The sequence below is a fragment of the Canis lupus genome, chromosome 9, assembly GCF_003254725.2.
Source record: "Canis lupus dingo isolate Sandy chromosome 9, ASM325472v2, whole genome shotgun sequence".
In the NCBI taxonomy this organism is placed as follows: Eukaryota; Metazoa; Chordata; class Mammalia; order Carnivora; family Canidae; genus Canis; species Canis lupus.
In genome coordinates this window covers 51,723,123-51,847,719 of record NC_064251.1, presented here as the reverse complement: position 1 = coordinate 51,847,719, position 124,597 = coordinate 51,723,123, and the positions used below count along the sequence as shown (strand labels likewise).

The window sequence follows — 124,597 nt, the reverse complement described above, 5'->3', positions numbered from 1 at the left end:
AACCTCCTGATGAGCTGTAACCCTACAAGGCAGCCAGGCAGGGAAGCAGGGTAGAGGTGGGAGAAATGAGGGTCACCTCCCTCTCTTCTTTGCTCGGTCTCCTGCCAACACCTCCCACCAGCCAAGCTCCTAGAGTTCAGCTTCCCAGGCCATGGAGCAGGACGAGGAAGGCAGGATGGATCTGAGGGCCTCAAGTAGAGCATCCAGTTCCCAGGTGACCACCTCCTCGCGGAGGACAAGTTTAGGGTGGCCCCCAATTTCCCACCTCCTAGAACTGATGCCTTCAATAAGCCCCTCCCCAAGTGTGGGCAGGACCTGCAAGGGGCTTTTAACCGAGAGAAAGTAGCAAAGCGGAGTGTGTGCCCCTCCTGTGGCAGGTTATGCATGACTGTCCTGTGTCTCTGGCCAAAGCCCCTGTGTCTGGCCGGTTTTACTGAAGCAAGTGCTGTGTTGGGAGGCAGCGAATTGCAGGTAGCCTGTGCCTGGCATCAGCGAGGTGCTGAGACCGGCCCCCCGCCAACGGCCTGCAGGAAGTGAAGGCCCTCTGTCCCACAGCACAAGGAACTGAGTGCCCCCAACAACCATGTGAGCTTGGAAGGAGCTCCTTCCCCAGCCGAGCCTCCACATGAGACCCCGGACTCAGCAACTACCTTGATGGGAGCCCCAAGGAGGACCCAGAGGTGCCCAGACTCCTCCCCCAGGAACAGTGGGGCCATCAGCATGTGCCATTTCAGGCTGCTGAGTGTGCGTTCGCGGCGTGTAGCACCAGGCAGTACGCTCATCACAAGCCGCTCAAACAGCGCTAGCCATCCTGGATGGAGATCTGCCGTGCTGAGGAGTAGAGGGTTACTTCTGCGCCTTCACTGATCATACAAAGTCCTATGCAAATACCAGCGAGCACTGGGCTCCCGGGACCCTTGAATGGATTCATGTCCCAGAGTCTGTGACGGGGAATGCAGCCAGGTTCAGGCAGGATAATGGCACCCCTTTCTTTTTTGGAGTTTCCAAATCATCGGAAGATTCTCAGGTTCTTTTCTCCGCTGGCTACCACTCAAAGGCCTCGTTGTTATATTTACTCCACCAAAGCCACAGATAATGCTGCATCAGCACTGCTAACTGAGCATGTGGGCATCGTCACCCTGTCTTGGTCTTCGCAGACCAAACACCACAGCCCTGGGGGCTTCAGTGACAGATTTATTCTCACAGTTCTGAAGGCCGAAAGTCCAAGATCAAGGTCCCAACCAACTCACTGTCCGGTGCAAGCTCCCCTCCTGGCCCGTAGATGGCCACGGTCTTGCTGTGTGCTCATGTGGTAGGGAGGGGAGACAGAGAGACCATGGCTGTCCCCGGGACACCCATTGATAGGATGTAGGCTCCACCCATATGCCTCATTTAACCTTCGTTACCTCCAGAAAGGCCCATCTCCAAATACAGTCACAGTGCGGGTTGGGGCTTCATGACCTAAATTGGGTGGGTGGGGGAAGTACACACAGTCCGTGGCCCAGGGGGTGGGAGTCTCTCCCTCAATCGCCCACCTTGGCTTCTCTCTTCTTTCCTCTGCCAATAAACAACGTTGCCAAACACTCATTTCCCATCAAACACCAGTGTGCCCACGAGAGGAGCAGGTGTCTTGAGAAAATAGGACTATTCTGCGAGATGGGGTTACCCCATGTGGAGTGAAATAGGCTTAGCGAGACAGGGTTGCCCCACGTGGAGCAGCCTCCCCCAGGCTTGCTGGAGTGAGCTCGTGGCCTACAGAGGGACACCCACCCCCAGCCAGGGCTGGTTCTCCTCGGATGGGCGGGTGAGTGATGGCGCCGCGGGCCCAGACACCACGTGGCCACTCGCCCTCCCGAGTCCAGCCACTGAGTCCGGTCACGCCGTCCCTAAGGTGAGTCAGAGCCCGGCCAGGAGACCCACCTACCCCAGTAGACAGACGAGCCACAAGGGAGCACCGTCCAGGCCGGCGCCAGCTCCCACCCATTCGTTGACACTTCCTGAAGCCGGTTCCTGGCTCAGGCAGGGTTTACCACGACTTCATAAGCTGCCTGAGGCCGCTTCTCCTGCCAACCCATGAGCAAACTAAAACAAGAAGCTTTTCCTCCCTCCAAACGCTTGAAAGGGCATCCGAGGCCCCATCAGTTGCACCCGGCACCCTGCTTGGACTCATCACTCCAGGCTGCCCGGCCTGCAGGCAGGGCCCAAGGGAGGACCCTCAACCCCACTGGGTGCAGGCAGGACCCCTCCCAGGCCTCCCTGCTCATCTGTCCACCTCTCAGTGCAATCTCCCACCAGTCCCTGCCCTGGGGACTCAGAGCAGATCAAAGCCCCAGGTCCCATCGGAGGGGGGACCCCACAGGAAGGCATGATCTGGGCCCCCTAAGTCCTGGCGGGGGGACCCTGCAGGAGGGAACAGTCGGGGCCCCCCAAGTTCTGGCAGGGTGGGGGACCCTGCAGGAGGGGCACGATCAGGGCACCCCAGTCCTGGCAGGGTGGGGGGACCCTGCAGGAGGGCACGATCAGGGCCCCCCGGATCCTGGCGGAGGGGAACCCTGCAGGAGGGGACAATTGGGGTCCCCCAGGTCCTGGTGGGGCGGGGGGACCCTGCAGAAGGGGCACTCAGGCTACCACACAGTGCATTCATTCAGCACTGTTCTGGAAGCCGTCTGAGCCGGGCTCAGGCTGGCACACCAACTGGGTGCAGCTAAGCCGTGCCCAGTCTGGCTGCTGCAGCACTGCAAGTGCCACCCCTGCCTGCATGGAGCTGCCGGCCCACTGGGAAGATGGCAGCAAGGCACTAACGGGTCCAGGAACCTGGGCCCGACCTCCCCCTCCACCACCAGGGGTCTTTGGGGACGTCCAGTTGTTGCGGCCTTGCCAGGAACGAGTGGGAGGGGTGCATCTGGAAGGGACCGAACTGTAGCTGCGAGGAACAAGGGTCTGGATGGTTATTCTGAAGCCCGCTCACCACTCCTGTCCCAGAGAAAGATAAGAGACACCTGAGGGCCAGGAGCAGGTGGTGGGAAGGCAGGTGTGAAAGTCAGGGGCCTGCAGGGAGGTGGCAGTGGAGAGCACTGGGGACCAAGCCCGCTGTCCCGGATGGTCAGAGTAACTGGACTCTGCAGATGGCTGACATCCAACAGGGCAGGCCAACAAGCAAAGGTCAGGGGCCTGGTTGGGAGAACCTGGGACCTCAGCACAGGGCAGGGGTGGATTATTTAGAGACACTGGCCCCCCAGCTCCTCTGAGCCTTTGGCACCAGCAGATGTAGCCCACCCAGCCCGGGGACAGCATGTGCCCCCCACCGCCCCCTGGACGGGGGCCTGTAACCGGGGTTCGTTACGCTATGGGCTGATTAGGGAAGAGGAGCCAGTACCCCATGGACTTGAGGGCTCTAGAGTAAGAGGCCTTGCTAGAATCATCCAGCACGGGGAGAGGCTGACTGACTCTCCCGAGGTGCCAGGGAAACAGCCCTGGTGGGAGACACGGTGAGTCCCCCAGGCCCCAAGACCCTACCCATGGGGGAGCACCTTGTCTCCTTTCAAGGACAACAGCCGGGGTGCCATGGCCCCAGCGGAGACTGAGAGGCTGACCATGGGGCCCCGGTTCCTTCAGGGGGCAGGGTCCCAACAGGGCAGGGCTGACGAGGGGGCCCAGCCCCCTCACCCCCTGCACTCCCCCTCAGCCCAGTCCCTCAGTGACTCTCAGCTGTCTGGGGGCCCAGGGACAGCTAGAGGAGACCCCCAGCCAGGGCACCCAAGTGGGTCTGCTCAGGTTGTGGGCATGAAGCAAGGCTGGACCCCAGGGTGGAAGCCCCAACCCCAAACCTGGACCCAGACACCCACCCCGGGGGGAGACGGGGCCCCTCCACTCCCAGCTCCTCTGCTGACCCGGTAGGAGAGCCACCAGACCTCACTTAGAACTGCGTCCTGACAGCCTGCCTTGCATGCTCCTCCAACAGGGAACGCAAAGCCCTTTCCCTGCCCCTTGAAAGGAGAACCAAAGTCGCAAGAAAGCATTTTCGTAATAGATTTCAGAAGTGTTATAAAACCTAAATGCAGACAATTTTGTCCACCTGGTTTCTGTACTTCCTAAATAAAACTGCACAAAGACCTAAAATTCTTCCCCATTCCAAAGTGTGCTCAAGAGCACATCCACAAGGGCGGATGAGTCAAACCCTGTGGGGGGGTGGAGGGAGGGAGAGAGAGGGCAGGGAGGGGGAGCAAGAACAAGAGTCCCAACAGCCCACACTCCACTCTGATTTCATCAGAGCCTCCCAGCCCAGACTCCTGGCTCTGGGGACTGAGCAGAGTCCTGCCAGGAGCGAGGCACTTCGTGTCTGCAGGGTCCAGGCCCCAGGAGTCTGCGGGGCCAGCCCTCCCCAGCCTCCTGGGCTCCCCCAGGCTGAGATCCTGCAGTGGAGGACAAGTGGTGGCATCCAGGCCACAGCTCAGGGGATACCTGCTGGTGGTGGGGCTGCAGAGCGTGCCTGTGGCCCATCTTGGTGTCGAGAGGAGACGGAGAGATGGTGGGACGCAGGGGATTGGGGTCCTGGGTGAGCCTGCCCCCCCGCCCTTCCTGGGGCTCTGGTCCTGCAGCCTGGATCCAAGCTCCCCCACCCCCACCCACCCCCACAGCTCAGGCTTCCCTCCAGGGCCCAGGGCCGGGAAGCTCTAGAAGGTCCCCAGAGGCAGCACCATCAGGCTCTGGACAGGTAGGAGCAGCAGCCGCAGCTCACCTCCCTGGCAGAGGCCGAGTGTTCGCTAGCACCCACTCCACAGACAGGGAACCAGAGGCTCAGGCAGTGAGAAAGCCACTTGCTGGAGGCCACGCAGTCGAGATGTGGCCACGCTGGCAGCCAGACCCACACACCTCGTCTACACCTGCCTCACCACCACCGGCAACTCTCGGGAGCAACCTGGCCCATCACACAGGTGGGCAAACCAAAACCTGGAGAGGACGCAACTAGCTGGCAGGTCCAGGGTGTGTCCCCAGTCTGCGCTGAGGAAGCTGCAGGAGTCCAGGGGTGTCGGGAGGCCCCCTCTCCAAATGTGGGGGGCTCTGTAAGAGCAGCTGACCAGCTGCATCCCCAAACCAGCTCCCAGCGAACTGCACACTCGCTCAGGGGGAGGCGGTGCAGTCAGGGTGCGGCTTGGCGGGGGGTGGAGAATGGTGACAATGAGGGCTCCCAGCTCAGCCCCAGCTGTGGAGTGCAGGGGGCACTGGGCACGGCTCCCTGGCCGGGGCCCGCCTCCTCTCCTGCAGGCCCAGCCTCCCCGGGAAGAGGCCCAGAAAAGGAGGAGGAAAAAATTCATTTCCTGAACATGCACGGAGATGGGGCGGGCGGCAGGCAGCGTCCACGTGGCAGCTCCCAGGCACCAGCACCACCAGCGGCCGCGCCCCCAGCAGGCGTGGAGTGGGGGGGCTCCTGCTGGGGCCGGCAGCACCCTGTCCTCCAAGCCGGGGCCATCAGGCCATCCCCCAACTCTGCCCCCACCCCACCCCAGGGACCCGTGGCCCCTTCTTGCTCCCAGGACAGCGGGGAAATGGGGGATGCGAGAGATGGCAGGGTCTCTCCCTCAGCTCCCCCACTCCAGGCCAGGCTTTTTCTCAGGGCCAGACCCACGCCTCGTGGGCCAGGCCCACCCCAGACACCAGGGTCACAGCTGGGAGCAAACATACCTCTATGCCTTGGGGCCGGTGACAACAGAACAAAGCACATACCAGGTGCCTCCCAGCCTGAGGAGGAAGACACCCGGGGAGACAGGAGGGTGGGGGACGGGGATGGCACCCTGAATATCCCCCCAGAGAAGGCTCTGCCGGGAAGTAGACACCAGAGCAGAGCGTGACTGGAGGCCCCAGCAGATGCAAAGGCCCTGACGCAGGCGCTCACGCCCGGACTGCAGCTGCCAGGCACGCACGCCACCCTCTCCCGAATCACACACCAAGTGGCAGCCGTGTACCTGGCTGTGCGGGTGGGCTCTCCATCAGCAGCTCAGGCTCTCCGGGGAGGGCAGATGCACCAGCCTGTGGCCACCCTGGGGGAGGTCACAGCAGGGCAAGGGGCAGGGGTCACCTGCTCAGGCCTCACATCCGTCAAGGGGCTCAAGAGACTGACCCTGGGTGCTCTCTCCAGAGCAGCGTAAATTCTCCCCCAGGAGTTCTGCTGTGAGGACCCAGGAGGGCACTGGAACAGACCCCAGGCCACTGGGTGCCCTGTTTTGGCCTCCCTGGCTCCCGAAGAGCCTGCGAACATCCCGTGGAAGAGGGTGGGAGTCCTGGGGACAGGAGTCAACAGGGGCCAGCATCCTCCTGAGGGCAGGGGCACATGCTGAGGGCGTAGTGGGCCCTACCTGCTGCCTGCACACCTGTCTACCCCGTCACCCACTGGGCCCTGACCCCACAGTGGGGGGAGAGCCGTGGCTGCCCTGCAGCCAGGGGCTCCTCCAGGCTCAGCCCAGGGCAGTCTCTGCGCAGAGCCCAGGGGTGGACCTTGGATAGGGGTGGGCTGGGCTGGGCCAGGAGGACTTGCCGGGTGCACTGGGGGGGCAGCCCAGGGCCGGTCCAGGTGAGGGAGGCCAGGGCCCTGCTAGACGCCCTTCCCATTCCAGAGCCTTCCGGGGCCCAAGCTCAGCTGGTGTGAAGCCTGCACCCCAAACCCATATTGCCATCCTGTGCTACCAGGTGTGGGACTTGAGCTGGAGCCTCACCTGGGACAGGTGGACGCGCTACCTCCCACCCAGACATGGGGACACAGGGACACTGGGACACGGAGACGCCAGAGCTGACTGCTCAGGGTTGAACTGAGGCCTGCAATGGGCCAGGCCGAGTCAACCATCACATGCCGGGGAGGCCCCTCCACTCAGACCACTCAGCCTTTCCAGGGGTGGTAATGGGGCACAGGGGGCACAGCGGTGGGTGTGCGGGTCTCAGGCTCTGATTCTAGCTGGGCACCCTAGGGAGCCAACGTGCCCCCAGGCCAGACAGCAGGGTGGACCCGCGGGCCCGGAGAGGGCCCCACGCCCCTCACAGAGCAGACGTTATGGCCCGGACTCTGCTGGAGAAGGGCCTCTGGCCCAGCTGCTGGGGCGTGGGAGGCCGAAGCCGGGAACATGGGCCGCGGCAACGATGGGCCTATGCGGCCAAGGCTCCTCGGGGATGCCCGGTGTGGGCTCCATGCTGTGGGCGCCATGACTTTACCAGCCTGGACCCTCCATCTTCACATCACGTGGCCAGGCCATGAGAGCTCCCTGGGGAAGGAGCCCCTCACCCCAGCGCATGACCCCCCCAGCCTCCTGAGCTGCCCGTGCCCAACCTCCCACCACTCGGGTGGCCCGTGCTGTCTCTAGTGTCCGGAACCGCAGGGCCGCAGGGAGCTGCCCCCCCCACGGGGGTTGGCCTGGTAGAAGGAGGCCCCAGATTCTGAGAGAGCTCTGTGACTCGGGCACAGTCACCCCACAGCCCTGCGCTCACCCTGCCGGCCCCGCGGCACAGTCTGAGCAGCCCGGGGAGAGCGGAGGGAGGCTGAGCCCCCAGGCCGGTGCCCAGGAGGCCCCTGCTCAGGCTCAGACACTGCACTTGCCCTCTTGAAACCCTTGTTGATTTTTGAACGAGAAGCCCTGGGTTCTCATTTCGCACCAGTTCTGCGCTGGTGCAGCTCCTGGCCTTCACGCTGAATGCGTGGGAATCCGCCATGCATCCACCCTGGGCCTTTACTGACCTTCTGCGAAATGGGTTTACGCCCACTCCCCAGGGTGGCCCGGGAAGGCGACGGGAAGAGCCCAGGAGGGGACGGTGAGGGGTCCCAGAGAGACAGAGGGGCAAGGGGGAGAGGGAAGAGGGGAGGCCCGGGGAGGGGCAAAGCTCCCTCTTTTCCCCATGCTGTCCCCCCCTTCCTTCTGTCCGTGTCCAGTCCCACCTCACCATCGGAGCTGGGAGGATCAGGGTTGAGTCCTGTGGAAAAGAAGAGGCTGCACATTTTCCGAGATGTTTTAAACGTTGTTTTGGCAACGCCACCTCCTCCACAGCCCGAGTCATCCTGACATAAAATAAGCCTGATCCAGGTCCCGGCCCCAGGCTCCAGCTCCCTCCGCCGCCGCCAGCCCTGGCAGGAGAGGCTGGACTGCCCTCTCCAATTAGCCTCTTTTTGGGGCCAAAATACACCTCTTGGTGCGCCGGGCTCCACACTGCTAAGTGGCAATGCCGCGTCAGCGTGAGTGGTTCCATGCCTCGTGCAGACGTCCTAGGCCAGGTAGGGGCCCAGCCCCACTGCTGTGATGGTGCCTGAGGCACTCAGGGTGCAGGGAGAGAAACTGAGGCCCAAAGAGGCAGAGAGCTCACCCGGGCCTCAGAGCAAGTGGTTAAGCTGGAGCAGGTCCCAGCTGTTGTCCCCAACAGGTAAGTTGTGGGACATCACAGGGCCCACGATACCTCGGGCCCACACGCCCACCTGCCGTGGTGTTCACCTGCCTCCCCTGAGGGCCGCAGCAGGGCACAGAGTGTCAGTAGCTATCCCCAGCGGCACCCCAAGTCGCCCCCTCGAGGACTCAAACTTCCAATGAGGAACAGGCACTCGGCCCCGACAGGGGCCTCTCCAGGGGCTGAGGCTGCCCCCAGAACTCACGGGCCACCTAGGCCCCACGTTGGCCTGGCCACAACCATCGGGAGAGGCTGTCCGCTTATCAGCGCTAACTCTGGATGGGCCACGATTGAGGACATCAGCCCCTACATATTTCCCGTCACACATCCGAGCTGCCCCCCCAAGCCCCACCATAGAGACCCCTAAGACCTGCCTGAGCTGTGCACATGGCCTGGGCTCAGGCACCCCGCACACACCTACGCTGGCCAAGCATGGGGACCCAGGAGGACGGAAGCCCGAGGCTGGAAGTGGACGTTGGCACTGTAGCTCCGAGGGGGGCAGGCCCCAGGGTAGGCAAGCTGGCTGGGGGTCTCGGGGGCCTCAGGTGTGTGTCAAGGGATGAGGATAGGCAGCCAGTGAGGACTCGGGGAAGCCCAAGGCAGACGCTCTGCAAGGACTAGGGAGGGGGCGGTGACAGTCAGGAGAGGAGGGGTCCAGCCTGACCCCTGGCTTCAAACAGCTTCAGGCTTGGACTCGGGCTTTACCTACAGGTTTTCCTCAGGGTCAAAATAGTCAGATTGTCAACCTCGCTGCGGGGCAGAGGACGGACCACGCCGGGAACTGTGGTGGGAGAGCAGAGAAGGAGATGTCACTGCTGCTGCCTGCACCGGGACAGTGATGGTGGACCCGCAAGAAGTGACCTTACGGGGGGAGGGGGGACAGAGGCCGCGGTCCCAGGCCCAGCTTCCCCTGGGAGCCTGGAGGCTCAAGTTACCTGCACCTTCCTTTTTTTTTTTTTTTTAAATTTATTTTTTATTGGTGTTCAATTTGCCAACATATAGAATAACACCCAGTGCTCATCCCATCAAGTGCCCCCCTCAGTGCACCTTCCAAAGTGGAGGTCAGGTGACCAACAGGCTTCGAGCAAAACCTTCTGTTCTCCTTTTGAAACTCTCTGTGTCTTTCATGAATAAATAAATAAAATCTTAAAAAAAAATAAAAAAAATAAAGATTTATGATCTTGTCATGAGCAGAGACGTCGAGTAACCAGGAATGAAAGCTATCGCTGTGGAAATGTTTGGGAGAGACTCTCACCAGGGACCTGCACAAATATGGAACCTTCTTGAGTGTGGGGAGGGGCTGGGCCACCACGCCCAGGACTGCCGCCAGATGGCCCAGGACAGGACCAGCGGAGGCCACCCTGTCCCAGCCGCCAGCATCCCCTCATTTCAGCGCCTCTGCGAGCTCCTACCCGGCTGGGCGTTCTGCTGGCTGGGATTTTTATTGTCGAGTTGTCCTAAAGGTTTATTTTTTTCCCTTGCTGTACAAAATTGATGCCCTCGCTCTTCAGACCGCGGTCTGTCTTCAGGCAGAAAAATGCAACAGGGGAGCCCTGGGACTGTCTGGTTTGTCTCCGCCAGAGGAGGGAGCAGCGGCCCGGCTGCCATAAGGAGGCAGGAGACGCACCAGCCACGATCCGTGCTCACACAGCGTCCGGCCCAGGAGCACTGACCTGGCCGGGGTCCCAGATGCGGCCGCGGCCCCAGCCCTGCCCGTGTTCACAGGTGCCCGGCGGCTTCGCCCTCCCCCGTAGCGGGCACCGACCTGCCTGCAGCCCAGCAGCCGGCGTTACCCTCGCATCCCGGCAATGGGCCCGTTTCCCAGCCTGCCCTGGCCACGGCCACTGAGCACGGCCGGCGGCTGGGAACCCAGTGCCCCTTCTCTGCCCCGGCCCTCTCGCCGGCTTCACTCTAGGTCCTCCGGCAGCTGCAGAGGCCGAGAGCACAGTCCCCCGCCGCGAGCAAGTTGCTGTTGTCGCAAAGCCCATGGGCAGGGCTCCTGGCCAGGTGCCGTGCTCAAGGCTCTCTGGGGCTCCTTACTGGCCAGAGCCCGCCTCTCCCCATTTTACAGATGAGGTAACTAAGGCTCAGGGGAGCTCAGAGACGTGCCTAAAGCCACACTGCCTGGGTTGGAAAGCCCATCCCTTTGGATGGACACCGTCACACTGTGACACTCCTGTCGAGCCAGAAGATGACCCCCACAGGCCTTCCAGGAGCCAACCGGCCCCAGCTGGGAGGCCTGGAGGCCCAGATCCATTCAAGCCCCGACCAAACCCACCCTGCCTGTCGGATGCTGGCATCCCATGGAGGAGAGGAGCCAGCATGTGAGAAAACCAGCCTCAGGACGGTGCCACGAGAGCCACCTGGAGAATGGCCAGTGCTGGCACCCAGCTGAGCCGCAATGGGTCACATGAGGGCCAGGTGCCCGCAGAACGTGTGCAAGTCACGGCGTACAGGGTGACTCATGGGGACCACGGCTCTGCCCTGGCCGGCCGCAGGGCTGTGGGGGTGCTGGGGGACCCGCATGGACGGAGCCTGCATGGATGGAGCCGCCTGCGAAGCAGCTCTTCCAGCGCCGATGCGACACTCCGACCAGGCGATGGCATCAGGCTGCAGCCCCGTGAGAAACCTGCTTCTGAACTCCTGGCCCACAGAGGCCATGGAAACCAACCTCCAACCTCATGTCATCTCCAGCCACCAGGGGTGGGCAGCTCCGCCCCAGAGAAAGAAGGTGGAGGAGCGCCACCCCCCACCCCGGACCCAGCAATCGGTGCACTGCATGCACCTGCCCCGAGGCTCCAGGGGGCACACGGCGGGCCCCCAGCCTCCCAGGTTGCAGTCAGGGAGGCAACAGGCATCTCCTCAGGCCGAGCATGACGAGGAGAGGACGGCTTGGCCTACGGAGAAGCAGGTCTGGCTCCCTGGAGGAGGCCCCCCCTGAGCCCCTCAGACTCCCGCCTGGCTCAGGAGGAGGTCTTGTTTCTCTAGGTCACAGGTTCTTAATAGGGAGGGGGGGGAACGGGGTAGGGAGGAGATTGTCCCCTGGGGGACGTTTGGCAATGGCTGGACACAGTTGTGGTTATCTTCTGGGCTGGGGATGCCCACTGGCATCCAGCAGCAGAGGTCAGACGCTTGAGACATCCCCCGGCCGGCCCCAGCCCTGGATGTAGGGGGGACAGGAACCCTGCTCTGGGCCAGCAAAGGGCGAGGGTCCCTCCCAGATGGTCCCCCGAGCCCAGGACAGCCTGGAGGCAGGTGTTTGGGAGACACTGTGGCCCCGACCCCCGGAGCCCAGCGCTGGGGCACTCCACTGAGGTGGGGGAGCCACAGAAGGTACGAGAGGGGTAACCCTGCCACCCAAGCGGAGGGACTTCTAAGCTTGGACTCAAGGAAGCCAAGGCTGGGCGTGGGGCCCAGAGAAGCATGGCAGGTGGACGCACAAGAGCACCACCAGCGCCACCACCAACACAGCCGCCGGCCACCCCATCCTGGGTGTCCCTGAGTGTGTTCACATGTAGCAGCTCACGGATTCCCCACCAGACCCCTCTGAGGCGGGCTCTGGCCCCGTGGCCCAGACAGGGAAACTGAGGCTCGGGGAGAGTCTGTGGTTGCCCATGGCTGGTTCCCCCCGGTCCAGGCCCAGGACCCTTGTCCACCCATCCTGCTGCCTTGTGGCAAACACAGCCATGCCCCTGGGAGCCGCTATCCCTCCATAGGGGGACAAGACAGACCGAAGCCACAGGTGTGCCCTCGTGCCCACTGCGCAGGAGCCCCACAGACACTAACAGTAATCGGCAAAAGGTCAAGAAGCAATAGGATATTTGCGTTCCTAGGACACAGGTGAAGGGCCGAGGGCTGCACGGGGATAGAGGGCCTCCTGGGGGGGGCTGGGACCTGGACAGCCTGTGGGGCCTGTGGAGCCATTACCGTGAAGTCCCCCCAGTAACTCAGTGATGCCAGAGCTGCTCCGATCCCATCTCACAGAAGGAGAAACCAAGGCTCAGAGCGACTTGCTCAAACACGTGCCAGCTCTGGGTGGCGGAGTTGGGAGCCACACCCAAGCCAGTCTGTCTGCAAAGCCCCCCACGCCTGGCACTCACTCACCCCTCGGTCAACACGACCAGTGCCCCTGGGGAGCCCTCTGGGGACCACGACCTCAAGAGGGTTAAGACTTCTACTCACAGAAACCTAGAACACCTGAAGGTCACACTGTGCCATCCATTTGCCAAACACCACCGAGGCCAAAAGGACAAAGAAACCCAGACAGGCAGACATGGTTCAGGACGGCTTCCTGGAGGAAGGGGTAGGGGCAGGAACGGTCACAGAGCTTCCCGTGTTGAAGCCCCAGGGCCACACTGCCAAGACCACTTGGGGTAACCCACTGCAGGGCTTCCCTAGGCTGCATCCACGGCCCCCCAGGAGGCCACCTGCCCGCCTGCCAACCTCTCCGGCCCCTGCTATGGGGAGGAAGAAGGAGGCAATGCTCCCAAGCTCAGCCACTCCCGGGGGATGCAGAGCCACGGATCTTCACCGCTGACTCCCTGCCCCTGTGTCACCAGAAGTTCTGGGGCTCCTGGGAACGCCTGCATTTCCCGTGGTGGGAAAAGGCCCCCCGGCTTCAGGAGGGATCTCTGGGGACCAGGTTTATGGCCAAGGCCCCAGTGGAGCAGCGGCTGGGGTGCCACATCCGGCACAAGTGGGCACATTCCGCGTGGAGCAGCTGCTGGAGGCAGGTAGGTGCCTTTCCGCTGGGGCTGCGGTGGGCACGTTCCACGTGGAGCAGCTGCTGCAAGGCCAGCAGGGTGGCAAACACCCGTGGAGCCACCACCTGCCCTGACCCCTGCTCACTCTCACACAATCCGCCTCCTGCAGCTCCCCACCCTCAACCCAGCTTCCCCTGCAAGCACCAGCCAAGGTGTAGGTCCGTCCCCTTCCAGCCGACCCTGACACTCATTGTCCTCGGCCCCAAGCGACATGGAAACAGAAAGCAAACCAGAAGCTCAGAGGGCAGGCACCCACCCGAGGCCGACTCAAACCCAGAACCTGTCTGTCTCACCCCTGCCTGGCACTCCCACCCCACCCCAGGCCCCGGAAAGTCCAATACAGAGAATCGGCCCGAGGACAGTGAAGGCCCACAGCCAAGGCCCCACAGGCGGGGGGGGGAGGGGGGGTTGCTCCCTGCTTAGCAGAGAGCCAGTGGCTACTTTCCATGGAAAAAATGTCTTCAGACCACCCCCCCCCCCAGAGGCCAGGAGGCCCCAGCCCATGACTCAAGGCTCTGCTGCAGCCACAGCTGAATCGTGTCCCAGACAGACGGCGCCCCCCCGCCCCCCACACCCTGTGTCCCAAGCCGGGCTCTGCCCCCTGCCCAACCGGACCCACCCCAGGCCTAGCCCCGCAGCCCACCCTGTATCCTTCGGGGCCTCAGCCTCCTACCTGTCGAGAGAAAGGGGAGGTGGGAGGAGCCCTCTGGGGCTTTGCTCAGGGGGTGCCCCATTAGGTGGGCTCCCAGGGCAGGGCCTGGCTTTCAGGTCTGACACAGGTCAGCTGGTCCCATGGAACCTGAGTCCCCTCGGCACACAGCCGCCCACCGTCACTAGGTCACTGGGCTTCTCCACTGGGTTTTACATTGAGAACCGTTTCTGACGAGACATGGGGACAGCAGGAAGCTAGCCCCCCGCCCCATGCAGACTCCCCCAGCTGTGATGTCTCTGGGGACAGCAGGCCTCTCTGGGAGTGGTCCGCAGGTGAGGCTGTGCTCACATTGGCCGGAGGCCTGGCCTCCATCAGGGTCAGGGGGCGTCTACAGGGAGGCCCTAGGATCTTGAGGATGAGGAGTTGGCCCCCTTCCCTGCAAAGCTCCCGTCATGTTCCCAGAGCCCTGGCCTCCGGAGACCTGTCCAGCAGGGCTGCAACAGGCTCGTCTCGACCCAGGGGCTGGAGCTGCCCCAAAGCTGGAGGCACAGAAGTTAGCTGCTGCCCTCACCCCGGCTCCAGGACGGAGGCAGCCGGGACCTGGGCACTGCGTGAGGGCCACCGACACCCAGCCCTGCGGTCCCGGGCACCCTCCCAGACCCGGGAGCCCCCGATGCCGAAGGCATGGTGGGGAGGACACAGCCGGCTCAGCCCAGCCAGGGTTTCTGGAGCCGGTGGGCTTGCGATGGGCTTGATAGAAACCGAACCTTGGCGAGGAGCCCGGTGCAATGCTCCTCCTTTGTCCTCCCTCCCGCAGAGGGGCGGCCCGGCCCCAGCTGGGCCAGGCCACCGGGTTGGGACCAGACACCCCAGGAAGGCCAAAGCCGGGGCCCCGTCCTGCTTTTCCCACTTCTGGAAAAGACCCCGTGTTTCATCAACTGTCCTGATTCGAAAGCCAGGAGCCGGCCTGGGACCCATTCCGTGTTGTGTGTGTCACAAAAGCATCTCCAGCTTCATATTTTCCCCCTGACGTCAGCCGGCATGGTTTGAATCTGAGGTGGCTGTGAAGCCCTCAGAGCATAATTGCCGTTGTCTTTGCAAAGTGAAATCAGATGGTTTTTCCAAACCTCCCCCAACCCCTGCCTCCTCCGCTCCCTCTCTCTCTCTCTCTCTTTTTTTCATTATGTTCCTTGGACCACGTCCAGATGTTTCCTGCAACAACAACCCTCCAAAAATTCACAGAAAGAGAGCAAGAGCGCGCAGCTTCCTGCCGGCAGGGTGGAAGTGGAGACGTGGCGGGGCGGGGGCGGCCGGCCACGTCTGCAGGCCAGGGAGGCGGCGGGCCCCAGTCGGTCGAGTCCTCTCCCGCCTACACGCCCCGGCTCTGGACTCTGGGAGGACATGGTCCTGGGGCCATGGAGCCTCAAGGACGGCCCAGGGAGAAGCAGGGCCGGGCTTCAGGACCAGGCTTGGGCCCAGACTGTCCTGCGGGGAATCCCAGCCCCGCAGCCTCGGCTTCCCCACGATAGAGGCTGTGTTCAGTTTGAATTAGAAGCAGCCTCTGTCCGGTGCTGGCAGCAGAGAGCACCTGGTCCAGACCCACTCACCTAGAGGCAGGTGTGGAGCTGAACAGGGAGGGCAGGTCCCAGAGGGCTCAGGGGTGAAGGGATGCATGTGCCTCAGAGAGTTTTCCCCGGGGCAGAGGGCAGAGATGGGGGAGAGTGGTGGAGGCCAGCGAACCACTTTGACCAAAGGCCTGAAGCTGGACAGACCCACTTCCGGGCCCAAGGCGTCTCCGGGAGGGCTGGCACCTCTGTGGGGGCCCCTGGGCAGCTACATGAGGGGGCCGGGCAATCCCGGCTATGTGAGCACCGCCACAGCCTCCGCCAGGCCACTGTGGAAGTGTCACCTGAGCCCGAGAAGAAAGAGCCAGGTGCTGCCCTTGGAAGCCCCCACCCGCCTCAACACTCCAGCCTCCGGGGTGACACAAAGTCTTCACGTCCGGAGTCCTGCCAGCCAGCGTCCCCTTCCCCGCCGCCCCCCCCCCTTTCCTGTGCCCAGACGTTTCAGATCGAGGATGGGGCAGGGGAGCTAGCCAGGCCTCCTCGACCCACGGAGGCTCCACACACTGGCAGCAGTTTGGTTCTCCCCTGGGATTCAGGGACGCCGGGTGGGTGCCCCGGGTGGCCAGAGCGGGAAACGTGGACAGCTGGAGAGAGATGTCAAAGGCCCGGGGAAGCCTCAGCAAACATCCCAGGGGTCTGTACGGCGGGAGCTCCTGGACCAGGACTGCCCTCCATGGGCTGTGGCAGAAATGGGGCCGACACCTTCCCTGCTCACCTGCCTGCAGTGGGCCAAGCCCCAGAGATGCAGCTCAGGGGCCCCACCACCAACCCCAGGTCCAGGGATTCACCAGGACCTGCAGAGCTCCGCCAAGCAACCGCACGGTGATCACAGCCTCTTGCCCATGGACGTGGCCAGCCCTTCCAGAACCCAACTGACAACATGCGTGCGGCCAACCAGGGAAGCCATCTGCACTCTGGCATCCAGTGCTCCTGGGCCCGGGTCACATACACACAGCCAACCTGAGTCTTCTGTCCCTCCAGGGGTCCAGCTGATGCCGGGGGGGTGCTCAAGGGCTCCGTAGATGCCATCATTGGCAGACACTCTCTGGCACGGGCGAAGGCCCCAGGTAAACAAAGGCAGGATGTCCTAAGGGCTCAGAGGTTGCTTCCCAGGAGTCAGGCTAGGGCCAGATATCTCCCGTGTGCAGGCTGTGGGCACACAGGGTCGGCCCCGTTAACCCTTTCCTGCAGGGTGACGCAGCCCACTGTGCCCCGCAAGGGGAGGCCCTGGGCCCGAAGGAGCCCACCACGTAGGGCAGAGTGGGCAAGAAATGTGTCAGGCAGATTTCCAGCCCCTGCCCGACATGCACGGGCCAGCCCCACAGGACCCAGGATGCCTGCTGCTACCCCCGCCTTCCTGATGATGCCCGAAGGCAGGCGGGGTCACAGAGCCTGAAGCCATGCCCGATCTCACGCTGTACACCCTCCCGGCTTCCCAAGCCAGGTGAGCCCAGGCCTCGAGGGGCTCTGAGACCCTGCGGGGCGTGGCTGCGTGGGTGCAGCACCCCCCACCCCGCCAGGCACCACTGGGTTGCTTCCCTCAACTTCGGGTGGACTTTGGACTAGACAGTGGCCACACCTGCTCCAACCTGCCCAGCCCCCCATCCCTAAGAATGTGCAACAAGTGTCTGTTTATCCCCTGGGTGAGGCCCTGGTGAGCACACAACAGAGGATGGGGGTCCGGGGGAGGCAGAGGCCCGCTTGCCACCCACCCCACCGCCTGGAACCACAAACCTTAATCCCAGAAGAACCCCTGCCCCTTACGGCAGGGAGAGAGGGGCAGGGGCCGTGGCTGCGGTCACACGGCACTGTCACAGCCCTCGGCCACCCTGGCACTGATCACCTATCCAGAGATGCCTTTGATGCAGGTTTAATCTTTAGATGCTTCGTGGAAACATTTTAGAAGATCCATGTCTAAAATGGATTCATCGACTTTCCAGGTGGGTCCCTGCCTCCCAGCAGCCCGGAAGGACCACCCAGCCCGGGCTGCAGCAGCAGCAAGGAGAGTTCGTTCACTCAGGCCTGGTGGAGGCTACACAGACCATAACTGGATAATCCTGCCTTGTCTGTCAGCTGAGTTTCGAGAACCCCCACCTGTAACACATACACAAGCGTTCTGGAAAGTTCCCAAGCACACGCATAATGCCTTGTAAACAGCAGTGGGACCAGGCCACACTGTCCAACGGCCTGGCCAGCATGGCTCGAGGTTTCTGGCCCACCTGCCAGTAGCTGGACTCTTCCTGCAGTGTTTGTAACTGGAAGATGGGAAAACACCAACCCCGGCCGCAGGTCAGAAATAAGAGGATTTAAACTCGTGGGTCCATCAGGAGCACCTGATGGAGAGGTCATCCAAGGTCCTTCGTTCCTTTTTGGTTTTGTTTTGTTTTGTTTAAATATTTTATTTATTTATTCATGAGAAACACAGAGAGGCAGAGACACAGGCAGAGGGAGAAGCAGGCTCCCTGCAGGGAGCCCGATGTGGGACTCGATCCCAGGACCCCGGGATCACACCTGAGCCAAAGGTGTCTGCTCAATCACTGAGCCACCCAGGTGTCCCAGGTCCTTGATCCCTTTACACTCTCCTTGATCTCCATGAGCCCTACACGGGGTACCAGGAACGAAATTAGAAGATTTTTGCGCCCACAGGACTCCTATGTATGCCGCAGAACCCAGCTCAGCCCCTCCTGCACTGGCTGCTCTCTCATCTGTGTGCCCATAGCGCCTACTCCCAACATGGCCTAGCCCACATGCAGCCCCATGAGAATGCTCTGGACTTTCACTGTCCAATACGCCAGCTACCAGCCACATGTGACTTTGGGGAGCTCGAAACATGGCTTGCACAAATGGAGATGTGCTGGAAGTGTAAATGTACACCAATTCTCAAGGACTTTGTACCAAAAGCCAAATGAAAAATGGCTCATTAGTAACTTTTATATTACTTGCATATTGAAGTAATAATAATTCATCATATTGGGTTAAATAAAAATATATTATTAAAATTCACGTGGTTCTTGATGAAACGACTACAATGTGTTTAATCCCATATGTGGCCCACATTGCATCTCTGTCAGAGAGACTCTGCTAACTGCTGAGCCAGCTCAGCTTCCCAGGCAGTGTTTGCTGAATGAATGAAGGAATGAGAGAACGAATGAATGAGTGGGTGGGTGCTCCGCAGGGAGCGCCCGGGAATCTGACTCGCCCCAGCAGGACTGTCGTGTTGCCGTGCAGGCGGCCTGTGACGTTCAGCGAAGCACAGCCCCCCTCCTCTGAGGTCTACAGCCAGCCCACCCCTCAGGTGCTCACCCCACGGGGCACCCGGCCCTGTGCTGGGAGCTCGGGGCACCCCAAGGAGAAGCTGGGGAGCCTCACAGGTGGCTGAGCACGCCCCTAACCAAGCCTGGAGGCTCCGAGGGGGCAGAAGCAGGGGCAGGGAGGGGGCCCCGGGAGCAGGAGGGCGTCGGAAGGCCGGTGAGAGGCTGGGCCATCTGGAAGGGACTGAGGCAGCCGGCGGGGCTGTGCGGCGTCTGGCTGCCGCTGGGTTGCCCGGCAGCCCTGTACCTGACCTGCCCCGCGCCCCACATGCCGCGCTCTCACCTGCCAGCTGTCCCTGGCTGCCCGGCCCTCCACTGCCTCTGAGCCTCCACACCTGCTGTTCCCCTGCTGGGATGGCTTTCCCTGGATCTTCGCGGGGTTGGCTCCTGGCTGAGGCCTGCTCAGAGCAGGGCTGGCCCCCAGATGGTCCCCCCACCTGCCGCCCATCTGGCCTCCTCAGGGTGCGAGGCTGGGACCCAGGCCCGGCCCCAGAGGCAGCCGCAGGTGCGCTGCGGGGCTTCCGCGACCCTCTGCCCTCCTGCAGGGCCGGCCCGCCAATGCGAAGGTGCCCTCCGGGCGTTCTGCAGGCCCCGGGGACCCCTGGGGGGTCACGCTGGGGTCCGGGGGGGTCAGAGTCCCTGATGACTTCACACCTGAGGGGGTCCGGCCGGGGGGGGCGCCCACTGGACCTCCCCCAGGACCGCGGCCGCAGCAGGTGCACCCGGCCGCCCTCGCCCTCCGTCCGGGGTGAGGGGACCCGCTGGGAGGCCGCGCGGGGACGGGGACTGGGCGGGGGGGGGGGGGGTCGCAGCGCCGCGGGACCCTCCTGCGCGGCCCCACAGCTCCCTCCGCGTTTTCCGCCGCGGCCTCCAGGCGGGACGTGGGAAGGACGCGCATGTGAGGAAAGGGGGACCTCGGCCAGGCGGCGGCGCTCGGCCCGAGCTGGGGACCCGCGGGCCCGCGGGCGCGGAGGGGGCGGCCCGGGCGGTTGCCGGGGAGACGGCGGCCCGGGCCAATGGGCGGGGGCCACGGCCGGCGGCCGGAGCGCTCACGGGGCGACGCTGCCCTCTGGTGGCGGCGGCGGGTATGACAGCCGGGCTGCGCGCCCGGAGCCGGTGGGGCCCCGCGCAGGTCGGCGGCAGGGGCATCCAGGTGATTCGCACCTGCCGGGCGGCAGGGCCTACGCGGTCGCCGCGAGCTCCCCGCCATCCTGCGCTCCGGGGAGGTTACTGTCTGCCGCAGTCGGCCTTGCCCGCAGCCCCGCTGGGCGGGGGGAGCGGGGTGGGGGAATAGAAAGAGCTCGCGAAACGCCTTTCCTTGACCCGGCCTCAGGTCGGGGTCATAATCCGCAGAGTTCAGCGTGCAAACGCAGGCCTTGCTGAGCCCGCTCGTTCCATAGATTATTTTGGGTTTAGAGACCCTAAAGTTGCAAAATTGAAGGACCTTCAGCTTGGAATAATTAGATAGCGCCACGCACCGTCCACCCGGAGGCTTGCAACCCAGCTGTACTAGGGCTGTCGCTCCAGCTGGGAGGTGCCTCCACCTGCAGGGGGCGGGGCGGGTGGAGGGGGAGCTGGATTTCCCGAGCCCTAAGGGGGCCTGACCCACGTCACAGGGGTGGCCACCAAAGCTCCAGGCCTCAAGCAGGCTGACCGCTCACACCATCACCCCCACCTGGCCCCAGTTGTGACAGCTGTCACTCTCCCGAACCCATGGTGGCAGACCCGGCCAACCTGGCCTCTGTGTCCTGCACCAGACGAGACCTCAGGCCCCTTCTCAAGGCGGCTCCAGGAAGCCCTCTCGGGTGGGACGGCGAGCGGCTAGCCACTCCATCCACACTGCATTTCCCCTAACTCACTGCTTTTTTCGGAAGTTGCTTTTTTCCTCCCAAAGTATCACGTGTCCCACCCAACATTCATTGCATTTGTCCTTGCTGGCAAACTCCCACACCCGTCCCTCCAACCTGGCCCCACCGGGCCCTTGGAGACCCCACGGCCCTCCCGCCACCCGGGTATCTTGGTCCTCAGCCCCCTAGGCAGTGTCCACCTCGCTCACCCGAAGACCCTGAGGCCCAGGAGAGTCCCACCTTCCACCCCCGCATCCAGCTCGGACCCTCTGCCCCTCAGCCAGGAAGGCCCTGACTCAGGCCTGGGAACCTGCCCAGGGCCTCAAGTCACAGCCTGTTCGTTCCAGACAGACACCTGTTGTGGATTCCGCACACGGAGCCCTGGAGACCCTGTTGTCCTCGCCGTGCACTCAGCCCAGCTCAGTGCCATGAGGAGGCACGAGGACTGGCCCATTGCGCAGATGCAGAAACTGAAGCTCGCCTGGAGAGTGAGTGGGAGAGGTGATGTGTGTGACTCAGGGATCCCTAGGGAGGGGGGCGGCAGAAGAGGCCCTGGGCCTCCAGGGGGGCCCCCCAGCCACACCCGAGGCCTGGCCACAGCTCCGCAGAGCCCATGTCTGCTCTCCCCTCTCACACCCACGGCTGCCAGCCCCGGACGGTGGGAGACCCCCCAGAAACCCTGCCTGTATCGGAAGTTCCCCTTCGGACCCCAGCTCTGGATCTGTACACACAAGCTGCTCCAGGACCCAGCCTGAGGTTGGGGTCACACCCCTTCCCACAGAGGTTTGCTCCTGGGAACCTGGAGTGTCCCGGCACCAGCTGGTTTGCTCCTGGGAACCTGGAGTGCACCGGGCACCAGCTGGAGTGTCACCCTAGAGACTCTAGTGAGTGACCCTACCTTGGGGAGGGTGGGTAGGAGGGAGCGAGAGGGCAGAGGGAGGGAGGGGGAGGGAGGGCCGTCAACCTGGTGGCAACTTCACAGCCTCCCATCCCCAGACCCCTGTGTCCCTCACCTCCCCCTTCCCTTCCTCTCCCCCCTCCCCCCTCTCCCCTCCCTCCCTCTTCTCTAAGTATGAGATATTAATAATGCCTCGATATGGCATCTTTTGGGACAAGCCACATCCTTATTTACAGCACTGGAATGTCTCACAAGTAAACACGTTGGTTTCCCTAAGTAAGTATCTCAGGCAACAGTTTGCGACATGTTTTATGTACACACACCGCTTTGATTTTCTAAATAAACTTTTTTTATTTTAGACGGGCGTCAGATGTACCGAAGAGCACCAGGTGGCCGGTGCTCCGTCCCCCACGCCCGGGGCTCCCTCACTGGCCTCGGCGCCCTGGGGCACAGCTGTCCTGGTGGGTGAGCCCCGTGCTCCCTGCGGGCGGTCTTTGTTTCCTAGCTAATGCCCTGTCCCTGCCCCAGGTCCTGGCGAGGACCCTGCGTGAGCCCCGGGCCCCCTCTGGACCGTCCCACGGTTCCCTTCTGTGTGTGACCTCAATGGTTTCCAGGAGGACCGGCCGGGCGTCCTGTGCCCCGTCCCTCGGCTAGTGTCTGCCCGTGCTCCCCGTGCTCCCCGTGCTCCCCGTGCTCCCCGTGCTCCCCGTGCTTGGGTGGGTGGCGGGTCCGGGAGCGGGGCCACGAGGTGGGGTACGCTCCTCATCACTCCAGGGGCGCACGCCGCTGGGCTCAGGCCGCCAGGCTTCTCCACTGCAGTCACTCTTTCTCTCCCCTTGGACGGTCCCCTTGGTCAGGACGTCCGCCCGCGCAGCCCGCACTCAGCAGCGGACTCGGGCACCCCGTCTCCAGGCTGCAGCGTCTCCGCGGACAAGGGCGCCGCGTTCCGCCGGGAGCGGTCCTCCCTCACGTCTCCAGTCTCCATCCCAGCCAGCCCGGGGGTCCCTCCCGCGGCTCTCACTGCCCTGGCTGACCCGCTCCCCTCCCTGTCCGGAGCCACCAGCGGCCGAGGTCTGGGAAGCCGGCAGGCAGGGGCACGGATGACCCCAGCTCCGCCCCACCATGTGATGCCCGGCCCTGGCCCCCCGACAGCCTGGCACCCCCACTCGGATGGAGCTGAGCCCCACGTGTCCCATACGCGCCACTCCCTCCGCTTGCACTTGCACAACACCCGCTCCTCTCGGGGCTCCCAGCTGGGCCGCCTGGTCGCTGGTTGGAGGAACTACACCCCGGGTCTGTCCGAACCCTAGCACCCCGCCCCATGTGCTCCAGAACCCCCGAAGCACCCATCTGCCCCCAAGGCTCCCTGTCTGCATGGCCACAGGCGTGTCCTGTCCCCACCGGTGAGGCAGCACGCGGCCACCGCCCTGGACTCCTCCAGGCACCCCCTGCCCCACCTGCCCACCCTGGGCCCTGGGAATTCCACCACCCTGCCCTTCCCAGGGGGCCCTGTGAACCGAGTCACCGTGTCACCCTCTCTCTAGGGCTCCTGTCAGTCGGCAACATTTATGATGCACCCCCGCCTCCTCTGAGGGACGTGGAAGTGCTAGAGAAGGCTGTCCCCTCTCTAAGGCCCTCATGGCCTTGGGGATCTAGAGCCTCCGGCCAAGCCGGGCAGCAGATGGGGGAGGGGAAGAGGTCCACAGGCGGCAGGTGGTGGGCTCCACCGGCCCCCTCTTGGCACCCTGGGCCTGCTCTTTCCACCTGCCTGCAGGCTGAGGCCCAAGTTCCACCGCCTATCTGACCTCGAGTCGCCACCTACCCCAGCCCCCTGCCTCAATTTCTCTCTCTCTTTTTTTTTTTTTTTAAAGATTTTACACTATTCATTTTATTTATTCATGAGAGACACAGAGAGAGGCAGAGACACAGGCAGAGGGAGGAGCAGGCTCCCTGCGGGGAGCCCGATGAGGGACTGGATCCCAGACCCCGGGATCACGCCCTGAGCTGCTGAGCCACCCAGGCGTCCTCTGCCTCATTTCTTACCTGAGCAGTGGTGACATGTCTCCCAAGTCTGAGCCTTCAGGGTGCACACTCACTACCGTGTTCACCAGGCCACGGAAGGGAGACTGAGGCTGGGGAGGTAAGTGTGGTGCCCCCAGATCTCCAGCTGGCTGAGGCCTGGCTGACTGACCCTCGTGTCCCCCCCAGGCCCCCGGAAGGCCCAGGCCGGGCCTGGACACTGCTGTCACCACAAAGGCAGGAGGGCTGGCTGTGATCCCCTGGCCCCCCAGAGACCTGAATGGGCTCCTCCAAGTGGCACCGCAGCCCCGCTTCTTCAGGACACCCCGAGGGGCAGGGCGGCTGAGGAGGGACCATCAGACTGGTCCCCGCCGGTCCCCACCCCACGGTCCTCCATGGGCAGCGGGCGGGACTGGCCCCAGCACTCCCAGCAAGCTCCGGCCATCCACACCCGAGCCAGCCCCCAGCCTCCGTGCAGCCAGCTTCTGGGCTCCAGCGTGTGCAGAGCACCGGGCCGCCCAGGCTCTGGTCACGGGTGCACAGCCCTGCCGGGGCGGGGGGTGGGGAGGGTCAGGGCCGCTAGGTGACCAGGACAGCCGTGCCCGGGCCACACCGCGGAGCCGGGGGTGGGGGTGCCGTCCAGCAGGTGAATGAAGGCAGTCCCTGCCCTGCAGATTCTCCCCCAGGCAGCTCTGGGGACACAACGATGTCCCATCTTCTGGGCTCCCACCCCCGGCGCCGCCCCCTGGGCTGGCCACCCCAGGCTTCTCAGGAAGGGGACCTCCAGGGCTGACCCCTAAGGGCTCCTGCCCAGCCCTGTCCAGGTCCTCGCCCTGTATCCCAGCCTCTTCAGAGAAAATAAAACAGGAAGTGGTGGCTCAGGAGCATTTTTCTGGACCCAGGCCCCGGGCGGAGCACATGCAGCTTTGCTGACCCCCACCCCAGGCCCCCAGGCACCTCCACAGGGCGCGTGCACAAGCTCCACCTGGACCTTGGGATCTCAGGGGGGGAGGTCCCCTGATCCCAGCAGGACAGGAGGGGACCCGAGGAGGCAGGGGGCCGTAGCCCAGCACCTCCAGCAGAGGGCAGTGCTGCTCCATGCCTGGGTGCTGGGTGACCAGATAAGAGTGGGGTGTCCTCCCTCTGAGCCCTGTCCCCCTCCCCACTGAGGACCCCGGGGGCTCTGTGGGCGAGAGGCTGCCCTGGACCCTCTGGGTTCTGCAGCTGGAAATACCCACTGGATGGTGGCCGTGTACCCTGGACCCCAAGGATACAAGGTCACCAGCAGCCCCGGAGTTTGGGGACAGATGGGACTGCTGGGCACTAGGGGCTGGGGCTGGGGACCTTACATGGCCCCCCTTCCCTGGAGCCCCCTGGGCTACCCCCCCCCCCCGTCTGTTCCCTCCTCCCTGCGGCCCTCACGATTGCCCCGACCCCTCCCCCAGGTTCCTGTCACTCTGGGGCTGCCACCCTTGTGCACAGCGATGGCACCAGCCCCTTTCTGTGCTGTGTGTCCAAGGCAGGGCACCGGGGCCTGTCCCCTGTGGACAACCCCCCACTTCCTGAGCATGCCCACACGTGCTTGCTGATGACAAGACCACCCCTTCCTGTCATGGGACTCCTGGCCCCAGCACAGGAGCTGCCACACAGTGGGTGCTCAGCACATCCCATCCCAAATCCCACTGCTCCCACCCTCACCTCTTGGATTACAACCCCTACACCCTGCTGAGCTGGCCTGTCCCCCCAATCCTGCCAGTGACCAACCCCAGCACCTCTGGGCCAGGGGACCACCCTGGGCAGGGGTTGCCATGTCAGCCAGAGGCAGCAGGAAGACCAAGGCCAGACTGCCCTGCAACATCGTGTGGGCCGGGGGTCCCCAAGGGTCTCTGCCTGACTGCTGGAAGCTCAGTGCACCCGGCGGTGCACCCATTGCGGGGTGGGGGGGTCACCAGGGCTGCACTCACCGCAGGAGGTCGGCATTAGAGCCCCGCCCAGCCACACTCACCGGCCCCCAGCCCCTGCTGCACAGGCTCCTCTGTGCCCCCCGGCGGGAAGCACAGCACCCCAGCTGTGCCCCCTGCAGCCTGCGGCCTGGAGCACGCGTGCAGGACCCTGGGCTTGGGCATGAGGGGCCCCCATGGAGGTCACCTGTCACCTGCCTATTCTGGCCATGGCGGCCCCCGAAGGACTCAAGGACAGAAGGGGTCGCGTGGCCCAGCACCTCCGGGGCCCACATGGCTCCTCCGGAAGACGCAGATCTGCCCCAGCCCCGGGCAGGGCCATAGCCTGAAGCCCTGTGAGGAATGCTCCTTTCCCGGTTTCCCCACTGCGGGCGGGCAGCTGTGAGAGCCTGTGCCCGAGAGGACACTTACACTGTGCCTGCCCAGCCCTCCTGACACAGCCCTGCACGACTGGTCAGAAGGCCCTGCCCAGAGCGGGGTGCTGGTGTCTGCTCGGGCAGGGGGACCCCCAGGGAACTCAGCAGTAGCTGCGGTCATGTGGAGGCAGGACAAGGGGCCCAACGGGGATGCCACCTCCTGATTCCCCAGGCTGCAACCCCCTTTGCAAGGAAGCAGCCCCTACAGCCAGTAATACGTGCTTCCGACAGGAAAGCAGAGTGGGCCTGGCTGGGAGGGGGCCAGGGGGGCTTCCTGCGGGGGTATGGGGGCCCCCATGCCCACCCTGTCTCAGGGTGCCCGGGCACCTGGTGGGCAAGAACAAGGCCTTGACCCAGGAAGGGCATGACCCCATGAGCACAACCAGTGGCACGTCTGACGGGGCCCAAAGCTGACAGTGAACCGTGTCACTTGTCCTTCCATTCCTGGTGTCTCCATCCAGCCACGGTCCAGGGCCCCGGGAGGGACTCAGTTGTCAGCGTGCAGCCTCCTCCTCGGCCCATGCCATGAGGGGCAGTGTGTGGGGGGGTGTGCCAACTTGACTTCCCGAGGCCCCGTGAGGTCCTGGCACCCCAGTGCACACATGCGTGTTACACGTACATGTATGTTGTGGGCAAGTGCTGCACGGGGGCAGGCCTGTTGTGTGCAGGAGTGTGCCTGTGCACTTGTTGTGTTCATGTGCATGAGTGTGTGTGTGTGAGCACACCCTGGGGAGGGGCACGTGAGGGGAGCCACCAGCCTCCTGCTGTGAGGTTCACCCCACCTGGCTGGGCGCTTGCCTCTGCCCTCGGTCAGATCTGTCTGGTGTCCCTGGGGCAGGACCCCAGCCCTCAAGGCTCCCAGCTCCAGGGTGCCCAGAGCCTCCCCAGGAAGGTGCCTGCTGGAGGGTACAGCACTGTTACCAAGCCGTGGCCCAGCCCCCAGACTGCGCAGCGATGATAAGCACATATCACACAGGATGGAGCAGGTGAGTGTCATCCCGTCCTTATGAACAGGGCAGCTGGAAGGCCTCACTCATTTGGTGGCCCCGTGTGTGAACCGCGTGTCCATCAGGGCTTGGGCCTCCTGGGGCAGGCAGGTGGCTGCACGCCCAGTGCCCAAGGATGTGGAGGGGCCCTCATGGAACCTCCAGACCTGCCCTGGGGCCCAGAGTGGAGGGGAGCGGGCCAAGGAAGGAGCACAGCTGTGGGGGGCCCGATGCCCCAAAGCTGGGACCTCGCTGCCTGGGACTGGCCCCCCGCAAGTCAGGCAGCAGCCGAGGCGCCCTGCACACCCTCACCGGCCCGGGGAAGCGTGCCAGCCCCGTGCGTGGCCAACTTCCAGACCCAGACAGGAAAGCCCCCAGCAGAACAAATGAGAATAGCACAACGATGTATTCTTAAACGCTCATATTTTGTTTCTCCTCTCACGTTTTTCTGTGTTTTCCTTTCCACGTTCTGACACCATTGTTCGTCTGTGCCCGGCACCCACGGCGGCGGCGTTCAGACAACAATCACGCAGGGAAGTAAGTTCACAGTCAAACAGTCTCGGGGAGGCCGGCTGGCGACAGGGGCAGAACAGAGCAAGGCTTTAAGAATCTCTCGGAAGAGGAGGAGACCCCTGGCCGCCGGGGGCCCACCTGCCCGAGGGGAGACGTCTGCGCAGCGCAGCGGGGCATCCGCACCTTCACTGAGAAAACTCTCCTCCATCTCTAGAAGCAGAAACAAAACAAGTCCCACCCCCCCATCATCCAAGTATACATGAGGGATAAAATTACATTTGTACAAAAATAGATTTTTTTTTTACCTTTCCCGATGCTTTAGACATTTTATCTCTACTCTCTGTACTCGCCACCCTCTCAAGTGTTCGCTGCGTGTCCCAGCTAAGGCATTGCTAAGGATGGGGGACTGATAAAGCTGCTTGCTCCAAAGCATCTTAAAATAGATGCACTCCTTGCCTTGAGATATTCACTCGAACCCGGATTTCACCAAAGGAGGGTCCTTATGTACTTGCTTACACGAAGCAAATGGATAGGAAAATGGGGGAAAGTCTTAATTACAAATAAAGACACAACGTTGGTAACTGCTCTGCATGTGCTGTGCGTCGACGGTGTGCAGCCCCACGCAGTTTCTCCGACAGCACAGACATGGCAGGCCGCACACCTACATGGACGGGGAGCGGGCCATGCGCCCGAATTCCATGATGGGGACAACGTCAGCCGATTACCCAGTGGCCACGCGCTGGCCGGGCCCTGCTGGTGGCCCCCGCAGACCAGGGGCTCCAGCGTGGTGTCCGCACTGGCCGCAGGCCTGAATCCTTTAGGGGCATGGAGACATGGCAAGCCGGGGTGCACGAGGCCATCTCCACCTGAGGCCACATGCTTCCCGGGGCTGAGGGCAGGCTGGTGTCCATCCAAGGTGCCCGATGGGCTTAGCTGGCTCCATGCGGACACGGCGTGGTCATCTTCGCTCCCCGGCTGCGGAGCCCCGGCCCCAGGTCACACACGCGCCGGAGGCACGGATGCCCGGGGCCCAGGCAGCACCTGGCCGGGCTGCGGCGGGGATGGGCAAGAGGTGGCTAACAAGCTGATGTTAGTGCTATCTTTAGAAAATTAAAGATTGTCCCACCAAAATAATAATAATAATAAAAATAATTACAAAAATCACCTTAATTGAACCACATTGGTAACACTACTATCGGTCTGGTTAAATAAACCTCCTACCTCTCTACTGAGCCATGTGCATCTCCCCACTCAGCCACCTCCTCCAACAGCACTGAATGCGTGACAAGGACAGCTGAGGGATGAAAACACAGGACAGCCCCACGCACCCACGGCGCTGTGCCCGCGGGCCGGCCGGGCTGGGACTTCTGGCTCTCGAAGCTGTGGTCTGGGGGCCTCAGGGCTTTATGGACAAGCAGCCGGGGCCCCCGGAGCCCGTCACAGCTGAGTTCCCCAGCAGAAGCCAACCCTCCCACAGACCCAGTCCCGGGCTTTCTCCACTGCAGGTCCCCACCTTCCCAACGCCCCTGGGGAGGAGGGGGCGGGGCATGGATGATGGGGTGCGTCTGGCTGCAGAAGGCACCAGGGGTGTTGGTGGGGGGCAGTCTATGGTGCCCACAATGGGGGGAACCCAAGACGAAGTTCCCAAGACTGCCTGCATCACCACCTGTCACACCTAAGCCCCCAGAGGCTGCTGAGACTTTCGGGAGAGGCTGAGAGCTGGGCAGACCCTCCACGCCCGGCCTATACCACCCCCAGGGCAGGGGACACCTCCCCATGTTTCGAGCAGGCGGGCGGCAGAGGAAGGAGGATTTTGTGCAGTCCTTTAGAGCCTCCGCCCGGTGCCTCACCTTCAGCTTGGCTGGGGATTCTGGAAGGCAGAGGGGACACCTTCTTCCCGCTGGAGGCCTGGAGGCCTGTCCTGGCCTTGCCCCTGGGGCACCCTTGCACCAGCTGGGGAACCAGGCTCTGGGGAAGGCACCCCCCTCCCAGGGCTGCTCGTGGGGGCAGCAGGAGGGAAGCCAGGGCTACAGAGCATCCCCTCAGGGGCCGCGAAGACAGGAGCTGCCCGCATCACCCCCACCCCACCATCCCTGCTCAGCAACCCTCTCCCTCCAAGGACAAACGCTGGGTTCGTGGAGTATGAGGCATAAGATTGGAAAGGACTCAGACCAAAAGGAGGACATTACAGTGCAAAAGAAGCCAGTTCAACCTGAGAGAGCCCCTGCGCGCCCAGAGTTCAGAGCACCCTGCCCCAGAACGCAGCGCCCCGCCCGGGTCGGTGGAAATGCTACAGAAGCAGGTGCAGCGCTGGACTGGGGAGCCGTCAACCGGAGCAGGCGTTTGAAGGAGGCCCACATGCGGCTGTCACCCAGACGAGACAACAGCCGGGCTGGCTGTCCCCGAGGGCCATCTAGCTGCAGGCCCGAGGACGCTGGCCACAACAGTCCCCGATTCCAAGAGTCTCCTACACACAACAGGCAGCCAGCGTAGGGGGCCTCCCTGCCAACAGCTCCAGGAAGCAGCCCCACTCGCCCCTTCCTGCTGGGCCTATGTGTCTACAAGTCCTTTGGGCCCTGCACGCCCCCCATGGGCCTCCTGGCTCCCTCCAAATGTGCACAGCTGCATGAAGACCCTCTGGGGAAAGCATCCCCGCCCTCCTATCCCTGTGGGCCTCCCAGACTCAGCCTCTGCCCACGACAGGTCAGCATGGCCCAGGACTTCCAGGAAGGCTGGGCAGTGGGCTAGCCCTGCGGAGACGGGGGGTAGCCTGCCCTCCACACAGACTAGAATAGCAGACGGAACTGAGGGTGGGCCGCTCATGGGGTCTGGTTACCCCAGCCTGCGCAGGGCTGTGCAGAGGGAGAAGCTGAAGCCACAGTAATGCGAAGAGAAAAGCGAGGTGGGGAGGTGCATGACTCCCATCCCCGCAGCCTCGAGGGGGCCCCGGAACCCTACACAGAGGTCAGCTCCTGGCCTGGTCAGCTCAGGGGCCACACTGCAAGTCATCTTTGGAAAAGGGGCTGCTCGCCCATCACTGTGAGGGAAGGGAAGCCTGCTCATCCCAGAACCCCCCTCATCTTTCTGGGGGTCAAGGGTCTTCTGCGCCCCACTCCCAAGGCTGGGCAGGGCATGCCAGCTGGGGGGTGCCTGACAAGAGGCGACGGAGGTCACTCCAAACACAGGAGGGGAGCGTGGCATGTTCCAAACACCAGCGAGGCCCGGGGGGAGCTGCCCCCGCCACCCAGGGGGCGCCTGCCGGGCCTGGCCGGGGTTCACGCCAGTTCCTGCCGCTCGGCTGTCGCCCCGGGAAAGCCACGGCCAGCTTTGTGGACGAGTAGCTCTGAAAACAGCGAGGTGGCCACACACTCAGGCTTAGCAGGCGGTGCCCCCACGTCCTAACAGGCCAGGCGGAGAAGGGGCAAGGGCGGGCTCGGCCGGGCAGAATGGCCGGCGGGTGGGTGGGTGGGTGGGTGCGAAGGACAGGCTGGGGCCTAAGTCATCTGGTGGGGGGCTTCCAGCATCTCCATGAGGAAGGTGTCGATGGGCGTGTCTCCGATGAGTTTGAAGAAGAAGAGATGTTCCAGGCACTTGAGGCCAATAGAGCGCAGGGCCGGCAGGCGGAGCAGCAGCTTGGCAAACCTGTGGGAGGGCCGGCTGACGGTGAGCCCGGGGTGTCCTTTCCTCCACCTGGTGCCCGGCAGCCCCCAGGGGCAGGACCCAGGCCTGAAGCCAGAGCAGCAGAGCCCGGCCTGTAAGAAACCTGAGAGGGAGGCCGGGCTCTCCGACTGCAGGGACAGCAGGCCAGGGCCTGGGGGCAGGAGCACACAGGGTGGACACGAAGACCCCGAGAGACCAGGGGCAAGACGCTGGTCAGGCTGGTGCAGGCTCAGTAGGGCTTTGTGGGCAAGTTAGAGCATGTGGGCTTTCCCTGCGGGCAAAGGGAGCCACAGCAGACCTTCGGGGGAGATCACTCAGAAGACGGATCTGAGAACCAGCAATGCCTCTGGCTGCTGTGGGGAGACCATGGTGAAGCAGGTCTGTGCGGGCACAAGCCCAGGGCCAGTGCCCACCCCTTCCCCAGAAATAGCTCTACTGGAGCTCGGCCAGAGGCAGGAGCCCCAGGCCCTGCCCAGCCCCCCAGGGAGGAGACTGGATGGGGTGGGCAGGGGAGGTGCCGGGGCTCGGGGAGGACGAATGCCAGGCTGGGCTGCTCTGCCCTCAAGAACAGTGCCCATCCCCGAGGGGCTGTCCAGAGCCGCCCTTCACAATGGTGTGGACCCTCAAGGGGCTGTGGGGCCTCATTAATTATTCACAACGTCTGTGTTTCAAGGGAGAAGCGCTGTGGTTGCTGCCCCACAACCCACGTTTTAAAGGCAAAAACACAGCGTAGAGGCTGGACGGGGGCCAGAGAAAGCTGTTTTCTGCTGAGCTGGCGAGAAGGGCTGTGGCCAGGAGCCAGGAAAAACAACCGGGCCAGCCCTCCGGCCTCCCCGGCAAGTTTCACTTTAAACCAAACCAGATGAGGGCTGAGAGGGAGCAGGGCAGCCACCGTGTGTGCAGCTGCGCGTGCGCTGGCGGGGAGGTGGTGCTGGCACCCAGGGTGGGGGGCACGCGCCCTCCCAGGAGAGGCCCTTTTGGAGGGAGGAGCTAGAATCAGGACAAGAATAGATCCCCTTCTCGCCTACCGAGCACCTGGCACCGGGCACCAGAGATGAGACCCGGCCCTTCTGGAACCCAGGCAGGTGGGAGGCAAGCTCCGCATACGTTTACAAAGCACCCACTGTGTGCTGGTGTCCGTCCCTGCTGGGGGTAAGCACACCAAGGCCCTGCCTCTGGGGGCTCCCTGGAGGAGTGGAGGGAAGCCCTGGCTTCGTTCCCTACTCTGTGAGGACAGAACCCGGCTGCAGGAGAGCGGGAGCGAGCGCCTCCACCCTGCCCAAGGAAGGTGTCAGAAGGGCTGGGGGCAGGCTTGCTGGGGCAGGGGTGGTAACAGAGACCCTGAGGCCTCCGAGGGAGGGGGCTGGGTGGGGGGCTCACCTTCCTGGCTGCTCGGGGTACTTATGTTTGCAATACGCCTCCAGGGACGCGTAGACCTTCTCCCGCAGTGCCTCCACCTCTGCCGGGTTCGAGAGCCCCTTGGAGTCTGCAGGGGGTAGGGGCTGCAGGTCAGAGAGCTGCACGGAACACCCAGGTGCTTGGGCTAGCTCCCCCTTCTCCCCACTGGGCCAGGACCAGCAGCTGCTGGGCAGGCTCAGCCCCCGAGGTCGCCCTGGGCTTGAGGTTTGGCTTGCTACTTGCTGGCCACGTGACCTGCGGCCTATCCCTGGACTTCCTAACACTCAGCTTCCCTATCTGGGGTCAAGTGCATCCAGCTGCCCTCACACTCCCTGGTTACCATGGCAACCAGGCTGAAGCCTGAGCCCAGCCTGGAGGGGGCTCTGACCCTGGACAGAGATGCCTGGGAGCCCAGCCACCAAAGCTGGCAGGGCCCAGGGTGGGATCTAAGGAGCAAGAGACGCTCCAGGGCTCAACCAGGGCGGCGTTACAGGGCTTCCTGAATGGGGTGGAGTCCCCCATGCCAGGCAAAGCTTTGTGGAGTCTCCTCTGCTTCCTCATCTCCCAGGGTTTCCTGAGACCCAACGGACCAACAGAGACAAGCCCATCTCTCTGCATACCAGCCACCACTTATTGTCAAGCTAGACTCACAAGGCCCTTGGTCTGCCCCAGCCAAGTGTGGTCCACCCTGAAGGCACAGGGGGGCATAGGCTGGAGCCCACACCCACTCACTGCTGCTGTCTGATGCCGCCGAGCCCCACAGTGGCTCTGCTGTGGGACGGGCCTGCTGTCAGGTCACCTTTGAGCCGCAGACAGGGGCGGCAGGGTGGGGGGCTCCTGCCAGCACTGCCTGGCAGCCTGACATCCCAGCGGGCGCACTGGGGTCCAACACAAATGCCACAGGTGGCCTGGGCACCTTGAGACTGTGCCAGGCTCCTCCACAGCTCAGCATCCCCAGACCGGGGGGTCTTGGCCCTAGCCATGCCCTCCAGCAGCCCTACACCCATGCCTCAGACAGTGACCCAGAGCCAGCAGTGAAGCCACACACAACTCCACCAGGGGCCTCCCCCAGGCAGGGCCAGGATGTGTGGCCCCACCTCCCATGCTGGCAGGATCACGGCGAGGGGCACAATCTGAAGGACACAGTGCCCCCGGAATGGGCTCATCCCTACAGTAGCCAGATCCCTCTGTGATGGAGCTAAGGGAGGGCCGGAGGTCAGGACCCTTGGCGCCATCCCGTCTACCCCACGGGCTGGCCCGCTCCCCCACTGCTCCCCGGAAGCCTGCGGCAGCCTCAAAAGATACTGGCCCTCCGCACCCCTGCCCACTCCCGGCCAACCGTCTGGGCTCCAGGGCTTGGCCACCACAAGTTCATGAAGACGCTGCCTCCTCTGGAGCCCAGGATTCTAGCACCAAGCAGTGCCACACTTAGGACACAGTGCCCAGAAGGCTCGGCCCGAGGCCCGGCCAAAGCATGAAACAAGCACGGCTCTCGATCCACCCCCCCGCCCTCCACCCCCCGCTGCATGCAGTGGCTGCCGTGCGTCCCACTCCTGGGAGCCACAAGAAGAAGGCGGCATGGCTAGTCTGCAGCACGAGTGGGCTCTCGGGCCCGAGGCCGGACGGCAGGCCATGCCAGGAAAGCTGTACCCGGGTTGAAGAGGACAATGGCACGCAGGCAGCCCAGCTCCGACTTGTCCATCTGCATGTCCCGCATCTTGGACACGAGCTCTGTCAGCACCCTGCAGAGGAAGCAGGCAAACACCACGGCCTGAGTCAGACCATGCCCCTCACCAGGGCACCCCCGCCCCAGAAAGACCCCCAGGACGGGCTCGGGAGGCTGGATGGGGACCAGGGAGCAGCTGGAGGACAGGCCCCACCCCCCGGGATGCTGCCCAGCCCAGGACTGGGGCTCCCCTCCCGCTCTGTCAGAGGGCGGGACTCTGACCCAAGCCTGACTGGCCCGCCCCATGGGGTCCCAAATCCCCAGCCTGAGCTCCCCGACCCCATCAGCCCAGTCTCTGGTTCCCCAAACTCGATGGCTGTGCCCAGGAAGTGCTAAGTGGTCAGTGAGGCTGGACCATAGGGAAACAGAGGACAGTGGCCTGGGGAGGGCCTGGACGGTCACCCCAAGGAGCCAGAGTCCCCGAGGGTCTGCAGGCTGGAGAGGGACACGGTCCCCTGGAGACTGAAGACAGGGTGGGAGGGGACGGGTGCTCGGATGTCCACCACTCTGTGGCCAGGGGATGCCCTGAGGCAGGGGTCACAAGTTCCACACACTTGAATGGCAAGTAGCTGGTTCCCTGTGCCGCTGCTCCTTGGGTAGAAGCCCAAGCCTCTGTCCCTGTTACTGCCCTAGCAGCTGGGAGTGTGGCGGGGCTGCGTTTCTAAACCAAAGTACCATCCCAGCACTGCACTCTCTACAAGGGGCCTCTGGGGGCACTGAAGTGCCATACTCCCAGCAGCCTTTGGTGGCTCCTCTCTCAAGGCCCTGAGAAGTACTGCACAAAGACACACCACCTATCCCCTGCAAAACCAGTGCTTGCCAGTGTATGTGGCCACAACCCCTACTTGCACTTGGCACATCCCAGTGGGCTCCAGGGCTTCCTTCTCCGTTCTACCAGAACTGCCCGCAGGGCAGCACAGTTCCTGCATTCACTTTCCTGTGGGTGATTCCCGGGAGGGTCTGTGCACCCTTGACCCCAGGCTCTTCCGCTCGGGGGTTCCCTGGGAGCCCTGCCACCACCTTCCTGCCCCCATGGCCCACAGTGTGTCCCTCCCGGCCCTTCCTCCTCCAGCGGGCTGAGTGGCTGGGGAGCAGCTAGAATGGAGACATGCGGCCGCCCCCTTGCCCAGTGCTGCCCCTCTGCTGGGGAGCCAGGGGACGCAGGGGTGCAGGGAGGCGCGCGCCCACCTGCGGTCGGGGAGGAGGAGCAGTGGCACACATGCAGCCTGAGGGCTTGCGGCTCCAAAGACCCAGGGCCACTGCTGGACTGCACCTGCTGTATAACCTCCGCCCAAGGAGCACTGGCGCCTCTTTCCACGTACGGGATACAGGATGTTAAAGAAAGGAGCCGGGAGGAAATGAACCCTCACATTACGCTGGGGTCGTCAAGTCTCCGGTGGATGGATGTGCAAAGGCTTGAACTTGTGTCCTTGTATGCCAATTTCCATGTTCACATCCACACCCTCCACGAACCTGGCCCGGGGCACCCACCTGTCGAAGATGGCGCCCACCCCCGCGCTGTGGGCACTGTTCCGGTGGACGTGCAGTCCGGTGGCCAGAAGGATCCCGTCCTTCACGGCGATGGACCGGTGGGAGAAGGAGGCGATGAGCAGCTCATTCCAGCCTGGGCGGGGAGGGGAGGGTGCACGGTCACGTGGCTGTGTCCCTCCCCATGATGGGTCGGCCACTCCGCCCTCCATGGGCCGCACCAGCACAGAACACCCCACTGCAGGTGCCGCGGACCCCGAGATTCTGAGCCACATGCCAACTAGGGCAACAAGTTCCCCAAGAAGTCCTGCACGGAGCATCCCCTCTGGCTCTGTTCAACCCAGGTGCTCCCAAGCCCATGTGCCCAGGAAGTCTCCTCCCACAAGTGCCGGACACTCTTGCCATGGAGGACAGAGGGCCTCTCTGTGGAACACCACGGGGCAGCTGCTGCCAACCTGGTCTCAGCAGCAAACTCTCAGACTCCCATGTGCTACGGGGGGCACCGCAAAAGAATAAATTCTTAAACTGACATAAGGTGTGTTAAAGCCTCAGGCGAACCGGACAGTATTTTCATGAGATCCCGGTGCAGACAACTGGGGTGGGTGTCAAGGGTTACGAGAAAGTATGGAAGCAAAACTTGAAATAGAAATTATTTCTGTGCTGGGATCTCAATGAGTCCTGTGGACGGGGAAGCCCCAAGCCGCTTCCACAGGTGCAGCACTGACACAGCCACAGTCCCCGGGCTCCGTGACTCATGGCCCCACACAGCCTGTCACACATCATCCTGACTACAATCCTACAGGCCCAGGGCAGGGTAGGGGTTATCCTGTCACATGGTGAGTAAGGGCGAGGACCCAGGCCTCTGCCGCCCCTACCACCTCCCCTGATAGCTCTGGGTGTGGGGATTTAGCCCCAGCTAGAGGGAAAGCTCTTCCAGAAGGCACACCCTGCCCCAGGTCCCCTAGGCCCCCAGGCACCCAAGCCCACAGGCCCACAGGCATCTAGGTGCCCCCTAAGCCCCCAGGACCCCAAGCCCATAGGCCCCCTAGGCCCACAGGCCCCCCAGACCCCCAAGCCCATAGGCACCCAAGCCCACAGGCCCCCAGGCCCCCAAGCCCACAGGCCCCCCCAGGCCCCCAGGCCTCCAAGCCCTCCAAGCCCACAGGCCCCCAGGCCCCTACGCCCCCAGGCCCCCCAGGCCCCTAAGCCTCCAGGCCTCTAGGCCCCCAGGCCCCCCAGGTCCCCAGGCCCCAGGCCCACAGGCCCCCAAGCCCATAGGCACCCAAGCCCACAGGCTCTCCAGGCCCCAAGGCCGACAGCCCGGGGACAAGAGTTCTGCCGGGGGCAGAGCTGGCCCCAAGTGCATTTTCCCCCCACTGCGGATCACTCTGGAGTCACTCTGTCTCCCTGCCATCCATCCCCCACGGGCATGCCCAGCCTCCTCCTACCTCTGGGCCGGCTGCTACCTCTCCCACTGCCCCAAGCACACATGGGCTGCCCTGGGATGCTCCCGCAGCACCCAGCACTGGCCTGGCATACAGCTGGTGTCGTGCAGCCTTCCGCCAGTGGTGCACTTGACAGCACCCAGCTCGTGCAGGTGGCCCAGTGGGGCAGGAGGCTGGCTCGGTGGGGGGTGCTCCCTGCCGGCCCCCACTGGAGGCCCAGCACCGGCACACCTGGCTCACCTGTCCCTCCTGCCCCACTGCCAGGATGTGCACTGAGGACCCTGGTCTCAGCAAAAACGGGTCTCCACTTGGTACGCCTGTCACGTATCAGGAACTGGGCCAACCTGGACCCCTGGCTCTGACCCACCTGGCCAGCACTGCATCCCCCACCGGGAGGAGGAGCTGTGGCCTCGGTGCGGGGTGAGGACAGAACACAAGCCGTCCAGGGCAGTCCCTGTTGGGCATGCTGCCCCCACCCTCTCCAGAGGGCCCCAGACAGCCCTTTACCCCTCAAAGGGCACTAAGAGACCCGAAACCAAATACCTCCTTATGGGGGGCAGTCAAGGCCAGGGCAGGAGCCCCCCCACAGCCGGAGAAAGGAGTGTCCCAGGGCCCAGCCGACCTGTGGGTCCTCAATGCCCTGCCCTCTCCCTCCCATACCTTCCCAGCCCTTACCTGCCCTGAGCAGGATGACCTGGTCGTCCAGGGGCAGCTCAGAGAAATGCGGGATCCGCTTGGCCCACTCGACCAGAGTGAAGAGCTGCTTGTCCGCAGCCTGGCAGATGTTGGTGACGGGGTCGTTGGGCTGAGTTGGAGGAGAGGCACGCAGTGAGCGCCCAGCCCAGAAGACAGCCTAGGTCGGGCCGCCTCACCACCATGTGCTGCACCTGCCCTGGGCTGAACGACAGCCCCAGGGACCATGTCCTAACCTCCAGAGCCTGCACGTGTGCCCCTGTACATGTGCCCCTATAGGCTTCCCTCTGCAGGCACAATCAAGTGAGGGGTTTAGGTGGGAGAACTCTGGACAACAGCTGGGCCCGGTGTCATCACAGGGTCTCTGTCGGAGGGAGGCCGGGGTCAGAGACGGAACATGCGAGCAGGAGAGAAGCTGCTGGCTTGAGGCTGGAGGAGGCCCGAGCCAAGGACGCAGCACCACCAGGGATGGGAAGGGCAAGGGGGCATCCTCCCCAGTAGGAACCAGCCCTGCCAACACCACAACTCTAGTCCACAACACTGATTGTGGACTTCAGACTTCTACGACCAGAAGAGACTAAATGTGTGGTTTGAAAAAATAAAAAATAAAAATAAATAAAAATAAAAATAAAAATAAAATAAATGTGTGGTTTGAAGCCCTCAGCATGGGGCCAAGTGACCCCGTGGCACAGCTGGGGAAACAGGTGCTGGCGTGGGTGCTGAGCTGGGGTGGGACTCCGAGGTGGTGGACAGTGTGGGCCCCTCCGGGCCACTTCTTCCTACCAGAGCAAGATGACACACAGACGGGGGCATCAGAGGCTCTTCCAGAAAGTTCTAGCCAGGGGGGATTCTACCCTCATTGTCACATTTTCACAAGTGAGGAAACCCTGGCAGCATCAGTGGCCTGGGCAGGGTGGACCCCTCTCCCCAGCTCCTGGCCGGCGGCCCCTCTGGGTCCTGAGCAAGGGGGAACGTGACGCTCACACACAGTGGCCAAGGCATCCCTGCAGGAGTGAAGGTTCCTGCAAAGAGCTCCCATGGCAGAAACCATCTGCCCTAAAGGGAGGTGCCGTCGAAACACCCTGGGGCCCGTGGGAAGGGCCCACCCAGGGCTCAAGTGGGAAGCCCAGTGACAAACTAGCAGAGGCCACTGGGTGGGAAGGGGCTGGGTGTGCAGAGGCGGACACAAAGCTGCAGGGACAGGTGTCAGCCAGGGTTTCTGGGGCTCATGGGACCCCAGCCCAGGGTGCCAGACCCAGAACACCCCCAAACTGGCCCTCACCCCTAAGGCCCTCTGCTCACGGGGCTGGCCCTTGGCAGTGGGGTGTTCCCTCTTCTGTCCTCTGCAGCATATTCTGTCGATGTACCACCAGAAGCCTAGGACCATATGCGCCAGCGCCCCTGTGGGAGCTCACTCTCACTCTTGCAAGTGACCGTGGCACGGAGGAAGGCGTGCATGGGGTCCCCAGCTCACGCGGGTGACATGTCCAGCAGCTAGCATGCCAGACGCTGGGGCCAGGTTCTAGTGGGCACCACCCTGGCCAGGCTCTGCTCTTCTGAGGCTCAGGGAAGCCCTGGGAGGCAGGAGCCCAGGCCTAGGCAGATGGACAGGGGCCCAGGGAAGCCATGCAGTGGGGAGGCAGGGGGATATGGAGGAAAGTGGGAAGGAGCCTCAACGCTCTGCCACAGGCTCTGAAGCCCAGGGAACCAGCCTCCCCGGCCCCTGGCCATTGGCCCCCTTTCCAGCCCCTGAGCCACTCCTAGGCAGGCCAGTCTCTGCAGCTGGACACAGAGATCAGCACATCCTGTGTGACAGGTGACAGTAGGGCCCCCAGGCAGAGGCCCAAGGCTCCCCCAGGGCTTGAGCAGTGCCAGCAACCACTCCCAATGCCGGGTGAGCCACACCGCCATCTGAGAGATGGGGCCCAGCGAGCCGTCCCCACGGGGCACCCAGGCCGACAGGAGCAGGGTCAGACACGTGCTAGTCACAAAACGACATGTGCTCCCCTCTCAGCCAGCCCCGTGTGGTCACACCGCAGGGAGCAGATGGCAGCTGTCTTGTCCTAATAATGTCCTTACTGGACAAATGAATAAGTTGGCAATGCTCTGCTTTGTCCACCTCTCGATTTCTGTTCAATCATGAAAGCCTCGAAGCTGGTCCCTCCACTGGGACAGAGGGGTGGACACAAGAAGGGTTCCCAAGCAGAACACCAGGCAGGCCCCTTATGCACCTCCTCCCCGGCTGGGCTCCAGGTGGAGGTCAGGGGGTGCTGTGGTCCTGGGCACCAGATACCCCCACAGAAATACAGGGAAGCAGGGTGGCCTCTCAGTGCTGGAGCCTCGTGAGCACACAGGACCCTCCTGGCCTGGGCTGCAGGGTCCCGGCAGTGAGCAACAGTGCAAACGCCACCCCCGGCCAGGCGGGGATGGAGAGTTAATGCACTGCACACCCCACTATGCACCCCCACATGCTAGGGGACAGAAACGAAGTTCTGTGCCATGTCACAGGGCCAGGCCTACCTTCGCAGGGCCATGAAGGAAGGCCCCCCTGGAAAAGTGTCCCCTCACACCAGACAGAAGCCTCAAGAGGAATCAGAGGAAGCTGCATGTCAAAGGCCCTGGAGTCTCAGGGAGATGAGCAGGGCAGTGTGTCCAGCACAATGGGGGCCATGCTGGGCCAGGCGGAGGGTGGAGGGGGACATGCCACTGTGACCTCAGGGCCCCGGCCCCAGGGCTCTGGTCCCAGCCCTGACCCCACTGGGGGCACAGGGGAAACCAGCCCACGGCCTGCACCCCTGGGGCAGGTACAGGACCTCAAAACCCAGCTGAGCAATGGCCGGAGGCCACACAGAGCAGAACAGCCCGAGCTAGGTCCTGGGTATCGGCATGGCCCAGGACAGATGGGGCCTCCTGCCCAGCAACACGCCCTGGGGCCCCTGCCGCCCAGGGGAGGCCATGAGGACAGGGGTGACACTCACCGAATTGGGGTTCAGCCCCATGTTCGCGTCCACGTACGTCTCAGTCTTGGGCTCCACAGCCAGCTCCGCCTCCAGAATCTTCTCCACTGGCATGTCCTCGTTGGCGCTGCTCGTGGATTCCACCTCATTCTCGTTCCGGTCCTTGCCCCGCTGCCGCTCCTCCTGCACGGCTGTGGCGTGGAGGGGGCGGTGGTCAGCCCACGGCTCCCCCTCCCCCCAGCAGCCCCTCTGCCATCAGGGGCCGAGCAGTGCTAGCCCCGAGCCAGCGTGCCTGCCAGGCCGGCTGGGGACGGTGCTGCTCAGAGCTGGCTGAACCACCACCCTGTCTCGGCCTAGGTCCGGCCTCCAGCAGCCCTGTGCTCTGAGGACATAGCACATACCTGCCCCCTCATTAATCCATTCAACTAAAGCCCACATCAGGGCCTGTCTAGGGCCAGGAGTACACAGGCCAGGGCACCAGGGCCCAGCCCTCATGGAGCGGACAGTTCAGCTGGGGTCCCCACAGGCAGTCAGAAGGACTTTGATGGACTACAGACTGTGGCAAACCAGGAAGGCTTCCCGGAAGAGGCAAGAAAAGACAAAGGTGACAGTTCTGGCAGAGGAGGCAGCATGTGCAAAGGCCCAGAGCCAGAGCAGAGACACTCCTGATCTGTGGGTACCACACCGGCTGGAAACCCACTGTAAGGGGTACAGGAGTCTGATGTGCCACAAGAGAGGGACAGGATGAAACACATCTCTGAAAGTCCCCTCCAGCTGTAGAAAGAAGAGGGGGGACCTGGGGAGACCAGGAGCTAGAGGCCCACCCCGAGTGCAAGCCAGGACGGCCTGGGCTGGCCTGGAGTGGGAGGGGTCAGCACCAGGGTGGAGGGCTGAGCACACAGGAGGTTGGGAGGGACCAGTCCCTGGGAGCCCAGGGAGAGAAGCCGACGGGGGAGGCAGAGAGAGGGGCATTCACTTGCACACTGCCCCACGGGGACCCACGTGGACAGAGGGAGGAGGTCAGGGCCCGTGGCGGGGCGTTTACACACCTCAGACTTCAGAGCCAGGCAGCTCAAGCTGAGGGGCTGGGCCATGAACCCCACCAGAACTCCCCAAGCACCCGAAATGGCTCCTGAGCTGCTGCAGCCCCCCGAGCTGACCACCCTGCACCCTGCCCCCCCCCCACACACACAGGGAAAATGAGTCAACAAAGGGGAGAAGTCACAACTGTGCAGCCTGGTGCAGGCCTGGGAAGGGCCGTCTACACGGCACTCTCACAGCATGAGCCAACAGGGGTATTGGGGGTACCCAGATGCCATTACTGCAGCACCAGGATGGGCAGGCCTCCCCCAAGCCCACCCATGCCTACCCTCCTATGGCCTTGTTCTCCCGAGCTAGAGATGTATGGACATCGCCCTCTAGCAGACCCCCCAGGGCCGGCTCCTCAGCCCCTACCTGACAAGGCCCTCAGTTTCTTGGGGTCCCCCGGAGATCCCGACAGAGTGGGAGCTTGGTGAGGTGACCTCTAGAGTGTGGCAGGGAGATCTCCATCCACAGGCCCGTCCAAGCGGAGGGGAAGGGCGTGGAAGTGGCCTCTTGCTGCAGAGCCCAGGGGCCGGAGATCCCCGAGGAGGACCCCGGGACTGCTGGAGCTGGGCCTGTCTCCTGGGCCACAGTGAGTCCAGGGGGCTCCTCATAAGATGTGGAATATCATCCTGAGTGGGGAACGCCCCACGTGGCAGGCCTGGGTCCCTCACAGCACCCCAAGTGATACAGGGAGTGCACTCCCTGGACTTCAAGAACTGGGCGGGAGCTGGTGGCAGCAGGTCCTTGGGAGACAGTCCGAGCAGCCCTCTATTCCAAGACTGCACCCAGCAGGCCAATCTGCTGAGCCGAGCGCCCAACAGACCTCATGGGCCCCACAGAACCCTCACCTGGAGAGGACGCCCAGACCGCCCAATGGGTGCAGGCCATCTGGCAGCAGCTGGCACCATCTCCCGGGACCCTCACCACCCCACTCCCTGACTGCACCCAAGCAGCACGGTGGAGAGGGCCCAGTACACAGCCCGAGACCCACAGAGCCAAGGGCAGAGCGTGAAGACAACACACAGTGAGTGACGTCTGTGGGAGCTGAACCTGCCCAGGACACGCTCTCACATAGGAGCCAACTCAGGTCAGCTGATGCAACAGCTGCCGGCCCTCTGGCCCATGGCCCAGCTTCCGGCCGCCTGGAGGTAGGGGCTCAGCCAACGGGCCTCGAGGCCCTCCCAGGGCTGCCGGCCACATGCTGGCACCTCTCTCCCTCCACCAGGCCTTCCTTATGCCATATGACCTCCCACTCCCTACTCCTGACCCATCCCAGACTGACATCCCCAAAGCCAGATGGGAGACCCCGTTCCTACAGAGCTTGGCACCTTGCCCTCACTCCTCGCCCCCTCGTGGGACGCTGTGCTCAGCACCCTCTTTCCCGGTCCAATGTCCTGGGGCAGTGTCTTCTGGAGAGCAGAAGCCTCTCTCGGGGCTTCCTGAGTGCTCTGGCCCCCTGGCCCGTGGATGGGGCTCGGCCTCCTCTCCAGGACATCTCTAGAGGGTGACACACAGTCCCCATTCTCACAGATGCCGGCTGTCCTAGGACGCCTCCTTGAACCCCCAGACTCATGCCCCTGCCCTGGCTCTGAGGGCCCAAGCTCAGGCTGCCTTGTCTCCCCTCTCCCCTCTGGCTCCCTGCTGGGTTTGGCAAACGTGGAGGGAAGGGTGGGAGGAGGGTGTCCAGGGCTCTGGCCCCCTCCCTGCCCTGCCTCCATCCTCGGCTGCCATTTCTAAGCCCACAGCTCCTGGGGAGCAGCCTCCCCTGGGGTCCACAAGCCCTCGCTCCCCCCACTCTTCCAGCTCAGGGGTGTGAGAGCTCCCCAATGGTGCCAGGCCCAGGGGTCCCTCAGGCCTGCCTGATTCCCAAAGCATGGCCCACAGCTCCCTAACAGTCCATGTGAACAGCTCTCTGGCAGCCCACGGGGCCCCTGAGGGCAGGCCCCACGTCCCTCCTACACGGACTAGTAGCTGTTGAGAGCCAATGCCCTGCCAGAGGCTGCACTCTCCAAGACCCAGACTCAAGCCGGGGACTTCTCATCCACACAGCAAGTGTCAAGGACAGGGGCCAGCTGACACCCTCAAATCACACCAGCTGGCCAAGGAGCCAGGCAGGAGGCCCCAAGTCAGAGTCTTTGCAAGCCTAGCTCTTCCAGAAAATCTGACAGCAGGTGGGGTCTGCAGGGGGCAGCTCAAGCTGGCGGGCAGTGGCCAGGAGCTGGCGTGCCGGCAGACAGCCAGTCGTTCTCCAGCCAGGCTCACAGATCCCAACACGTGGCGGCTGCAGGGCTGGAGCAGGCCACCTCCTCTGTCACCCGCCGGCCACAGGGCACAGGGTGACAGGCCAGGAGAGCCAACGTGGCTGGCAGCCAGGGTGCCGAACCCAGAGTGCAGGCAGGCCCGTGTCCCAGAGCCCCCAAGGCTGGAGGTAGTCCTGGGCCAACTCCTGAGCTGTCAGAGGCAGGACACAGCTGAGGGGCATGAGCTTAGCTCAGCTGCCTCCTTCCAGCAGCTGGGAAAACAGGTCCAGAGCCCCAGAGGGGCGTGGCTGCACTCCTGGGCCCCGCCGCGCCCCCGCCGCGCCCCCGCCAGGCCATTCGCCCCGCTTCCTCAGCCCTGGAGGGGGAAACCACAGCGCTGGCCCTGGGCTGCCCCCGCCCCGTGCCTGCCGCTCCCACACTCCTCACACGTGGCCGTGGCCAGCGGGCCATGGATCTCCTCCCCCTGCACGGTTGGGGCGGACGGGGCGGCCCCGAGCGTGGAGGGCAGCGCCCAGAGCAGCAGTGGCAGGGGTCCCCAGCACCTGCCTCCTCAGTGGGGGGCGGCACGAGTTAATTAGCCAATGCCTCGTGAAGCACTTTGAAGCTCTGAGCGGCATCATTATGAATATTATAGTTTTATTTATAGACAGCAGAGGAGTCAGGCAGGAGCCTGGGGATTTATGTCCCGCCAGCTCCATCACCTCTCAGAGGTAGTCATGTCCAACTTACGTTCTGCTGGCGCCGGGAAGCCTCGGGCAGGAGGCATCTGCAACACAGGGCCTCATTATCCCCCCAGGCCTGAGTGCTGTGGGACCCCAGGAAGACCAGGAGCCATAGGCGGGGAAGGTGCACCCAGGGAGACTGGGGTCCCCAGCCCCTCGGCCAGAGTGGGCCACCCCCCCCCCCCGGGCTGCTGGGGCTGGGCAGGAAGCCAGGAGGTGGGAAGGGGCATCTCTGAGAGGCAGCACCCCAGACTGCTGCGTCCCCTGCTCTGGGCACTGCCAGCCAGCTGGGCCCGCCCTCTGACCCTGGCACAGCCCTCAGGACAAGCAGGACTGACAGTCACCAAAAGGCCCTGGCCCAGCACCCTTTCTTCAGGCCAAAGCCCCTAGGACCCAGAGAGGGGGTGTCCTGTCAGATGGACAGGCTCAGAGGACACACCCCTCTGTCCCTCGGGGCATTCGAGGCCAAGCGCCCTACATGACAGTGACCACACACACACACACACACACACACAAACACACACAAACACACACACACTCTCCACTCTCCAACCCCCCTGCCCCCCAGGCACAGGGCCTCCACCTGCCCTGTTCTCCCCACTGGCCTGCTGGAGAGGCCCACCGACGCCCCCATTGTGCACATGTGGAAACGGGCTGGAGAGGCAGAGTCACTCGCCCGATGTTGACAGGGCAGCACTGGAACCCAGCCAGCTTCTTTCTCCACAGTCGGATTGTGTGGGGCGATTTTGTATGCACCCCCATGTGTGCCCGCACACACACACACACACACACACGCATGCACGCAGGAGACAGAGCTTGGAAAGAAAAGGGAGGCAGGAAGGAAGCAGGGAGAGGCCTTCCTGGAGGGAAAAGAAGGAAGCAGACAGGAGGGCAGTGGGGTGACCCTCCAGCCTGGGTCAGCATCACCCAGGTGGGGCCAGGTCCCCCCAACAGACCAGGAGCGCCAGCAGGCCCCCTGAGCCCTGCCATAGCGCTTCAGCAGACAGGCCCAGGCTCAGTCTGGCACATGGCTGCCATCTCCCACCCGGGCCTCAGCCCCCACCTCCTCCGAGAATGCTGCAGAGCGAGTCCTGGGTGGTGCCTGTGCGCACAGGCCCCTGCATTGCCCAACAGAGATGTTATCTGCCTGCAGCATCCCTCATTGGCCGGCACCGAGGAGGGGTCCCTATCAGCTCTGAGCCAGAGCAAGCCCCTCCCGAGCTCTTCTTGTGGTTGGTGGTCCAGGCACTGACCTCAAGCTGCTTCCTCCCATGCTGCACTGGGCGACACCATCTGGGTGTATGCCCGCTTCCTCACCTGTACCGGGGGTGCAACCACAAGTCTCACTGAGGGATCATACGGCCCACACTAGCCTGAAAGCCAACACCTCACATCCTAGGTGCTCCAGGCCAAGACCAGCATGCACGCCTGGCCCCCACTCTCCTGCTGCTGCCAGGGGGCCCTCCTTGTGTCCAAGACAACACAGGAAAGGAGCTGTTTCAGGACCAGTTCCGGGGAGCCCGGGGGCAGTTCCCAGCACCCAGCCACAGGCTTCTCAGCCTGGGAGACCATGGAGCTCCCTGCGGGGCTGGCACCAGCACCACATTGGGGCCACTGGTCCCTCCTCCCGAGATGGAGGCTGTGGACTGGGCCCCTGCACATTGGGACATGCACTGCAGAGTCACACACCAGGCAAGCACATGTCAGAGGCCCGGCTTCAGGCTGTTGTCTTGGAGGCATAAGAGAGCTCCGCAGGAGGGTTTTTACTGCACGTTCCGGACTTTTAAATCCAATACGAGGCAAAGGGGAGGTGGGTGGGTCCTGACGGGATCAGGTATTTATCTAACGGCCCATAAATCAGGTCTCAAGGGCCGTGTGCCACATTGGGAATGTGTCCAAAGCACCAGATCTATCCATCACACAAGAGAGCGAGGCAAGAGAGACACAGGGGCTGGCTCAATCTTGGACCACGCTGAGAGGTGCAACCTGGGCCCCGCCTATACTGCCCTGAAGCCTCCCCTGCCACCCCCCACATGTCCCCCTCTGCAGCCCATCTGTCCGTCTGTGATGTGTAGGGCAGCATCACAGCACCGCGGGTGAGGGAGCGAGGGGCGTGACGATGGGGCGGGGTGCCCAGTGAGGCCTCACACACAGCAGGTGCTTCTAACAGCCACTCGCAACAAGGCCCAGTCACTGTGGGCACCAGTAGCCAACCAGCTCCCAGCCCTGGGGCTCTGCAGCTCCACTGGGACAGGACTGGGGCATCATCTGCTCTCTCCCAGGCCTGGGGGGGTGGGGATGGTGGTGGTGGTAAAGGGGGCCAGGCAGCTGGAGTCTGATGATGCCCAGGCTCCAAGTGGCCAGGCTGCAGGGTCCTGAGAAGAGATGAGCATTTCCTGGACCATCCGGGGACCCATGGAGGGTCACTCTCGAGTCAGAACGGCCTCCAGGCCCTGCAGTGTGCTGTATCTGCTGATGTTCTCGGCCCTGGCATGCCCTATTCCTTCTGACTGGGCACACAGTCTGCCTGACACCCTTCTATGCTTTTTTTTTTTCTTTTACGCTTTTTTAAAAAAGACTTTTAAAACTTTTTTATTCATGAGAAACAGAGAAAGGCAGAGACACAGGCAGAAGGAGAAGCAGGCTCCCTATGGGGAGCCCAAAGCAGGACTTAATTCCAAGACCCCAGGATCACGACCTGAGCCAAAGGCAGATGCTCAACCGCTGACCCACCCAGGTGTCCCAACACCCTTCCATTCTCAAGGCATCAGGCTAGATATCTGCCTGCAGCCGGGTTCTCCTATCAGCACTGACCACACCTGGGGACCCTGCTTGGTAATGTGACAATCACTTTGAGTGGACACATGCCCACAATTCAATGCCACATGCCCAATGCCCAGCATGGCTCCTGGCACCAGCAGTGCTGAGCTTGGCAAGGGAGTGGTCTCAGGCACCAACCCAAGCTCGCTCTGTGCTAGGATGTCCTCAAGGGAGCCCAAGCCTCCCCCAGCATGCTGGCACCAGGCCATCTGGTCAGGTCCTAGGCCTTGGCACACACAGGTCCACTGCCCACCACACACTCACCCCACCCGAGTTCCCATCCCAGCGACAACGCTGCATGGACCACCCCCAGCAAGCCCTGCCTTCCAGAGGAACCGGGGCCAGGTGCTCCCCTCCCCTGGCTGGGCACAAGCTTCCTCTGACCCATGACAGCCGAAAGGAATGAGGACAGCACTGGAGCCAGAGGCCCGGGTCCCACCTGGCACAGTGACAAGCCCCAGACACTCTGGGCTTCAGTCTCTCCGCCTGTACGAGGATGAGCACTGCAGGGAACTTGCATCCCAATCACAATGTGTGCAGCCCAGGCTAGCCCCTGTAGCTCAGCGCTAGCACCCCGAGGCCCTCTTGCCAGGAGTGGTGCCAACGGCAGGATATCCCGGGTCCTGCCTGCCCTGTAGCCTCCAGCAAGAAATCCTACGGGACTGCGTGGCCCAGCGGGGGTCTCAGTATCTCCACAAGAACAGAGGCTAGAAAAGGGAATGAAATGAGAACCACAGGACCCCAGGTAACTGTCCTCAGTGCTGAGGCAGCAGCCCAGGGACCCCGCCATGAGCAGTGCGGCACAGATGGGAGCAGGCATGCAGACCCTGACCTGGACAGCACCCCCCAGCCCACAAGGCCCTGGGTGCCAGACTCAGTGGGATGGACCTGCCCCCGTTCAAGCTTGGATGAAGACTGTAACCAGGAGTCACCAAGCCTGCAGATGGGGAAACTGAGGCCCACGGACACCAAGGGGCTCTGGGAAGGCCACACTGCAAGTTAGGGCCGAGGGCTCAGACCACATCTGGCTGAACCGCTGGACAAGTTCAGTAACCTCAGGGGAGGCACCTTCCCCGCCCCCTGCCCTTCCTCGCTCCTAACAAACACTGTCAATAAAGCAAATGGGCACAGATCCAAGCCCGAGAGCCCCGCTGCTCTGAGGACGTGGGTGATGCTTGCAAGGCGCCCCAACCAGATCTGTAGGAGGAAGCAGGGCCACCCCAGCACCCCGTAGGCCTGGGGGCATCTTAATGGTCTCTGGTGCTCCCCGCTCCACTCCACCCCTCGTCAGCACTGTCCTCGCCGCAGCGTCCACAGCCACCCCCCTCCAGACAGCACCCACGCTCCTGGGCACCTTCCGCCCCGTCTCCACCGCCAGCCTTGGCCCCCACCCGGAGCCCATGCACTGGGCCGCCAACACCTAGAGGAGGGTCTGACCCACGTGTGTCCCCAGCCGGGCTGGAAGGACGACCGGAGGCCCCTGGGGGACCTCAAGGCCTGGCACGCGGCAGGTGCCAGGGAGGGTCAGGCGGGGCCCAGGCCTGCGGGGAAACAGCACCCAGCGTGCAGCCCCACGGGAGTGAGTGCCCGGTGCCGGGTGACCACCCCCGCCCCCCACCTACCTTCCCGCTTCATGCCCATGGCCAGGCACTTCTGGTAGCGGCAGTACTGGCAGCGGTTGCGCTGCCGCTTGTCGATCAGGCAGTCCTTGTTGTCGCGGCAGGTGTAGGTCAGGTCCTTGCGCACCGTCCGCTTGAAGAAGCCCTTGCAGCCCTCACAGCTATACACTCCGTAGTGCTTGCCTGCGGGGAGGGGCCCATGAGCACACGGCCCCCCACCTCCCCGAGGCCCGGCAGGAGGACCCCCGCGGCGCCCAGGGCGGCCTACCTGAGGAGCGGTCCCCACAGATGGCACAGATGTGCTTGGTGAAGGACGCCATGTTCCCTGAGGGGTGGGCCGGGACCTTGAGGACACCATTGAGGCCCAGCGGCGGCTTGATGTCCTCGCTGCTGCTGACGGGGTTCATGGGGGAGCTGAGCTGAGGAGGGAGAACCGGGGCTGTGCAGGGGCCTGCACCGGCGAACCCCCCGGCCCTACAGCAGGGCAGGTGCTCGGGCACCTCCGCTTGGCAGAGAGAGGGACGGAGGCTCAGGGCAGGGTCCGGGCCCCCCGCTGCCCTGCCCTCGGCGCTCCTCCCTCCCATGGCCCAGCACAGGCCTCGGGGAGGAGACCCCAGGCCCTGCTGACACCCCCTGCCCCTCGCCGCCCTCGCTGCAGAGCGTGCGGTGGACAGGATGGCGTGAATTCGTGACCCTCCCAGGGAGGCAGGCCCTTTGGGGCCCCCTAACCCACAGATGGAGACTGAGGCCTGGTCACAGAAGGGCAGGAGTCAGGGTCCACGCCGGCAGGGTGGGGGTCTCTGACCACGTGGCCCAGGGCGAGCAGGGCTGAGCCAGGACCAGGTCCCACACCCCGCCCCACCCGCGGCTGCCTGCCTGCCGCTGCCCAGGAGGAAGCGTGGGAAACTCACCCGTCACCCTGGCAACAGCTGCGAGCAGCAGTGACACAGCAGTTTTGGTTCTGCTCCGTCCACCCGGCTCCCCTGTCAGCGCCAGGGCCCAGAGGTGCTTCCCGCCGCCCCCCGCAGGCCAGCTTGTCTCTGCAGGCCCCGCACCCCCACTTCCTCAACGCCCCCCATAGGCGGAGGTCCCTGGGGAAGGGCGGCAGGCGCTGCGCACCACCCCCCAGCCCCTGGCCCCTCCTGCCGCAGGAACCTTGCCTCCTTCCTTCCCCGAGGCCCCCTTTCTCACGGGGCAGGAAAAGCTGGGTGCTCAGAGCACACAAAGCAGAAAGCACCCGAAGCTTCCTTCCATGCTGGCCTTCCGGCCTGCCCCCGGCCAGTTCTGAGTCCTTCCTCCCCCCACCCCCTGGGGGGGGGGGGCGTGTGGCTCTGGGAGGGTGCTTAGCCCCCGAGGGGCCCAGGTGGGCTGCCTGGAGGCCAGGAGGCAGGCTCTAGCCCACGGGGCTGTAACAGGGTGCCAGTGCTGGCTCCAGCAGCCCCCTGAGTAAGGGGAGCACGCCCAGCAGCACCGTCCCAGGTGCCGGGAGCGCAGATGGGCATGGTCTAAGTGCTCAAATGCCCAGGCTCGGCATGCACTGCCTCTCTATGCACGGGAAGCCCCCTCCCCATCTCCCCGGTATGGACACGGAGGCCCCAGGGTCAGGGGCAGAGCAGCAGGCTAAGCTCCGGTCTCTGATAGCAGGTGCTGAGCACCAAAGGGATGCCCACATGCTGCAGAAGGGGAAACTGAGGCCTCAAGAGGACGGCTGGCCCAGAGCCCCTCGGTGACCCCATCCATTCACTGGGTGCCCAGTGATGCAGTGCTGCAGAGCCCCTGGGCCAGGTGGGGACAGGGGAAAGAGGGGCTGGGGAATGGCATAGCTTAGGGCAGGGCCTCCGGATCATGGGTCTCCATTCACTATGTGACTTTGGGGAAATTACTCAGTCACTCTGGGCCTGAGGTCCCTGGCAGGCAGGATTGAGGGCCACTGTCAGGATAACAGAGTGTACGCGGGGGCAGCTGCCTAGCACACAGTCTCCAGGAGGAGGTAACACCAGCTGGTCCCAGGCAGAGACCCGACGTGCAGGTGGGAAAACCCACAGACTATTTGGGAGAAGGCAAGGCGGGGTACGGCTGGAGGTGGGGGCAGGACAGCCCCCTGGACTGTGGGGAGCTGCCCCAGACACAGAAGCCCAGCCAGGACTCCACATGGCTGGATCCACATGGGAGCACCAGGGAGGGAAACTGGACATCTCCCGTTCCGTGCTGGCCCACCCCAGGCTAGGGCAGCTAGCGGGCCACCTGCCCTGTCTCCCGCTGCCCATTTGCATGCAGGCCCTTGGGTGCTTGCCCTAGGTAAACCGATGCAGGGCCACAGCAGTGAGGAGGGCTGGCCAGGGCTCCACATGGGAGGGAGCCACAGGCAGGACGGGCAGTCAGTGCTGTGGCTCCTGGTCACGTGCCAGGCACATCCCTGCCCTCCCGGGCCAGGCTTTCCATGGGCACAGCAGTCAGCCAGGGGCCCTGGGAGCCCCAAGGGACCCTGCATTGTGGGAACACAAAGGCTGAGCTGGGGTCCCCACTCACCACAGGCCTGGGCCACCAAGGCAAGGCTGTGAGGGTCAGGGTCACTCTTCCCCTCCCCAGCTCTAAGCAGAGGAGCCTCAGGCTGGGTTCACAGCCCCCAAAACAGCCCAGAATGACTCCTGGGGCCTCATTCTGCCCTGCCCGCACCCCTTCCCAGGGGACTCTGCGGCCCCCCACCTAAGGGGGACTGCTCCCCTGCTGTACCCCACCTCCCCTCTGGGGAGACCCATGGCACCAGCAGCCCCTCACTGGAGCCCGACAACGTGGTATGGCCAGGGTGGGGGCCTGTTCCCATTTCCCCTTTCAGATCCTTGGCATTTATTTCAGTTCCCGCCAGAGCCTACAGGACATACGAAAATAACCACCTGCCTCATCAATGCGCACCGGGGTCTCTGCCGTCTCTCGAGGCTCCTCTCTTCTGCACCCACCACCTCAGGAGGCCCTTCCTCCTGAGCCCACAGCAGGCCCTCCAACCCACGAGGGAGGCCATCACCCACAAACAGAGCTGCACACGAGGGCAGGTCCTCGGCCTCACCGGCCTCACACTGCCATCCAGGCAGGGGCAAACCCTGCGGTGTGCACTCCTTTCACGAGGGAAGCCTTGCTGGGCTGGTGAGGCCTGGACGCAGTGCTGCCCACAGCAGGCTAGGTGGGGCGAGTGGGCTCTGGGACGAGCTGGGGATGCTCCCGGGCCCTGTGCTGATGGAGCCCCCAGACCAGGAAGAGATGCGGGGCAGTGCGGGTACCAGCACCAGGGATCTGGCTCTGTCCAGCCAACACCCCCGGGCAAGGTCAAGTGGGACAGGTGTGGTGTCAACGGCCCTCCCTGGCCGTGTGGACTTGAACAGGCAGCACGAGGCAGAGTGCCAGGCCTCCCCCAAGACAGCAGAAGTCTTGTTCCGGCAACCATGACTTCGCGGTTGTGGTTTTGGGGCAGGGGGTGGGGCATGCCCCCCTTTGAACTCCACCCACACTCTTGTGAATATGGGGAACCCTAGGTTTCCAAGACAAGCTGCTGAAGCCCAGAAGCTGCACTCCCTCCAGGAAGGAACTATGGGGCAGGGGGTTGTTCAGGGGAGACACCTACCCGGGAGGGGCAGCCAGAGGAGAGGCTGAGCATGGGGCCTCAGACTGGGGCAAAACTCATTGGGGGCCACCTGACAGATGGACACATGGACAGATGGGCGGCTGAGCGCAGGTCAGGACCATCTGGGACACACTGGGTTTGCACCCCCAGTTCTTGTCCTGACCCCCTCATCAGTTTCAAGGGGCCCAGGGCCCTCTGCACACACAACTTGGGCTCAACCAGCACCCACCAATTGCCAGGAACCTGGCTGTGTGCAGAGAAACACAGAGAATAGGATGGATGTAGTCCTGAAAACTCCTGACTCCCCAGTACCGCCTGCCCCTGCCCCCAGACAGAGAACAGTGCCAAAGGGCAAGTGCCCCCAAGGCTGGAAGGGTATCTCTGCCCTGCCCAGGCTACTGCTATACATGAGCCCTCAGGTCTACGAACAGGCAGCAGGCCTGAGACCAGCAAGGGGCCTGTGGGGCCAAGGGTCAGCAGACACTTGCTTCTGTCACAGTCCCCAGAGGGCAGGGGCACACTCAGTCTCCACCTGCCTCTGCACTCCCTGCATGGCGCTGTACAGCTGGTGAGAATGGGGGTGGGATGGCTGTGTTAAGAACAACCCAGCCAGGCCCAGGAAGACAGCCCAGCCTCCCCTCTGCCAGCACCTCAGGCCTCCTACTACTCTGGGGACCAGGTGACATGAGCAGGGCTCGGGAGCTCTGCACTGATGCCAGAGACCTTAGCTCTTTCACCCTCTCCCTCAACCACAAAGGGGTGACAAGGTCACTCTGGAAAAGCCAGCAAGGTTCTCCCCCAAGGCCAGCTCTAGAGGCCCGGCCAGACGGGCAGCACACTGGCCCCTGCTCAGTGGTATCCCAGTCCTCCTGCACCAGAGCACAGTGGGCTGCCCCGCAGGTGGTGCAGCAGCAGAGGACTCGGACGGCCCTAGGATGAGGCTGACATGGTTAGATGTGTCGCTCTGGGCAGGGAAGCCTGCATTTCAAGTCTCTCCCAGCAGGCTGTCCTGAGGCTCCGTGGAGACATGCACCCAAGGGGCCTTCACATTCTGGGGGAGGAACTCAGAGCTGGAGAGGAGCCCTGCGGATTTCAGGAAGGACAGCTCAACCCCAGAGAGGAAGGTCCCCCTGGGATTCAGGCAGGAAATCCACCAGGAACCACAGGGAGCTGGGGGGTGGGGGCAGCTGCAGGGATCTCCCAGGGATCTCCAGAAAAGTTCAGGACAATGCTGCAAGGGTTTGGACAAGAAGCATAGGAGAGGGTGGACCAGGCCTCCAGAATCCCATCACAAGAACTGGACCAAGCCAGGCCCTGCCAGATACCAGATGCTTCCTGATTCAGAGACAACCCTGAAAGCCAAATTGTTCCAAACACATGACTACGGAAAAGACCACCAAGCCCAACAGATGAGCCGAGGCCACCATGGGGCCGAGAGCCTGGCCCAAGGAGGGGTGCATCTGCATGGAGCCTGGACATAACCCGCCCTAGGATCTGGGCCCCAGGGCACTGAGACCTCCTGATGAGGGTGTGAGCAGAGGGAAAGGCGGTGAAGGGGCACAGGCTCCAGGAGGCAGGTTTAAACCTGAGAAACACTGAGCCCCGCTCTACAGAGCAGGGGGTCACAGGAGCAGGGGGCCCCCCACAGGAGGGATCCCACTAGGGTAGATGACCAGCTGCAGGGAACTTGGCCGATAACTGAGAGTCGAGCACTGGGGAGTCAGCCAGACCTGGGCTCAAGTTCAGGCTAAAGCCACCTCTCCGAGGTTCTGGTTCCCAGAGACAAAAGGTGGAAAGGACAGCACCTATCCCCCCCACCCGCAGGGCCCACAGGAAGGGCCTTGCCTCTGCACTTACCTGGGGGCTGCCGGTGCCGAAGCCCAGGGTGGGCGTGGTAGGCACCGACATGGAGTGGGGGCCCATGGGGGAGCTGATGACCGAGAAGGGTGGGCCCATGCCGTTGATGGGGGAGCTCAGCGTGCTGATGGGCGAGTGCAGCTGTCCCGGGGAGCCAAGCGAGGAGCCGATGCCAGGCCCCAGAGAGGGGTGCAGCGAGGGGGCGGCCATGGAGCCACGCCCCGTGGGGGAGTTGAGGGATGAGGAGTTCACCTGGGTGGAGAAGTCTGCAAGACAAGAACCAGAGGATGGCGGTCAGGAGCCCAGCCTGCTTCCCGCAGGGATCGCAATGGTTCATGCCGCCAATTCCCACCAACACGAGGTCAAGCCAGGTCAGAGAGCCGGAAGCTCCCCGTCCCGGGCGGCCCCCCACATATGCCGGCCCGGCAGGCCCCCCAGCTGCCACAGGCAAGCTCTCAGATGCCCATCCAGGCATGGAGGCCAGACGGCTGCCCATCCACCTGGAACGCCTGGTCACCACGAGGGGCCAGTCCCTCTGCCCATGTGTTCAAAGGGCTGAGGTGAAAGCGTATGAACAAGAGCAAGAACCATGAGACTGACACCTCCCGAGTGCCCATCGTGTCCTCGGTACAGAGTGACGCACGAAGGAGAGAGCCATGCGGCAGGTACCACCATCACCGCATCTTAAGGACAGGGAACCCAGGCCCTGTGTTCATGCAGTGGCCCAGAGCACAGCAGGTATGCCACCAGGAGGCCAACCCTCTCTCTGAGTCCTGTGGCCTCAGGCCAACCAACCACACTGCCCAGGCCTGCTCAGGTGCCCCAATGGCCATGGCCCCTCAACTGGTGAGGCCCCAGAGAGATGCACGCTTCCTGTGTGCCTGGGGCCTCTTCCGAGTGGGCCTCGAGGAGAGGATGGAGGTGTGTGCCAGGCGTGGAGACATGCAGCCCACAGAGGCTGTGGGGCGAGGCTGGGACCTCCCACACGCAGGCTTTCATCTCAGGGATTTCAAAGCCCCAACAAGAGCTAATTAGGCCTCTCCACCCACCCTGAGGGCTCAGCAGGAAGAAGCCTCCCCAGGAGGGAGGCTCTCAGGTGGTGAATCCACTGCCCACGGGCGGGCGGGCAGGCGGGTGGAACATACCAGCATATCAGCGGGAACTGGAGGTGCCCACAGGCAGCAGGGCCGAGGTGCAGGGGCCAGAGGGCTCCACCTCCACCCCGCGGAATGCCCTGGGCAAGCCTGGGCGCCTCTCCCAACCTCAGCCTTCCCATCTGCAAAATGTTCTCTCACACAGCGGAGTGACCTCTGTCACACACACCCCAGGTCTGCGGGCACACCCTGGCTGCCCACTCGACGGCCCCGGGGACAACCAGCCTCCCTGAACCTCGGAGCAATTGTGTCTCAAGGCTCCCAGAACAAACGGACACATGTCCAGACACATAGTGGCCGAGTCAGGACTCAGCACACGTGACTCCAGCCAAAACCCTGATCCGGGGACTTATGAACCTGTCCCCGGTGCTGGGGGGAACACAGGAGGCTCTGCCCTCCTCTGTGAGCATTTACTCACTTCTGTCCTGTGGCCCCCAGCCCACTGGACACTTCCTCCTCCCTCTTCCGTGGGACTAGAGGTGTGGGAAGCCGGCCCACAATCCTACCGTCGAGCCAGGGGTGGGTGAGCCTGCCTGCACCCTATCTGACTCTGCTGGCAAGCTGCCTCATCCGATCCATCTGAAACCCTAGCCATTTACAAAATTGGGGATCTACCATTTCACTGAACTTGAAAATGAAAACCAGAGGAATTCCAGGGCTGGATGGTAGCAGCACCTGTTGGCAAGGGTGGTTACTGCGGATCAGCCCCATTAGCCATCCAGTGCCCTGAACACCCTGTACCTGGAGGTCCAACGCCACCAGAAGCTGGGGGTGGGGGCGTACACGGGGCTGACAACGGGACAAGCACAGCAGGTCCAGCTGCAGGTCCTTGATGCACTGAGCTCCTATGGCCCTGTCTGCCCATCTGTGACAGACAAGGAGACTGAGGCACAGAGTTCTGGTGTGAGACTTGCCTGAAGGCATGAGCGCAGAAATCCGCAGCTCCCAGCAAGTGTGGACCCACTGTGCCTCTCTGGCCTGCAGCCAGACTCACCCCTGCCCAAACCTGGGCTTCCCTATCTACACACACCTGCTCTACAGGAGACGGCCTCAGCCTCCACGGGGTTGGAGGAGAGCCTCTCTGACTTCAGGGTGGAAGCCAAGGGGGAGCAAGATGGACCCTGCAAAACAGCTTTTGTGGACATCTCCACAGGAGAGCACGGAGAGAGGGCCCAGGCCCCAGGAGGGGCGGCCCAGGGGGAGCCGCTCACCTCTCTCCCCAGAAGTGGGAAGGAAACCAGGATTTCAGAGCCAAGCTGGAGAAGCCAGTCCTAGAGTCCACCCCCTGCCAGGTACTCCCGGTGGATCAGAGCAGGGCACTGCGGGGCTTCACAGGAGCTCCTTGCTCGTCAGCAGCCAGGTCACCCACAGGGTCGCCTGGAGGGCCTCGGGGGGCAGCCCCAGCTCCCAGCTGCCCTGGCTGGTGCCCACTCTGCTCCTCGCTGGGCCCTGAGCTGCTGCTTGTTTGTTTGTTTGCTGCTCCCCCCAGGAAGGGGAGGGAGAAGCAGGAGAAAGCCTGGCCGGAAGGAGGGAGGGAGGGAGGGGGCCCGTTTGACAGCCAGCTGCCAGGCTGCAGCCCAAAGCTCCTCAGACGCCCAAGGCACTGCCCGCACCCAGAGCCCAAGTCTGAAAACCAGGCAGGGGGGGAGCCAATGGGGGAAGGAGCACCCACCTCCAGCCTCCACACAGCCCCATCCTCTGCAGCGACGACACCCCTCAACCACACCCCACCCCCAGCCTAACGGCGCATGCTCAAGTGTCCAGCAACAGCTCCACACTGGCACGAGCCCCCTGGGGCTGCCTAGTCCGGAGGGGTGGCTACCCCCACCCCCATGCGTGCCTCCTGAGGACCCCGCTCTGGGTGCTTCCTGTTTACACAGAACATCCACAGCAGACACTCTCCTGGAGCCTGGGTGACAATGGGCTGGGTGTGTTTTCTGGAGTTTTCTGGAGAGAGACACTCTGGCCAGGAAGGCAATGTTAGAAAGAAAAGGCAAAAAAATGCCCAAACATCCTCGGCTTGCAGAGGCCCTGCCCACCCCCCTCCACGTGCGTGCAGGCTTGAGGCTGCCAAGCCATTCATCCGCCCCCACCCACTGATAAGCAGAGGCGGTAAGCAGGCCTTATTCTTTACAAGTCAAACTTTGGACTTGCTGGGGCCTTGTCACTGGCTGGTCACCACACACTTATCTGATCGTCGCTTGGTGGGGCTGGTGGGGCGGGGCTGCAGGGTCAGGCTCAGACACCCAACCCTCCCCACCCAAGGGAGTACAGAGGGGCCTGTGAGGGCAAGTGCCGAATCTCATACCCTCAGCACCTCAGCACCTCAACACACACACACACACACAGCCCTTGGGGCTCTGAGCAATCAGTGAGACTTGGGAACGAGGCTGTGGCCCTGGAGCTCATAGGGACATCTGAGAAAGAGGCCCCTGTGCAAACAGAGCGGATGCCCAGCACCCCAACACGGGCTAAGAGACCTGGGGGCGTTGCCAGATTCAGTCCAGGCAGGCTACATGGAAGAAGCAGCCCACAGATCTGTCTTTTGACACAAAAAGCTCTCAGGCCACACAAGTGCCTCTAACATGCCAATACCTGGAGGCCAGCCTCAGAGCCCTCGCAGAGACAGGATGCCCTGGGATCTCAGCCCCAGAACCCCCAGAGCCTCAGGGTGAAGAGCTACGTCTGGTAAACTTTAAAGTAAAGAACGCACTCCGGGTGACCAACAACAGCGGGGGCTACTCCTTGGGGTGATGAGCTCTCCTGTCGTAGCTCCTTGCAAGCAAAAACTACATACACCACTCAGGAATGGCTGAGCAGGTGGCCCCTGAGGGCCCTTGGAGGGAGGGACTCTCCACCACTCTCCAAGATTCCCGAGCTACACAGGGAGCTCCCTCTGAAAGGGAGCCCTGGAGGGACCCCACACCAGGAATCCGGGGAACCCTCACCAACTCCCTTCCGGTCCCCACTTGGCAGACGGGGATGGGTGGCAGGAAATGCCAGCCCTGCTGCGGTGGGGTGGGGGTGCGCCCCCGGGGCCCTGCCCCTCCTGGGCAGCCAGGGAACCCCCCAGCACTTAGAAAGGGGGGCTCAGGCCTCGCCTGAGGCCCTTCGTCGCAGGACCACTTGGGGCAGGGTCCAAGCCTGCAGCCACACGGCCAGTAAAAAAGAAGAGGGCACAGGGCCAGCCAGGCAGGAAGCCGGGAGGTGGGGAGTGACAGGAGGCCCAATGACGGGGCGTGGCAGGGGGGGGCGTCCCAGGGGCCAGAAGGAGGGCACGGGGGTCGGAGAGGGAGTTCTCAGGAGGAGGAGGGCATGGGGGCTAAGGAAGAACCCCGTAAGAACAAGAATGGTGCCCAACACCAGCTCCCCCACCCCCGGAACCGAAACCCCACGTCAAGGAGCCGGCAGGTCCTCAGGAGCTTCCCGGGGCGGGGCGGGGGGGGGGACACCCACTGCGGGTCCCCACCTTCCGGAAGGACTGCTTCCCCTGCCACCACCAGGGAGGGAGAAGTGGCGGCCTGGAGGGGGCTGTGGTGGGGACCACGGCGCGTCTGGGTTTGGGGGAAGCTGAGGGAGGCGACAAGGCAGGGGAAGCAGGAAGCTGCCACCGGCCCACAGCCCGAGGGGCCTTCAGGACATGGGGCTGACACAGGGAGGTGCTGGGCCCTGGGAGCAGACCCCTGCCGGCCCCTCGGAGCTCACAGGCTGGCCCTCCCTGGCCTGTCTCCCCTTCTGTAAGCTGAACGCACCCAAGGCAGAGGCACCGTGGTGGCCCCTGTGCCCGGTGCCTGCTCCCCACCCCGCAAAGGGTGGGCTGAGACCCAGGGCCCTGCCACTTCCAGCCCGGGGAGCGTGGTCCACCCATGGCCTCCTCGCCAGTGTCAGCTAACAGCTCAGGGGGCCGGGGCTGAAATTCCAGCTCCCCTGGGGTCACCCTGCCCTCTCCCAACCCAACGGTCCCAGCCCCAAATCTCAGCCCTGCTGAGGACACCAGTCAGCTGGGCCTTCACAGGGGGGCAGGAGAAACCCTGCCCTGCTCCTGCCCTGCCCCAAGCACTGGGGACCTGGAAGCGGAGTGGGTGGGGAGTGTATCAGGCATGGAGCCTTAGGGGCTTTCCCCTGCCAGGCTCAGCAGGCCCACGGGCCCACAGGGGCCAGAACTTGGGACATGCCCAGCTCTACTTGGAGCCCACGGTGGCCCAGGTCTACCCAGACCCCAGAGGAGAGATGGGGAGAGAGGAGAGGCACAGTGAGCCCTTACCTGTGCAGAGGAAATGGCTCCCAGGGCTCTTGGTCCCTGGGCACCCAACAGGGACCTCACTCCCACAGGCCTCATGGGGACCACCAGCTGGCTCCCGGGCACTGCAACGGAGAGAAATGCCCACGGGTCCAGGAGGGAAGGGATGAGGAGGGGCAGGCACGGTGGACACTGAAGGCCAGGGGACAAGCAGGATACTCTGAGGTAAGGGACAGACACTATGGACAACCCCAGACCCAAGGCCTTATAGGGGCCCTGAATGACCAGATACCGTGGACCTAGCAGGCTGAGCATCCACCCAAAACTCAGGAAGGGTCTGGGGCTTCCCGGGGAGCCTCAGGTGTCCATGTCTCAGAGTGGCCTTGAGTGGGCGGGCCAGCTCAGGGCCCTGGACTCTGGTCTAGCCACTGCCTCTATGAGCTCAGGGCCCCTGGGTCCCAGCTGAGCATGAGACCTCAAGGACTTGGAAATGTCAAGCCCACCTTTGCGGTCACTAACCTCCACCCAGGTCAGGGAAAACAAGAGCTTGGCTCCTGTCCCCCATTCCAGGAGCAGCCATGCAGCTGGGCTATCCCTCCTGGAACGCAGAACTCAGCCCCCTGTCCGACCTTGTCCAGCTGCCCTTGGAGCCACCATGGCCCCCAATACATGACCAGGGGCTGACTCAGAGTGGGAGCATGGGAAATGGGGGGAAGTGAGGGGCTATGAACTGAAGGCACAGAGGGTGCACAGCATGAAACATGACTGGTCAGGTGGAAATGGATACAAAGGCAGGGCCAGGACTGGCAACCCAGATCTACAGGGCCCCAGTCCGGCCCGTCCCAGGGTGTGAGGACAGGAACAAGTACTTAGACCTCTGGGTCCTAGTCAGGAGACACCAACCTAAAGCCCTCCATCCTGACCGATTTCAGACTCCCCAGGGAAGAGGGAACACCCCTTGCAATTCCCCTCATGGACACAGGGCCCCTCATGGACACAGGCGCCATTGAGGCCCGAAGGGCCTAACAGGGGAAACCATTCTCCATAATAAAGCTCAGGGTAGGACATCTGTGCTGATATCCAGTGAGCACTCAATGACAAATACATCTATACTATCACTAGCACCATTGCCACCATCATCGTCATCATCATCACCACCACCATCAGCAGCACCTTCATCACCATCAACATCATCAATACTATCATCACCCACCATCATCATCATCATCACCACCATCACCATCATCATCAACATCATCATCAATACTATCATCACCCACCATCATCATCATCATCACCACCATCACCATCATCATCATCACCACCATCACCACATCATCACCATCACTACCATCACCATCATCACCCAACATCATCATCATCACCATCATCACTACCATCAGCATCACTGTCACCCACCATCACCACCATCATCACTACCATCACCACCACCACCATTATCATCACTATCTGAGCAAACCCCCATCTTGCCCCACTGCACACATAAAAGTCTAAGGCCCAGAGAGTCTGACAGGTTTCACCACAAGTAGCACAAGGGACAGTGTTTTGGGGTTCTGCTAGCCATACTGAGCAGGCCGGAGTTGGTGAGGGGCAGCCATCCTCGCCCAGCCCACTCATACAGAAGGGGTACTACAGCAGAGCCCAGTAGCAGCGGTACAGCTGGAGTCCAGCCACCATGGAGGAAGAAGGAGCACAGCAGGGAAGGGGGTGGCCAGGAGGGGGTCCCTATGAGCAGCCAGCCAGGAGAGCTGAGCTGAGAAGTGACGGCACTAATGCCCTGGGGCCCGAGGGCCAGGGTCTTTGCTGGAGGCTGCCCTCCATGCCCCCAGTCCTTGCAGCCACAGCCCCCACACCAGGCCCAGCTACAGAGTTAACCAAATACATCTGCACCCTTACCCTCGGCTCCTGTAGCAGGCGCTGTCATCACCCAGCAGGCTGGCAGCACTCGATGGAGGCCTGTGCTGGGCCCTCTCTGGAAAACCCTGGGAACTGAGTGGCATGCTCAGCCTGGGGGAGCACTGTTCAAACCACCAGGGAACAGAATAGGAAGGTGAGTTCCAGAGCAGCATGTGCCAGAGTCTTCCCAGCTTAGAGACACACACAAGGAGGGGAGCACAGGGGGCACATGGCACGCCTTGGACACACCCCAAGCTGCAGCCTAACCCAGGGTGGTGGGGCTGGACCCCCCACTCCAGAGCCCTGCTTCTCTAGACCAGCCCATCCTCACCAGGCTGCCCCAGGTGCCTGGGTGCTACAGGGAGAAGATCCCAAAGGCCGCTCAGGGCTGTGGATAATGAGCAACATGGCCTATAGCACAGACACCTCCTCCTCGCTGCAACCTGCATACCACACAGACGCCCCCAAACACTAGCTCAGGAAATGCCAACTCTCTACCTTCCCTCCCTCTTCCCTGTGACTCCAAAGCCTCCTAGAGCTATGGGCATGGCCAGGTTTTCCAGAAGTCATGTGACCACAGGCAGGATGGGCACCCAGTGAGAACCAGCAGGCAGGCCTGTCCCCAGAGGCCTAGGGACATGAAGAGGCAGTGGTCGGGGCTGGTGGTTTTGAGTCAATGGCTGTGGGATGGGAGTCCCATCCCTAGTGCTCAACTGGGTTCCTGTTCCCTGGGTGCTATTTCTCCATCCATTCAACAAGCAGAAACCTCAAAGGATGCCTAGCCCCAGAGTGCAAACCACACAGTCACCACCTAGGGCCCCCAAATATTGAGACCAGTCCTTCTATGACAGCTCCAAGACATCTAATTTTACCGAGAGGTACGCACATCTTGCCATCCCAGAAATGGCCAAGCAGGCAATAGGATTCAGGTGGCCTCACTGATGGTGCTACCCACCCATGCCAGGGACCCAAAGGTGAGGACAGCCCAGCCAACCCAGCCAGCACTGAGGAGGGAGTCAGGAGAGCTCAGTGACTGGCAGTGCCCGGCTTGGGCCCCAACCAACAATGCGGTGTTCCCTGCCCAGAAAGATGCCAAGGGGTCCCGCACAGTCCCCGGGGCTGGTTTCCAGCCCTAGGGCCAGAGCACCCTCAGCAGGCTGGCATGGGACACCCCTGTGTCTCTGGGCAAAGCAGGGAGACCACCTCGGGCTGCTGCCAGACAGCTGGGCCACACCTCCCACTCAGTGGCCTAACAGGTGCTGCCTATCGGAGAGGCCCAGCAGTGGTCGCAGGTGACATCCCCGTACCTGCTGGAACCCCGACGGTGGGGGGGGGGGTGCATGGGCACAGAGCGAGGTGACAAAAGGAACACAGAGGAGCTGGCAGCCAGCCATGATTAACGAACGTGCAGTGACAAAGCCACCACCCAGGCCCCCGCAAAACAGCTCCCCAGACCCACGAGCCTGCCACGCCACAGGTGTGGCGTGTCTCCCTGGCGACAGACATCCCGTATCGCACACGCAGAGTCTAGGCAGGGCCTCCACCCCCAGCCCCATGCAAACGTCATCACAGGAGCTCTGGGTGGGGGGGGGGGGGGGACCCCTGCCCATCCTGCAGGCAGGGAGAGGGCCTGGTGGGCGAGGCTCTTCCCAAGACAGAGTGAGAGCCGGCCAGGACCCTCCGCCCTAGTGAAGAACCCCCGTGGCCAGTGGCGTGGCCGGGCACCAAGCTACAGGTGTCCAAGCAGCGATGCCCACCGTGGGGATGGAGCGCCGGGAGTGGGAAGCGCGCTCACCTCTCCGAGGCCAGGCAGGGGCTCCTGGGCGCCGCAGCCTCCCCTCCAGGATGTCCCTTCAACTGTCCCTAACCCCCGTGGGGAGCTGCCCAGACTACGGAGGAAGGCAGGTGGGAAGGGGGGGAATTCCTGGTGAAAGCCCGCCTGCGGCGGGGCACCTCGCTGGGGAGGGGCCCCGAGCCTGCGGGCTGGGCGAGCCGGTTTCTCTTCAACAGGAAAAGAAATGATTCTTGTTTCATTTTGAGCCGTGTTGCCCCGGCTGGCTCGGAGGCCCTGCTCTGTCGTGGAACGCCTATGCTTTCTACCCACTCTGGCTGTTTTTCTAATTTTCATTTGCATCCCTGTTGGCTTCTGAGACACACTTGCCCAGACAGCCAGGGTTAAGTCTGCCCACACCCCATCCAGCTGTGGTGGAATGTAGGGGCCTCCAGGCTGGTGGTCGGCCAGTCAGAGCTTTCTGGAACAGTTATGAAGAGGGGCTGCTGAGGGTGAGACTCCTCCAGGCCCAGCGTGCACTGGTCTCACCTGGGGACGACCCCGAGGCCCCCCTCTGCCCACAGAGCACCACCCTTTCATGGATGTGGGCACAAAAGCTCAAAGCCCCAGGAAGTGGTGACCCAGGGACACATGGCAGTCAGAGCAGGGCCAAGCCAGGAGTCCCTGGAGAACAGGGTCTGCTCAGCTCCCAAGGGGTTCACGGAGGGCTTCCCAAGACCCCCAGTGCCACGTGCCATGAGCCTCGGCCACACAGTATCCTCCCCTTGGCAGAGGCTCACCCACACCACACTGACTCAGCCGGCAGCACCAGGCTGGTGCCAGTCGTGTGCGGGGGCCCAGCTGGCAGAGCTCTGCAGACCGGAGACAGGGCCTCACCGTGAGACAGACTGAGAACAGGACGTCTGCCTGCTGCAGTGGGGCTTCCCCGTGTCAGCTGCAGCAGGGGCACCTCCCCTCCACAGGGGCGGGGTCCCCTATGGGTGCTCACCTGGACAGCTCAGCTGCCCAACCCTCCCTCCCCTGCCACAGGCCCGACCAAAGCCAGAGCAGCCTCTGCAAAGTTGGCCCTTGGCATGGCACCCCCACCCTGCCCAGGCTGAAAGCCCTACCAGCCTGTCACAGCTCTGGGGCCTGCACAGGCTGACATGCGAGGCCCCCACAGCCCCGTCCCTGGCTGGACTGGCTTGGTCTGGGGCCTGTGGTGCTGACGGGCTGGGCTGGAGTCCCAAGCTCTCCCCCCTACTTCCTGCTCTGGGCTTCCAGCACGTGCAGGCAGAGGGGAGACAGAGGCCACACAAGGACGGGGCCAGGCCTGGCCGACCCTATGACTTCTGCCCCGTACAGCCAACCACGCGGGCCGCTGACTCCTGACATAGCTGGGGGCTAGGGGCGTGGCTATGGAGGGAGACAGGCAGCCTCCTTTCCCTGCAGCCCCTGCCCTAGAACCCAGAACAGGACTACAGGGAGCACCCATGAAAGCACCCAGACCAGAGGGTCTCCGGGCAGAAGGGGGGGTGGACAGAAGCCCAGAAGACCCCCCGCCGGGCTCTGGACGATCGCGACCTCCAACCGCACCGCACTGCCCTCCGCGAATACCCCAGCAGCCCCCTTGGTACAGTGGCCAAGCTCAGGTCTGGCTGCACAGGCCACCGCTGCCTCAGCATGCCCTGTCTGTGGCCATCCCTCCTGCCAATCACCAGGCAGGATGGCCGTGGTCCACTGTCACTGTGAGCACCCACCATGGCACCCCACTATACACCCCCCAAAGTCCAAGGCCCCTGGCGCCACTGCGCTCCTACCTCCCCCACACTGGCCAAGTGGGGCTGGGGCCTCTCCCCTTATGGTCCCTGCCCCCATGGCCCTTCCTGGCCCTGTCGGGCTCACCAACTTCTCTGGGTCTCAAGAGCAGCCCCCGGGGATGGCCAAGGCCAGAGGTAACGTGGCAGAGGGAACCTGGAGAAAGTATGTTCCATTGTTGGTTACTGTCTTTGGGAATAACAGCAAATAGCTCCCATGAACTACAAATAACGTGTAGTTTTGAATGCCGGGGTGGGCGGTGTGGAGGACCACAGGACCAGGTGACCAACGTGTGTGTCCAATGGCAGGGCCCTGCTAAGAGGCTCGGGCGACCAGACCCCTGCCCCAAGGAGCTGGAGCCCAGTGAGGCTGGGTGCAGAGGCCTGGGTGGGGGAGGCGAGCCCAATAGAGAGCCGCGTCCGGCTCACACCCCATCCAGAGAGAGTGGGGACACCCCTCTGGCATCTGAGAGAGAGAAGCAGGGGCCCAGAAACATGCCTTCTGAGACTTCAAACCCACCCCGATCCTAAAACCCACACAGAGTCCAGGGGGCAACAGCCCCTGCCATGTGGGAAAAGGATCTGGATTCCCCAAAAAAACATATAACTTGTGGGATGCCTGGGGAACCCTCAGCACCTGGCCCTGAGAGCACCCAGATGTGTTGCCCAGAACAACCTCCCTCCTCAGAGGCCTCCAGCACAATACCCCCTCCTACCCAGATGCCACATGACCCAGGCCCAGGGCAGAAAGGCCTCAGAAACAAGTAGAAAGCTTGATGTGCTCAAAACAGCCGCCACTGACTCCAGAGGCTAAAAACTTCATGCATTTGACTCACAGAAGCCGTCCTCGCTCAGGGCCTGTTGACTCAACATCACACGCAATGCTAACACCCCTCTCGGGATGACTTTCCAGGGAATAAACAAGTGGAAAGAGCTAAACGTGGTGGCATGGGATGGCAAGTAGGGGACAGTGGGAAAAGTCCAAAGTCACACAAATGCCCAGCAGCCAGGTCCCCACGTTCCGAGCTCATCTGCAAGTGGCCAGCGCAACGTCCCCACACCATCCACGGGAAGACCGTCAGCATGCCCAGCACGACACTTAGAAAGCCTGGCCCAGCCACCAAATGCCCACGATAACCACCTGCCACACACACGTGGGCTGTAACAACCACAACACCCTGCTCACTTCCAGCTGAAAGCCGCCCAGCAAGATGCAATGGGTTCCCCATCCTCTGTCCAAGAGCACAGAAGAGGGCCTCAAGGCTCAGGATCTTTTCTGTGTAAAAGTCATTTTATGTGATTGTAAATGTCTGTCATGACAAAAGACGAGCTGACCTGGAAAATTCTCTATCTGCCTACGTTTTACAGATACGGATGCCAAAGTCAAGAATTAAAAGGGCCTGTCCAGGGTCGAGCGTGGAGGCAGACAACAGACCTCACATAAGCAGTTCTTACCCTCAAGGAAGAGCTGCGGGGGGAGCTCAACTCCAATGCCCGCTGACCCCTCTGAAGCCAGAAAGACGGAGCCCCTGCTTTCAAGCCACATGCCGGAGTTCTCTGCTGTAGGAGGACAGGGCCTGCCTCGAGTGGGCCTTCACGGTCACTCGGCCAGGACAGCCCAGCGCAGGGGCAGAGTTGGGCCCAGAGATGCCCAGGGTGGGCTACAGGCCACCAGCAGGCCAGGGCCAGCCCAGGACAAGTGTGCAGGACAAGCATGCCCCATGCCCGTCCCTCGGTTCCTGACACCGCAGAGTGCGGGAAAGGCTCACAAAGGGCAGGTTAGGGGCAGGCGGCCCCTGGTCAGGACAGCAAGGTGTCCAGCGGGGTGTTCAGGGCCCAACCACGTGGTTCCCTGCACCGTCTGCACCACACACCAACAGGCCAGGCCGCAGCCCTGACACAGAGACGCAAGAGGGCGGCTGAGACATTAAGGGTCAAACATCCACAAACTTCCAGAGGACTCTAGAAGGCCGGGAAGATTGAGGTGGCCCGAGCCCCACCCCAGGAGACCAGGAGTCCCTCCCTAGGCCTCTGTGGCCCCAGGAAAGCCACTGTACACCTGAGCCTCAGTTTCCCCTGAACCTGGGCACAGAAGACTGTGTCCCCCCAGGAGCATCGATGAAGGTAAAGCAGCCCACACAGGCCCCAGTGCAGGTGAGCCCGCGACACAGGCACCCCTGCAGCAAGCAAGGAGGGGACAGGAAGGGGCGCGCCCCCCATCAGCTTGGGAGGTTCCTCCGGCCTCCTGCCTCTCTAGCCACCAGCCCCTTGCCCATCCACCCCGACTCGGCCACCGGGAGTCCACAGCCCCCTCCAGTTACACGAGATCCCTGGTCTCCACCGCAGGTTTCCCAGGTGCCAAAGGGGAGTAGGCCAGACCCCAAGAGGCCCTCCCGACCCCACCCCAGAATTCAGTGCCCACACATCCAACAGGCTGAGCCTAAGGCTGAGGCAGTGGGGTCTGGCAGGCCCAAGCCCTCCATCACGGCCATGCCCACGGGCCCTCAGACGAGTCACCTCCACATGCACATCGAGGGCAAGGAGAGAGGCCGCTAGGGATGGCAGTGGCCAGAGCTGGGACAGGAGCAACATGCCCTCACCTGGGCCCCCATGCATGCCATGAGCTCCACAGCCCCCGGGTGAGTCAATGGTAACCTCCCCCAGGCCCACCAATCCCGGCCCTCACCTGCCAGCCACCTGGGGTCCCCAGCCCGCCAGGCCAGGCCCCCTCCTGAAAGAGAGGCCAGGAAGTGCAGCCTCATGGCGAGTGTGGGGGACAGGTCCCACCACGGGGGCGGTGCCATCAGCCCCCGGCCCGCTGGCTCAGGGTCCCACGGCCACGGGCGATGCAGGGTGACAGTACGCAAGCAGCGGGAGCCTGGGAGGGGAACGAGGCCCAGGAGCACTGGCGTCTCTGCGAGCAGCTGCCACTGAGCAAGTGGTGCTCACGCTGGCCCAGTGGGCGAGTTCCCCTTTCCCAAGGCCCGCCCAGCCCACCACCCTCACCCAGACACCTGTGGCCACAGGCAGCTCCCACTGGCTGAAACCAGTACTTCTTGGAAGAGGACAGGGACCCCGGCCGTGTTTCCTCAATCTGAGACACAGTGGCCCAGCTCCGCAGATGGTGCAGCAGATGGGCACGATGCCTGGCGGGGGCCAGAGGAACAGGGCGCAGGCTGAGTTCAACCCGCCCCCGGCCCGGCCCCGCCCCCTGCCCCAGCTGTGTGCTGCTGTGAAGATGGGGCACCCCACCCCACCCCGGGGCCAGCCAGCATGCCCTTCGGTGAGGGCTCCTCCATTCAGATACATGGTGCCCTGAGCCCCAGAAGGCACAGGTCCCACAGGAGGAGGTGCAGCAAAGGTGCAGGCCCAAGGCCAAGAGCCCCAGACAGGACAGGTGGCAGAGGGAGGCTGGGGTGAGGCAGATCCTGGACCGCGGGAGGTGCGGGGGAGCCACGAGGAGCCCCACAGCCAGGGGAGCAGGGCCTGAGCAGGCCAGGACACACCTCGCCTCGGGGGCCGCGGAGACTCGGCCTCTCAGGGGAGAGGGTCTTCAGGACGCCGGAGGGAAGGAAGCATCCCTGGCCCCCCGCCGCTCCTCAGCCACACAACGGGTCTTTCTTCTTGGGCACAGGATGCCTTTTGTGGCCCATCAGCCAATGGCCCCCGGGCAGGGGGTGGGAGTGGGGGTACAGGGACCACAACTCGCAGCCTTCAGCCCCAGCAGTCCCTGCCAGACGGAAGCCTCAGGCCCAACCAGGCCCATCCTCGCTCTGAGCACCACACACCACCTGTGTGCCGCCCACCCGCACACCACCCGATGCTGAACACTGGCCCTGGGGATGGGCCACCGAGATGTGTCCCAGGCCAGAGGGCCACAAGGAGTGTCCTGTGGCAGCCCCACACAGGCCTATGTCGTCTGGAAGGAAGCCCTCCACCGGCGCCCTCAGTGGCACGGTCAGTCACACCACAGGATGGCTGGACCTGTCCTCCTGAACATGTGCAAACCCGGGCACCCGCGGCAGCTCCTGCAAGTGAGCCAAAGTCCTCATGCGCCCCTGCGCCCAGGCCACTCCAGCACACCCTCGGCCTGCCCACCCATCTGCTCAGCTGTATGACTGGAGCAGTCCCTTCCCTCTGCCCACAGAAGCCCACGCTCGCAGGGCCCATTGAGTTCCCGATCCCTGGCCTACCCCACAACAGGCTCTCCTGGTGCTCATCACACCCCCTGACTTAATCCTGTCACCAGGGACCCACGGCACAGTCCCCTCTGCACCCCGGCCAGAAGGGGCAGGCACTCCACCAACGTCTGCCCCATCTGGGGTTCCAGGATCACAAGGAAAAGACCCAGGAATCACCCCACAAAGTGGAGGGGCCCAGGACTCCCAGCTCCAAGGTGAGAGATGGCACTTTCTGCATCTCTATTTGGTTTGGGTTTTATGCCGTTTGCACATGCTGTTTTCATAATAATGACACAAACCACCCCTGCGGCAGCCTGACTTCAGCAAGGCCCTGGCCAGACGGGGCCAGGCTGCCGCTGCCCGTTCTCCATTCACTCCTCTCCACACCTCCCAGCGCCTGCCCGTCTGGTTCGGGCACAGGACCACACCTGGATAAGCTCACCCCATGGACAGGTGTGGCAAGGCCCTGCCTGCAACAAGCACTGCAGCCCAGCCCACATGAGGCTTCATTCCCAAGAGGCAACACGCCAGCTCAGCTGTGGCTTGTGGTCAACGGTGCTCCCAGATCCTCCTCAGCTGCCTGTGGCCTGGACGATCAGCCGGGCAGCACTCCCAGAGCGGGGCAGGGAGGGGCAGGGAGGTGTGGTCCCTGAGGGACCCCTGATCCCACCGGGTCAGCTCACGTTTGCACAGCATCTCCTCACCAAAAAGCTAACTCTTGCCATTTCGGGGCAGCAAGGGAGGAAAAGGTGCTCAGTGCCACCCCGGCTCCACCCTCAGTGCCACAGGTGACAGGTGGGTCTAGGACTTCAGGGCCACCCCCAGAGCCAACACAGATTTATTCCTGCCTCTGCAGGATAAGGAGCCAGCCCAGCTGACCAGGGCAGAGCCTGCCCCACCGGCTGGTGGCCTCAGGTGGTGCAGCCTGGCCACGGGTCCCCTCCACTCCTGCCTGTGTGCTGACACCCGGGGAGCCCAGCCCCCCACCCCGCACCCCATCACATATGCAGATGAGCCGCATCCATGTGGGTCACAGGGTCTAAGAGTCCTACCAACACCGGGCCAGCCCTGGGCACAGCCAGGCCCCTCCTGGCCCCTGGGGGCCCACCCAAAGGAGCTTGAACATTCACCAAGTGCCGAGAACGTGCCAGGCGGGGAGCAGAATGGGGAGCAGCAGCGGAGCTATCTCTGGGTGGGCAGGACAGCGGAGGGGGTGGGGGTGTTGCCAGGGGCGGGGGCTGCACCTGCTCGGCGGGGCGGGGCGGGCCGGGGCGGGCCGCTCGCCGATCCCTTCGCCGATCCCTTCGCCACGGGCCCTGAACCGCATCCTCGGGAGCCGGAGGCGGCCGCGGCCAGAGCGTTGGCGGCGCGGAAACCGAGAAGGGCCGCGGACCGGAGCTCAGCGGCCCCGAGCCATGGGGCTGCCCCCTCCCGGCCTCAACTTCCCGGTCTCTAACCAGAGGGGGCTGGCGGACCCGAGGCCCCCGCCCGATCCCACACACCTACTGTTCCTTCCAAGCCAGGCCCCTGCCTCTGGTCCGCCCGGCCGGTCCGGCCCGTCCACGATGTCGGCCGGAGGCCTCCCGCCCCCTCCGCCCGCCCGCCCCCCGCCTCCCCCGGCGCCGAGCCCGAGCCGAGGCCCTGGCCAGCGCGCCCGGAGCCCCGTGAGGAGCACACACCACCCCGACCTCAGCTTCCTTCCTCCCCGCGCCGTGGAGCGAGGGGGCGGCCGCGGGGCAGGGGTGGGCAGGAGGTGCCCACGGCAGGGGTGGGGCCCGCGCCGAGGCCGGCTCCCTCCTGAGCGGCTCCCCCAGACCCCGCGAGCCGCGGACTCACTGGTGGGGAAGGCCCCTCCCAGTCCCGACCAGAGAAACCTCAAATTCACCCCGGAGTCTCCGTCCATCACACCCCCCCAGGCCACCCCCTCCCTCTCACCTGCCCCCTCGCCGGCCTCGCCCCAGGCCCCCCTGCCCCCCCAGGCTGGAGGCCCATCTGCCCCTCTTAGCCCCAGCCCTGGCCCTCAGAGCAGCCATGCTTGTTCCCTCTGGTCTTCCTGCCAGGAACACCTCCTCCAGGAAGCCCTCTCTGCCCCTGCCAGACAGAGCCCCAGCCCCAAAGGCCCTCTCAGAGCGCTTGACCCCAGCTCAGACTACAGGCTCTGAGCCACTCCCAGCCCTGCCTCGTCTTAGCCGCTGAGCCTCACACCTGCCCCAGCCACCCCCATTTCCCCCAGGACCTCCCTCCGCCAGCCCGGCCCACGTCTGTCCTTCAAAGTGGGACCCCGATGGCCCTCCCAAGGTCCAGGGCTCCTCCCTGAAAAGCTGTCCCCAGGTCACAGCCAGCCAGAGGCCCTGCCAGGCTCAGCCCCTGGCTCTGCCTGCACAGTCTGTCCCACTCCCCACCTTGGGGAGCACGAGCCTCCCTCCGCCTCACCCCACCCCCGGGGCTCTGCTGGCTCTGCCGCCACATGGGCCTTCAGGAGAAGGTGCAACCACTGTCTACCTCGGGAAGCCTGCACCTTGAAGCCCCCTGATCCCAGGAAGGGATCCCACAGAGGCACTTCCTCTGGCCTCTGACCCCCTACACCTTCCTAGAACCAGATACAAGGGTTAGCAGGTGAGGCTAGGTGGCCAGTCTTATCCCCACCAAGCACAGGAGCAGGAGGGGGACAGCATGGGGGACATGAGCATAGGATGACACCCCTTCAGGCCTGCCACATTGCCATACCTGCCCCCTGGACATGCAGGGACACTGACCCACCGACCCAGGAGACAGCCTCCATGTCCCTCTGCCTTCCTGCCTTGCCTCCTCCCTTCCCCATGTGTTTGCTCTCCACTTGCAAGGTGGTCACCGAGGCATCATCTGCTCCCTGGGGAGGCACCAGCTTCTCACCACCACCCAGCACCCCCAGTCTGCTCCACAGGGCCCAGCCATAATGTGAGAGCCCCCTTGCCATCTCCCACGGCACAGGCTGGGGGGAGGCTGGGTCTCTGAGACCCGGCCCATGTGCCAGCTTCTTCGAGAGGCCATGAGCAGGCCCCCACCCACCCTGCTCCCCCTCTTCCCCAGTACCAGGCCAGTGGCATGTCTTGGCACGCCACCCCACAGCCAGGCCCCTGCCACCCCACTCCTAGGATCCGTGTGACTCACAGGGCCGGAATGCCGTCTGGCCCCCATTGCAGGCGGCCGCCCTGAACACACACACCTGCCCAGACTTGATGCTGGCGGACGTCAGGAGGGTCTGGGAACCGGGTGTCCCCAAACTGTGAGGCCAGCCAGGCACTGTGCCATGGAGGGACTCCCAGGAGGGACCCAGAAAGGTCATGCTCAGGCAGGTGGCTCAAGAAACACCACCGCTACAGGGCTGGAGCCTGATCCCAAGGGCCCCAAGGGCCCAGAGGACCACCTCGGTGAAAGCGCCTCAGAACTCAGACAGGGCCGCTGCCTCCTGGACTCACCCAACCCAGAGGCCAGCATGCTGACCGGCCAGGGAGGGTCCCAGACCCACCAAATCCAGGCACAGGGGCCACTGCCTCTCCCCACAAGGCCGAGCTCCACCCTGGGGCCAGGCGGGTCAACAGTCCCCACATGGGCCTTCTACTCAGGCCAGGCCAAGGTCCCAGCTGTCCATCAGGGGTGTCTTGTCATGAGAACACCCTTGCTGAGAAGGGGCAAGAGACAGGGGAGCGTGGGGGCAGCCACCTCCTGGCTCAAAAGGCCAGAGCTGGCCTCTGACACAGAAGAGCCGTCGGCTGTGATGTCCACAGGCCCAACTCACCACCCCAAGGGCAGGGGCCTCCTCAGACATCCCCACTGTGGCCCCTCCTGACCGCGGGTTCCAGATGGTCTCCCCAAAGATGGCCAGAGAGCAAGGACGACTCTGTCCCAGGATGCCTCCAGGAGCAGAGTGCTGGACACCCACATCTCCCAAGCACGGGTCACAAAGGTGCCCCGAGAGGGCCTCAGGGAGCTCGGGAAATGGGCAGAGATCTTACAGGAGAGGAGCCCCACTTAGGCAAGTAAACAGTAGCAGAGCCTGAAGGAGAAACAAAGGCAAAGCTCTGGAAACGAGTCCAGCAAGGACAAGCAGGCAGCACAGGGAACGGCATGACGTCCAGTCCCGCTGCACAGAGGTGTACAAGGTGAGCCTGGCCCAGGAGCTGTAGCAGCAGGACAGTGGCATCTTAAGAGAGAGCAGCACGGGCCGCACCCACCCCCTCCCCAGGGAGGGAAGGCAAGGGGCTCGCGGCCGCCCCAGGACAGGAGCAGGCCTCTCTTCTGGGCACAGGATGGAGGACAGCCTGACTCAAGGAAACAAAACAAAGTCACAGCCAAGGGCAGCCTGGCTCCCCGCTACACTCAGCGTGAGGGACACACAGACAGCATGTGGCCAGGGGCCAGGAGGGCTGCCTGCATACAGGACCTCCAGGGACTCTGGACAGACACACGGTCAGGCCAGGGGCACCTCTGGGACCCAGAGCCCCCGGCACACAGAGAACCAAGCTCCCCGGGCCCCTGAGCGGAGTTGCTGCGCTGCACAAACACCTGAGCTCAGAGGCCTCTACGCCCTGGCTGCGACCACGCTGGCCATGGTCTGGCCGGGTATCTGCCCCCTCCCAGAAGACGGCTCCATGGAGCAGGGGACGTGCCCACAGCCTGGCTCCAGGCACAGACCAGCAGGTGCCCTCATCTCCCGCAGGGCCACATGGGGTCCCCAGGTGAGGTCCACGGAGCTGCACGCAAGCAGCAGGTGCAGTTTCCAGCCAGCACTTTCTGCCTAGAAGCACGGAGCAAGCTGTACTCAGGGGCCTCCCGCCAAGGGGCTTGCACAGGGGAGACCTCCACTTGGCCAGGCACCACCCTAACGGACAGCCTTGGAGTAAGCTGGCTTCTTGGTCAGGCTATGAGGGACCCGGGCCACCACCCCTGCACTAGGGGACAGCACGGGCTCAGCCCACCAGTAACGTGATGGCCCCTTGCTTTGCGGGGAGTGGTCACCACCAATACTACCTAGTGGCCCCGGGGACAGAGGGAGGGCTCCCCTGGCCCCACAGGCTCAAAGCAACAAGCCTGGGGTTCTGTCCCCCACGTGGTCCCAGACACTAAGCAAGGCTGGCCAGGGTCCCTGCTCCCCTGGGCCCAGGGTCTGGGGGCTGCCAGGGGGACCCGCCGGCCCTGGTCAGGAAGAGCAAAGAGTGTGCCTGGAAGGAAGGGAGGGTGTGGGGCCAGGACACACACACCATGCTCGGCCTGCAGGGGAGCCTAGCCCAGCCCAGCCACCCAGACAGCACAGGGAAGTAAGAGCATTCCCCCACCTGCCCACCCGCCCATCCCACACCAGCATCTTCCCTGCAGCCTATGTGGACCCTACCACCCCCCCCCCAGAGCCCAGACCCCATACATGCTGGTCTCGGGTACAGGAAGAGGGGCAGGCCCCTCCCCAAAGCCCCTGCATCTATGATGGCAAAAGGCCCCTGCCAGGAGGTGCCCTCTGATCTCCCCGGAGATCTAAGCATGGGACGCTCTAGAACATATACAGCTCATCATGGTCGTTCAAAAACTCTACAAGAATCATCGATGGTCTTGTTACAAGCAGGGAAAGGGAGGCCCTGTCACACACAGTTCAAGCTGCCCAAGGCCACACAGCTGGTCAGTGGCAGGCCGGGCGGTGAGGCCAAGGCTGCCCCGGGCACAGGGCGTTGGAGAGGGAGGGGCAGCCACAGGAGGAGGCAGCAGAGCAGGGAGCAGGGTGCGCTCCCCAGGGGGAGACCTGGGCAGGGCGATCCAATGGCCAGACATGCCACTCCTCCCCCCACCCTGGGTCCTCCCGGGGAGCGCTCGAGCACCCGCCTCAGTGGGCCACCTCCCTCCTCCCCCAGAGGAGGGCAGGTCCCTTCCTACAGAAACCAAAACTCCGTATTCCCTTTGGTTTAAACTATAAACAGCGAGGTAGCCACTACCCAGCTGCACTCAAGAAAACGGCCACTGCGCGGCAACGTGACAGGGAACCAGCCGTGGCCACACGGGACGCGGTGGCTAGTTTCCACTTTCTTTGGCTTTGATGACAGAGCTACAGGGGGGTTGGTTTGGGGTTTGAGGGGAGGGGCCGTTTTACAGAATCTCAGCGTCCCTGTCAGCCCCAGTACAAACTCCCCCACCTAAGTCCCCTCCACACCAACGCTGACTTGATTTTCTCCCAAACTCCCCCTGCCCGGAGCCCCTCCGACCTTGCCCCCTGCCCCCCAATCCAGAAACAGCCCTGGGGAAGCTAGGAGCTCTTGGCCCCCTGCCCATGTCCTTGCTGTAAGATGTGAGGCCTGACCTTGACAAAGAGCCACCTGGAGAACTGGAGCATCGGCCCATGGGGCTCTGGGGGGCCTGCCAGGGCCACCGCCCACCACCCAGGGCTGACACCCCCAGCATGCCCCCGTCCCCCTCCACGAAGCTCCCCATCTCCCAGACCCCGACTGTGCCAGCCCAGGACCCAGGAGCCACCGCGGCACCTGGACCAACCACAGCGGCAGCGGCCCCTGCCCTCGCCCGTGTTCTCCGGGCCACCCACTCTCCACCCCCAGCCTTGGGAACCAGGTCATTTCCAGGAACACACCAGCTCTCTGGCCTCTAGGCCTGGACAGGCTGTTCCCTGGACCGAAACTTTCCCTACGTGTCTCCTGGCTCACTCCCTGCCAAATTCAGCAACACTTCCTCCAGGATGCCCTCCCGATCCTCCCAGCCAAAGCAGAGACCTCTCCAACCACTGCACCCCAAGAGGAACCCAAGCCAGCTTGTGAGAGGCTGCTCAAATCTCGGGGCAGGAGCTCCACTGGTTCCTCAGGCATTCAGGGGCCTGGCCTGGGGCCTGGCAGAGGACCTGGCACATGGAGGTCCCACATAAAGACATACTAAGCACATGGAAAGGGCATGGGTGGGAAAGGCAGGAATGGACAGGTACAGGCTGCAGGATTCACCGGGGTCCTTAGGAGCCAGCTGAGCAAGCACCAACTTTCACAGAGATCCCAAGGCCCTGACAAGCTGTGCAACCCCCAGCACTTACACAACCTCTCTGAGCTTTTAGTTCTTCTGCAAAGAGACGCTATCACAATTGAAGAAAGTGGCTGAGAGGCAGTGGACGCAGGTGAGGGACCATGAGGCTGGCCCCTCCTCTGTCCCCACATGGTGAGCAGCAGGTGGCTCTGTGGCCCCCAGGCCTGGGCTCCATGCCTGGCTTTGAGACTCAGGCTCAGACTCATGGCCAGGTAAGGGCCTGTAGGCATCTGACTCTGCCCCACAGGTCCAGGTGCCCCTGTCCTCAGGATAGCTTCAGTTCCCTCCACATGTCACAGAGGGCTCCTCCACTGCCCTCCCTGCTTGGACACACAGACCAAGGCAGGGCCCCGTCCAGGGGTATGCAGTCCAGAGTCAGAGACCTTCCCAGGAGCCCATGGGGCCCTCCATCACTGATGCACAGCAGGAGAACAGGTGCCCTGTCTGGGAGCAGACGTCAGGGAGGGCTTCCTATAAGAGGCACCGCTCACCTTCCTCTGGCTACAACATAGCCCCCCCGCCCCCCACCCCTGCCGCCGACGCCACCTGCACTGAGAATGGGACAGACACTCTTGCCACAGCCGCAGGGAGAGCAGCACACACCTGCGGGGCACCCCGTCAGCAGAAGGCGCGGAGACCAGGGCCCGAGTCCAGGCCCAACCCCTCCTGGCCCCAGACCACGGGGAGCATTACCTCTCTGGGCTACGGGGTTCTCATCTGGGTTTACCAGCCCGTTCTCAGCAGAACGGGCTGATAAACCTCCAGACACGGTCGTCTGAGCACAGGGCCTGGAGCACTGCATGCCGGCCCCCACCAGAGCAGGCGGCGTCAACCACAACCCCGGCACGCAGCAGGTGCTCCGTAACCAAGGGCCGCCTCGGGGGTCACGGGTCTCCCCACGACGTCACTCGCAGCCTGAGTGTAACCCACAGCATCCTCCCCAGTCCCACCACGAAGACTTGCCCTCACCAGCGCGCAGGTCTCCCAATGCCCCCTTCTCCACGGCCCCTGGCTCAGCGGCTGCCTCACTGTGTGGCCCAGGCTCAGCCCCCATCCTCTCGGGGCACCTGCTTCCTCCTCCCTAAGAGACCCAGCTCCAGCGCCCCTCCCTGCTGACGAGCGACAGTCGGACGCCGGGGCCGGGGCGAGGCCTGACCACAGATTCCTAGAAGCCCAGCCCCCCCTCCGCCCTCCCTGAGACAGCGGGTCCTCGCCATCCTGTGAGCCCCTGTTCTGCTCCCCTTCACCCCGACAGCCAGGTACGGGTCACGTTCTCAACCAGCTCCAGGCCCGAGTGGCAGAGGTCCCTTGAGGATCCCGGGCCACGTGTCCCAGGTGGGACATGCCCCCAGGAGAGCATTCTCCTCTGAACTGAGTCCTCCCAGGCTGACCCCAGAGGATCCCAGAGAGAGTGGCCGTCACCACCCAGCAAGCCGGATGCCGGCTCCCTGCCCATGGGCAATGTGAGCCCAGTGGGCCACTCGGCTCTCTAAGCCCATTTCCCCATCTAAACACCAAGCATCAGAATGCCAACCCCAGGGGACACAGGACAACTCCTGGACCCCCCTGAGTCGACTGCCCTGAGCATAGAGGATGGTCAGTGACTGCAGCCATGGTGGTCACTGTCTGTCCTCTGCTCAGGCCACAGGCTCTGCTCCAGGTGAAGGGAGAGGAACACCCCCTGGGGTGTTGCCTCAGGCTCCCCACTTCCACTGTCTCCTCACATGGGGGTCAGCCCAGAACAGGGCCCATGTCCAGCCAGGGCAGTCCCTCGGAGGATACAGGGCCTAGGACCCCCAGCTGCACCACCTGCCACCAGACTGGTACACACCCACCGTGCCACGTCCCTTGGCCTCCTCTGCTCCTCCCTTCCCTCCCTGTTCCTTCCTGCCCTGAAGGCAGCAACGGCATAGACTCCAAGCCCTGGGTTCAAATCCTGCCCCCTCTAAAGCCAAGTGATCTATGTAAAATGGACAGGTCACAAGGACTATGTGGGCCCAGAGCAATGTCAGCTGTCCTAACACCATGACCACCGCCAGCAGCCTGGGCAGCAGTCTGGGAGGGCAGCGGCTCCTCATCCCCCCCGGGGGGAAGCAGGGAGCCAGGCACCCTGACAGGGAAGCCAGGGCTGGGCCTGGCACCCAGGCTCCTAACACAGGGTCCTATGACAGGCTGGCAGGATGTTGGGAAACCCACGAGCACTTGTATTTCAACACCGCTGGCCACGTCAGCAACTGGTTTCGACACGCAACAGCACCCAGGAAAGGGCCTTGGCCCGCCCTCAGCCCACCCGCCAGCCTCACAACACCATGCAGGGGGAAGCTGGCCTCAGGCTTAGCGCTCTCGGCTCCCCTTGCCATCCCCCAACCTGGGTGATGTCCCTTGTCCTCAGGGACATGCAGTGACAAGGGCTGGATCATTTCAAACGTGCAAAGGCCACCCCCAAAGCCTGTTTCCCACACCCCATGCCGGGCTGCAGGCCCAGTGAGCCAGGGGGTACCAGGCCTAAAATCAGCCACTACGCTCTGCTCCCCGCCTGTGTGCCACAGCCATGAGAGGAGGACAAGAGTTCTCCATGGGCCTTGCCCACAGCCTGGCACCCTGGGGCACCCAGCAGCACAGGCTCCCCTCAGTGGGCATATGGTGGCAGGTCAGACGGAGTGGGGCCCTCTCCACCGCCCAGCAAGCCCAGAGACAGCCTGAGGCCTCCATGCCTTTGTTCAACTTTAAGCAAAAACGGGAGTGGGGCCGACAGCGGCAGCTGCAACACAAGAGGACCCTGTGCTCCACTCTCACTGGTCCCACTGAGCTGTCGGGGCAGTCCCACCCCAGGAAGGGGACCCTGCAGCCCCATGAGGCTCACCCAAGGCCTCACCTGGAGGAGCAGGGCAGCGGGAACCCCACTGTTACCCCACGGGGTCAGCAGGGGAGGAATGTTGTCAGAGTGGGGGCATGGTGGGGACAGCGGGTCCGCATTAGAGGTAAATCCCTGGGAGCAGGGCCTGTCTGCCGACTCGCCCAGGGTCTGACCACCTGCTGACCCCAGAGCCTGCCCAGGAGCCCCAGCGCTAACTGAGCCCCGCCCTTCAGCTCTAGCTCCAGCTCTGGGGAGGGGCTAAGGTTCCCAGCATAGGCACCCACTGCATGGCTTCATGCACCCTCACCCGAGGCCCCTGGGACTTATCCCAAATGAGCCAGAAGAGAGAACACTGTCTCCTCCATGACTGCAGCAGTCTCCCAGCCAGCCACCCAGCCACCAGCCCCCCGCACGTGTGACCCAGGGCATCAGGGCTCCCCCAGCCCTCCATGGCCTGCACCCCTCTGTGCACAAGGCCCCCAGGGCCTGCCACAGCCGGGCCACCCACCCAGCAGACTCACCAGGGCTGTGCCACACTGCAGCCTCTGAAGGGCCACACCTCTGTCCACGCATCCCCCGCCCCAGGGCTCAGCATAATGCCCATCGACTGCCGGGAACGGCTCCAGGTGACAGAGGAGGACTCGGCCGTCACACTGCAACTGGCTCTCTGACATCCCTAAAGGCACTGCACAGCCAGGCTGTGCTGGGAGAGACACAGGATTTCAAATGAAGGGTGACCACATGCCCTTCATCAGGCGCAGACTGGCTGGCCGCCTCACCCCAGATGCGAGGACATGCAAGGAGCCCCTGGGGGAGACCAAGGGGGAACTAGTACGCAAACACAGAAGGGAGCTGGGGGCTGAAAAGCAGGGAGGCCCGGGTGGTTCCGGTGGCCTGAAAGGCCTCAGGGAGAACCCAGCACCAAGAGGAGATGGCCAGGCTGCAGGGGGCCCTGCGCTCCAGACAGTGGGAGCAGCCGGCCAGTGGGGGCCTGCCAGGAACGCAGCCGGGGTTCAAGATCAGCTACAAGGATGTCCAAACCCGTCAACCCGCATGGCCCTCGGAGGCCCTTGAAGACAACCCCTGGTAAGGTCATGTCAGGAGACCAAGGGTCAGGCCCAGGCTGTCCCAGGGAGTCCGGCAACAAGGTGCCCCCCACCACAGGCCCAGCACCCCAGCACACCTTCAGCCCAGCCAGAGTCCAACACCTGCTCGACACTGTGAGGCATAGCTGACGCCCAGCTCGTCACACTGGCCTACCCGAGTTGGAGTCTGGTCCCACATGTATATGTGTGACTGGCATGCAGGTGACACAAGCAAGGTTTCAGGTTAAAGCAGTCTTCAGCTCGGATGAGGGGCCTCCTGACTCAGCCCCTGCTCTTGCCCCCTCTGGCCTCTGAATCACGAGGCTGCAGGACACTGTGGGGAAGTCTGGGGACAGGTGCCCGCCTGGCCCAAGAGGCAAAGGAACTCTACCGAGGTCACCCAGCGGCCCCAGGTGGGACCTGAACTGAGCCCAGGACTCCCAAATCTGGACAGGGTCAGGGTTGTGGGGAGCTCCCAGGGACAACAGGACCCAAAGGGCCCTCACGCTCACAAGTACACACACACTGGTGTGCACCCCGCCCCGCAGAACGGCACACCTGATCTCTCCCTCAAAGCAGGACAGCCAGCTCTCTAGAAACTTCTGCTGGCCGGGCCTTTTCACTCCACAGGGAGCATCTCTCCCATGTGGCAGGAGCTGTCCAGCCCTAGGTGGGAAACCCCAGGCCCCCAGAGGCATCCTCACCAAAACCCTGGGGCAGCCAGAGTGGCAGGGGTTGCTGTCCCTTCTGGAAGAGGCCTTAGCTGCCCCTGAAGGCCTAGTTGTGCCCCTGGCAAGCCCCAGGTACAAGGGGGCCAGAGCTGGGAACAGGGAGAGCCACACACCCAGGCATGTCTTCCTTCACCGCGAGGAGGCCCGCTCAGGGATGGGGGCTCACTCAGGACGTGGGAGGAGACGTAGCCTTAATGTGACCACCGCCATGCTGTTTGTCTTCTGCAGGCTGCCAGTCTCTCTCAAGCCCTGGGCTCAGGCTGGGGAAGCCCCTAGCTTCAGTGGGAGGAACCCCCAGGGCCCGGGGAGGCCCCAATCCACACCCGCTGCACCAGGCTGCCGGGGATCACAGAAGCCAGGTGCTGGGCAGCCCGGGGCCTGGAGTACCAGCACGCCAGTGGCACCTCCGGGAGGGCAGTGACGGCTTTGTAATGAACCGAGCTGTGTTTGTTTAATAACAAATTACACCAAGCAGGCGGGGAGCGTCTTATCACAGAGTCTCTCCAGCAAGGCCGATCCCATCAACTGATGTCAGGGAGCTCTGGGAACTATTAGCTTAATTAGCAGTTCCTGCAGGGTCAGCAAAAACTGCGGGCTGAGCCAGGGCCCGGGAACCAGTGTGGCTGCCAGGGACAGGCTAGGCGGGTCCTGGGGGGTGGGGGGGCCCTGACGAGGGAAAGGACAGCCACAGCTCGCCCCTCGGCTCTCCACCTGCGGGTGCTAAGGGCGGTGCATGGGCTCCAAGTGCTTCTGCGCTCAGGCCCATAACACCCTCCAAGGCGCCAGGTGACAGAAGCCCACCAACCTTCCCCATGTGGCTGGCCTCCCCCCAGGTGGCTGGTTCATGGACTGCTCTGGCCACCTGCCCTGGATCCCCCTCCAAGGGACACAGCCTGCACAGTCGTGCAGGAGCTGGCACCCAGGAGGCAGGGGTCAGTCCTGGGTCCCAGGGCACAGTGCCACCTCAGGCAAGGGACCCACCCCTTGTTCCCCACACACCAGGAAAAGTCCCTCCAGGCCCTTCAGACCCTGACCTGAATTTACCAGGCTGGCCACAGACATCCTCCAGCCCCGCCCAACTCCTCACTGGGGAGGGACACTTCCCCCCGCCCTCCCACGGCCACGCTGGCCCCCGGCCGGCCTCTCCCAGCCTCCCCAGGCCTCAGGGGCCCAGGCAGGGGCGCAGCTGTGGCTGGTGCCGGGGAGGGTGCCACTTCCACAGCCCCCGGGAGCCCGCCGCAGCCGATCACTCCACCGCCGACACCCCGAGGTAATCGGTTGCAGATGTGGCCAGTGCCGGAGGGGAGCAGCCCTGCGCCCTACTGAGGAAGCTGGAAGCGGCCTGAGATAATGTGGGATTCCTGAGTCCGAGCCAAGGCCTGCGGCCCCGGGAGGGGCAGCCAGCAGTGCAGGGGGAGAGGAGAAGCTGCTCCCCCTCTCCACACGTCGGAGACCACCCAGGCAGCACCGATGCTGGAGACACTCGCCCTCCACCCCAAGACCACAGCCCCTCCATGGAAGCCCTGGCATCCCGGGGCCTCGATCCCACTCTGGGACTGGCAAAGCACCTCTCCCAAGGCTGCTGCTGAAGCTCTCATAGGCCAGCCTGAGATGCTGGGGTGCAACCCTGACCCTTCCAGGAAGGAAGGGGTGCAGGAGGCTCCAGACAAAACTCCCACAGTCTTAAGGCTCCAGCCAAGACAGAACAATGCCCCTAGAGATCATTCACCTGACCCCTGACCTCCCAACACACGGAGGGCCCAGCTTCATTGCTGCACATTTGTATGCACTTCACGTGGGCCAAGCCCCCCACCCCATATGGGACCCTTCCCCCAAATCGGGCCTGTGCTGACAGGAGGATAGGGTGGGAGGGGAACGCTTTCTGCCGACACACCTTCCCCCCATGGAGCAAGTCAAGTACCCCTCCATGAGTCCGCCTAGCCCCTCGGAGCTACCCCTGGCCAGGGTTTGCAGCCGAGGACAGACATAAAACTGATCCAACTGTCCCTTCCCAGGCCACTGAGGGACATCAAGGACCCAGTACACACACAGCCCAAGCCACTGGGCCTGGCACCCCGCCTCATCCGGCTAGCCATGGCTAAGGCTGGCGGAGCAGGGGGCCTGGCCGTACACCGCACCAGAGCCCAGTGTCTAACATTGAGGCTGGTGCACGCAAACACACGAATAAGCCAGGAACACTTAGGTCTCACACGGGAACACACAGTGCAGCTGCTTTCCTTAGGAGCAAGCATACCCACCAAATTCTGTCCCCACAGGCTGGGTCGGCCCACACTCTGGGGGCACACAGGGCCCGGGACCCAAACACCTCCTTGGCTCCCCCACCTGGGGACCTCTGCCCCCAAGAGGAAACAGCAGACGAGCAGAGGGGCTTCAGCCAGGTGCTGGCAGGCCACTGGGATGCGGACCCAAGTCTCCATCTCTTCATCTTTAAAGGGGGTTCTCAAGAGGACCCCGCGAGATGGCACATGAGGATGCTTTCCCAAGGCCTGGTGCGAAACCAGCACCCTGAGTCTGGCTACGTTCCCCACCCAAACCTGCCCAGCCCTCACTGCAGGAAACACCCCAGATGCTGTAGGACAGGCCCCCTCACACACAGGGTGACAAGGACCAGGCACAGCCCTCTCCAGCCTGTCTCCTCCTCCATAAGAGGCAGGTATACAAAGGGGAGGGGATGGATATCCTCGTCTGTGATGTTCAAAAGGCCGGGGCCAAAAAAAAAAAAAAAAAAAAGGCCGGGGCCACCATCCAGGGCCAAGAGGCCAGCCCTGCCTTGGGCATTCAAAGCCCACACGCCCAGCATCTCTTCCCTGACCCGCCAACCTTGGCTGGGTCCCAGCAGATCAGCTGGCGAGTCTCCACCCAGGCTCTTGGTGCCCACACGGCGGACCATCGCACGACTTTCTGCCCTGCCCACCCCGGGACTTCTGCACCCTGCCTGTGAACACCTGGACTTCACAAATGAGACTCCATGGACCTCAGAAACTCAGCCCAACGAGATGTCCTAATTTAGCTTGAGATTTAGAAAGAGAACAAGATTGGTCATGTTACCCCCATGGAAGAGTCTAGAACAGCAGGCAGGAGGAGGGCATGGGAGGAAGAGCAATCCACCGTCTCTTGGGATCAGCTGGGGTGTCTAGCTGTAGAGTCCTTAAGGAAGGCTTTTCCCCATACTGCTTAAGCAAAGTGAAGACAACGGCAGGTCGGGGCCCAAGTGACACAGCCTGCACCTGCCTGGAAGCCCACCCTCACCCCCCCATCAGCCCTGGACAGTGCACGCTGCCCTGGACGGGAGGACCCCAGCACTCTCAGGGTTGGAAAGGGGCATTGCCGGCCATGCACAGGTGGACGGGAGGCTGTGCCACCGTATTTGCCAAGCGCACACCTGCACTTAGTCCCGGCCTAGCTCAGGACGCAGGGCTCCGGGTGCTGTCCTCACCACCTCGTCACATGGCCCTCCAGCCAGGCATACCGCCTGGGGCCTTCCTGGACATGTTGCCAGCGAGTCACAGTAACCAGACACAGGAGCCCCTGCAGGGGTGAGGGGCACTCCAGCGAGAGCCTGTATGCAGGGTCCACCCCGGGCCCACAGGGATGGGCGCTCAGATGGGAAGCCAGTGAGGTGTGAAATTAGTTGATCCTCTCTAAATGGATGCCTTCCTCCCTTCCCTCCTGGCAGGGAAGGGCCCTGCCACAGCTGGACGCGTGGGGCAGAGAGCAATGAGGTCCCGCTGCCCACTGGCTTGCAGCCATCGCTTGGGTTACATCCATCACTGGACATGGTGACCACCCCCCCCCCCCAGGAGGGTCTGTGTCCCCAAGCAGAGCACTGCAGAAGTAAGCACCCAGCACCTCTGGGAGGGGAAGGGAGTGGGAGGGAGGAGCACCAGCCCCACCAGCGGAGCTTCAGCAGGAAGAACATGGTTCAGAGGGAGGCAGGGCACAGGCTCAGGCCTGCAGCGAAGTGAGGGGAAGGGAGAAGTGCTGGGGGCTGCATGAGTGTGCAATGGGGACCCCAACTCAGCAAGGGGCCCAGGGGATGGTCCATCCCAGGCAGAGACCTCTGCCCGAGACACACGAGGGGAACAAGAGCTGAGGCTCCTGGCAGGGCAGGGGCTGAGGGATGCAGGGTTAGCCCAGGGGCGATGGGCACCCACTGAAGGCATGGGTGGGCAGTGCCACCACAGCGTGGATCAGCACAGCTGACCCTCTGGAGCCATGTCCCCTCCCAACCCCACCTACAGGGGAAGTGGGACAAAGGCTGAGGGGGGTCCATGCTCAGGGCTGGGGGAGGCCAGAGCTGGAGGTCCTCCCACCAGCTAGGTGGGCCAAGTCCCACAGCTGTCCCCACAGGAGCTGAGGCACCAGCCCAGCAGTTCCCCAGGGCTCTCGCTGCAGGGGACACTGTGGTCCCCAGTCTGCACAGTGGCAGGGGAATCTCTGACGCAGGTCAGACCAGGAGGACACCCAAGGCACTGAGGCTCTGAGCTCTTGTTCTGGAACCTTCCACCACCACCTGGTCACTTAGGCAGACTGAGGGCAGTCCTGAGAGCCACAGGCTGGTTCCCAACAAGGAATCTCCAGAGTCCCTCTGATTTTAATCAGAGTCATTAGATGCTTCCTGGCAGTTAGGAGACACACGTCACAACAAGAAGAAAAAGCTTGTTACCACAACAGACGGCACCACTGACAACAGCACAGGGTCCCTGATGGACTGTGCCAGAGCCCCAACACCTCCGTGCCCTCAGCCCTAGGTGTCATCTGTCCCCGCCCCCACTGGATGGACGGGAGTTGGACAGGGCAGGAGAGAGGGATGGGGTGGGACACACAGCACAGGGCCAGGTCCTCCAATGGGCCTCTGCACGCAGGAGGCCCTCAGCTCCAGCAGGTCATCAGACCCAGAGCGTAGGGACAGCCACCCGCCTAAGGGAGGCCTCAGTTTCTCCATCTGTGAAATGGGAACATTCAACAGGATCTCCAAGTTCCTCTCTGGGGCTGAGACCAGGTGCCTGACCCAAAGAAAGTTCCAGAACCATTAGTTGATAAATCAGCAAAATGATTACTACGTTAATTTGATGAGTCAGATGGCACGGCACGTGGGAGAGTCAAGTCTGAAGGCAAGAGGCCCACTCTCTCCCATCAGATAAGATCTGAGCGGAGCCGGGGAGAGGAGGTGCTTACCAAAGGGAGCTGTGGGCCCAAGCCAGGCACAGTGTGGGGGCTCCTCTGGCATGAGGCCCCCCAAAACCTTGCCAGGCTTCCTGGATTCCAAGGCCACCCAGACAGGGCTCCCAGACCCCAGACCAGGAAAACAGGGCTCGGCTGGGGCCCTGACAGCTGCTGGTGAAGGGGTCCCCTCCCCACCACCTTGCTTGCCACAGTCCTAGGGGGCCAGGTGCCCCTGAGGTGTGCCCTACCTCAGCTCCACGGCTACCCTCCAGCCCGGGGCCCCCAGCACCTGGATGGAGCCATCCCCTCCAGGAGATCCAGCCAGCACCCCTCTCTCAGCAGCCCACACAGGGCAGGCCCCAGCCCAGACCTGTTGCTAAAGAATCTTCCTCAGACCTGAGTGCTGCCACGAGCCACTGTGGCAGCAGCATCTAGAGGCATGCTGGGTACCCACTGCATCCACGCCAGTCCTTCGGGAAAGGACGCGGGCTCAGAGGGACCACCCTCGAACCCTGGGCTGGTGCAGGGCCACTGGGCATGATCCCGTGATCAGCAGGGGGGTGGGAGCGGGAAGGAACAGCTGCTTCCTGCCTGCTCTGCCCCCACCCCTGGCGACAAGCAAATGTGCAGCGTTCACAGCTCAGGCGGCAGCCAGGCGCCATCCCAGCCCCCACGGCCGGGTCGGGGTTCCCAGCCTGGCCCGGGGACCCAGGGCCGCCCCCAGGCAAGACACGGTGAAAACAGGGCCTTAGGGAAAGACTTCCTCCGAGGTGGCTGAGAGGAAACCAGCCCTGGGCATGACATCACTGTACCACTGCCCTGCCTGGCTCCCTGCCCACTCGCCAGCCCCAGGACCCCGGACGGCTCCAGAACCTTCCCCTGCCCTTCGGCGGGGTGATGAGGAGCCTCAGCTGCTGAGCCCCTTCCCTTCTGAGCTGTCCTGCCCATGAGGGAAACAGACGGGGGGGGGGGGGGGGGGGGCGCAGCCTGGGGCCTGGGCAGGGGCTGTCACGGGAGTGGGGGTACAGCCCACCACCTGCTTCCACCAGGGGTCAACCCTCACTTGTTCTGGACCCTGGGCCTCTCTCCTGGGATTCGGGACACAAACAACTACTAGGTTTTCGATTGTGTTATTAGCAGAGTGAGTGAGGGATCTTTACCAAGCTTCAGGAAAAATCAATCCAGGCCCACTGATGGGGAGAGGGGCATTTAGCCTCAACCCCCCGGGGTCCCACCCTGTGCAGTCCCTCCCACAAAGCCACCTCGGTGTCCCCTGGGGGGAGAATGAGGGGCTGGGGGGCTGGGAGGAGCAATAGGCAGAGACAGGAGGAAGGGGATGTGAAGACAGGAGAGCAGAGTGCCCAGGGCAGGGGGAGTGGGGCAACCACAGTGACTAATTAGCTCATTACTGCCAGGTAATTATGTCAGGGCATGCTCCAAAACATAAGAGGCCCCCAGGCAGCGCCATCCAAGCCGCCAAGCCCCACACCTCTGCACACCCTTGGGTGCCGTCCATGGCTAGGCCGCAGTCTCCCCCAGCTGCTCTGAGATCAGAGGCTGTCAAATCCAACCTGGAGGCACCTTGGCGGCGCAGGCACCCCCAGAGCCCAACTCAAAAGGCACACTCACCCCCTCGCTCTCACCCCGACAACCAAGGACAGCTCTCCAGGGCCGCCTCTGCACCCCAGCCCTCATCCAGCCTCCACCCCGCCCCCCCATCTCGGGCTGCAGACCCTGTCTCCTCCAGGGCCTCACCCCAACTTCTGTACCCACTGAGCTCAGTGGAGGCTCCCTGAACTGAATGGGCCCCTCTGCTGTGCAGGGGCAAGGGGGAGGCTCGGCCCATGAGGGGGCACCTGTACCCCTTCCTTCCTTCCATCCTGGGCCCCCCAGCCCTCCCAGGGCTCACCACGGCCAATGGAAGGGCTCCTGGCCGTCCTCCCGCCTGCACAGCACGCCTTCACACACAGGCTGCACTCAGACCTGCCAACGCTGCCATCTCCTGGAGACCCCAGCCCGCCCCAGGAGGGCCCTGCCGGGTCCTGCTGACAACCCGGGGCCAGGAGGGGGGCGGGAGGAGGGAGCCTGAGGCTGCACCACTCTGCTGAACCACACCCACACAGAAACCTGGAAAGCCGGATTCCTGGATTCCTGCAGAAGTCTCTGGAACTGGACCTTTTGGTTCCCGCACACAGGGCTTCCATGATTCCCACAGCGTCAACTCCAGATCTCGTGCAGGGCCTCTAAGACCCGCCTGGCCCCAGCGCTTGACCTCCCCACACAAACCCAGACCTCCTCTTTCACCTTCGGGCCTTTGCATACGCTGTTCACTTGTCTGGACCTGCAGACTGTCACTTCCCGAAAGCTCCACCCCAGCCCAGGTAAACGGAGGCCTTTTCACCAGGATTGCAACGGCCCCTGTCCTGCCCCTCAGCCCAGCTAAACCCTGCACCCTCATCACCTACACCCTGCCCGAGTGTGGCTGCTGACAGTCCAACTGGCCTGGCCAGGCCAGGATCCTCCTGAGGCAAGGACCCTCAGTGCCTGCCGTTTCAGCTCTGGCCGGGGCAGGAGCTCACACCTGGGCAGGGCAGGGCACTGGGGCAGCCCTGGCGGCAGGGACTCAGGGTGACAACCACCAGGGGCTGCCCGCAAAAACACACGGGAACATCATGCCTCATGCCAACCATGCCCCAGAGTGTGAAAAAGATCCCGGGGCCACCCACAACCCGCTTCCCTGCCACATCCCAGGTCCCTGAGGCACCCCAGCCTTCCACAGGGTGGCCCAGGTCACAACAGGTACCTTCTCCCTCCTCCTTGGCTGTCCCTTCTCCCTGCTGAACTCGAGTTTGCTACAACCTGTCCCCAAGGCTTCGTCCTATGATAACACAGGTCAAAGGTCATCAGGGCAAAACTGATAAACTTATGAAGAAACCATGATTTATACACAAGTTCCTAAAAACAGAGGCTTTGAGCAGAGGGTAGCCCTTTCTGCCTCCTTCTGGCACGTGTCTGTGTTCCAGAAGATTCTGGCTCACAGAAATCTGACTGCTGGTTACATAGAGCACTTTCTACCGAAAATCTGCTCTTGATTATGTCCACCACAGCCTGTCCCCTGGCCACCAGCACCACGGCTTGGGGGGGGGGGGGGGGCGTCGGGTCACCGGGCCTCAGAAGCTGCCAGCCGTCTGTGCCAGCAGAGCTCTCTCCCTCCACCCCCCACCCCTCCCTTGGAGGCACCTGACACCTGACATCACAGCTACAGGTCAGGGGCCAAGGCGGGAACCTTTCCAAAGTCCCCTTTACCCAGACGGACGCACGAGGAGCCCGGCCGAGCAGGCAGGAGGCAGTGACCTCCGGCCAGGTTCTCCCTTCCACCCGGGGCAGGAACCAAACCCGTCCGACTGGCCCGGACGCTCCGCGCCTGGTGACTATCTGTTCCATCGCATTTCTCCACGGCACCAAGCAAGCGATTGCAACAGGCTGTGGGACAGATAAGGAGACCCAGGGTGTGGGCTGGGGGCGGATTCTTGTTTTGTTTTGTTTTTTTCTGCCCTCGCTGTGCCTCCACCACCCTCCAGCCTGGTGCAGGACCCGCGGCTTCCCGGGGGTGCCCTGCAGGGGCCTGGGTGCTGGGGCTCTGGGCCGCCTGCCGGTGCTGGGCGGGGAGGAGGCAGGCCAGCAGGGGGCCCCAGGGAGACGCCCTCTGTCATGGGGTGGGGGCTGAGCTGTCCCTGGGGCAGGGTGAGGCTGGGGCGGGGTGGCCAAACCCCGAGAAAGCCGCTCTTTCCCAACTGCAGGCCAAACCTGCTACCAGCCACGCTGTGACCTTCCCTTCCTTCCAGCAGAACCATGAGAAAATCCACCATCCCCAGTCTGCGGCTCAAAGGTGTCAGGTCCAAGAGCCACTAAACAGCCATGTGCCTGGCAACCAGGGCACTCAGGCCCTTCGCAGGGAAGAGGGAGACACCCCCCTGGGTGAGGCATCACTCGCCCCAGCCTTCTCGGGGTAGAGGGCCAGCCGGCCCAGGCACCCTCATGTGCAGGGCTCTGTGGCAGACACACAGTAGGAGCGCACAGTGGAAGTCCCTCGGCCCCCTCAGCCTGGCCATCCGTCAGGAATCTTTCTTGTGAGCCCGGCCCGAATGCCACATCCTGTGTGTGTGCATTCCAGGTATGAGCTGGACCATGCTTTAACACTTTACAAAGACCCAAGGTAGGACTTTTTCTCCCCACTTCACTACTGAGGAAGCCAGGCTCAGCGTGGCTAAGTAACTTGCCAGGGGTCCCCTGCTCCCACGGGGGGGGGGGGGGGGGTCACCCACAACAGCCAACACAGTCCTCAGGCCTAAGGGCTGGGAAGTTGGGTGGAGGTGTGGCAGCTTCCCAAAAGGCCCCTGCCTGCCCCAGCCCGCCATGGGGGCAGGGGAAGAAGCCAAGCCCAGCAAGGTTCAGGCTGTTCGAGCCACTGGGAGGAGGAGGCCCGGCCAGGGACAAGCCTGAGCCATGCACCCCGGGGGCGCCAGAGCCCTGCCACTCTGTGGGGGGACATCGAGGCCCAGCAGCCATCCCAAGCCCGGGGCAGGTGGCTGCCCCCAAGCCCAGCCACAGTCAAGCACCCCCACCCAGGGCTTGCCTGACACCTGAGAGCAGGCCAACCTCAAAACGTCCATGCCCCTGGGACCAGGGTGCCACAAAGCTTTCCAAACATGCAGACTCCAGGGCAGGGCAGAGCAGAGCCCTGGGAGAAACTCCCCAGGCCATAGGACCATCGGATCCCCACCTGCCACTGTGGCGTTGCCAGGACCCACCAGCCTTCCAGGGTACCTCCCCAGCCTCAGTGGCCCTCACTGGGCCCTGGCCACTGACAGGTGCTATCCCAGCTCTGCCTCTGGGCTACACCACCTCCCTCAACCTGGGCCTATGCCTCTCCTTCCCCAGCCCACCCGGGAGGTGAAACCTCAGTGACAAACTGACAAGCAGGGATCCCCCGCTCCCACCCCCAGGCCTGGCTGAGCCCTGAGCACCACTCAGCAGTCCAGCCCTCCTGAGGGCAAACCAGCAAGCTGAGGCCAGGAGAGGGTGGGGGCGGGCTGATTGGCTAAGAGTGCCAGCAGGCCAGGATCCTCCAAGGTGGACTAGCCCCCGGCCCTGTTGGGGAGCTCAAATGACCTGGCTCACCCAGCGCTGCTCACTCGGACCCAGGAAGACCACATCACAGATCCCAGGGCCTGGGCCGACTCTTCTTCCAGGAGAGGACAGACCCCGGGGGAAAAAAGAACCAGACACAAGCCGCGGAGACCTTCCCCCCACCCAGCAAGCCCCCCTGCCCCTCTTGCCCTGGGCTGGTGCCCAAGCAGTATGCAGGAGCAGAGCTGGGCACAGGGGAGGGCTCAAGGATGCCCAGCCACAGCCTCACCTAGACCCCCAGAGGCCAACATGGGCAGAGGAGAGAGGAATGCCCGTCCTTCTTGGAACTCTGTGTCCTGGGATCCCCTCCTCGTACAGCCTCCTGAGAGCAGGGAAGCCAGGCTCTGGGGTTCCCTCTGGTCCAAACACCCCAGAACTCTGACAGGCTCCCAAACTCCCAGCGAAACTTCCCGTGGCCCCTGAGGCTGTCCGAGGCCCAGGAGGCCCGTGGGAGCCAGCAGGGAAAGTCAGGTCTACAGCGGGAAGCCACAGATGGAGGACTCAGATAATCATCGCCGGAGGAATACAGCAGGGCCTGGGGCACGGGTGAGGTCTGACCCAGATCTGAGACGCAGCAACAACAGAGCTCCTGAAGACTGAGACCTCGCGCGACACTCAACACTCGCGGACGTGTGTGCTCACACGGAGCCGTGGGGAGGACACGGATGTGGCCCTGATGCGCTGAGCCAGTGGGTCTCCACCTGACCACGCGTGAGGATCGCCAGGGAGCCGCTAAAAAGCCCCGGGGCCCAGGCACCGCCCGCAGAGCTGCTGATCTAGCCGGGCTCGGGTGTGGCCCAGGTGCCAGGAGCTTCCAAACTACCCTGATGGCCCTGAAGGGCAGCCAGGCCAATGCAGGGCTACAGTTAATGGGGTATATGCATTCACCCCAGCACTCTGCAGGCCCCACAGGCCTTCCCCACCAGGCTACTCACGGACAGAGCATGCGGAGCGCCGGGGCAGCATGCAGTGCAAAATGCTGCACAAGTTTCAACAGAAACAGACACAGCCCCATTATTCAGCTCTCGGGGGAGGAGCCCAAGTGGAGGAGCAGCGGGAGGCAGCAGACCCAGGACAGCCCCGCGCCACACGTGCCCCTTCCTGTCCCTGTCCTCCCTGGCAGACGTCACCCACCCACCAGGGCACAGCGCGCTCTCCTCCCGGGGCCAACTCCTCACTGCCGAGCCCCACTGATTCGGCCAATCAGAGCAGGAATGCCGGCTATCCACGCCTCTGCCATCCCAGGCTGAGGTGGGAGGAGGTGTTTTATGGAGATGGGAGCAGTCACAGTGCAAGCCGAGGCTCCCTTCCTCCAGGGGCCTGGGGACCACTGGGAGCACCTCTGTCTCATGCTGACCCCATCCGAACCAGCACCTCGGGCACGCCTCCCCCAGCCGCAGACAAAGCCTTCTGCATTCACCCCCACCCCAGCATGGCTTGTGGGTATGTGTGGAGCCGGCCCTGGGTCTTGCCAACATCACCCTGACCGACAGAGATCAGGAATCTCAGGTCACAGGTGCCCTGACTTACCAAAACGGAACACCTAGCCCTGTAAAGGAATCACGTTCCGAAGGCACCCCTTCCCTTTCCAAGACCTGACATGGCCACAAAGAGGGCACCTCGAGCCTCCTGCCCAGAGAGGGACAAGGAGGGGCAGACTATGTGCTGCCTGGAGGAGGGGTACGCCCAGGCGCCACCTTAGGGAGGACGGGAAGGCTCAGCACGTGCTGGGGACATGCAGGTTCCAAGAAACTAATGGCGAACCACCAGGTAAAGTCACTACTCCCGAAAGCAAGTGAAGAAGGTCTGCTTAGGGCAAGGAATGCCAGCAGCCCGGCCTCAAGGAGGGAGTCAGCCTGACGTGCACAGGTGTGAGCACATCTGCACATGGACATCGTACACACACGTATGCACGTGGCACGCGCACAGCCTGGGCCCCCCAGAAGCCTTCTACTCCTTTAAGGAAATGAGCATGCCTCCCCAGCTGAGCCAGCTCCGTGGGTCCCCAGCCCCCGGGACCTGTACCTCCGGCCCACACACCACAGCCAGAACCCTTGCACTCAGCACCCCAAAGCGCAGGGCCCAGCCAGCTGTACAGTGCCCAGCAATGCCTGCCACAGGATGGTGGGCTGAGTCCCCAGGGCAGGGAAAAGACCGGGGTGTGGACTCACTGCCACATGCCGAGGGAAGATGGGGAGGAAGAGCACATGTGCCCCCAATGCTTTGGGTGACTCAGCTCCTGCCTCCCCTCAGCCCGGAGAGGCCCCCAAAGGGAGTGGGCACCCCTGCTCTCACAGCCGACCAGGGCGCTCTCTGCACCCCTGCACGACACACACGCAGACGATGAGAACTGAGCGGGAGCCCCTCCTCCGTGTGCCACCGCTTACCGGTCCCCCAGCCAACCCCACAGCTCCCACACCTGGGGGAACTGACACCCAGGAGCTGCTGCAGCACCCGCCAGCCGCTAGGATCAGCTCCCACCCGCCAAAGGAAAACAAGAGGCTCAGCAGGAGAGTGGCCCGAGGCTGGGTGGTCCAGACACTCGGCCTTGGGCGGTGTGCTGCCTGGCGAGTGGCCACTTCTGCTTGCTGCTGGGCAGGAGCAAGGCAGGGAGGAGCAGGGCAGCTCTGCCAAGCCTGGCGCTGCCCGCCTAGGGGCCTGCAGCGGGGCCCCTGCATCCTCCCTGTGCCCAAGATGTACCCAGGGGCCCTGATGCGGCAGCCGTTCAGACCCCAGAGGGCCCTGGCAAGCCGCCACCTGGCCTGGCTTCATGCCACCACCTCCCTGTCCTCCTGATCCAGTGCACCCGCCAGGGAGTCCAACACGCCCACCTGGAGTGGCACTGTCCACCCAAGCCCCAGCTCCCGCGGGCCTGGAGGCCCAGGGGGCAGGGGTCTGCCCGTCTTGTCTTACCAGCAGCCCATCAATCCACGTGGGCAGCCCCAGGGAAAGGCCCTCTCCTCCTCAGCCCCAGGGCCCAGGACACTGTCCCCTTATTGCACCCAAGTCCTGCCTACCCTCCACATATCACTCCTGGGACCATCACCAGCCCCAGGCTGACGGTGTGACCTTACTCCCTGCTACAGGGCCACCAGGGCTCCAGCTCTCCAGGCACCAGGCGATACAAGCACAGCAGGTCCCCTGATGAGTGGGAAGCCAGACCTCAGCCACCCAGGCCCGCCCAGCATATGCAGACCAGACTCTACTCCCCCGCCCCAACCCTACACATGCACACGGACCAGAATGCCTTCAACACATGCCAGCCACACCCCCCGGGGCCAGGCCACAGAGCTCCACGTGGCCTCCACCGATGTCTCCATGGTCCCGGCACACCCGCTCTGACAAACCCTGCTGTGCACCATTCGCCTCTCATTTTGATGGTCAAAAATTCACTCACGGCAGCCGATTGGCTATTACGTCTCAGGCTTCGTTAAAGAAGGCCACAGAAGGGCTTTTTTAAACCGCAGTACCATTTCTAATTGATGTGGGTCCGTCATCAAGAAAAATACTCCAACAGGCCTGACACAGAGGCAGCGCCCCTTCTCTGCCCTCCTCGATCAGGTACAGTTCAGCTTCAATTTTTAATCCGTTGATGAAATATTCACAGGCCGGGGAGGGGATCACCTTTCCCAAGGTGTAGGATCCCTGCCCTCTCCAGGGGCTCCCCGAGCTGGGAAGACACCCAGTTTGGGATGAGAGTCAGGGCAGTCTGGAGGAACAGAGCCCACGGGGTAGGGGCTGGATGCCCGCCCACCCCACAGCCAGCACCCTGCGTGTCCCCTGGGCCATGGGCTCTTCCTTCCCGGTGTCCCTGCTCTGGGTACACCACAGACCCTGCTGCTGGTCAGGAACCTCCCGTGGGTAAGTCCTGGCAGAAGGATGCTGTGGCCCGAGGTCACCAGCAGTGACCTCCCCTAGGCATGGCTGGACCTCCAACGCCAGTCCAACCCTCCAGAAGGACCAGCACTTGCACTAGTTTCCTAAACAAATGTCAGAGGGCCTGGGCCCTAACGCCAATCCCTCCTGACACGCAGGCGGTTATGGCTTCTCTTGAAGGCTAAGTGGGCTGCCCCCATTTCTCAAGAGGGAATGCTAAGGCAGGAGAGGAGACACTCTGCCCACCCTGGCCGAGTAGCATGGCCAGGTGAGAAGGGTGTGGGACGCCGGGCCCCTGACAAGCACACAGCACATAGCCAGAGGTGGGCGCCAGCAGATGGGGACAGAAGAGGACACAGAACCGACAAGGGGAGGCGCTTCAACTGACCTCTAGGGAGCTTCTGGGCTCTCTAAAAAGTGTCCCCACGTGCGGTGGTAGCAGCGCGAGGACACCCGGCCCACCTCCCTCCCACCTCCACCTCTGCACAGAGAATGAAAAGATCCCAAAGGAGCAGCCCCTAGTGTGGCCTGGAGACTCTGGCCTTGAGGAGGAGGGGAGGGACTGGGGAAGCAAGGCTACAGTCGGCCCAGGCCGGGCGCCGACAGCAGGGAGCCGCACCCGCAGGTGCCTTCCGCTGCCGGCAGGCACCATCCCTCCTGGGCCATCGGCAGGTGCCCGCCACAGGGCCAAGGTGACCCAGGACAGACACCGCGGGCATCCCTGAGGCAGCGTGAGCCCCTCTGCAGGCAGCCCCAGGGAACCCCCAGCCACCCACACGGGTCTGCACCCTCCCTTACAGGGGAGGGAACTGAGGCTCAGAGGGCCCCCCAGAGCCCCAGCTGTAAGTGGGGCCAGGCCGTGTGCCCAGGCACTCTGAGGCCGCCTCCAGGCTGAGTGCTCTGCTCCGGGCGCCAGTGCCCAGGGACTCCCCAGGCCGTCCCCTCCCTCCACAGCCTCGCTCCCTCCTGCCAAGAGCGGGGTGGCTTCCGCGCACCTGCCCTGTGCACCTGACGCTGACCAGCCGCCCGGCTGCCCCGGACACGCTGTTCAGTCAAAGCACGCCGTGGGCAGGATGCCTCCACTGTGTTTGGGCCCGTGAGGCCGCCCAGCCTGCGCATGCTCTGGCAGAGGTAGGAAGGCGGAAGGCAACAGCGCGTGCTGTCCACGCGCTCCCCCTGCACAGCCCCCTGGGGAACGGCCCTCCCCAGCGGGCGATGCCCACGGGCTCGGCCCCGGGGATTCGGGTGCGTGCAGCTGGAACTCAGGGGTGTATTGGCGCCAAATACACACCCTCCAATCCCAGGGTGCGGGCAGCCCTGGATGGGACCACAGACCCCAAGCCCCGGGGGACCAGACGGCGGGGCCGAGGGATCTGCCCCTCCCGCTGCCCACCCAGATGCCCGTGCCGGTGCACGAGGACTTCCTGCACATGCAGAGCTTCAGCGGCTGAGAGACCCCTGCCCCCAGCCCAATCTCGGTGGTCACCCAGGGGACTCGCTTGGTCCTACAGACCCATAGAGACGTCAAACTTCATGAGTACACCGGCAGCCACCTCCCCTTCGGCCCCAGGAGCAGCTCCCAGCCCCCAGCTGAGGTCCACCCAAGCAGCCTGCCCTCCTTCACTCACTCCCACATGCGGGCCCCCCTCCAGAGCCCTAGAGGCCCTGTCCACACCCAACTGGCCCATCTAGGTCTGCCCTCCCTCCCCACCCAGCAAACCTGGCCAAAGCAGGACCGACAACGCGAGGTCACGGAGCACAGAGCCCAGAGCAGCTAGGGAGAAAGGCCCCCACGTCACCAGTGTAGGGGTGGTGGCTCCAGGCCCAGCTGGAGCAGGTCTGGCAGCTCCTGGCAAAGCCTCCGCGAGGGTGCTCATGAGGCAGGGGCAGACGCTCGAGGATGCCCCCACCCCCACGCCAATCATGAGCCCAGAGGCAGCGCGGGTCCTCGCCAGGGCAGCAGTGCACACTCAAGCCCACCCACACCGGGTGCGAGGGCCCTCCCTTCCCTGAGGGTGACAGAGCTGGGTGTCCAACAGGCCTGCTCCTCCCCTGAGCCTCTTTCTGTGGCGAGACCCACAGCTGCTACTCAGGCTGGGCAAAGCTGGTGTCAGGACAGGTCCACTTATACCTGGGGACCACGGAACCCCCAGGGCCCAGCGTCCCAGGGAAGCTTCCTGAGTTTGCACTGCCTGATGGCAGAGGCACAGACACAACAGAACCCTTGGACCCCAGGACCCCAGGACCACAGGACCACAGGACTCCAGGACCCCAGGACCGCAGGACCCCAGGACCGCAAGACCCAGGACTGCAGGACCGCAGGACCCCAGGACCCCAGAACTGCAGGACCCCAGGACCCCAGGACCGCAGGACCCCAGGACCGCAGGACCGCAGGACCACAGGACCGCAGGACCACAGGACCCCAGGACCGCAGGACCCCAGGACCCCAGGACTGCAGGACCGCAGGACCCCAGGACCGCAGGACCCCAGGACCAGTGTGGGTCTGAGACATGGCAGCAACCTCTCAGGAAGGGACGAGACTATCTGAGGAACAGTCCCCAGCCTCTCAACTCTGCTGAGCCTGGCCCATATCCACTCACAGCAGGATGCTGCTCCAACTGTCTTGAGCTCCGAGGGCACCCCTGCCGAATCCCCATCCCTCCAGACACCATGCTCCCCACACCAGCAGAGACCGCTGCCTCTCACCCTCAAGCCTCCTAGAACATTCTATGCTCTGACCGCAGACCCCAGCGTCCCAAGTTTCTCCCTCAAGGCCGGTCATGAGCCCGGTCTCCACGCAGCCCTGTGCAACCTCGCCATCCTAACAGCCCACTCAGAACTCCAGACTCCACCCCTGCCACACCCCACAAACAGAGCCATCCCCAGGCCAAACCCCCTGGGTGGCCCAAGCTGCCAGAACCCCGTCCTGGCTCTAGGAACACCCAGGTCCACCAGCACACCCCCCGCAACAGCCTCTGGACCTTTCTCACCAGTGACCAGGGTCCCCCAAACTCCACCAGAGTCCTCGCTCCCCGCTGAGCCCCGCAGGGCCTTCCCATGGCTGGCAGGACAGGCCCATCAAGCCCAGTCCCCCGCTGTCCCCCACCTGGCTTGGCCTCCCACCAGCCCCAACCCCTGCCCCACTCCACGGCGGGACCCAGCACCCGCCCCGGCACTGACCCTCGCCAGGCGAGGTAACTCCGGTGTCAGGGCCTTTGCACACGCCTCAGCCCAGAAGCTCCTCCTCCACAGCTCTGCCTGCTACCTCTTCCCACCCTGCAAGCTCACCTCAAACGTCACCCCACGGACCTGGGACTCGACCATAGTCACCGCAGACCTCAGGCCATCCTAGCCAAGCCCCTGAGCTCCCTGGAGAGGGGGTGCAGGAGTCAGTGGGGAGCCTCCTCCCGGGCCTTCCTCCTCAGCAGGCTCCAGGAGACCCCCGGGGCGCCCCCCCACACTCCGACTCTGTGTCCATGCAGGCAGAGGGCTGGCCTCCTGGGCCTGCAGAGGCACCCGGCTCAGGGGCGTGGAGACAAAGGCAGGCTGACCACCAGGAGCCCGCAATTCATCTCGATCAACACCACAGTGAGGTGGGCCGTCCTGTACGGCCCACGATTTACATTTTTATTAAATCACAAAGGAGAATTAGAAACATTATTACTTCCCTCAATCTGTAACCCTTTCTCTGCCAGGCTCTGCACCCAGCTTACTGTGCCATCTGTCCACTGGCAATTTCTAGGCTCCCACCTCACCTCTACCTATTGCCTCCACAGTGACCACCAGGGCCCTCCCCCATGGCCAGGGACCCTCCCCCACAACCAGGGACCCTCCCCCAAAGGCCCAGGACCCTCCCCCACAACCAGGGACCCTCCCCCACAGGCCCGGGACCCTCCCCTACAGGCCCGGGACCCTCCCCCACAGGCCTGGGACCCTCCCCCACAGGCCTAGGACCCTCCCCCTCGGCCAGGGATCCTCTCCCACAAAGGCCCAGGGTCCTCCCCCAAAGGCCCGGGGTCCTCCCCCAAAGTAACTAAGGGTACCCTACTATGTCCCAAGTGGGAGGAGGCAGAGGGCAGGGTCAGTCGCAGCCCCAGAAATGGGGTTTGGCCACGTTCTTCTTGCACCCACTGTGAAGACGTGGGGATATGAGCAGTCCCTGCAGCACCCACAATCCCAGAGCCCACACCCCAGTCAGGGGAGCAGAGCCCTAGGTGGGAAACAAGCAGACCGAGGTGGCTGAGGGTGACTGCAGGGAAGAGGCCACAGCCGTTACAGGGTCCATGGGGGGACACCTGAATGAGATCAGAAGGAAGAGAACTGGGGCCATGGGGCAATACAAGGAAGGGCATTCAGGGGAAGGCACAGCACGTGCAAAGGCCGTGAGCAGGGAACATTCTAGCAAAAGGAAGCAAATCGGCACAGCTGGTCCGCCTCCCCAGCAGGAAGCACGCCAGAGCCAGAGCTGGTACTTCACCCCAAGGGCCGTGCCAGCGTGGGAGAGATCTAAACAGCACAGCACGACCGGGGTCAAGTGTTTTGGAACAAGCGAGCACTGCAAGCAGGCCTCGTGTGGTCCCTGGGCACATCACACTGGGTTGTCACCCATGCTCCCATATGCCCTACCCCAAAAGCTCCTGCCAGCCCCCAATACGGTCCCAACAGGGAAGGTAAGGAAAAGACACCATCAGATGCAAAGACACTGGGCCTCAGGCGTGGGAAAGAGCCTCCCAAGTGCGGGGGTGGGGGGAATCTAGGAGGACTTCCTGTAGGAGGGGACATCTGGGCACGGGACAGAGAGCTAGTGCAGTAGCACTGCCACCGTGAGGCATCCACTCACGCTTATCCGTGCCAGGCACTGACCCAGATTTAGTCATGAATGAAGCAGGCGACTCAAGACTCTAATTACTTTTCACTTTCCCTGGTCATGCATTATGCATCGCCGGTGAGTGGGGGGCAAGAGGAGAGCAGTGGCACAATTAATTTCAGCTTCGATTGTTCTCTCCCTCGTCGCCTCTCCCCGCCCCCCAGGGAAGAACTGTTTTTAGCTCATGTGTAGGATCCAGCCAGTGCCTGACACCACGGGTGGGGGGCTCTCAGGCTGCCATCAGATGCCCAGCTGGGACGGCGCAGCAGGGGCCCAGCCTGGAGCACAAGGTCCGAGTGATAACAGTGCACAAACCCAGACCCAAGCGTTGGTCGTGGCCCCTGCTTGCCCAAAGCCACGCAGCCCCTGATGGAAGCTTCTCAAGCCTGCACGCTGGTCCTGGGGTGGCCACAGATGGCCAGAGCCCACCATGTGCACCCACCACGGGCGGCCAAGGAGACATGAAACTCCACCTCTGCATTCAGGCCACTTTCAACCTCATCCCCAGCAGCCCCACCCCCAGGAGCCGGTGCAGACATTGTACCAAGACACCCTGGGGAGGGGGGGCGGTCTCCCCACTCGGTGAGAAACTGAGGCCCTAGCCCCGAACCACCCCCACCAGGTGCTCGCTGATGGCCTCTGGGGCAGCCGGAGCCTCAGGTGGCTGGAGGCACCCAGTCCCAGGAACTGAGCAAAGGCCCTGAGAGTGCCAGCCCCGACTCCCCCGCCAGGCAGCCCAGGCTGCAGAAGGCTGGCCCCTGCTGGACAGCCTCAGTGCTCCCTTCCACGGCCACATCCAGCACTGACCCTGGCGGAGGGTGCTCCGAGCCCCATCCTGCCACCACCGCCAGGGTGACGGGACACTGGGCACTGCCACTGAGGGGTGGAGGGGACCCAACCCAGGAGAGCCCCTGGAAGAGATTACATATGTGGAGACTGGACAGCACAGGAAGTTGTCAGGTGAAGAAAGGCTGTGGCGGGGACCCAGAGGCAGAAGCCTGGCTCCTCAGGGCTGAAGTGTCCCATGTGGCAGCAGGGGGGCAGGGGAGGCAGAGGGAAAGCCAAGCCGAGGGAGGTAAAGACTTCATCCTGCAGGCACTGGGGAGCCACAGAGGGTGATGCGCTGGGGGAGTGCAGTCCGGGCAAGGGGAGTGGGGAGACACTCCCAGGCTGAGCCCAAAGACCCGGCCCCAGCCCCACCCCCATGCCAGCCCCACCCCCAATGTCCTGCTGGGAACCCGGAGGCAGGAAGCAAGGCCTCCACTTCCCACCGTGGAGAGAAATCTGGGCCCCTGGTGGCAGATGCCCAGGGTTGGGGTTTTTGTGGAGAAACCTCTGGTTTCCCCCACCCTGTGGCTGCTGAGTCAGGCACACAGGGGTGGGACCCGAATCACAGACCCTTCCAACAGCACAGGCAGGGAGCCAAGTCTGCTGGCCCCAAGCCCTGCCAAGTGCCTACTGCATACCAGCCAGATCCTCGCTGAGCGAGCCAGCTCCTGGCCCCCGGCCACCGCAGCAGCCCCTCCCAGGACTGTGAGCCACACCATCGTCACTTCTCAGCGCTGGAAGGGACCCACCAGGGGCTGGGGCAGCGGGAGCCCAGGGTGTGCATGAAGGTGGATCTGTTTGGCCTAATCCCTTCCTGGGGTCTGGAGCAGATTCGGGGTGGCAAGGACCCTCAGAGGACAGGGACACCCAGCCCCCGCCTGGGGACTGGCCTCTAGGGGACAGGGAGCACACTGCCATCAGGCCGCAGGGACAGGATCGAAAGCACAGCGGGCACACCAGGCACAGGGCACAGCCGGCCAGGAAGCTCCACCGCGGGCCCCCACGGGAGACAGCAGGTCCGAGGTGAGAGCCGCCTGGGCACGCCCACCCCACCCTGGCAGAGAGCTGGAGGGCACTGCAGGCAGGAGGGCAGAGGGCAAGAGGGCGGGGGACGTCACATCTGCTGACCAAGCCCCCACCCCCACCCGCCTTCAGGGAGAAATGCTCTTTCCCACAGTTACGAAAGATCCTCTTTGCTGGAAGGAAGAAGGGGAACCCAGAAGCACTCTACTCTGGGGCTCGGTGCTCACTCCCTGCAGCAGGGGCCAGTCCCTCAAGACCCAGGGGTCCCCGACAGAGCCCACTCCCCTGGGTGCCCACCCCCACCCAGGACACGCCAGGGGAGAGGCCTGTGGGGACCGGATGGGACACGGAACCCTCAGGTCTGTGCCAAGACCACACCTGCCAACAGGTCTCACTTCCTGACCCTGGAGACTCTAGTTCCCAGGATGGTTCTGGAGCCAGCCGCCCCTGAAACCCCCCTGGAGCAGCAGAACTTTCACATCCTCCCCACACTGCGCAGCCCAGCACGGAGCGCTCTCCGCCTTCCAGGCACCGCTGGGTGCTGACAGCCAGGCCTCCCCGTGGCCCAGCACCAGAGTGAGAAATCCCTCTCCCCACCAGGCAGAGGAGGACACTGAGTTCAGGGGTCCCCCAGCCACCACTCCTCCCTGCTCCCACGTGAAAACTGAAAGTCTGGCCCTGCTTAGGTACACCCGCACGCCCACCCCATAGGCCAGTGCCATCACCCCACTGCACAGACGACAAGAGGGAGATGCCGGCCCTGGTCCACAGTGCTGTGTAGGCCTGAGTGCGAGTCAAGCCGCCCAGCAGCCCAGAGCGACCCAACCCACACATGGCTTCCAAGCCCATGAAGAGGAGCCCTCCGCCCTGCGATACCGAGGCAGCCGCACCCTGCCAGAGGGCCCTGCCCACATATGCCACCTCCCGTGGGTGGAGTGGGGACAAATCCACAAGCTCCAGGCTTCTCCAGGGAGGAGGTGGCCCCCCACTCACCTCAGCTGCCGGATTCAGTTTCCTGGCTTCAACTCAAGGGATTACCAACAATCCCTGGCCCACACGTGCATGCCTGCACCACCCACATCACTCATACCAGGATGTAGGCACAGGACGACGGCTACCTGCTGCGCTCACCTGGGCCAGCCAGGGCAGGAGGGGCCAGGAGGGAGGCTGGGCAGGTCCATCCCCGGTGTCCTCAGCCACCTCCTAGGGCCTGGAGCCCCCATCCTCCCCAGGCGGGCCTGAGCTCTGGGGGCTGCCCATGTCGGGCCCGGGAGAGCATACCTGGTGCCCTGCAGGAGGCGGGGGCCCACAGGCTGTACCTGGGAAGCCCACCCAGCACTTTCAGGATGGCATGGGGTCCCCGGTACCAGTGGGGCTCAGCAGAATGAAGTTCAGGATAGATGGAGGGGCAGACACAAAGTGGGCACTTCCAGGGCAGACTAGGGTGGGGGACAGGCCCAGACTCCTCCCCGAGTCTGTGTCCTTCATGTACTCAGCCGTCCTGGCTGGCCTCTGGACCCACTGAGCCCCGAGCCCTCACCCACACCCGCCTGTGCACGCTCCAGCCATGGGGCACCAGGCACACCACAGGCACCGCAAGCACCAGCAGGGTGGGCCAGTCTGTGTCCCGTGTCCCCGTCCAGGCAAGCAACTCCCCAACACCCAAGCCCCCCAGGCCTTCCATGCTGACGCTGCAGCCCCCCCACTGTGTACATGGGCCCACGGTGGGTCCTGGATAAGCCCTGCCCCCTCTACTGCAAGCTCCCCCCACTCTGTTCTGCTCAGCCCCTTCCCCATGCTGTCGCCCGTGGGACCTGGGCAGCAGTATTCCAGCTTTCCATGCCTCAGTTTCCTTTGTAAGAGATAGGGCAAGGCCGTGACACTGGCCAGCCCCACACTCCCAAGCTGTGCGACCTTGCAGATCTGCCTGGCATCTCTGAGCCCAGGCCTCATCTGTAAACGGAGTAAGTGCTGCAGGCTTGGCACTGGCACAGGGGGACCTGATGAGCTGCAGCTGGCTGGCCCTGAACCCCAACCCCACTCCAGCCTAGTCTCTCCGTTTGGGACCCAACCCACCAGATGCTGGCACGTGGCCTAGCTGTGCTCACACAGGCAGACAAGGTCCCCAGGACCCCTCACTCCAGGCAGGGCCATGAGCCCCTGGGGAGTCGCCCCCTGACCTGTGGTCACCATGTGCCCCGCAGCACCCATCATAGGAAGACCCCAGCTGGCTGGCCACATTCACAAGCCCTGCCCTGTGGGTGGGCTTTGCTGACCCCACAGCACAGCTGGCCTCCCAGTGGGTGGACACACTCTGAACCAGGCCCAGTCTGGCCCTGTCCTTGACATACCCTGTCCAGCCACTGTCCAAGGCAGGAACGCTTCACACCCACCTACCTGCACATCCACGGCCTACCCTACCCAGCACATGCATCTACACCAGTCACCTCTCTCCTGTCAGGTTACCCCTAGCCTCAGCCTCCAGCTGAGAACCAGGGAGGGGTGTGAGTAAACTGAGTTACACATGAAGACATGCCACCCCCCAACTGTGGCTGGTCCTAGAGGATGAAAAGGGGCCACTGCAGAACCAGCTGGATAGGGAGTGAGCTCTCCATCACCAAGTGAGTGCAAGCCAAGCTGCCAAGTCCCCCCACTGGAGTCACACATACTCATCTTCTCTGAGGCCCCAAGCCTGGGCCAGGAAGCCGGGTGGAGACTGAAGGGCGGGGGCCTATCTGACCCAGAGTTGCTAAAAAGAGCCAACAGGGAAGTAAAAATAGGAAATAAAAATAAAATCGCTCCAGCCAGTCCTGGTTGTTTGTGTAGGAAACAAGGCATCTATCGCCCTGTGAGGCGGGCTCAGCACCAGGCCCCTCCCAGACGAGGAATGTCCCCCCCTCCCCAGCTGCAGCCGCCCAAAGACCTCAGCTACACACTCCACTCGAGACTCCAAGAGGAATCCCAAGGACCCAGTTCAAAGCCCAGCTCTGCCAACAAGCCAGGTGACCCTGGGCAAGGAGCTGAGCCCCTCCCTCACCATCAGTGGGGCACAAACCCACCTCCCGGTTCATAGGAAGGGAGGGGTACAACCATGGCCCACACGAGGCTCCTGGCACCCCTCACACCTCTGCCAGGTTCCTCTCCAGGCATGCTCCCCACTGCCGGCCCCATCTGCTTGTGCACTCTGCCACCCAAGGCGGGCACTCAAAATAAAAGCCCCAGACTAGAGTAAGAGACTGGATCTGGCTCCCCACTTGCCCCAGCTCCCTGGCCGGTAATCGGACCTGAACTTCCTCGTGGAACAATTAGAGGAAGCCTTCCTTCCTATCCTTTCCTGTTGGGCCTGTCCAGGACTGGCACTAGACTCATTCATACTAAAGTGTATATGACTGGCTCTGGCTCGGGTCTAGCTGGTTCTCCAGGGTACAGAACTGTGAGAAGAGCTGAGACGCCCAGAGGGCAAGGAAGGCCCATGTGAGCCACCCGCCCCCCTCAGCCCCATGGCACAAGGACCCTCCTCCACTCCCCACCCTTCTCCATAAGGCACCTGCTGGTCAGCAGCTCAGCCTGGGCCTGGAGCAGTGGGAGTGTCTCGTGGGGGGCCCCAGCAGCACCTGTGTGCTAGTTCAGAGCTCCCCCGTCACCCCAGGAGCCCTTGGAGGCCACCCCTGGATCTGACGCCCACAGCCCCCTCCCAGGGGAACTGAAGTGGGCCAGGGGCCCAGCGAGGGAAGCCTGGGGGTGACATAACCAGTCTGAGACAGCCCCAATCAGCCCAAACCAGCCTCCCCACGACGGCCCACTGTCTCCCCAGGATACACATCTGCTCCCAGCCCACTCCATCCTCTGCACCCCACAAGAAAACCCCAGGTCCTCACCAGCCCGCCAGCCTCCGCTGCCCAGCTCAGCCCTGCCCAGGCCTCCCTGTGCACAGCCGTCTACACAGTCACTTGGCCCTCACAGGCCGGGGGGGGGGGGGGGGGGGGGGGATCTGCCATCTAGATGGGACTGTGCTGGCCAGCAAGGGGGGAACAGAGCATGCACAGAACACACGCACATACACACGCACACTCCCACAGGCCCCCATGCTCACATGTGCTCAGACACAGGCCAGGCTTACACACTCACTCATGCTCACACCAGCTCACACACACATCTTCACACCAGCTCATATGCACAGGCTCACACAGAATCACAAACACTCACACAGAGGCTCACACAGGCTCACACACACAGGCCCAGGCTTGCACACTCACACATGCTCACACCAGTTCATATGCACGGCTCAACACAGGCTCACAAACACAACCCCAGGCTTACACACTCAAATGCTCACACCGGCTCACACACACATCCTCACACAGGCTCACACATGCTCATACACACAGGTCCACACAAGCCCAGACACATGCTCACATACATGGGCTCACACAGGCCCAGGCACACTGCTCACATGGGCTTGCACACTCATATGGGCTCATGCACACAGGGTCACACACACAGCCTTGCACACACAGGCTCGCACACACTCACATAGGCTGACAAGCTCTCTCACACACTCACGTGATGCGGTCTCTGGCTCCACACAGGAGTGACCCTGCCAGGTCCCTGTGCCCTGTGTTCTTCTGTCTCTGAGTCCCTGAGAAGAGTCTAAGGAGGATGGGGGAGGGGAGCAGCAAGCAGCAGGCCCACCACCCAGGCCTGGCCCTTTCTGCCCAGTACCCTCCAGCCAACAGACCCTCAGAGCTACCAAAAAGGAAGTGGGGGTCCCCGCGGCTGGGACCAGAGGACAACAGAGAAACCCTAGGCCCCGTGACCTAGGGCCAAGCCTGAGGTCAGAGCCCTCAGCAGCCCACCAGCCATGGACACATGGGCTGGGGACCCAGATCACAACTTGCAGTGCCAGGTTCCAGCTGGTGTGGGCTACCAAGCACCAAGCACAAGTCCAGGCAGCCAGGAGGACAACAGTGGTGACCACAGTTCCCTAGTACTCTGGGGACACAGAAGTGGAGAGTCCGCAGGGCAGGGAGGCCCAGGACAGGCCATCTCCTCACTCTGAGACACCCGCAAGAGAACTGATCACCACCCCAAGGCCATGACCTGCCTGCCCCCAGCCCTCCCTACAGTGCTGAGCAGAGCACAGGGCCTGGCGTCCACGCACATTGAAGTGATGCCCAAGGGGGTGCGGGGCACCAGCTGCCCTCCGATAAGCTCTGCAGCTTATCAGCTGCGTCCAGGGCCAACGTGGGTTCTGGAGTCAGGCCCTCCCCCACTCCCCAGCCTCCCGGGGCCCCGCTGCCCAGGCCAGAGACACAGCAACTGCCCGCAAGCAGATAAGTGTCAGCAATGGGCTGCAGGCAGGGAGGCTGGACTCCCCACATGGGGGGCACGCCTCTCCCAAGGGTTGCAGCCAGTAATGGCAGGTGGAGATGTGACCTTACCCTGTGACCCCGGGGTGGATCAGAGGGATGAGGCATCCCTAGTCCTGGGTGGGGCCAGTCAACCTGGAAGCAAAGCTGTCCACATCCTGCGGCTGGGAAGACGCAGATTGCACCCCAACGCCTGGCGGCCCTCGGAACGCCATGACACGTCCTCTTTGCAACACCTATCCCACAGCAGCCAGACGGAAGTCGGCAGGCATCGGACACCCAGCAGTGTGAGTTCCAGGCTGAGGGCCGTGCGTGCACACTTGCCCACCCTTCAGCCTGAGGAAAAAGGTCCAGAGAGGCCCTGCATATCCCAGGCAGTGCTCTGCATTCTGCCTGGGGCATCCCCATCTCCTGCAACCCGCAGGCACCCTAGGGCTATCACGAGCCCTGTTTGCAGGTGTAGACACTCAGCTAGGACCCAAACCAGGCCATCAGGCCAATGCACATGCTCCCCACTGCCCGGCTGCCTGGGTATAGGTGCCAGCAGCCCAGGCCGGGCCTCCTGGCATGCACCAGACAGGTACCCAGTGAGGAGCGGACCAGGCCTCGGGGGGGAGTAGTGAGGACCTAGTCTCCAGCCTGGGGATCCAGGACACGCCACACTCCGGCTGTGTCCCCCCCGCTGCAGCAGGGGGCCAGAGTGGAAGTAACCTCTTACAACGGCTGCCAAACACATTCTTCCAATGGACCCTCGAAGAGCTGAGGGCAGAGAGCACAGCGTGAACCAGCCACCAGAACCCTGCCGCTGGAGGTCCCAGCAGCCCCCATACTCCACGGCAGGGATGAGGACCCCCTCCCTCCTCCTCAAGGAGACGCCAGGGTGCTGCCTGCTGCTGGCTTTTTCCAGGTCCTTAGGGCCACTCTCAGCTGCTGCTCTGCAGCCACAGAGCCACCAGGCAGATGGGCACAGCTCCCGCTCCGCTGAGCCCCAGGCCAGCAGCCCCCACCACAAAAAGCAGCACCGAGAAATGAAAAGGGAAGGTGAGTGGGGGTCCTGCCTCTGAAGCCCGGCGCAAACACCTCCCCATGTGCACAGCCTGGAAGGATGCCCCTGACGGGGTGGGGGCCCTGGCCTGCTTCCACCTCTGCTCTCTTCAGGACCACCCTGGCAGTGACCTCCGACTGCCAGGCTTTCCTGCCCCTCCCACCCCGTGGCACCCCACATCACAGCCCTGGCCTCTCCCCTGTGCTTAGCCCCATGAGGCCACTGGGGGTGTCAGAACGCATCCCCTGCCAAAGTCCTGCTCGCCCCCAGACCTGCCCCTCCACAGCTCTCTGTGTTCCATAAAAGGCACATCAGTCTTCCAGACACGGAGGCCACCTGGTTACCACTCCCCTATCCTGGCCACTGGCCCCACTTCTGAGACAGCAGTGATTAACAGAGACAGAGAAGATCCAGGGCCTTTTCCACACCCCGACTCCAGCTCCCCCCTCTCCCCTCAGTGGCTTGGCTCTAGCCACACAGGCAGATTCAAGGAGCCCTGCTCCAGGGTGGCCCCTGACAATACAAAGCTTCCACACAGGCCTGAGAATATAGAGGCAGACTTCTCCCAAACTCCTATCCATCCCTCAGGACCCAATTCAGAGGGCCCCAACCCAGCAAACACCAGGGCAAGCTCCACCTGCTTCCAGAACGTCTTCCTACCACCCCACTCACACTGGCTCCTCCCCCAGAGCAAGAGCAGAGGTGACATCAGACCAACCAACCTCAGCTCCATACTCACTGCACGTGACCTACCCTCACAGGTATACAGCCATGGCTGTATACAGCCATCAGCCCTGCTGTATACATAAGCGAGCCAAGGCCCAGAAAGGTTTTGAGAATCTGGTCCAAGGCAACTCGCTGTCAACTGGCACCACTGAGTCCATCTCTGTTCTCTGACCCCAAACACCACTCACCCCTTGGGGGCTGGGCCTCACTCAACTCTGCTGCCCCAGTGAGGCCAGATGTCTATGGACACACAGCCAGTCAGACAGGCCGGCCAGATGTTTGCTCTGGACCTCGGGGCCAGGCCTTGATCCCCGCCACCGACCCTCTGCTTGGCGGTAGAAGATGGAACCTGGTCCTAACATGGGTAGTCCCTGGGAGTGGAGGGTCCTTCCTTGTATGCATCTGGGACCTGAGTCCAAGGGCAACCAGGACCCCTGTAGCAGCAGGTAGTAGCTGCAGCTAATGAAGCAGAGGGGATGGGCGGGGGGCTCGCCTGCGAGCAAGAATGACACCACCACAGGCTCCTTCAAGGGTACCTCAGGGGACCCTCCAGGGCAGGGCTCTGGCCCATCACGCCGCACTCTCTGTGCTCCACTCCCAGGAATTGGCACTGGGCTGCACACCACAGCACTCCCCTCCCTCAAAAGTCCACAGACCCCCAGAAGGAGGGTGGTTCACATCATCTTAAAAGCCAACTTGGAGATGGGTAGGCTCCCTGCTGACAGCTCCTCTGAAGTGCAGAGGGCAGGAGAGGCATCGCATGGTGCACTAATTCAATCAACAAACATTTCGCAAAGCTGGGGCAGCGCCTGGCACCGTGGCTTCAGGCACAAACAAGATCTAGAAGCCACCCTGAAGCAGTCTCAGGGACCCGAGGGGGACAGGGCTGGCCCAGGCAGCAGTGCCCACCAAGAGGAGCAGCCCCAGCCAGCGTGCTTCCCGCCTCCAGCAACTCCAACATCCTTCCTTCCACTCCACCAACTAGGAACTGAGATAAAGAGGGAGGAAGCAATGTGCTCCAAGTCACCAAGATCATGTGGCAGACAGGACAGTCCAGGGGCACCACGCATGCCACTTATCCCCGGGCCCGTGGTCTGGAGGCCTCTTGCAAGGACGGCTAGGTGTACCCAGCAGGCTAGGAGGGCTGCAGCCCGGATCTTGTGCCCCCTGAGACAGAAAAGGCTAGAGGGAGGCCCTGGGGGCCCAGGAAGGCCGAAGCCAGCACCACCCTGCCCCAGGGGTCACGGCCCAGCACCCAGTGCCTGTGGTCTCCACCTCTCAGCCCTCCTCCTGACCTTGGTCCTGGGCAGAAAGTCCAGGAGCAAGGGAGGGGTGGGAGCGACTCCACCTCCTCCTGTGGACTCTGGCCTCATCAGTTTTGTCCTTGATGCAGGGAGAAGACAGCCCAGGGCTCACACAGGAGGCTGCTGGGCACATGACACCTAGCTGCCACCGGGAGAAGGACAGGGGCAGCAGGAGGGGGCACCATGGGCACGGACCTGACAGGGGGGTGAACAAGGGCCCCCCTAGCTGCTCCACCCAGAGGGACCCAGCTATGGCCACTCACCCCAGGAACCAGAGCTCCAAGCTAGGGCCACATGTGCTGGGCCAGAATGGGTCATACTCCAGACCAGGACGTTTCAGGGCCTGGGAAGCAGAGGGACATCTGGCCTGCAGGGGCTGCCAACGGCCAGCCTGGGGTCTGCCAGGTCAGAGCCAGGCCCACGGCCACCCTTAACTCCTCACAGGGTTAATTATTCCCAGACCAGCTGACTACACCCCGCACCACCCCCCACAGTGCTCACACGGTTCCTCACCAGCACAGATCTACAACCCAGCTAGCAAGAGGCAAATCACAGTAGCCTGCCACCCAATCAGACTCTTCTGAAATCCTCCAGGGAGGACTCCTGCCTATATCCACATGGGCATCCCCCTCTGTGCCCTTCCCTGGGGTAAGAAATCCCCGGGGAGGGCTCACCCATTCTCTCTACCTTGATTCCCTTTCCACAGCGCACCCAACAGACTCCTGTTCATGCTTCAAAACCCAACTACGACACCACCTCTCCTGTGAAGCCTCCCCAGGCAGTTTACAGGTAAGGAAACTGAAGGCCAGACAGGTGAATATGCCAGCCCAGGGCCACCCAGATTCCAACTGAGAGCTGGCACTCATTCCTCACACAGGACACCCTTTCGGCACTGGGAACACGAGAAGGCAAGGAAGAACAGTCAGTGGCGCTTAATGAGGCAGGAGAGGCTCCAGGGCCACGAGACCCTGAGCAGAGGCCTGGCCTCCACACTGGGGGTGAAGGAAAACCATGGAGAGTTCCAGGCAGAGGAGGTCAGAACCCAGGAAGAGAGGAGGCTGGCCTGCCACAAGTGGTGGCAGGACGCCCCCGCTGCCGACAATGATGCCGGCCCCCACCTGTAAGGTTCACAATTTCCCCATACAAGCCATCACCCCAAACTGTTTCAACCCAACACTCCCAGTTCAGACCCACAGCCAGGCCCAGCCTCTGACCCCTGCCCCTCCCCCCAACTCAGAGCCGAGGCTTCCTAGCACACAGGCACCTCCCTGCCCATCCCACCCAGGGCCTGTCCTCCTCAACCCAGGGAGGGCTTAGCGCCATTTCCTGAGAAGCTGGTCCCCAGCGGCAACACCCCAATCAGATGGCCACCAGCTTATGGGAACGAGGCCAAGGTACCGGGAGGGAAGAGTAGAGGCTTCTGGCTGCCAGAGAATACCAGGGAAACTGAGGCCAGGCATGCAACAAGCTGGTCAGAGAGCACCCCTGAGGAGGCAGGGGTAGGGAACCACCCATCCACCCAAGCAGGCTGAGACCAGGGGCCCCAGGGACAGCCCCCACCCAGAGCTCAACTGTACAGGCCTCTCCTGCGAGCAGCAGCAACAGCCTCTGCTGAAAGCACCCCAAAGCCGCTTTGGACAAAGCCAGCCCCAGAGGGTGCACAGGAGGCACCGACTGTCTCAAGACAGCCCCCCACCCCCCGGCTTCGATCCCAGAGCTAGCCTTCCGGGCCTTCACCAGCCAGAGCACCTTGGGCATGTCATGCGACCTCCCTGAGCCCGAAGCATTCATCCCCCATCATGGGCCGGTCCACACAGAGCCGAACCTGGGACAGCTCAGTAAGTACGTGGCTACCACTGTGCCAACCCCATCACTGATGGTCACCAACTGGTGCTGCCCAATGCCTGGCCCCTGAGGGGCAAACAATGAGCAAAGTGCATCTCCAGACACGAGGCCCAGGTTTTAAGGAAGACAGGAGCACTGGGTGCATCCTCCACACAGTGGGATCCCACTGCCACTGACAGCCAGTCGCAGGGTCTTCTCCATCCCAGTCCCTAACCAACCAAAGGTGGCCAGGACACCCATGTTGGGTACCACACGACTGCACACCCTTGAGATAGGCCCTGCCCTCAGGGAACCTCAGGAGCAAGGGAAGGCAGTGGGGGGCCAGGGCATCAGGAGTGCACACTGGCTGAGCACCTGCTCCACCAGGACGGCCTCCCACTGATCAGCTAACCCTCATGTGTCCCTACGAGGCCGCACAACTCCCCCCCCCCCTCAGGCAGGCATGAGGACACAACAAGGCCAAGGGCCTGTGGACCTGAGGCTGGTGCCCAAGCCCAGCCAGCCCGGCACCGAGTCCAGGATGCCACCCACCATCCCGCACCATTCACAGCACATCCAGGACCAGCCCTGCTGGGAACCAAGCAGGCCTCCGAAAGGACTTGGCTAAGGGCACGGCGCTGGAGCCAAAGGCACAGTGAAAAGGCAGAGGGACACCCGTGGGGGACACGGCGCTGGCCAGGGCCCGCAGGCACCTGCTCCAGGGAACTGCAGGCAAGGCGGGCATCCATGGGGAGCCCATGACAGCCACCTGGGCTGTCGCTGCCTGACCTCTGCCTGGGGCCAGTGCGGACACTTAAGCTAAATTGGTCAATTATGGGATACTTAGATCCCTCCCCCGGGCTTCCCAGCCTCCCTCGGTTCTAGGCCGCAGCACCAGGAAGCCTGTTGAATCAGTAACCTCATTACAGCCAGGAGGCCACACCCGGGGCTGGCTTTGAACTCCACAGGGTTTATCCACCGAGCTGGAGGATTTACACACTGTCTGGCCCAGGCCCAACTCACACTCCCCTCCCCTCCCCTCCCCTCTATGCTGGAGGCTCCCTCTCTTGAGACTCACAGCCACCAGCCCTGTGCCCCAAGCACAGTGGGGAAACTGAGGCACAGCTGGAAACCACAGAGGTGCAGGGAGCCAGGGCCAGGCTCTGGGTCACCCCGGGAGCAGGGTCTCAGGCCAAGAGTCTCCCTTTTTCATCCCTAGCCCCAGTTAACAGAGTTCGGAGCCACCTATCTCACGAACTCAGAGCCAAGGGCCAATTGTGAACATTGGAGGGGGTGGGGGGGCCGGGTTAATGCCTCACACTTAGGCCCCTGTGGTGCAGGCCCCACAAGGGCCCCCAGTTCCCAGGCCCCAGCCCCAAGGCCAGTCCTAACATAGCCCTCAGGTCCCTGCCCTGCCCCCAGGACCCCAGCCGTCCTGCCCCCTATGGACAGCCTGTCCCCCCGACTTGACCAGGTACCCTTGGTCTAGGACTCATCTTCCCAGACCCGGGCTTGAGCCCCCTTGACCACCAGACTGTTTCATCATCTTTCCCAGAGCCCCACCAGTACCCCAGGCCCTGGAACGTCTTGGTTAACATGGGAGGGGCACACGGAGTGGACGGCATTTCCCCCCAAGGGCAGGCCAAGGGCCCGAGGGCCAGGAAGGGAAAGGGGACAGCAGGAGAGGCGGGGGCCAGGGAGGGAAATGACTACTCACTCATCCCCGTGATCAGGAACAGTAGAGATCTGCAGTCTGGCCCACGGGCCTGGCCTGACCTCTTCACCCCCAGGAGGCAACTACCAAGGAGTGCCTGGCCAAGGCAAGGGTGGCAGCCCACACAGAGCAACACCTGGTCAGCCGGGTTCCAGCCCCACTGGACCCCTCTTCCTTCCATCTCCTGCCCACCTCCTGCCCACCTTCTGCACAGAGCTGGAGGCCTAATTCCAACCACGGACACCACCCTGCCCGTGGCCCCCCGTGGCCCCCACACACCTGACCTGAGCCCCAGACCCTCACTTGGATGCATCGGACCCTACTTCCTATCCTGCCTCCTCTCACACAGCACCATATCTCCCAGCTGCAGCCATGCAGGCCTGGACACCCAGCCTCCAGGCCTTTGTCCCCACTGTCCCTGCCACTCGAAGACCCCTCCCCCCACCACCTGTTGCAGCCCTGCCTCTCCAGCAGAGCCCATGACAGGACCAGCTCCATCAGGAAGGTTCACCAGCCCTCCACGCCTCAGACCCACCTCCATGGGAAGGCAGGGCCAGGCCAGCACCCACCAGCTATGCACTACATGCATGTAGATGGGAGTCCAGCCAGCAGGCCCAGGTTCTTGTAAGGAAGAGCTCATCAGGGCTGTTAGGATAGGCTGGGAAGGCAGGGCGTGTACACCTGTGCCTGTGTCCGTGTGTGTATACACTAGCATGTACGTGTGGATCTGTGTGTGTACACAGCACATATGTGTATATGCACTTGTACATGGGTGTGCAGGTGTTTACATGTGTGCATTCGCGTGGGTGTGTACATGCATGCATATGGGATGTTCATGTGTGCATGTGCACCCATGTGTTCACATGCATGTGCCATGCAATCATGTGTGCATTGGGAATGCAGATCACAGAGACGATCGAGACCCCGCCCTGCCCTGGGGCCCTAATGTGACCATTCTAGCCCAGCCACTCGCCACCCAGTTCCCTCAGGAATTTGCTGCTAGATGGCTCAGACCTGGGCAAGGGGGAGGGCTCCAGGCCACAGGGGTCCTCAGGCTGTGCCTCTGGCTGCTGACCCAAGCCATGGCTTTCCAGCCCAACAGCAGCCACCCCGCCATCCACCAAAGACAAGCCTGGATGAGGATCAGCGTCTCCACTCCCCAGAGGGCCTTCCGTGTGTGAAAAGGGACGGAAGGAACATCGTGAAGCTTCCACCAAGTCCTCCAGAACAGAACACTCATTTACCCGCAGGCCCAAGATCCGTAACAGAGCTCCTAGAGAGCCGGGACAGGGCACAGGTCCAGGTCCCAGTAGGCAAGTGGCTTCTGAAAATGCTGAGGATCAAGCAGCCCAGGAGAAACAGCACTCCTATCCAAAGGCCAGGCCAGGCCTCCCAGAAGGGCTAAGTGTCCCCATCCGCTCAGTGGGCTTGCCTCCATGAAACCCCCGTGATGTCCTAAAGATCAAGTCCCAAGTACACAGCAGGTGCCCAAAGACCAGAGCCACAGCATTCTCAAAAGGGGAAGACCAGGGCCCAGAACCAGTTGGGAGAGGTTTAGACAAATGGGGGTGGGCCACGACCACGAGGTCCGCCTGGATTCTGAAGACAAGGAAATCAGGCCGGGGCACGGAGACGTGAGGACACTGGGAGGCAGGGACACAGATCTCAGGGACAAGGGGACAGACACGAAGATACAGGGATGCGTAACAAGCACTTCTGGGTAGAGCACCAGGCAGGGCCCAGGGGCAGGGGCCAGAGCTCGGTGTGGCCGAGGCCGTCAGGGAGGGAGAATGTGAGCGTGCACACATCCAGGCCCTGCACACTTGTGTGCATGCCCCCACCCTCCCCCACAGTGGCCACGCCAATTTCATTTAGCCGCTTTCTGCCCCATTTTGCGCTCATTAGGCTGCCGAGCGCCACAACCGCTGGTAACTCCAGGGTACCATCACCCTGCCTGCAGGGTGGCCCTGGCGCACACCTGGGAGGTTCAGGACACCTCGCACCAGGCTGGCAGGGCATGCAAGGAGTCCCCTGCTCCTCCCACCTGCTGTGGGCCTCAAGGATAGGCTTTGCAGTAGGAACCTGCAAGGGTGAAGGCACCCAGCCGAAGGGCCCCGTCAGTGCTCACTCACCTCCCTTCCGTGTCTGCCGCCCCAGCCACCCTCTCCACTTTGGGATCCCTGCAGTCCAGCCCTCCAGACCCGCACCCCACCCCACCCCAGGCAGGAGGAACAGGGTGCCCCTGGCCACAGACCTCGCCTCCGAAGATGGGCCATCAGAACAAATCGGGCTTCCTCCCCCAATACCCAGCAGGGGCCAAGATCCAGGTCCATTTGACGAATGCTCAGCTGAGGCTCCGAGAGATAGGCAGGCCACACACAGGCAGCAAGGAGAGGACTGGACCCCTGGGGCGTGACCACCAGCCCAACAACAGAACACTGGCCTCCACGAGGTGCTGCCTCTGGTCCTCCCACCCCAGGGACAGCCAGGTCATTCCAGAGAGAGCGGGTGTGGGGAGCAAGTGCCAAAGGGCATGACCAGGAGGGGGAGCCTGGCACTGCATCTCCTAGACCTGAAATGATGCAGGGAGGGCAGTACAGGGGATTGGACGGACCGGGGGCACTAGCATCCCTCCACAGCATCCCTCATATCGATCTGCTTCATGAGCATCGGGACAAAGGTCTCGAAGGTGAGCCCCAAGTGGGCACCAGTCCCACTAGCCACCAGGCTCCAAGTCCACATACAGGAGTCCTGAGGGCCTGGGCCCCGCTGCATCCCTAGCACCGCCAATGGCTAGCTCCCATGGCTTGGGCCCCTCAGAGCCCTGGCCACCAAGGCCCACTACAAAGGACAAAGACAAACTTGAAACCAGTGGAGAAGGAAACGAAGAGCAAGTCTTGGCTTACAAAGCCTCAGCCTGGTGACAGTGCCCGGCCTGGGCCAGCTCTGCCGCCCCGGCTCTGTGTCCCACAGAGGGCAGCTGAGCTGGCCCAGGAGCCTCTCCTAGAGGCTGGCCTCACTTGGCCCTGGAGACCACAGCCCTGAAACACCCCCCACTGTGGAAGAGCCCACGCCGCTCAAGAAAATGGGACTCCGCGGGCAGCTCCCATGGGCTCTGGGCATGTAGGGCTTTCCCCGCCCCGCTTCTACACCCCCCGCTGCCACACCCCCGCTGTGCAGTCAGTCTGTCCCACCTACAACCACCTGGGAGCTGCTCTCCTGACGCCGGAGCCCCCGACAGACACACTGTGCCCGTGCCGGAGAAGGGGCCCACCCCCAATCACCCACTCTGGGCCTGCACAATTCCACAACAACCCCCTCCCCCTCCCTCGGGATTGGAAACAGAGAGTGTGCGGTGGGGGCCAGGGAGAGAGAGCATGCAGAAGGCCTCCTGGAGGCAGCGCAGTCCCTGCAGCCCTGAAGGCCAGACACAGCTCGGTGCACCAGCAGGACTGCCCGGCGGCCACCCCTGCGTGAGTGCGGCTGCTGGCTCCACTCTGCCTAACCCTAGCTCCAGCCCTGGCTCTCCCAGCACGGCCCTTCCTGGGGCCAGCTCATTCCACCATGTCTGGGCAGCGGGGGTCAGGGCTGCACGCTGGGCCCAGGCACGGCAGCTAGATCCCGGCGAGCTTGCGGGTTGTGAGCAGAGGCCACGGTCAGGCCGCAGTCAGGGCTGTTTTTCTCGCCCTGACACTTCTCCTGTCAACAAACAGAGCCCCCTCTAGAGTTTACCCAAACAAACGCCCCAACAGTCCGCAGTGCCCAGGCCTCCACAGAACTGCCTCAGCAGGACGGCCTCCAAGCCCGGCCTCCAAGCCCAGCCTCCCAAGAGTCATGTGACCCTGTTATTTCGGGAGGCCCCGGAATGTGCTCTATTTTGGGTCCCTCGGGGCTCTGATGTTACCAGAAGCCCCTTACCAGGGTTCCAAGCTCACGCAGGTCCCCCGAGAGTCCCCCAGAGGATGGCCAGTGGGCCTGTGGCTCTGCTACTGGCCGCCCTGTCCCCTCAGGCAGCTAGTGAGCTACTGTTAGCCAAGCCGGGTCTGGCCAGGCCTGGGACCTCTGGGCCTCCTCTGTAGGCCTCCCTCATGGGTGTGGGGGGCACTGGGAGCAGGGGCTGCCTCAGACCACTCAGCCCCCAGATCTATAGCTGGGGCTCGTCCCTGTCCTTACCAGGTAGCTCGGTGGGCAGCAGCTAGGAAACAAACTCCCAGGTGGAGGAGGGCAAGGGCCCAGACCCACCAGGCCCCGAGGCAGGGGGCGCTGGGGGAGGAGGCCCTCTCTGCCCAAGGCCCCGCAAGCACAGTGGAGGGCTGTGTGGCCTTCCTGGCAGCGCCAGGGCTGGCCTGGGCTGCCAGCCGGGCCCTGGCCGAGTGAGCGAGTGAGCGGGGCCTTCTGACACTCACCCCCAGGAGGGATTAGGCTGTGTTTACAAAAGAGCTTGGGCAAGTAGCTGCTTAATCGGACCTTCAACTCCACCGCACTTCAGAGCTGGTCACAAGCTCAGAAAAAATAAAATGTCATCAGACAGAGCCCAGGACTCTCCACTCAAGCCTGGGGCTTGGGCTGCTGGGAGGCCACCGGCCTGGAGGAGGAAAGCCTCTGAGTCTCTGAGTGACCCATCCAGCTTCCTGGGGCAATGGCTCAGAGGCAGGACCTCCCCTTTCCGTGGGGATTCCAGCACAACTACCCTGCAGCCTGAGCCCTACATGGGCCAACTCCTGGGACCCTCCCAGAACGTCAAAGCCTGTTCCTGCTCCCCTCCTAGTACCCAGCCAGGGCCCTGCCACGTTCGGGGCGGGGAGCAAAGACAGCCAGACGTTCCTGCTCCAGAAGGGATCCTCTGGGAGAGCCTAGCTCTGTGCACATAGGAGTGTGCTCCAGCTTTGACCAGCAAGGGGGGGGGGGGGTCAGGGGGAGGAAGACGACACTACTTAGCTTTATTTTCTCTTCCACACACACTGGCACCCACTGACTGGGGGGTTAAAATCCAGAATCCACCACTTTGTATCCTGTGGCCTCAGCTTCTCCCAGTTTTCTCATCCGCAAAATGGGCACATATGTCCACCTCTGGAGGCTATGGGGAGGACCAGGCTCATGCAAGGAGGGCACTCAGCTTGGTCCCTTTGGAGATCTTCACCTTACAGAATCAGAGAGGGCATCTTCCTCCATCTGACAAACCTGACGAACCTTGTTCCAGTCTCCCTGCAGCAGCCCCCGTTTGTGAGTGGGCTGCGGGGTACCTAGGGGTGCTCAGATCCTCCCCCTGACCCATGGGCAGGGGGAAGGCAGCTCCACACTGGCTCCCCTCCACCTCCCAATCTCAGCAAAGGTCGGTACAGCTGTGCTGGGTTCTGACCGCCAACCTGGTGGCCAAACTGCGCCCCAGGCTGCAGGGGGGTGGGCAGGCAGGAGGGGCAACTGACCGAGGGCTTTCATTCATAATCAGCTGTTTTAATTTCCATTCAGCACAGATCCTTCACCCAGCCTGACAGCCTGGCTGCCGGCCCCACCACCAAATTAATATCCTTCGCGGCGCCCGTTCATAAAGTCTCCCCACCCCCTTCCCCTCCCCTGCCTCTCACAGGCTCCCCAACCCTAGGGAGGGCAGCGGCTGGGGGCGCCCAGCCAAGCCCCTTCCTCCTGCTACGTGGGTCGTGGGTCGGGGCCTGGAGTCGGGACGCGGTCTGGGGCAGGGCAGCCCCTGGGCGGGATGGCACCGGGAGGGCGGGAGAACTGAGCCTCCGCGCCCGGGGTGTCCTTCCCCCAAGTGCAGAGCCGGCCCCCGAGAACGCCCCGCACCACGCCCGGGTGCGCCGGAGCAGGGGGCGCCGGTTCTGGGATTCCCGGCGCTCCGGCCCCCGGGTGACCCTGCGCACCCGCCGAGCCGCTCCGGGAGGAGGGGTCCGCGCGTCCCCGGCCGGCGGCCTGCTGGCCTCGGCAGCCCGGGCGGCGGCGCACAGGCCGTCCCGGTGCCAGGCGGCCGCAGGCTGGGAGCGCACAAGTTGCTCCGCCCGCCCCGGCCCGGCCCCTGCGCAGCCCGGCGCGAGCTGTGCGCCCGGGGCTGCCGGCGGACCGGCGTGGCCAGGGGAGGGGGCGCCGGGGGACCCCCGCCCGCAGCCGGCCGCCCGCTCTCCCCCGCCGCCGCCGCCGCCGCCGCCGCCGCCGCTCCCGCCCCGCGCCCCGCGCCCCGCGCCCCGCGCCCCGCGCCCCGGCCGGCCCGGGAAAAGTTGCCCGGCCGCCCGCCCCAGGCCGGCGCCCCAAGTCGGCGAGGCCGCGGGGGGCGCGGGGGCGCGGGGCCGAGCGGGCCGGGGACGCGCCCCGCCGCCCCGCCGCCCCGCGCCCCGCGCCCCGCGCCCCGCCGGCCCGCGAGCACTCACCGAGCGGCAGGAAATGTTTGGTGTCCATGTCGGCGGCCCCCGCGGCCGGGGCGGGACGGCGGGGCGAGCGCGGCGGCCCCCGGCGCGGCCGGCCGGGCCCGGGCGGCGGGAGCCGGCGGCGGCGGGGCGGCGGCGGCGCGCGGAGGCCGCGGCGCGGCGAGTTGTTGCAAAAGTCGCCCAACAATGTAAACTACTTGCGCTGCGCGCCGCCGCCGGCTCCCGCGCCCGCGCCCGCGCCCGCGCCCCCGCCCGCGCCCGCGCCCCCGCCGCGCGCGCCCGCGTCCGCTCCTCTCCGACCGCCGCGGCGCCGGCGGGGGGGCGGCGGGGGGCCCGCGACGGGCGCGGACTCGGCGCAGCGCCGCCGCCGCCGCCGCCGCCGCCCCGCCCCGCCCCGCCCCGCCCGGCCCGGCCCGGCCCGGCCGCCCCGCCCGGCGCGCGCCCCCCCGCGGACCCCGCGCCCCCGCGCCCCCGCGCCCCCGCGAGCACGCGCGCTGGGCCGCGAGCGCGGAGCGGGCGGCGCGCAAACTTGCGAGTTGGCCGCGGCCGGGCTTCCCGGGAGCCGCGCGGGGCGGCGGGGGAGGGGCGGGCGCGGGGTTCCCTCCTCGCAGAGGGGGAGGCGGGCGGGCGGGCGGGCGGGCGGCGGGGCCCTAGGCGGCCGGGCCATTGTCTGGGCGGCCACACAAAGCGGCCGGCCGCGCCGCGCCCCGCCCCCGCCCGCCGCCACGTGGGGAAACTGAGGCCCGCGGCGGCCCGAGCTCGCGCAGGGGTGCGGGCCGGGCCTCCGCCGCGAGCCCTCCAGCGTCTGGGCCTGTGCCCCAGCCGCCCCCCACCCCCGCTTCCACGCCCCCGGGAAGCCCTGGTCGCCGACACCCTGGGCCCGGAGGGAGGGCGGGGGGCCCGGGATCCCTGCACGCCGGCCCGACTCCGACTTCGGGGACCCTCTTTAGAAGCACCGGGCTGGGGAGGAGCTGCCCTGAGTTGGGTGCTGACTTCGGGGCCCCGGGGCTACTTCTCTGCCCTGACTTTTAAATTCCTGATTTGTTTGCTGAAAAACGAAAGGAAGCACGCTGCCCCGGACCGCTTGGCGGCCGGAGTCGGGGTTCAAGGGTTACCTGCGTGGGGCGGGCCTCACCGAGCAGATGCAGCCCGGAGGCGCCCCCTCGCCATCCGCCCCCACAAGCCCTGCTGCACCCATCCTTGGCAGGGAGACCCAGGCTCCAGGAGGTGGAGGGGCTTAGCAAAGTCACATGGGCTGCACATGGTGATCCTGGCCCCCCCCCCGGGGGGGGGGCGCTAGTGATTGGAAGTTGATGGCCTTGCTGCCCAGAGACCCCCACTCCCCATCATTGACAAAAAAGCCAGTCCTACTGCCTGGTGCACCGCTGCTACCAGTGTGACACTGGGTTAGCCTTGCCCCCCATCTGGGCTTCACTTTCTGCTCTGTGAAATGGGGAGTGTAGCAGGACCTGCCTGCCACCTGACAGCCGGGAGCTAGGGCCACTCTGACCTGCCCTGGGGGGAGGCTGTCATTCCACTTGGGGCAGGAGCATGGCAGGGAGGGGGCAGGGGGAACAAGCAGCGGTTTAAGCCACCCCCAACCAGCACAGCTACACCAGGGCCCCACCCTGTACGGTCCCCCTGGCTTCTGCTTGATCCACTGACACCACCCCCCCATTGCAGAAGGCCCCCCCTTTGCTGGCTCTTGGGCCCCCTACCCTGTCCAGCTCCCCGCCTTCCTTCCAGTGCAGCATGTTGAGCTGTGGCCCTCATCCACTGCCATCACACCCTTCTTCCCTCTGGGGGCTCGGCTTCCCAAAGTGATGTCCTCCCGCCAGGGCTGGAGGCAGGCAAGCACGCAGGGAGAGCTCTGACAAGGAGCAGACACAGGCACGGACATGCATGGAGAGCGTGCCGCGTGCCAGCCCCAGCCCTCAGGCCGCTGCCAGCATGCCCGTGGCTGTGGTACGCAGTCAGTGCCCCTGACCTCCTGGTCTGCATCATCAGGCCTTGCCCCTTTCATGCGCGGCCCCCACTGGGCACAACTGACCGGGAAGAAGAGCCCTCCAGGGCCACAGGGCCCACTCCTTTGCTTGACAGAGGCACTCAACACCCCATGGGCAGTGGACACTACAGCCCACCTGGCTGTGAGACAGGCTGAGGGAGGTGTCAGGTGACAGGAACATGTCACATAGCAGTGAGGGTGAAGCCAGGGTTTGAACCCAGGACCTGTCCTTGGGCCTTCTGGGCCACTAAGGGTGCAGGGTGCAAGCCTGCACAGGCCCCATGGGCCTGGGTGACCATCGGTGGAGCTGGTCCTACCATGGAGCTTCCTACCACCATGTCATGAATGGACAGCCTACCGACAATCCAAGGCCCTGAGTCTCAGGACAGAGAGGATGAGGACGAGGGTGGGTGGGCAGGAGCAGGAGACAGAGGTGAAAGATCTCTGCTCTGTGATCTCCGCCATTGTGGATCTTTCAGTCATTCGACAAATATCTGTGGAGCTGTTACTCGGGGTGGGAGGCATGGTCCCAGTTGGACAGACACAGGCCAGGTCCCAGCTCTGCCCCCTTCCAGCCATGTAGCCAGGCCAGGTCACTCCCCAACCTGGGCCTCAGTTTCCTCACTTGCAAAGTGGAGATGACATGCCCTCCTTCTCACTGAGTCACTGTGCAGATGAAATGAGATAACACGAGGGGAGCCCTGGCATCGAGTGGGAGGAGCTCAGTGAGCTCAGCTGCTACTTCTACTGCTACTACTATTATTACAAGAGGATGACTTAGGCCCTCCGGGCGCCCCAGCCCCGACCAGAGACCGGACATGCCCACAGGGGCCTCTCTGAGGTGCAGAATCGCGGGCACGCAGGAAGTGGTGCGGACACCGGGCCGCATCCAGCCAGGGGCCCCGGGCACTTCCGGAGACCGCGGGTCCTCGAGTTGGGTTTTGAAGGAGGGAGGTGTTCACTGGGCAGAGGCAGGGGTGAGGGCGGTGCAGGCAGCAGGACCGGTGTGAGCACTGGCCGGGAGGTGGGAGGTACTCAGCTCTTGGAAGGAACAGCAGGCAGCCCGCTTGGAGGGCAGGTTGGAACTCGCTGGGCGCTTGTGGGAAAGCCGGTCCTGGGAGCCTGGAGGGCTGGGCTCCAGCATCTGAAGTCACCTCTGACAGTGGGCAGCCTGGCACAGGGGGCTCCCAGTCCTCCCCAGCCCCACCCCTGCCCTGGAAAACCCAAGACTCTAGAATCATCAGGGCCTGGGACAGGGAGCCACACACAGGCCCATTCCCACATGGGCTCCCCACCCCAGGGAAGGCACAGCAGTGAGGAGGCCAGAGGGCGAAGGGGCCTCTGTTCCTAAGAGAGCTCCAGGAGGGGTCACCCAGCCCCCAGTCAGGTAGACGGAAGAGCGAGTGCAGGCCCGAGACCTGCTTAAACCCCAGCCTCATGACCCACCGATGCCAGCCTGACCACAGGTACCCCCAACCCTGCCTTTTGCTCACGGGCTCGGGGCACAGGGTGCCGAGGAGGCACCACCAGCAGCCAGGGAGGGGTGGGGCGGGGGCAGCCCAACAAACCCAGCTCCTTGATGGAAAATGCCTGTGCTGCTTGTTATTTCTATTTTTTGCTCTCCCCTGAAGCCGGGGCTCTTTGTGGAAATGCTTCCACAAGACACCGCCCGGACGGTGGCTGCCCCATTTGGAGTGGCCAGGTCCCA

General features: G+C 63.4%; 1 protein-coding gene across 3 annotated transcripts; it reads right to left on the bottom strand.

The window, feature by feature from the left end:
• Nucleotides 1-27,302: 27,302 nt before the first annotated feature.
• On the bottom strand, nt 27,303-121,053 carry RXRA (retinoid X receptor alpha). Of its 3 annotated transcripts, none has more exons than XM_025475663.3 (10): nt 120,888-121,053; nt 54,758-55,023; nt 49,553-49,703; nt 49,288-49,467; nt 40,798-40,967; nt 37,802-37,931; nt 35,685-35,817; nt 34,118-34,209; nt 32,450-32,555; nt 27,303-31,051 (listed from the first exon to the last, which is right to left on the bottom strand). In XM_025475663.3, exons 1-10 carry the CDS (start codon nt 120,913-120,915, stop codon nt 30,904-30,906), a joined length of 1,404 nt encoding a protein of 467 aa, XP_025331448.1. In that variant the 5' UTR covers nt 120,916-121,053; the 3' UTR covers nt 27,303-30,903. The 3 variants fall into 3 exon arrangements, with proteins under 3 accessions (XP_025331448.1, XP_048970889.1, XP_025331447.1); XM_049114932.1 differs by lacking the exon at nt 120,888-121,053 and adding an exon at nt 92,867-92,984; XM_025475662.3 differs by lacking the exon at nt 120,888-121,053 and adding an exon at nt 77,851-77,869.
• Between the last annotated feature and the right edge of the window lie 3,544 nt (nt 121,054-124,597).

Coding starts and splice junctions, on each gene's coding strand:
- RXRA (XM_049114932.1), bottom strand. CDS start 92,897: ATGCTGCCCCGGCGCTCCGCATGCTCTGTCC. Junction 55,024..92,866: donor GCGCTCCGCATGCTCTGTCC/GTGAGTAGCCTG, acceptor CTTGTCTTGCAG/ACTTCTCCACCCAGGTGAAC. Junction 32,556..34,117: donor CATTGTCCTCTTCAACCCGG/GTACAGCTTTCC, acceptor TACCCCCTGCAG/ACTCCAAGGGGCTCTCGAAC.